Consider the following 144,179-nt stretch of genomic DNA (forward strand, 5'->3'; position numbering starts at 1 on the left):
GCTACAGCAGGAGAACTGGGAGCTGCACTCACACCTGGTGATGCAGAGCTGATGCAAGCTTAGGGGGATACAGGTCTGTGGTGCATGACAGGCGTCACCCACAGCCACATCACCAGCCATTTCTCACTGGCCCTGGCTCCCCACAGCCTCACCCCTGACCCTTAGACTTTAGACCTCCTTTTCTTTCTCCTCCTCCTTTCTCTTGCACACCCTTGAAGATCTTCTCATGTGAAACTGGACAGTCAGTGGCAGAACAGGTCATACACTAGGGCATCCTCCTTCCAAGTAACCTCTGGTGGGTTTTCCTCGTGGTTCCACAGAGAAGCTGAAAGGGAATAAGGAGGTAGTAAAATCTCCTCAGTCTTTAAATGGAAACTTGGGCTTTGTGAACATTTGTATCAGGCATGGTTAGGGCCAATTCCACGTAGCCAATAACAACAATACAGTTACAAAGTATCTTCTGCACATACCACAGGCCAGGCATGTTAGAATACTGAAATACAGGGACTGCTACTATTCTTATCTTACAGACCGGGAAACTGAGAGACAAAGAGGACAAGTACCTAGGAGGTCTTGGGACTAATAACAGGAGATGCTGAGAATCAGCTAGGTGTTCAGTCTTCAAGCCTGCACTGCAGTGCTGGACAGCTGGGTGTGGTGGTACATGCCTATAATGCCAGCACTGGGGAGGCTGAGGCACGAGAAGCATGTAAGACAGAGGTAAGCTGGGGCTATATAGGAAATTTGTGAATTTGAGGATAGCCTGGGCTAGCATGATGCCTTGTCTTGAGAGACAGGGAGAAAGACGAAGAAGAAAGATCAGCACTGAAAAGCACAGAACTTAGTGTCAGATTAACCAAAGCTTTGCCACCTGTGTGAATCAGGCTTGTTCTTTTACTTCACTAAACTTTATTTTTCTTGTCTCCAAAATAACAATGTGTAGCAAGTAAGGTTGCTGGGAAGGCCTGGTACTTAGTAAGTTCAAAACGTGGGAAGGTTGATGAAGATGGTGATGACGAAGATGGAGATGCCAGTGTTGGTGGTAGGAGGGTTCTGATGATGATGTTAATGATGGTGGCGGCAGTCGTGTGGTTGATCACAGTGGTGGTTTAGCCCCAGACTTTCCTCCAAGGGATAACTGTCTTGTTCAATGTCTCTGTGATTAATGAAATATGGTGTTACCATGGTTAAGTTTACACAGTTTAAACAAAGCAAATAAGTGCCCACCATTTATCATTACCTCATTATGTTCAGGTTAACTAAATATCCTTGGAGAAAATACTTGTTCACTGAACTAATGCCAGCTCTCCTTCTTAGATATGCTGTTTTGTACCTACAATGTAACAGTCTTTTGGCTTTGTTGTTGTTTGCTGGGCTAACTTAAAAAATTACTCTGTGTGTGTGTGTGTGTGTGTGTGTGTGTGTGTGTGTGTGTGTGTGAGAGAGAGAGAGAGAGAGAGAGAGAGAGAGAGAGAGAGAGAGAGAGAGAGAGAGAGAGGTGTGGGCATGCATGCCACAGGTCACATATGGAGGTCGGAAGACAACTCTGTAGCATCAGTTCTCTCCTTCTACCTTTAAGTGGGATCTGGGGATCAAACTCAGGTTGCCAGGCTTGTTCAGCAAGTGCCTTTACTCCCTGAGTCATCTTTCTGACTCTCCTGGGATAACTGGGGATTTTTTTCTTTGTGATAAGAATAGCTATAAGAACAGTTAAATGATCTAACTTGCTACATTGAGGAAAATAAGTATTAAAGCTGGGAAAGAACTTTTTTTGATGTGATACCAAAACAATCAGTTCTGGAGGGGCAGTCAGCTGTCATCAGTTATTTTAGCACCCCCAGGGAGTGTTAAATGAGTAGGAAGGCCATCGCAAGTCATTGGAAAGACATTGCAAGACATTCAAAGAAGGTTCCTTAGTACACATTACAGAAACGTGACTCTAGATTTTACTTGTTTTTGACAGTTGTTTTTGTTTCACAATCCTCTTTACTTTGAGGTTCTGAGATGAAGCACACCTAAGGAGAGAGGTGTCCTGCACTGGCTTCCGAGCTTGTCAGGTGAAGGTGGAGGCCACATCATGATAGGGAGTAAAATTGGTGAGAAAGCAGTAGACATTGACGGTTGGCTTTGTGTGGTGCTCCGGAGCTTGCCTTTTCCAGCTGTGTGGACTTCCCTAGCTGCATTTGTTGCAGCTGAAAATAGAACAACTTATGATGAGAGGGTCGTATCTTAGTGCGACCTGCAGTCTGTGAAGGGGGCTCCTGAGATGTAGTATTCATGAGTGGTACCCACGCTTGGGTTGACTTTCAGTGATTCAGCTGCCAAGTCATCCATGCACCTCTGAGGAAGCCCTCACCCATGCACCTATGAGCAGGCCTTCACCCATACTCACCCATGCTCACCCATGCACCTGTGAGGAAGCCCAGTAAACTCATAATTCACCAAGCCAGACTTGGGTGAAATCACGTCCTTGGTCTGTCAAAAGTGCCCTCTCAGGGGTGGTTAGGGGTTCATTCATATTTCTCCAGTTCATGAATGGTCTTTGCTCTTCAGGACAGAAATGAGGGTGTGTTGAGGGCTGTGATAGGTAACGACTGTGCTAGAAGACAGGGACACAAGCCAAGGCCAAGGTCCCCTCTGCCTGCAGGCACTCTACCTACTCAAGTTTCTTTCCCAGCAGCCCATTCTGCAGAGAGACGCCCGTTTTCTTCTTTAGCCACTTGTCTTCTTGCAATAAATCCTGATAGCCCTGAGGTTAATCAGCTTGAGTGCACACTGTTCACTGTGGAAAACAGGCTGCAACCATTCAGAAAGAGGTTTGGAGACCTTTCTTAGAGAGAATTTAAATAGCTGAGCCAAAAGCCTGTAAGCGTGTCCTGGCTGCCCTCTGTGAATTGGCTGGGGAAGCCACCAGGGGACATTTATCTCGGTTCTTCTTTGTATCAGCATCGGAGAAAACAACCATTACACTGTAGCTCTGCTGCACGCTCTCCCAGAAGGAAGAGATTTTCTCTATCTAACGCATCCAGGAGCGAATCTGCGTCACGGCAATTTGCTCTACTGTGCTTTGAGGGCTGCGAAGGCATACGAGAGCAGGCGGTGGCAGCCGCTTCCACTGAACGTGCCTTCATCACGGAAACATAGATTATATGTTTTCAAGATTCCAGATAGAGGGGAAATTGCCTTTGACTGTTTAGTTACATTATAATAAACCAAAGGGTTCTAGAACAGGGCAGGCCCGTATGACTTTGATGGTCTTGGCTTTGTTGACCTTTTGAGTGGGACTGCTCTTTGAATGGGGGGGTACTACCAACAGCCCTTCCCTCAGCTTCCCAGTTGTGACATCAAAAAATGTCTCCAGACTCTGCCAGATGTTCCCTGTAGGATGATATCACTCCTAGGTACCAACCACTGTTCTTGGGATAATGAAAGTCCTTATTGATTCTCTAAACACATTCTGTAGTCCCAAGAATCTCTCTGGAAGAGACCATGAAGTGTTCTTGTGATCCGCGTGAAGAACTGAGCCTTCTGCCTTAGAATGCTGGCCTGTCTCTCTCATGTGACCTGCAGCGGTGCATAACGACAATGCCGAAATGTAATAAAAAATCTCATTTAGGGCTTCTGAGTAGAGTCCCAAATCCTCCCGATTATATTAGTTTATTTTATCAGATGGTGTTGGGTTTTTTCCAGTTGACAAATTGGATTTTTTTTTAAGGCATGACAGTTGGATTTATCATAATATTTAGGATAAAAGGAGAGGAAGAGGGAAAAGCATTTTCTCTTGTCATGAATGTACTTAATTGAATTTTAGAATGCCTGTTTGGAAGAGCAAGTTAAATGCTGGACAGAACATTGCAAAGACTTGCAGGCATGTCGGGGCTGTCAGAGGGAAACAGATCCAAAATGCTTTGAGATTCAGACAAACATGAGTTGTGGCGATTTCATGTTGGTTAATTTTCTGTGTCAACATGCCATGGTATCCAGATATTTGGTGAAACATTATGCTCGCTGTCTGTGTGGGGGCTTTTTTGAATATGGTTTAAACTGGTGGACCTGGACTAAAGCAGATTGTCCCCAATCATGTGGCTGAGTTTCAGGCAGTCCCTGCAAGGCTGATGCTTCTGAGAGTCATGGAGGTCTGTCACAGGAACCCTGGGTTCCTATGGCCACCTCAGCTCTTCCCAAGGATGCATCCTACCAGCATAGTCTGCAGCGTGCCCCCACCAGTCTCTGTAGGTTCATGAGCTTCTGTAGGTTCTTTTATAAGGTTCTTCTACTGAGAACGGTGGTCCACACTTGTATTTTTATTTATCATCTATCTATCTATCTATCTATCTATCTATCTATCTATCTATCTATCATCCATCTGCCTACCTATCTCTCTGTCTATCTATCATCTATCTATCTATCGATCTATCTATCTATCTACCTATGATCTATCTATCTACTTATTTGTGTTTGAGACTTGGTCTCTCTCTATAGCCCTGGCTGTCCTGAAACTCACTATGTAGACTAGGCTGGTCTCAAACTCATGGAGATCTGCCTGCCCCTTCCTCTTGAGTGCTGGGATTAGAGGCATGCACCACCACACCTGGTGACTTATACTTGTAATCCCAGCACTAAGAAAGACACAGGCAGGAGGATGGCCAACCTGGTCTATCTAGCATATTGCAGGCCCGTCAGGCCTACACAGACTGTTTCAAAACCACCACCACCACCACCACCACCTAAAAAAAGGCATAAAAGTAGAAGAGAGTCTAGTTGGAAAGACAGGGCTTGGTCAAGAATGACAGGGAAACAAGTATAAATCTGATCAAAATACATTGTGTATGTGAGACTTTAAAAACAAACAGTGTAGGGCTGGAAGCTGGCTTAGCATCAAGAGGGCTTGCTTCACAGAAATGAAGACCCCAGTTCAAACCCCTGCACCCACACACAGGCTTGGCTGTGTAGCCCTGTAACTCCAGTGCTATGTGGAATGAGATAGTATGAACACTGTAGCTTACTGGCTGCCAGCCTAGCTACAGGCTCAGTGAGAGACCTTGTCTCAAGAGACTAGGGCAGAGAATGAGAGAACAGGACACCTCATGTCCTCCTCTGGCTTCTGCTTGTGCTCAGGGGCATAGCCCTCCACCAGGTGCCCATATACCACACACACACACACACACACACACACACACACACACACACACACACACACACATACATACACACACACACAAATAAAAATTAGAAAAAAAACCCACACTGTGTATGGATATGAAATTGTAAATAAGGGCAAAAAAGTTTCCATGAATGTGCTTGTGCATAGTTAGATGCCACTTAAGAATAGGTGTTTGTTCTGAGAAATGAGCCATGACATGATCTAGCCATTTTCAAACCTCACGTGTACTTACACAGCAGTGATAGGTGCAATGCCCCTAGGTGATGTAATCTCATGGAAACACCTAGTTAATACAGAACGAGATGTATGAGCCCATCATGGCCACACTATGTGAGATGTGGCCGTGTATAGTAACACCCTTTGGCTCTGGTTCTCTGGGGATTCCTGGTCTAGGCCACAGTTATGATGAAATTGCAAGTGCTGAAAATCCCCTACTGCTGTCTCCTGGTTCTTCAGGTGCACATGGCCATAGACGTCCCCCTGGAGCCTTGTGAAAGGCCTAGGTTTTTGTTTGGTTTGTGTTTTGATTCTGCAGAAGCCAGCAGGATGCCCCGTCTTGGGGAAGAATTCCTTTTGAGTTTGTAAAAAGCAACATTTAATCAGCACAGCAGTTGGGAAGTTGGGGAATCTGCTGTGGTGGCAGGAGGCAGCTGTTTAGAAAATAATTAATTAATCACAAATCTGCTGGGTCTGCTAATATCTTCCCCCTACCCAGCTCTAGGGCATCTGAGTTTCAGGCTCCACTAGGCCAGGTTATACCCTGCTTGGCTGATGGCCATTCCACTGTCCAGTGGCTGGGGCTACCAGAAGCTGTGGCATGTCTCACCAGTGTCTTGGCTCCTGGATGCACTGAAGGCTTACCTGGCTTCCACACCTGGACATATGGAAGAGTGGTGGGCGGGTGTGCAAGGCAATACTGTGTACCTTCCGGGCAACAGCTGAGCTTGTGATGTTTGGCTGTGCTCCTGGTGCAGCTCAGGATTGGTGATGTCTGGCTGTGCTCCTGGTGCAGCTCAGGATTGGTGATGTCTGGCTGTGTTCCTGGTGCAGCTCAGGATTGGTGATGTCTGGCTGTGCTCCTGGTGCATCTCAGGTTTGTTTTTCCCATCTGTTACCCAACCTCCTGTTGGAATTTGATAATTGGACAGAATTCATAGCATCTCTGATCTTGCTTTATAAATAAGAACGATGGCACATCAAGGTTAATAGAGAACTGTCTCAGCATGTGCAAGGGTTACCTGGGAACTTCTGGGAGATTCTGCAAAGTTCCCTGTGTTATGATGATAAAACTAAGACTTGGGGCGGGGGGAAAGACAAGCTGCCCAAGGGCTTGTGGGTAACAGTCAGACAAAGTAGATCTTAAATCAGAGGCTTATCCTGAGCTCTACGTTCTGTTGTCCCAGGCTCTCGGAGCTGAGGAAAACCTGTAAGATGCGTGTCGCTCTATCTAGAACAAATCCAGGACCCATTTGCATTTGGCATCTGCCCTCCTTGGAGGTGAGGAGGCAACATCGGGCCTTCCTGTTCTAGCTCCCAGGGTTATTTATGGAAGCTTTCTTAGCCCAGGGTCACCCACATAGTTCCTGGTCTAGTTCAGTCTTTTATCTGCCATGTGTGCATTCTGGCATACCTCCCCTCTGCCTCACTGGCACCTCCTCGGTCACATCTGCAGTGTTCCCAGGGGAAATGTCTATACCCTCTCCCTCACCAAACCCCAGTGTTCGTTAGTGCTTCCATGCCAATGGACCCCAGGCTGCAGCCAGCCCTGGCGTCTCTCCCAGTCTTCATTTCAACCTGTCAAACTCTGATCAGTAGCTCTGCTTGAGGCCACGGAAGAGTCGGCCATGAGTGGTCTTTTTTCTCCCATTCAAGTTCTTTCTCCACCGACATTCCTGTTAGTATCACTGTCCCCAGCATCTTGGCTACAGGCCTGAAAACACAGCAATCGCTTGCCCCTCTGCCTCTCACACTCTGTGACCAGATGGGCAGCAGCTCTTCCTTCCCATGGCCATGTGGCCTGTGGCTCTGTGGACCTGATGGCTCTGGAGTCAGAACCATGTGGATGCAAGCCTCAGTGTCGCCATTAGCTGACAGCTACTTTTAAAGAAGCAATCTTTATTGAGATGTGATTCCCAGTGTACACATTTTCTTTTATTTTTTATTTTTTGGTTTTTTGAGACAGGGTTTCTCTGTGTAGCTTTGTGCCTTTCCTGGATCTTGCTCTGTAGACCAGGCTGGCCTCAAACTCACAAAGATCCACCTGCCTCTGCCTCCCAAGTGCGGGGATTAAAGACGTGCGCTGCCACCACCCGGCTACACATTTTTATCTATGTGTGTTTTTCTGTGTGTATGCAAGCATGTATGCCGGTGTGCAGAGGCAAGAAGGGGGCCTCAGATCTCCTGGAGCTGGAGTGATTGGCAGTTCTGAGCGACCCAGTGTGGGTGCTGGGAACTGAACTTGTGTCCTCATCAAGACCAGCAGACACTCTCTCCTAGCTGTGACTTTCCTATTCCATCTGCCCACATCCTAATGGCCCTTCCTCTAGACTTCCATTCTGGACATTGCACAGGGATGACCTTAGATAATGTGTGGTCTTTTGTGACGGGCTTCTTTGACTGGTGTAGTGTTTCCTGGGGTCATCCATGTTGCAGTGAACCACATCCATTCCTTTTTATTACTGATTTATATTCTATTGTATGAATATACCTAATTAAACAATTTATTCTTCAGTAGGTAAGGCATTTGAGTAATTTCTGCCTTTGGGATAATGCTGTTATAGACACTGTGTGCAAGCTTTGTGTAGGCATGTCTTTACGTCTATTGGCCACATGCCAGCGGTAAGTAGCTGGTAGGTAAATGCTAAATTGCTCAGGGAGCCACTAGATTCTTTCTCCAAGGGGCTGCACTATTTCACACCCCCAACAGTACTGTATGAGAATTTTCTACACGTTCTTGTCAGCTCTTGTAACTGCCTGACCTTGCTTGGTTTTAGCCATCTTTCTGCAGCATTTCATTGTGGGTCTAAATTTCATTTCCTTGATGACTATGTAGCACAAGATGGCCTTGAACTCATGATTCTCCTTTCTTAGCCCCTCAGCTGCTGGGATTATAGGCATGTGCCACTATGCCCAGCTAGGACATGTCCCTTTTTATGAGCTTACTGGCCATTAGTGTATCTTATCAGAGAACCGTTTGCTAATGGGACTTTGACACCGACTATGGAGATTTATTTTGTCTTCTCCCACACTAGAACACGCCCACCGATAGGTCACTCGGTGCAAAGCTGAGCCTGGACCACAGACGTGACTGAACCATGAACAGCAGGAGAGGCAGCACCCAGGGCAGTTGCTTGGCGTGGGGCCGGAGCACGTTGTCCCGTGTGTCTTTTCTCTGCCTGTCCATTCTGGGGCTGGTTCTGAAACCTACAGCGGGTGACAGGGGATGCTATGGTGTCTACTGACCACACTTAGTTACCAAGAACATCCCTCTGTCCCTGGATGCAAAATAAAGATCCACATTGCTGTTCTTTATGACTCGGGACACACGAATACCAACAGTGGCCTCCATGGGTGACCAGACTAGCCAAAGAAGGGCAGGGCCAGAGGGAGCTGCAGAAGCAGCCACATGGAAGGTGGCCTTCAACTCCTGATCCTCTCAAGTCCTTCCTGACTTACAGGCAGCTGTGGGTGGAAATTTTCAGCAGCCTGGTGCTGGGGCTCCAGCCTTAGCAACTGGGATGACTTTCTTGTCTAGGAAGATCTGAAGTAGGTAAATGTCTTGCATATCAAAAGCTGTTCAGCATTACCCCTGGGCTTAGTACTAATAATTTTCGTTTAATTTCCCCCCGGGAGGACCTCCCCAGCACAGGGCGAGCTGCTGGACCCAAGCAGGACATGTCCATCAACTGGATTAAACCTTTCCATCTTCCGACAGCTACAGAAGGGACCAGGCTTGACTTGCCAGGTGTCCCAACAGCACAACTCTATGTCTGGGACATCAGTGCTGAGGATATCCATCACGTGTGCCTGTTAACACGTCCGTCCACTGAAGAAACAGCCGGCAGCCCCGGGAAGCTGTAAGAGGGAGTCTCTGAGACATAAGAAGGAGACCAAGGCAGAATGCAGGAGCTTTATTATAATCAACATATTCTCAATGTCAATGATTAAGAAATTCATTTAGGGGAACATGTCACATCCAGTGACCTAGAGCCCACAGACGCACACCAGAGCCAGCTCAGAGTACATGGAACACGAGGCTGCCCCCCAGGGTGCTGAACTAAAAGGGATTGTGGATGCTTCAGGATCTCTGCAACAGAAGGTGAGAAGGTCTGCACAGGGGGAGCTGGTGTTGCCTGCTCTCAGGTCCCTTCCTACATTTGGTTCCACACGACAGAGCAAGGCAGTGGGTTCCATGGCAGTGCTGAGGCCAAGCCTGGGTCGCTAACGTGACCCTTGGTCCCCACCATTTCAGTAATTAAGAAGGAAGAGACCGACCAAACAGGGTCTTGAGGTTTAGGGCCTGCTTCCTGTTAAGTCCACTGCCGGGGCACCAAATGGCGTATAATATTCAAGGAGCCTGTCCCTCCTTCAGTGAAATGGCTCAGGCCTGGTGAATCGTTCCTGAACAGCTGGTGGTGCAGATGCTACACACAGAGCCGCCGCTGCCGTGACCCGCAGCTGACCCCTCTGAGGCACTCTCCATGAGCAGCACTCTAGAAGGTTCTCCATCTGGCTAAAGGAGCCCTCTGACTTTTCAGAAAAGCGGGAATTCTGTAGCCATGAACTGAGGGCAGTCCAGCGTGTCCGAGGGCAGGAAGTACGCACAATTGATGAAAGCCGTATCTATCATAGTGTTTTGTTTTGTTTTCCTAACTTTATCAAATCTCCCCATAGTGGCTTCTTCCTTTTAGGACCAAGAGTAAGGACTTCAAAGGACTGCGTGAGGGGCTTCCTCAGGACTTGTCAAGTTCTGCTAATGGCACTTCTGGTGGCTACAATGACCCTTCAGTGACACGACTAGGACTCTTAGAAACAAAGTTTGGGGTTTGAGCCTCTTCTAGTTTTAAATACGGGGATCCGAGACAATGGGGGTCCACTTTGCTTAGGGGGTTCACTTTGCTTTGTCTTAGGTTTCTGAACTTAGTAAACTGCTTGGAAAGTGCAAGTTCTTTTTTGGTCAGGGGAGAATCGTGGGAGGCGGGCCTGGGTGCTGCTGCTGCTGCTGCAGAGGGTGCTGGGGTCTGGGCGCCGGGGTCTGGGCACAGGTCACTTGCGAGGCTGTTGGATATGCTGTGTTCTTGGAGAAACGTGTTTGTCCATGGAGGCATGTGGCTTCTGGTGGGCCACCTGTGCAGCCGCTGGGGGAAAGTCTTTGTCACCCTGCGAGGAGACAATAGACAGGCTGGTTAACAGTCAATGAATAGCGTGGAGAGAGAGTCCTCCCAACCCAGCCCCGCCAGTCTCCTGCAGGGGTGGGGGATGGGTTAGCAGTGGGCTACTGCTGTGGCTGGCCAGGCCCTGCAGGCCAGCAGAACCAGGGAGCAGACGGTGGCATGAGCCCCCACGATGGGACAGCGGTGACGCTTGCGCGTCTGCCTGGAGAAGACTCAGGTGTTTTCCCATCTGGATCTGTTTTGGTCACGTGAGTCGGGAGCAAGCAGACAAGTCTAGAATCTCACACCGGGATCTGTGAGCATGGCTGGGAACACTGGGCGGAGGGACTGGTGAAGCAGCCTGCGGGGGCCTGGAGAAAGGGCCTGGCTGTGTTCGGCTTCTCACGCCAGCAGTGGGGTTTGATCTGGACAAGGGCAGTCAGGACCATGTAATCGAGGAGTGAGTCTGGCCTTATGCAGACATTTAATATTCTTGCACACAGCAGACCGCCATGGCCTGGCCCCAGGTCTTAAGACGGCTGTGACAGTTTTGTCAGCAAAGTTGTCCCCAACAATGGGAGCTTCCTTGGACAGTGGAGCTTGGATTCTGAGAGAAGAGGGCTCCTCAAAGGTACATGGTGTGGCAGAAAACGTGAGTGCAGTCTGAGGGCCAGCAAACAAAAGCAGTTGGGCAGGACACACACGGGCCTGCCTGGCTGCATACTACTAAACCTTCACTCACAAATACTGAACTGGTATTTCAACTAGGTCTCCTGTGTCGTACCCTGTACTGACGGGAAAACATTTGCAGGTCAGGCCACAGGTCAGGAACAGGTGATTCTGCAGCATGGAGGCAGGTGCTCAGCTGTGGGCAGCACGGATTCCTGATACCCACTGAAGCACGCTCCCGGAAGGAAGTATGTCACTGAAGAAAGCCACCAGCCCCAGGTCAGATGGGTAGCACTGATGCTTATTGAAGACACAGGCAAGAAGAGATCGCCTGGGAGTTCATGCGCCCACACTCCCACAGGAGCAGGTCAGGTGCAGGACCGCCCCCGCTCCACTGTCCCTGTGCAGAGGTCACACTTACCCGGGCAATGACTCCAGAGATGAACACTGTTGGTTTAGGCGGGCTGGAAAACAGAAAGGAGAAAAGGAGGATTCAGTGAATGATTTACACAAGAGAAGGTGACTGTGTCCAGAATGAGCAGTGGTGGCTTCGGCCGCGAGGAGGGGAAGGTTGTTACTTTGTCAACAGCCGGGCTGTGGGGCTCAGGGGCTGTGGGGCTCGGGGGCTGTGGGACTCGGGGGCTGTGGGACTCAGGGGCTGTGGGACTCGGGGGCTGTGGGGCTCAGGGGCTGTGGGGCTCAAAGGCTGTGGGACTTGGGGCCTGTGGGGCTCAGGGGCTGTGGGTCTCAAAGGCTGTGGGGCTCAGGGGCTGTGGGACTTGGGGCCTGTGGGGCTCAGGGGCTGTGGGGCTCAGGGGCTGCGGGGCTCAGGGGCTGTGGGACTTGGGGCCTGTGGGGCTCAGGGACTGTGGGATTCAGGGGCTGTGGGGCTTGAGGGCGGAGGCTCTGGGGCTGCGGGGCACTTCTGAGGTTAGTCCAGGAAGAGTGGGAGAGGAAATGGACTATAACAAATAGCAGGTAAGTTACATAAGAGCACCAGTTCTTTTGTTGAGATGAGTGAGACTGAATTTATGAGACTGTGGAAACAGGCTCCCCATGTGGTAGTCCTTTACAGAGTGCCCACAGCCCATGCTCCTCGCAGTTTCTAACTGGGGGGGACTCAGAGTCAATGCAAACTTCTGGCCCTGGTGCCCCTTACCCCAGCCCTCAAGTATTATAAAGCCAAAAAAAGAAGAAGAGAAAAAGAAGCCAGTGGCACTTTAAAAAATTATGTGTATGGGCATTTTCCTGCATGTATCTGTGCACCACTTGTGTGCCTAGTGCCCACAGAGACCAGAAAAGGGTGTTTGATCCGCCAGAACTGGAGGTGCATTGTGAACTGCCAATGTGGGTGGTGGGAATTGAACCCAGGTCCTCTGGAAGAGCAACCAGTGTTCTTAACTGTTGAGCCATCTCTTCTGCTTCACAACTTTAAAATTAAATGTGTGTGTGTGTGTGTGTGTGTGTGTGTGTGTGTGTGTGTGTGTGTGTAAGAGAGAGAGAGAGAGACAGAGCGAGAGAGAGAGAGAGACAGAGAGACAGACAGACAGAGAGACAGAGAGACAGAGAGAGCGCTCAACCTCAGGTGCAGTGAGTACACTTGGTAATTTTGAGACAAGTTCCTCTCTAGCCTGGAATTTGATGAGGGTAGGCTGGATGGCCAGTGTGCCCCCAGGATCCACCTGTCTGCAGTGCCCCAGCATTATGTGTTTTTAAAACTATTTTATTAGCACATATTAATTGCATAAGTTTTCTTTGTGTTATTGTCAGTTCTTAATTCATATCCAGCTCCCTGAAACTGTCTACAGTACGGGGGGCAGGATACAGCATCAAAGTGATACATGCTCACCGAGGGAAAGAGGTGAGCCCAAACACGTTCAATGGCTGCACTCCCACCCCGCCACAGCAGTGGGTCTCCTTCCCATCTTCCTATGGATCTGGTCGCACTCTTTTCTTCTTTTCTTACAAATGTAGTCACACTGTTTTAGAATCTGCTTTCTGAACTGAGAGCATATTTCTACATATGAAATCCTGCTATGTGCACTGATTTTTCTGGACAGATGCATGGTGCATAGTTTAGAAAAACTAGGATGAGTTGGAGGTAGGGTGCAAGGCACCATGAACGAATGCTCCCTGGAAGAGCCACACCTGTGTGGGAGAGTCTGCGTCAAGATGAGTTTGGGCTCTCTGGTTATCTTAAAAGCCACTCATCATCTACCTCTGCATCTGCTCTTTTGACTATTACACAAAACCTTTGAAATGTGTTAACTAAGCAGGACCGCTAGCTGCCACCAACCCTGAAGCCAAGAACGTCATTAGACAATGAAGCCTACCGCGCAAACGTCTTGTTCTGCAATGACCCCACCTGAGGTGCCCGATCGGTACACTGGTACAGCTGTGTGTGCACTTATGTATGTGTAGAGGCCAGAGGCCAGCCTTGGGTTATTCCTCAAGCAGCACCTATTTGTTTGTTTGGGACAGGTCCTCTCACTGGCCTAGAGTGCGTAGAGTAGGCCCGGCTGGCCGGCCAGTGAGTTCAGGGATCTGCCTGTGTCCACGTCCCCAGCACCGGGATTACAAGTGCACTCTACTACACCTTGCTTCTGTACTGGGTTCTGGGACTCAGGCCATCATGCTTGTACAGCAAACCGCTCTCCCACTCACATGCACTGGTTTATGGGTTTCTTTTGTTCAGGTAACTGCTTCCATGGTTGAACAAGTCATTGGGAGCAATCTGAAGTCATGTTCCTAGACCATAGTAACCTCTACGGAATTCATATTCACCGTCTTGGAATAAACTCTTACTCCCGTGTGAAGGAGGAGCTGTGTTTTGTTCTGACAGTATGAGGGAGGCATTCAGAGGCAGACAGGGGACAGGAGGTAAGGACAAGGTCACAGCCCAGAAAGACTGGGGCAGAACATGGGACTGAAGGGAGGTCCTTGGGACACAGTTGTGCTCAACCCCAGGCCTGCTAGACAGAGGTTGAGGATGTATCTCCTGAGCTTCCAGCCCACCTCCCACAGCTCTGCTACTTGGCTGTGCTGCAGGGGTCCTTCACAGGAAGCCACAGGCAGGCTCTGTGTGCACGTAGGCAAAGGCTGCAGTCTTTAGAAAGGGCACTAGTGTTGACATCCTAAAGATTTTCTCAGAACCACTTGAAATTCCTCAAGTAATTTCTGTTGCGTCATGAGCGGGAGACACTTCATCTTACTAAACAGCTCAGAAACCCCAGTGTAGTGGGTAGCCATTAATAATTTCACCAATACCCCAGTCTCTCTCGGGTTCGCTGAGTGCTTCTGGTGGGGCTAACTGGGTTGGAGTTTTCTCTACAGAGAGGAGTCAGTTTGCTAATTCCAAGCCTCCTCATGTAGTGAAGGAGCTGCGGATGTACAGTCTCAGAACGTGCTGGCTACTTCTCACAGGGATTCCCCCCGGGAAGCTGCAGCTGCAGAGACACTAGGCCCATCCATCCTACGTGCAGCCAGCTCTGAGGAGTCTTTGGGGAGGGCTGCTGTCCTGGTACCAAGGTGAGAGAATAACCAGAGACTGGAAATGATGAGTCTAACCCCTTCCTGCACCCCGTAAAACTTACCATCCTAGTCCCAAGATTCATTGTGTTAAAATGGCTTGGAACTCTGAATTACTTTGTGATAGCTGCCCAAGTCTCCTGGAAACCAGGTTACCAGGGACTCTCATTGGCACCTGCTCCTGGGCATCAAGGACATTTGATCATACCCCAAGGCTGCCTTGGGTACCATCCCTCTGCCTGCCTCCTCTTTTTCCACTCCAGCCATGGCCTGTGGGTATTTGCTGAGTCAAGCGTGACAGGTGGGTGGGGCTTTGCACTATGACTGACAGGAGGTGTGAGAAGCAGGACAGGAGGAAACAGCTGCCTACATGTGGCCCCGGCTCCAGGGCAGGTTGGAGATGAGCCCTTTCCCAGCTCCCACTTTAGCACCCTACCACTCTGTGAGCCTCTCAAGGAAACAGCCATCCTAACCTTAAATGGTTGCAAAGACGTGAGGGCTGGAAGGAGACCCGAGGAGTAAGACTGACCTCTCCTATCCCAGTTACCACAGGCAGGCTTGAGGAACAATGGTCACAGGTTCTGAGGACCCACAGGAAGCTCAAGGACAACACCATCCTTGATGACCAGGTCCTACAAATGCATCTGCCACTGGACCAGTCACTACTCCATCTCAATGTACTCAAAGGGACAGTGGCCCAGAAAGCATGTTGGGACATTTCTGCGGAACAGCTGTGCTTGTGGGGACCACTGAGTGGCAGGTGGGAGAGGCTCTGGCTGTCTGTGGGTGCAGGGATGAGCGGGTGATGGCCAGCTCTGCAATGTCCTGTACAGTGCAGCTACTTAGGTTTTTCTTTTTTTGGGGGGGGGGTAGGGCCGGTAATTTCTGGAACACTGTACCTGAAACTGACCAGGGGCAAGAAGAGGGAACATAGAACAAAATTCCCAATAGCCCTGGTCTCACTGGGGTACGGACAGCCAGAGACCCCGTGGGAAGGGATTTGAGAGGGAGTAAACATAGCACACTGGAGAGGTAAATATTAAATTTCTCTATCAGATTAACATTAAATATTAAAAATTAATAAACAAGCCGGGCGGTGGTGGCGCACGCCTTTAATCCCAGCACTCGGGAGGCAGAGCCAGGCGGATCTCTGTGAGTTCGAGGCCAGCCTGGTCTCCAAAGTGAGTTCCAGGAAAGGCGCAAAGCTACACAGAGAAACCCTGTCTCGAAAAACCAAAAAAAAAAAAAAAAAAAAAAAAAAAAAAAAAAAAAAAAAAAAAAAAAAAATTAATAAACACTAAAAACATGAAGTAAAAAGTTCAAATACTATCTTTTCAAATCTATTTTGGCTGTATGTGTTAACATGTTCGCTCTGCTCAGAGGCTGTGGACCCTGTAGTCCCAGCACTGGGAAGGCTGCGGCAGAGGTACTGGGAGTTGGAGTTTGGAGTCTGGAGGCAGTCTGGGTCACGTGGTGCATTCCAGGCCAACTTGGGCCAGGCGACCCTGTCTCAAAAACAAAACAAAACACACTCTTTCAGTTTACATCCATGTCGTACGTCTAGTGATGAGCACACACCAAGACACCTTTTATCTCCCAGTGCCACTAGGAGCCACACAGCCTCTGGGTGTACAGTGATCCTGCCACAGTGGCTGAGGAAACATGGGCGGCCACATCAACCCTGTCTCTGGCCACGCAGCCGCAGCAGGGCTCCATTTGTTCTGGTGAGGATGGTGTTTGTGACTCGGCAAGTGGTCGGTGTGACCCAAGGTCTGCAGTCCAGTCAAAGGGATTCAGAGTGGAAAGCATGGACCTTCACTGTGAGCACTTGGTTCGTCTGGTTCTGACCCTGTAGCAGGGAGTTCCAGCCACAATTTAAGCAGCGAGCATGCTGATTACCTTGGAGATAAAGGATGGTCATTCCTAAGACCTCAGATGCATCTGATGCTGTTAAATAAATTACCTAGCCAGGTATTGTGGCACACACCTGTAATCCCAGCATTCAGGAGGCAGAGGAGGGAGTTCAAGGCCAGTCTGGGTACTCGAAACTCTGCCAAAACCCAACCAAACCAAACTAAAACCAAAACCAAAAATAGAGTACCAAAGTAATCAGAGATCCTCAAGCCCAGCATGCTTGCAGTGAAGATTCCTGATTTAAGACGTATATAGTCACCTTCAGAGTCCTGTGGGGACACCCTTGAGGCTCTGGTTTGCTCTTCAGGAAAGCCTTCTAAAAAGCAGAGTCCCAGGCCTTCTAATGTGGCCTCGATACTCTAGCTAGTTAACTAAACCAAAATGTATCCTTTTGTCCATTTGTGAAGTATCCAGTTTAGTGCAGTACATTCACCATGTTCTGTTAGCATCTTCATCTCCCACGCCGCTTCATCACCCCAGAGGCTCTGCCTCCTTCAGACAACAGGCTACCTCCTCCACACTGCCTGGTGGTGCCACCTGCGGCACCCGGCTCTTCCTGGGCGGGGCCTGTTGTACTGCCAGCTTCTGTGAAGCTTGGCCAAGAGGCCTCGGAGCTCACTGCCCTTTCTGCTGACCTCCAACTGCACCTTCAGTTGTAAGAAATATTGTTTCCTACATTTACAGAGTAATTCTGAACACTCGAAGATGGAGCTCTGCAGTGCGGTACGGAGCTGTACTTGAACACTCCAGGGTTCGTACACTGCATCCCTACATGTCTGCGGTGCTACAGCCACATGCACTACTTTGGGGTCTCCTTTCCTCTGGTGGAAATCTTTCTGGCAGATGCTGTTGGAAGACTCACCATTATTTTCTCTCAGGAAACAACAGTCACTCCTGCCCTTCCTTGGCCTCAAGCCTCTCCAATCTTTGAAATCACTTACTAAGATTTCAAGGAACTGTGGGCCAGAAGAAGTTCCTATGTGAGCCAGGAGTATGTCCTAGTCATCGGGATGCAGCAGCTTCTCCGTCACATCGGGATGCAGCAGCTGCTCAGCGTCCTGCACACAACACAGGTCACTGCTGTTTCCCCATCAAGGACCACATCAAACTCTCAACAGGGTCAGCTGAGTTCCAAGTTCTTCCTCCGTTACTCCCTAAACTTCCTTGTTGAACATTTCTTATGCGTTCTGGCATTTCACGGCACCCGCCGAAGGCAGGATGAAACACCCACAATGCAGAGGGAGTCAGTGACCCCAGGGAGTGCGGACATCAGGAAGGCTTATATCACACATTCCTAACTCCCCCGGATTCTAGGATAGCAATTTCTGAAATTAATTTCAATATTTCATTTAAACTATACACAAAATGCAACTATCCCAACAGGTCATGAACGTTAAAAGTGACTGCTGACTTCATGTGGCGTTTGCATGTTTACAGGACTTCATAACCCCCCTTGTCAGTAATAGTCACTCAGAGGCTAAAGTGACAAGCTCACTCCATTGAGAGGGCTGGACAGGATTCTGCTGGTGACTGGCCTAACTCCCTGCCTTACGGAATAAGGTACGCTGTGCCTGGGGATCCTGACTGGCCAGTCCGGATGTCTCCCAGGTGACCGACATGGGCTCCTGTAGGACACCCTGTCTAAGGTCGCTCCCTCCCTGGCACTGTGGACATTTTATCCTGCCTGACCCATTCTTTGATTTAGGCTCTCTCAACCATCTGCCCTTTGGGGTGGTCTGCAGTTTTCCGCAGAGCTTCACCAGGTGCCCCTAACACCTACTGGGCCTGGGCCAGGCGCCCGTGTCTGCATACTGTGCTGCCCTAAGCTGCAGAGGGCAGGTGAGCCCGGACCCTGGATGGATGGCAGTACTGTGAAAGTACCAAGAGCTAAGCACCTTCACTCAGGACCTACTGCTGGCGGCTTGTGCCCAGGGAGCTCTGTATCCACTACCCTGCCCAGCCCCACTCCCTAGGCTGTGGTGTGGGGTCCTGCCCTAGCCTTCCTCCTTCAACTCTGGGGGACTTTTAAAAATGCAGAGCCCTTGGTCGCCCAGGATAGATTCTGTGTGGTGGGGGGCTCAGCATCCCGACAGCCAGCTTGTTCTCCCCCCTGGCAGGACCCGGTAGGAGAGTTATCATGTCAGAGCATCTGGGGATGAGCACACATGTCCACGTTTGTCTGTCCACACACGCACATGTCAGAGTGAGAAGCCAGGAGAGCTGGATCTACTGAAAGTCAAAATGGCAACACAGGCATTCTAGAGTTCTGTTAGCAGAACCATTTCCATGTCGGTAGTTTTAATCCGAGTTCGAGACTTTGAAGCTCTTTCCTGTGAAGGCTTTCCTCCAGTCAGGTAAACCCAAGCAGCAGCATTCTAACTGCCGGGAGGATGCACAGCAGCTAAGCGCTGGGAGCCAGACTCGGACCCAAGGCTGCCCGGGGCCTGTGGCCACCATCATAGGCACCCTTAGTTTGATGAGGCTCCCACTTGAGGTATTTTCGTCTGTATACACGACTTCAAGATGCAGCCTTTTAAGGTAAGCAATGCAAATGTAATCCAAGAACCCCCTATTTGACAGAAGTCATTCAGATCTACTAAACATTTGCTTTCTGACTTTGCAATGTTTTTTTTTTTTCCTTTAAAACCTGCCATTTATGTCTACAACACCTAAGCAGCATACAGAGAACTCATGGATCGAGTGTCTCTGGCAAGTGCTCCTTCAGTCTGACGGAGGAAACAGCAGGCCTGAGAGACTGCAGACTTGTTCTGAGTCCTGGTGCTGAGCTCAGGGATTCTTAGGCCGGGCTCTTGCCTGGCAATCTGCCCCAATGTCTCAAACAGCTCAGTTCACGAGCTTCAGGAACACAGTGGAGCAGGGGCTCCAAACGGCACTGAATCACAGGACAGAGGACAGGCCCGAGGGAGGACAGGAGGGAAGGTGGCTTCCTGTCACCAGAGGGTGGGGCTCGGTTCTCAGATGGTGTGTGCTGGGATCCCAGCTCTGCGGCTGATCAGCTGGCAGGCCGTGGCTTACCCTTGCCGTGGCTTAGTCGCTCGTGTGTAACAAGATTGAGCAACACACCCTACCTCCTCAGGTGCTTGTGTGAATGTGCGACACATTCACGGGGCTTAGCAGACAGCATGCACTCTGTGGGTCGGCTGCTAAGAGGACAAGAGTGATGGCGGCATGGCCCCACCTGCTCCTTACCCTCAGATCCTCTGGACACAGGGAGTCACACCCTGCTTATACAGGACAGAATGGCTGCCCACAGTAAGCAGAGAAAGGTCTCAGATCAGAACAGACACCACCACAGACCCTCACACTGCACTAGAAGGAGAGCTCTGCAGGGTTCACTCTACTCGATCTGTCTGTCTGTCTGTCTGACCTGACTCACACAGATGCTTCTTCAGTTCCGAGCTTACTCAGGCCAAGACACAACTGAAAGTGACGTGGTGCCCAAGGGCCGTGAAGAGCTAGAGCCGGGCCCTGGCTTTGGCCTCCCTGTAAAAGAAGACACCAGCGTCAGTTGGTGCCGCCACCTGGCACTTCTGGTGCATGTCTTACTGCTACCAGACCAACAGGGCTCACGCTGACAGGAGACGACATCACAGTCCCTCAGAGGGGCTGCAAAATCACGCCCCACGCCCCACGCCCCAGCTGAAATCGACTGCGCCTTCCCACCAGCCAGGCCGAGCTGAGGGGAACAGCTATTGCCAGGGTGGGGCTCAATTGCAGACAGGGCTCAGTGGCCTGGGGGGGTGGTGCGGGGTTAGAGTGGCGTTAGGGGCCTGGAGGGGACACAGTCGGTCGTGCTGCTCAGTACCCTGGGGACTTTGTGTGTGTGTGTGGGTGGGTGTGGGGGGCAGTGCTGACCCTCGGATGTTACGGTTGAGCTCTGTGAGTGTGTGCATCTCCGTGACCGATGTGAGGACTCCATGCTGAGGTCAGAGCACACTCAAGAAGCAGGCATGTGGTAGCTTTGTCAGGAGAAACTGAAGGTGGCCCGGTGGCTGGGCATCTCTCGTGGAATGCAACTCTTCCTGCTACCCTTTGCACGGAAGCAGAGCTGTGACAACTTGGAAGCAAACCCTGGAGGCTTATTTCGGCTCTGTTTTGAACCTGTGGCCTTGTGTGCTCCCAGAGTTCCCACCTGGGGTGTTTCCCGAAGCATCTCCTAGCAAACAGATGGAAGATGAGTCCTTTCCTGCCACTCTCCGTCCTTTTAATACCTTCCTGGCCTGGTTTTCTGTTATTGAGGTTATTAATTTCACAGACGCCTGAATAATCACTGGCTGGTGAGTGGAGGCTACTGTCTCACTCCGCTGCACCCAGACACCTCTGCCGGCTGAGGCTGCTTCCTGCCGGCCGCCTGCCGCCCCCGCCAGATGGCGCCCTTGGTCCTCTCAGAGCTGGTGAAGGCTGTGGCCAGGCACAGCACCAGGAAACCCAGTGTCTTCTAAGGGAGTCCCTGACAGGCGAGTGAGTCTCAGTGGAGGTGGGACTCAGCCTGAGCATTTTCAGTGAGAGGGAAGGACCCAAGCCCTCTGCTTTGGCACAGGCAATTGGTCGTGTTTTCCAAGAGGGCACGAGCAGGCGATGGCCAGCAGGGGCGAGGCTCGTGTTCAGTCTGGTCTTAGAGCAGCTGTTTGGCGATGAGAAGTTTCCTCACTGTAACTGGTCCTAAGTGCCTGCTCCTTCCTGTAGACCTCACAAGTCCAGCATCTGCCTCTGCAGGACAAAACCTCACCCAGCCCGTCCTCCCAATGGTCCAGAGGTGGCCAGGGCCCGGGCCCGTGGGATGCAGCAGCTCCTGCTTGGGGGGGGGGGGGCAGCTTTAAGGCGCTTCTCTCTAAGGCTTGGCTGACTGGATCTTGAGGGTTGAACCTAGTCTATTCCTTCCACATAACAGAAGCTAAACCTCTCAGGGCAGAGTGAGGGTTAGCCTGGCTTCTACTTAATACCTCATTGTGCACTCCCTCAGGACGCAGTGTGAGAGCTGCCAGCTGCTTCAGGAGGGGCTGTGACCTTCACTTTATCTCTAGACTGTTCCGGAGAGCTGCTCTTGGAGAGGACTCTTTACAAAACAGAATCCTTTCTTTCCTCCTTTTCTTACCTACTTCTCCTCCTTCCCTAACACAGAGGACAATCATCATCGCTGCTCCATGACTGATCTCTCCTCACAGACTTTGTACGTAGTGGTGACCTTGGCGCCCAAGAGTCACTGCTTTCATCCCACCACAGGGTGGGAGACCCCTGGCCACGAAAGTCCAGCACTGCAGAGGAAAGTGTGTGAGGGGGCATTGGAGGGTGTGGGTTATGGACAGCGGCTCTGGGTGTAGATGGGGGGCCTCCTGGCTTCATTTTCTATCTGTAATATGGGAGCGAGATCCGCCTCATACAACAGCTGAACCTTAAATAAACCTATGGCTGTATGTAGCACATCCTTGTTCACAAGCTCACCTTTGGGGGCAATAATGGAATTAATTTTGTCCTCTGAACTGTGACTTAGGAATTCCTCCCTGGGACTGGAGAGATGGCTCAATGGTTAAGAGGATGCACTGCTCCAGCAGAGGACCCAAGTTTGGTTCCCAGCACCCACACTGGGCGGCTCACAACCACCTGTAATTCCAGCTTCAGAGGACTCAATGCCTCTGGGCTCGGGGGCACCTGCACTGATGTGTATATAACCACACATGCTCATACATATAATAAAAAATAAACCTTTACAAAGGGTAATTTCCCTCTCTTTCCTTCGTTTCCTGTCTTCCTTCCTTGTTCTTTCCTCGACTAAAGAATTTCAGGGCTTCTTAGGGCTCATCGGAGGGGTGTCAGGATGTCCCCCTTAAGTTCTCTCTCCTAAGCATCATTGGTACCAAAGGACTGGCAGAAGGCACAAGAAGAAAGGTGCCCCCAGTGCTCAAGAATTTGAAGCCCTGTCTGTCCTACTCCAGCACGCTCTGTATTTCCAACAGGACAAGTTGGCAAGTTGCTTTACTTTGCCGGGGTTCCAGGGAAGACAACTTCTAGGAAGAATTCGGTCAACATCAAAGGAAGAAACACATTTAAAAATCAAACCACATTTGTAAGCGTTCTGTGTTCTATCACACATCAGCGTGGTAGCAAGAAGTGCAGGACAGCCTTCCCCTGCCCCTCCCCGCAAGGGTTTTGGTTGGTGGAAGGCAGCCCCTGCAGATGCTGAGTCAGGAGTTGGACCTGTCTGTAGTGATGTCTGGAAAGCATCCTGGGACGACGGGGTAGGAGCTGCCTGTGTGCTGCTACCCAGAGCAGCCTGAGAATAGTCTGTGTGATCATCAGACTGTGTATAAAACCACACATGCATTAAAAGCTTTACAAGTTCCTTGATTTCAGTAAGCAGCACACTTAAAGCTCTCCCATCTTTGATTCTGAAAGCAGCGATGTTTTTAGGTGCATTCTTTTGAATTTCAATTACCAGGAAGTACCAGGGAATCGCCGAAGCTGATGAGGCAGGTACTGAAAACTCAAGGATTAATTGTTACATCTGGACATAAAATTCAGGTTCCAGGGTTATGCTTTACAACGACAGGGTTTCTGGGGAGCGGGGTTGGTATTCACAGCTCAAGGGACAAAGCATGTAGCTTTAGACTCAAGCTCTACCATGGCTCCTAAAAGAGAAAAACCTGACAAGGCAATGGCTAATGGAGTTCCCACCAGAAAGGGCATAAGGATCAAACCCAGACATCATAAACCACCCGCATCGCTTCCATCTCCAGGTCAGCGGTCACCAGGAGGCGGAACCCAGCAATGAGAGCAATGATGATTTCACCTCCTGGGGTAGCCTCCCCCAACCACTAGGCCAGGAAGCTATGCATCTAGCAAGAATCCACCATGGCCAAGAGGACAAAACACAGCTGGGGTCCAAGCCTGGCAGCCAGTCGAGTATCTACCCAGTAGGAGGGGGGCTCTGACTCCTTTACTGCTGGCTGCACAGGATGATGGTCTTTAACCCTCTTCTTCACCTGTGGTGGAGAGGGACTGGGTGAGCTGAGGTCATCAATTTCTCCCCGCTTCTGAGATGACAGATGAGTCGTGGTCTGACGATACTCAAACTCAACTGCTGCTGTTGCTGCTGCCTCTCTCTCTCTCTCTCTCTCTCTCTCTCTCTCTCTCTCTCTCTCTCGTCTCTCTCTCTCTCTCTCTCTGTGTGTGTGTGTGTGTGTGTGTGCGTGTGCGTGTGTGAGTGTGTGTGTGTGTGTGTGTGTGTGTGTGTGTGTGTGTGTGTGTGTGTGTCGATGATGCTAGCTCAGGAACCCTCCTTAGATCGTAACAGGTGCGTGTGCTTCTTACAGAATCAGCAAAAGAAGAGAGCAAAGTCTGAAGAAGACCCAACCCACCACCAGTTTTGCTCCCTTTTTAAAAGCAGCTAGTGAAGAGGACAACTTCAATCCCACCCAGGCACCTTGCCACCCTCATGTTTAGAGCCAGGCATGGGGTGCAGCAGGGCAGGCTGTGGCTCAGATCAGAACCAAAACCCCCCAGAGTCTGGTTCTGAGTGCACTCAGAGCCTAGGGAAAGGTGCACTCTCTCCCCAAGACCAATCGTGAGGCTCTCTGATCTTGGCTCACTTTGGGTCAATCAATATTCAGGGCCCTAAGGTGGGTTTGTATACTCATAATCCAGGAAGTGTTTGTGCTCCCTCTGGAGTGCTTCCTGTTTTCTGCTTGTTCAGGCCCACCCATTCTGAGGAAGAAAGTACAAGATCAGTGTGGCTGCATTGCAGGAGTTTATGAACTACCATTACTGTCATCAATGAGCTGATGACATTTGCCAACAAGCACAGCTGATGAGGATGTGGAGCAAGGGGAACACTCCTCCATTGCTGGTGGGAGTGAAAACTTGTACAGTCACTTTGGAAATCAATATGGTGGTTCCTCAGAAAACTGGGAATCGGTCTACCTCAAGACCCAGCTATACCACTCCTAGGCACATACCCAAAGGATGCTCCATCCTACCACAAGGACACTTGCTCAACTATATTAATAGCAGCTTTATTCATAATAGCCAGGAACTGGAAACAACCTATTATGTCCCCCAACTGAAGAATGGATACAGAAAATGTGGAACATTTACACAATGGAATATTACTCAGCTGTTAAAAAAAATGACATCATGAAATTTGCAGGCAAATGGATGAAACTAGAAAACAATCATCCTGAGTGAGGTAACGGAGACACAGAAAGACAAGCATGATATGTACTCACTTATAAATGGATACTAGCTGTAAAGTACAGGATACTCGTGCTATAATCCACAGGTCCAGAAGGCTAAGTAAGAAGGGCTCAAGGGGAGACCGCATGGATTTCCCTGGGAAGGGGAAATAGAATAGATTTTGCAGGTGGACTGGGGACCAGTGGGGATGGGAATATGAGGGATCAAGTGGGGGTGGGGGCGTGGAGGGGGAGAATACTGGGAGAGATGACAGAAATTAGAGAGCATTTTTATGATGATGTGGAAACCTAGTGCAGTGGAAACTCCCTGGACTCTACAGGAGTAACCCTAGCGAAGACTCCTAGTAATGGGGGATACAGGGCCTGAACCGGCCATCTTCTGTAACCAGGCAAGGCCTCAAGTGGAGGGACTGGGCCATCAACTCAGTCACAGAACCTTTAATCTTCATCTGTCCTGCCTGCAAGATGTGCTGCCTTAATGGTGGCACAGAACTTGTGGGAATGGCCACATTAGTTAATGGCTGGTACAACTTGAGGCACATGCCACGAGAGGGAACCCATGCCTGACACACCTATTCCTGGGTGGCTAGGAACAAAAGGCTGGATAGCCCAGAGACCTAAGATAGAACCAAACAAGACTGGCAAAACAACAACAACAACAACAACAACAACAAAAGTCAATGAAATGATTCCTAATGATATTCTGCTATATTCATAGATTGGTGCCTAGCTCATTGCCATCAGAAGCTTCATCCAGCAACAGATGGGAGCAGACGCAGAGACCCACTGCCAAACACTAGGCAGAGCTTGGGAACCCTGCAGATGATGGGGTAGAAGGGTTGTAGGGGCCAAGGTGGTCAAAGACACCATGAGAATACAGCCCACAGAATCAACTAAGCAGGGCTCACAGGCTCACAGAGACTGAAGTTGCAACCACAGAGCCTGCATGGGTCTGAGCTGGGTCCTGTGCACATATGTTATGGTTGTGTAGCTTGGTGTTCTTATGCATCTCCCAACAGAGGGACTGGGAGGTGTCTCTGACTCTTTTGCCTTCTCTTGGGACCCTTTTCCTCCTACTGGGTTGCCTCGCCCAACCCTGATATGAGGTTTGCGCCTACTCTTATTGAAACTTGTTATACCATGTTTGGTTGATATCCCTGGGAGGTCTGCTCTTTTATTTTGAAGGGAAACAGAGGAGGTGTGGATCTGGGGAAGAGCAGAGGTGGGAAGGAGGCTGGGAAGAGTGGAGGGAGGGGAAACTGGTCAGGACACACAAGAAGAAGAAGGAGGAGGAGGAGAAGAAGAAGAGAGAGAGAGATACAAACTAGATTGGAGCTAAACTTGAACAGGAAGCAGGGAGTTAGCAAGGTTGGGGAGAGGGTAGGTTCAGTGGAAGAGCAGCTTCTGGCTGGGTGCCATACCTTGCCTGTGGGGCTCTAGTGTGACCCTGGTGTGTGGAGCACAGCAGCCAGCCTGAGGGGACCGGTGCTCCCCCAATGCACCCACAGTCACTGAGCAAACCTAGTGATCACCACGGTGCTGGGTGCTATGGACCCAGAAACGCAACACAGACAGGCTTGACCTAACGGAGTACAACCTCAGGAAGGTTCTGGAATCTAAGGGTGGTGTGGACTCAGGGCAGACTTAAAACACTGTGCAAACTGACTCAGGGCTTGTCTCTCTGTGGGGGTGGGGGCCTCACTCTACTGGGAAGCTAATCCTACAGTTTTGCATTTTGTTATCCCCAGAGCAACCACCTGCCTCAGGTCTTGTGTGGACAGTCAGGGACAATGATACTGGAACTGCCCTTGAAAACATGGCTGTGTCCCCTGCTCTGTAGTAGCAGGGGTGTGAATCTCCTGTGCCCGCACTGTATGGACCTCCCAGAAGTGAACCGGACATTCAGAAAGCAGGACCGGAGGGAGACGCAACACCAGTTTGAGAACCAGAGCTTGATGAGATGCATGGGCATACAGCTGCGGCCTGAAACATTTATTTTCTTAGTTTTTCTTTTACATGTATTTTGTGTGTATATGCTGTGTGTGCGTGTGTAGACATGTACATGCCATGGCACACGTATAAGAGGAAAATTTGCAGGAGTTGGTTCTCTTAACATTAGTTTGGTCCCAGGGATCAGACTCAGGTCATCGGGCTTGGTGGCAAGTGCTCTTACCTGCTGAGCCATCTCACCAGCCTGAGTCTCTTCTCTATGATTTGTTTCTCATTTAAAATGATGCCTATGAGTGGATGTTCCCAGAGGAGAATGCCTGCCTCTCTGGTGCTTGTTCATCGAGGCCGGTGAAGATGGACCAGGAGGACTAACCCCGAACTTGTTTCTGTCACACACAGGAACGCAGGGGAAGCAGGGATGCTGTCCATGTTCAGGATGCTGTTTGGTACATTGCCTTGGCACTTGCCTCAATATATGGGACCAATTGAAACAGAAAGAAAACCCCAGCATCTTTATGGCTCGGTAGCAGGGCTGAGATAGAAGCCGGAGATGGTTATGGAGACCTGAGCATGAACGGTTTTGGCGCTGTCGTGTTCAGAAAGGACTGCAGTGGCAGACAGCATTGCATCTGTCTTCATCCTGTTATTCTAAAACAGTTAACAAGTGAAATCACTCCTAACTCCTGCCATCTCCCCGGCGACCAGCAGAGGGAGATTCAGGGACACACTGAAGAGTCTCCTGCAGGGTGGCCGTGCCTCCAGCACAGACTGTCCAGGTGTAATGATTGACGGTGCCCTCTTCATTCTCAAAGGCATACCATAATAAATACATTACAGGCCATTCCAAGTTGAAATACAAGTCTAGAACAATCCTCACCTTTACTCTTAAGACTTCCATTTTTTTTTCCTCTGTAGAACCAATGCTCATGCTCCCTCTGCACACTCTGACCTTGATCCTTGAGCCAGCTAGTAAATACCGACTTCAAAGGCTAGCACACACACGCTACCTTCTGTTACTTTCCCTGACTCTCCAAGGGTAGAACTGATGCAAGCCAGCTGTGTTTCCACAAGAATCTCCCACTTGACCAAAACTTGATGTGATGGAGGCGTCTGCACCCTGGCTCCCTCTGAAGGTCAGGGACCTACGGGGAGTTTGTGCACCTAGTGCCCAGCACACTGCTTGGTGCACACAGATGCTCCTCAGGTGCCAGGGGCATCATCAGAGAGGGGCATTAAGCTTAGCAGGGGCCTTCAGTCAGAGGGAGTTAAGAACTCAGAGGTGGCTAACCCCTGCTCACTTGTTAGAAATGTATGTGGCTAGTTGCGCCCTTGCGTCAGCCTCAAACACTGGAAAAAGAGTGACTAGAGATGTGTGGCTTCAGTTTTGTTACCCGATGATCTGGCCGAGGTGGATCCATGGGCAATGGGGCACTACCCTAGAGCCCAAGGTAACAGGCTCTCTCCTCAGCTTCTGCTCAGCCTTCTGCCTCCTACCATGAGCTCAGGCTGAGAGGCATTTCTTTGGAGGACTGGAGCCTGGGGCCAGGGCCAGGAGCTGAATCCATGATAAGGACAGTAGGTGAGGGCAAAAAGGAAGAGCAGACAAAGTGTGTGCCTACTGAAGGTCTCTTTCAGGAGACTGAGTTAAATTTATTAGGACATAATCCTGCCTCCATGCCATATGCTAACTCACGGTACCGGCCACCAATGGCTGGCTCTCTCCACAGGACTCTTGCCGTATGTCCCTAAAAATCTGGAATGGTTCTGAAAGTCCAGGTGACCAGCATCAGACTCTGGTATAGACAGAAGATGTTTGTCATGTAAAGAAACTGACGTCTCTATACTGTGTGATGCCATTCATGACAAGAAACTCAACTTGATGCGAAACAGGCCACTATGGCCAAGGCCCGTTCTCAAGACAAAGACACACGTGTGGGTGCTAGCCTTGTCTTCAGCTGGAAAATCGGGTGTGTTCTGTCTCCAGAGCCAGAATCTTTAACACCAAAGACTCCCTTCTTACCTGGGGACATCTTCCAACTACTAGGTTCAGTTACCTGCCCAGAAACAGGAGACAGCCATTTCCATGGATCTCTGTTTGTCACTGAGTGGTAAGAGCTGGGGGGAGGTGCAGGGTCTGTGAGGGATGGCTCGTTTGGGGGTCACACTGACAAGGCAGGATGCTCCCCCAACAGGAAACTTATTTGTTGGGGCACAGAAGGATCTTTTCTTCTTATCTAAGTTGCCTTTTTCTCCATGTCCCTCATCTGCCTCATCTTACATAAAATCCAAGTGTAGGGTACTGAATGTTTGTGTACTGACCTCCAGGGCTAGGAGAGGAGCCGGCTGTCTCTACAGACTCGTAGCAGAAGCGATGTGTGTGGGCAGGGAACACGCTTTGGACTCCTGTGTGGAGTCCTATTTACTGTGCAGCAGGTGCTTCCAACCAGGGACAAGTGTGTGGGATTCTATTTTAGAATTCTGGAAGTGTCACTGCGAGAGAGTAACCTGGTAGAGTCAGCTCTAAAAAGACTCCCCTAACAATTAAAAGCAATAGACCGAAGGAGCCATACGGGATGAATAAATTATTAAACTACTAGGAAGTTGCTATAAATATGCATACAATTCAATAATTCATAATGGACGGGTCCAACAAGGCCCTGCTGGCTGTAGCAGCAGCTAGCATCCCGGGACACGTGCCAATGGCTTCTTGACAGACAAGCGTGGGTGCAGGAGAGTCAAGAGCCTCAGAAGAGAGGCCCTCAGCACTCACCACATGCCGGTGAGAAGCACTGCAGACATGAGAGCCTTTTGCTGAACCGAGGGACAGAGCATGTCCCTCCAACACTCAGGGCGGGAAAAGGCACTTTTAGCTCGCAGCTCTCAGCCTCAGTTTTAATCGCAGCTCCAATCTCTTCTCCCAGGAACCACCAGGGCCTGCTTCCAGGGCTGCTTCTCAGTTAAACCAAAAAATGTGTTATCACGGTGTGGTGTCGTAGAGGCACGTGTGTGCATGTGGAGGCCAGAGGACAACTTTTGGGAGTTGGTTCTCTTTCTACTCTTTGAGGCAAGCGATCTATTGTTTTGGCTGCTCTGGGGTACTCCGGGTGGGCTGGTTCATGAGCTTCTGGTTGATTCTCCTGTCTCTACCTCCCATCTTGCTATAGGAGCACTATGATTACAGATGCCATTGCATCTAGGTTGTTTATTTTGTATGTGTGTGTGTTGGGGGGGGGTGTTTCTGGGGACTGGACTCAGCTCATGAGGTTTGCATGGCAAGTGCTTGTTATTCACACCGCCATCTCACTGGCCCCGAGCACCTCAGATTTTATAATGGCACATGTTCCGGAAGTGCAAAGAACACACTTGGGAGAAGGGCCTCCACAGCACTCCATTTAAACACTCATTCATTGTCTACAGAGAAACACAGCATTACCCTAAGCAGGAGAAATAAGGGCCCTGAAGCTCACCTCAGTGCCCCGTCATCAGCGCAAACATTTTAGCTTGGAAATGTGAGATGGCGCCGATTTCCAAGCCCTCCGCACTGCTCACCTGCTGCCTGGCCCGGTGACACTTGGCACTTTCTGCTCTCTGTATCCTATGGCTTTCTACGCCACATCCCACCCTTTAAGACAGAGGAACGGACCTGGCAGAGACAAGATGGTAAAACCATCGGGAGGCCTTTCCCTGGGACTGCCTAGAAAACTTACGTGCAGTCCCACACACGATCTGCAAAGAGCAACCCTGGGTTCTCAATTAAAACCACCTGCCGGGCAGAGGGGCCGCCACAACCTTCTGAACTGCCAGCCTGGGCTTGCTCTTTTTGCACTGACCTCACTGAATACAGACACTCTGTGGCCTTATGGCCTTTCACCGATGTCCGTGCCTGTCTGCCCATGGTCTTTCAGCCTCATATGTATGCAGGTCAAGAACACACAGCACTGACCTCATCCCATCCAGATATAGAGGAAGCTGAGAGCTGAAGGGACCTTGCCTGTGGTCACAGGGCTGTGTAGCTGTTGCATATACAGCCTCAGGACTGTGGCCCAAGACACCTAATTCTTGGTCTCTCTGATGTTCTAGTATGAGTGATGGGACCCCTGGTCTCTTGGACACACACACACACACACACACACACACACACACACACACACACCAAACAAACAAACAAACAAACAAACAAACAAACAAACAAGTAAAAAAAAAAGTAGCTGCCTATTGCTACGTAAACAGTGCCGAAAGATTCAGGGTCCAAACTCACAAGTTTGCCACCAGAGCCTGGGCTTCCAGCCATAGATGATGCTCTTCAAAATTCAGACTCTGAAATGCAGCAAAGTTCCTGCTATGCTGTATAAAACATCCCCCAGGCTCATTGCTGAAGGCTTGGTCCCAAGTTGGAAGTGCTATTTTTAGAGGTTTTGGAAACTTGTGAGAGGTGGTGGCCAGTTGGAGGTAGGTCACTGGGGGCATGCCCTGGGGGCTGGCCCCTGTTCCTAGCCTCCCTCTCTCCTTCTTATCTACCACAAGTAAGTGGCTTCTGCCCCATGCTCCTGACACCACGATGCTGTGCCTGATCTCAGGCCTCGACTCCACGGTGCCAAGGACTACGGATAGCAACGGTGACCCAAAATACACAGCTCCTCCTTTTAACTTGTTTCCTCTGGCAGCTGTCAGAGTCATGGAAAAAGTGACTAATACATCTTCGCTACAGGAATGCCATGAAGGTGGATCTGTGACAGGAGAATGTCTGTGACCACAGTAAACGGTTCCCAGAACCTTTAACCAGACCCACCGTAGCACAGAAGGGTGGTGTGTCCCTAACAGGCGGACCGGTTTCCCAACAGACTACAAGCTTAGTTCTTGAACTAATTTGAAGTTTGTGTTTGCCAGGGGAAAGGCTACAGACGACATGAGCGAGACAGCAGGGGGATATCAAAAACCCCTAAGAAAACAAGACTTGGGAAGAAAATTAGAAACATCCCATAATAAGAACCTGGACACGAGGCTGGAGAGATGGCTCAGAGGTTAAGAGCACTGACTGCTCTTCCAGAGGTCCTGAGTTCAATTCCCAGCAACCACATGGTGGCTCAAAATCACCTGTAATGAGATCTGGCCTGCAGGCAGAACACTGTATACTTAATAAATAAATAAATAAATCTTAAAAAAAAAAAAAAAAAGAACCTGTACACAAAGAATTGGTATGTTTATTACAAACACTTCTACTCCTGTGTAAATCACGTTTCCCTTAGACAGGCTTGGCCTGCAATCTGAAAGAGAGCTCCACACTGCTCCCTCACTTGGGCAGTCGATAGAGATTGGACCGCCATTCCGTAGCAGCGCGAGCTGCTGAGGTTTTGCACCATGAGGGTGTACCTTGCCAATGTTTGTTTGTGTTGAAACACACACAGTCCTACAAAGACTGAGAGGGCTGCTTTTTACAGAAGACACACAGAGGCCCAGTTCCAGCAGTGCACAGCTGTCCTGTCTGTACCATGTCACTCTTGCCTGGTGTACAAGACCCAGATGCAGCAGGCTCCCAGACAGGGGCATGACAATCACGCAGATGCCACCATTGGAGGTTTCACACCTTCCCTCGACTCTCAGGAGTGATCGGAAGTGTCCCATGATCCTGCCTGTAGAGCAGCACTGTTGGGTGAACAGGGTTGTGTGGCCTTCTCTGAGGCAAGGGCCTCCCCTTAACCAGGCTCCATGCCATAGTGCACTGTGAACTGCCGAGATGTGCCACAGGAGGGTGTTTGTTGGATGTCCTGGACCCCTTGACCACGAGACTCTCTATTGGAGTGCTTGTTAGGCCCAGCATGCTAAGAAGCCGGCTTCAGATGATGCTGTGCAAAGAAAGTTCTCAGCCCTGTGCCTGGCTTAGCTGGAGGCTGGGGGCAGATGGAGCCTGTGGCCTGGCCAGGGGAAAATGCCCAGGCTGTGGTAAGGGCAAGCCAGGCTGGAAATCTAGGTTGGGCTGCTTGCTAGCTGCCGTGCCTTTGTGCTTTCAACACAAGTGGTCCCAGTGCCAGCTCCTCTCAGTGGACAACATGACAGCTGTGGGTGGATGAGCTGGTTACAGCTGACATCAGTGCGCAGCTGAGAATGACCAGTGACCACCACCCATAAAATGCTCATCTTTCCGCACGAGAGATTCTTATTTTGTTTCATTTCTGACTCAGAACCTCAGGCTCCAGGAGATGGGATGCCTTTCCACGGCCCCACAGGGCTAACAGCACCCAACTCTTCCTCTCCTAGCCATGCACCCACCATCATGCACTCTGCCCCAGGGGCAGAGGGGATGCTGAACACCATGAGCAGTCGCTCCAGGCAGCAGGCATGCTCAGTGTACTCAGAGAGACACTAGTGTACTTGGACAGACACAGTCCTGGAGCCAGGGAGGCAGCGGCTGCTCCTCAATTAGAAATCACTAGGGCAGGGAGAGAGGCAAGCCTTCTGATGGATGGTAAGTAAAAAAAAAAAAAAAAAAAAAAAAGCACAGCACACTTATTGCTCAGGGGGCTCCTGAGTCTGCTCAGCGATTTCCTGCTCGAAAATGAAAAGGGGAATTGTGACTGGGCAATGTGCCTGCCCTGCAATGGGGCCTACTCCACTTGGAGGTGCAGAAGCAGGTCAGTGGTGACAGCTGACAGCTGTTGACCTTGAGAGCCACCACTGACAATGTCCCGAGGACCTGGCAGATGCCTTCTTTTTATTTGGGTGGTGCTAGGCAAACCTTCTACCACCCACAAAAATTCTTTAAAAATTCTTTTCCTTTACTTTATTTTATGCGTATGGCAGTTTTGCCTGCTTACATGTCTGTGCACCACATACATGTGCCTGATGACCTCGGAGACTAGAAGATGGTGTTGGGTCCCTTGGAACTGGAGTTTAGAGATGGTTGTGAGCCACACCAGGTAGGTGCTGGGAATCGAACCTGACTCTCTCAAAGAGTGGCAAGTGCTTGTGACCACTGAGCCCTCTTTCTAGCCCTCTGCCCCCTCCCCCCCAACACTTGTGAAAATAGCTGTTGGGTCAAAACTAGGTAAACAGCCTCTCAAGCAATATAATAACGCTTAAACACAAGCGTCAGAGTGTGTGGGGGACCGAGTCTGGTGGACCAGTTCTCGGACGCCATGGGAAGAAGGCGGCAGGCTGCATCAGGTGGGGGGGACGTCAGCCTAGCTCATCACCTGTGCCCCTAACCATGAGAACCTGCCGCAGAATTCAACAGGAGCTATTTATCACTTTTTGCACACGTCAACCTGTCACAAGTAATAGTTAATCTGATGATCCTAAATTGGGCCTGACAGCATGTCTCTTGATACATCATGCCCAGATTTAGCGGAGATAAACAACGTTGTTAATTTCTCCAACAGGGGAAACACATACCAGCCCAGGATTGCTTGGTGCCCACCTCACAGCAACGCCGCCCTGGCTAAGTGAACACTGTGGCCAGGGCTTTGCAAGCGTGATATCCAATGGCTTATGTAATTATTGCATACCAAATTTTAGGGACAAAGAGGGTATGACAGTGAGATACAGAAATTATATGCCATTCATGAAGAATCAGTGAGAAAATGAGGCTGAATAGGGCCAAAAATGGAAAAAAAAAATCCAACTCAGAAACACAGCCAGTGTGCAAGTCTAAATTGAAGTCTAGATGTCTTCGGGCATCAAGAAAGAATCTTTTAAATCTAGCTCCTCTCTATCATGGCAACTCTAAATATTAAATTCGGCAGGAGGGTGGCGGTCAGCTGCCACACTGCACCCAGGCTGGTCACCATCTATGAAGACGCTTTAACCACTAACAGGAATGGTCTTCTCACCCTAGTATCCAGTGATTGACAGCCCTTTTCTGAGATGAAGAGTCCCCACCATCCTCTAAGGTCATCAATGAGGAAAAAGCCCACAGAGCCGGTATCAGTCACCAAAGCCATAGCGTTAGGTGGCCAGAGTTCCATGTCCCAAGAAATCCTCTTTACGTGTTATGTGCCCAGCCATAAAGTCCCAACACTGTAAGGGACAGCCACCCTGCAAAGTTGTATTCCTTGACGGCACATCAGTGGTGAAGCAATCCAGACAGACATGCCCTGCACAGCCATGGCTCTGTTTCCTCCAGCCACCATGGTGACCCCTTAAGAGCAAGCACTTGAAAGCAGCTGAGTATGTAGTCCCTCTGAGGCAGTGTGCGAGAAGACTCTTACCTGACCAAGAGAGGAAAAACCGTATCAATAGTTCCTCAGATGAAAAAATTAAACAATGATAAAACCCATGGACACTTAATTACACACACACACACACACACACACACACACACACACACACACACACACGCACGCACACACACCCATAATTTGATTTTCATTGTTTGCTGGCAACCCAGGTCTTCTAACGGGGCTTGCATGTCTCCACGATGCCTTATGTAAGAGCCACTCAACTTGTAGAACAGCAGTCCTTTACTCTCCAGGCCACACTACGAGGACCACGACTTCCTAGTGTTAAGTGTGTGTCACGTGTGTCCTTGGGACACTGGGGAAAGGTAGAACCTACAAGGAGAGGAGGCATTTGCAGCTTTACCGTTAAGAAGACCCAGATAAACTCACAAGACAAGAAGAGTTCCTGGGCTGGAGAGATGGCTCAGTGGTGAAGAGCATGTCCCGCTCCTCCCACGGGTCCGAGTTTGGCTCCTAGCCCCCACATCGGGTGACTCATGACCACTGGTAACTCCCGCTCCAGAGATGCCTCTGGCCTCCACAGTTCCCTGCACTCGTATATACATACCGACACACACGCACACACAGCTGAACAAATAAAGGAACAAAGAAACAAAAATCCACAAGAGGTCCTGAGCATTTTCAGTACGGGGAGACTGCAAACTATAGTCACTAATTAACACAGCCCTTTCCGGAGAGAGACTCTGTCACGGGCTCCAGGCCAAGACACTCAGGTAAAAGAATAAACATGTGAAATCAGGCTCCTATCTCATTCTAACTCACTGGACCGCAGTGGCTGCATTTTATCACATGCCTTTATCTTGCTCTCATTAGAATGTTGAATGGTAATGCCTTCCATGTCGGACACGGGGCTGTGTGTTAAACTGTGCTTGCCAAGCGTCAGTTTGGAAGATGACCACAGCAAATGCCGAACCACAAATGCTGCGTCGTTTGGGTGCACAAAAACGTGCAGCATGAAAGCAACCCCGTGAGGTGGGACTAGCGTACTACTGGGCACAGCACGCACTCCCTGTGCTCTGTACAAATGTTGCACAATGATTTTCTGTGAAGTCTTTACAGCATGAGACTGGAGACTTGGCTCAGATGTTAACAGTACTTTCTGCTGTTGCAGAGGACTTGGGTTTGGTTCCCGGAACTTGCACGGAGGCTCAGAACCATCTGTAACTCCAGTTCCAGGAGATCCAATGCTTTCTTCTGACCTCTGCAGGCTTCAGGCACCTACGTGGTGCACACATAAACATGCAGACAAAATACTCATACACACAATAAGTAAATAAATTCCAACATTTTTAAATTAAAAAACTCTACAGCACCTGCAGTGGAGTAAATTTTAAACCTCTGGAAACTAGTCTCCCAACAGAGATGGTTCTGCAAGGACCAACCGGCAAGCTTTCTGTAAACCAACTTCTGCTTTTCTTTAGCTGGGCTCCAGGAGCCCTGCGAATACGGAAATTTACTAAAGCATGCTGAGCTTTGACCGCTTTTCAAAACTACAGATCCTCGTTTTCATCTCCCATGTTCCACCACAAATGTCTCAGCAGAGAAGGAGACACATATAAAAAAAGGCTCCAGACCAGGAAACAGGCACCAAAGCTTAGTGATCTGCCTAGGGCCACTCAGCAGTCACAGGCCAGGACCCCAGAGACAACTGGGGGGCTAGGGGCCAGATCCCAGGCAGCTCAGGGATCCTTTTCTTTGCTTAGGACGAAAATGGTCCATGCATAACTCTGACTCTTGAAGGTGACATGCCCCTAAGTTGTTTAAGTCGGTGACTGAAGAGAAATTCTAAAGCCTAACAGGAGAGAATCAAGCTCAAGCCTGTGATGCGGGAGGGGGTGGGGGGGGGGTAGGGGGGCTGCAGGGAGAGGTTGCAGCAGGGAGTCGAGGTTCCAACTACCCCAAAGACACCTGGGGATTCCAGAGTGGCCTGCCGCCCTGCCCTATCCTCCCTACTTCTTCCCTCTCTGATACTTCCATTTCGTGGGCGCTGTCCTGCCAGGGCCAGAACGTTCTGCCTTCCTTTCCATCCAAGTCCCACATGGAACAGATTCTGCCCAAGGAAAACACACTGCATCCTCAGCTGTCTTTGCTCGTGGCCCCACGGGCACCACCCTTCTCATTTAAGGCAAGTTCTGTTTTTCCACTCAGGGTCATAACAGGCTTCAACAGCAATGAGTCATCAGTTTTTACCCTGACTCACACTTCCCTCTATTGGTATTTTTCCTTCCTGATTTCTTTTCTTTGCAAAAACCGTGTGGATTTCCAGTCTCTGGAATCAGGGTGTCCACTTGTGTACCAGCGTTTGGAGTCTCAGGGTCTCAGATCCTGGACTGGTCGGTTCAGAGGTGGACTGTCATGTCACACTGGCAGCTGAGGAGAAAGCTGTCTCCTCACAAGCCGGTGCCACTTGCACAGACACTTGCACACCAACTGCCCCAGTGCCCTGTGACCCTCAGAGCCGGAGCTGACACTCAGGGTAAGTGAAAACAGCAGCAGTGCCCCTTCTGAGATGACCCGAGCTGGGATCCAGCGTCCAGTAATGCAATCCTATTCTGCAAGGATGTTCCTGAACTGCAAAGTTACAGGGAACCCCTCCCACGCCCTCCCCCCGACTCTTCTCAATAATCTGCCCCAGGTCTTTGGGGAAACACCACTAGTCACCAGAACAGTGGTGGTGTGCTGGAGAGTGGCGAACACCTCTGCAACTAGACATTTGAGTCAAATCCTAGTGCCGCCAGTCCTTTCAGTGTGATGGAGAACATGTCCTTAGCCTTTCTGGGCTGAATTCTTCAACCATAAAATGGAGCCACATCAGCTTCCCCGCAGGACGTGCCGATGGAAAAACTAACTAGACCAGTCTGAGGGTGGTTTACATTTGCCATTATTTGGTCCTGAGGCTTTCTGAACAAGGCCGGATTCCTTGTTTAACACCCAGGACACTCTTCTAAACCTCTTATCCTCCAGGGCCCAGGGAGGACGCCATGTCATTACAAATTCAATAGGCTGAATGACATACTTTGCAAAGCAGATTAGAGTCCCACGAAACACATTTTCAACGCTACTCTGTGGCCAGTTCTCGAGCACCTGCCTCCTCCCTGCCTCAGGAGAGCCTGCAAATCCAGAAGTCCACGGGGAGCTGCAGCAACTCTCTCACGAAGGAACTTCTGCCTCTTAGAGTGCACACTGCACAGGCTGGGGTGTGTGTACACCTCGGCTCCACATCTCAGTGCCCTGGGAGTGGAGGGAATTCGTCTCGGGCCCAGCAGATCCACGGACACAGATTGGCCTGTGGTCTGCAATCCCATTAGTTTAAGAGGTTCTGCCTGTTCCCTGTCATCCAGAGGAGGAAGGCCATGGCTGGTAAGGTCCTGGCCCAGGGCGAAGGAGACCAGGACTTGAGTACTGTTCAGCCTCGGCCCCAACATAGTCTACCACTGTGTGTGTGTGTGTGTCTGTGTGTGTGTGTGTGTGTGTGTCTGTGTGTGTATATATGTGTGTGTGTGTATGTGTCTGTGTGTGTGTGTGTATGTGTGTGTGTGTATGTTTCTGTGTGTGTGTGTCTATGTGTATGTGTCTGTGTGTGTGTATGAGTATGTGTGTGTGTGTCTGTGTGTGTGTGTATGTGTCTGTGTGTATGTATGTATCTGTGTGTGTGTATGTGTCTGTGTGTGTGTGTATGTGTCTGTGTGTGTGTATGTATCTGTGTGTGTGTATGTGTGTGTGTGTGTGTGTGTGTGTGTGTGTGTATGTGTATGTGTGTGTGTGTGTGTATGTGTCTGTGTGTGTGTGTGTGTGTGTGGAGAGAGAGAGAGTAGGAAAGAGAGAGAGAGACACTTAAGAAAATTAAGAAAGAAGAGAAAGAGGGAGAGAGAACAAAGGTCTAAGGCCTCTCTTTTCTCTTCAGATTAGAGAAAAACAACCATCATTTCCAGAAAAACAGGATAAAAACCAGGCCAGTGATGCTGTGTTAGCGGCCCCTCGAGCATCAATTCCCACAGTGTGACAGCGGTGTCGGAAGGACCAGGTGTCACCTGTGCCTGCAGTGAGGTCCTCCCAGGAGGGAACCCCTGAAATGAGGCAGGCTGATGCTGCACAGGGCTCTGGTGACATCCTTCTGTCTTCTCTGGGGACAGGGAGACAGCTCTCCCTGACTGCGGACACCAGCAGCCATCTCAAGGGTGAAGGGCGAAGTCTTCCCTCCCCTACTCTGGATGGATCTGGGAAGGGATGGTGCTTAAGCCTCCGGGCCTGGAATGCCTCGGGACACAGCAATGCCATCTTGGTGGTGTGTCCTGACTCTAAGGATCCAGACTGCAGAACTGGGAGGTATCCAGGGGAACTGACTCTCAACATGTCAGGACAGCAGGTGGCTGGCACAGCAGGATATGGCAGGAGCAGCTCCAGGAGCTCGTGAGCAGAGAAGTGGCCGTGATCCAGTCAGTGCTACGACAGAGGAGGGTCCAGATGCTTATGTGAAACCCCAGCTCCCAGTGTTTGCCCGTCTGCTGGGCCACAGTGCTCAGACCTAAGGCGGGACCACAATAATCAGGTGTGAGGAGTGTGAGGGGTGGGCCGTGGCCTTGTTCTCAGGGAGGAGATTTTCTCCTGACGTTCAGGAGGAAGTGCTGATTCCTTGGTTCTAGCATTGAGAGTTCAGCAAAGTACCTGGGAAGGAGAGGAAGTTCAAGGCCAGAACGGCATGCTCAGTGTGCAGGCAGGCTGATATGTTTCTGCATCCAGACTGAGACAGCTAATATGCAGTTAACAGGAAAGACACAGTATCAAAATTTTCTCCTCTGCCCTGGGTGTGCACAAGCCTGTGGAGGCCGGAGGTTGACACTGAGTATCTTCTTCAATGGTTTTCTACCTTACTGTGTTTGAGACAGGGCATCTCACTGAACCTAGATCTCTTACAGCCCAGCACGCTAGCTAGTAACCCCAGGGATCTCGACTATGTCCCCCAGAGCTGGGATTTCAGGCACAAGCCACCACGCCCAGCTTTTAGGAGGGTGCTGGGGACTGAAAACAGTTTCCATGCTTATGTGGCAAGGGCTTTACTCACTGAACCGTCTCCCCAGCCCTGGTTATCAGGTTACCATTCTCTCTCTCTTAGGCAAGAAAAGTGTGGTTTTCTTTTTATTTCTTTGCCACTGGTGTTTGTTTACAAACATGTAATCTATTACGAACTGACCTACTGGTAGTCTGGCATTCTTCTTCATTTCTAATGGGTTTCTACTTGTCTTGACAGTTTGCCCTTGGCTTTAGTGAGCTGACTACGTTCCAAAACATCAAAGCAGAGGATCCTTAAGGTGCTGGAAGGATTTAGGTTCCAGGGACAGGTGACAATGACCGCCAGCCAGGGCACCACAACCTTCTGCTCCATTTTCTCAGGGCTTTGGGGAAATGAGTTACAAACCAGTGCACGGAGTGCAGTTCCAGAGTGAGTGAGGGAAAGCAGACCCTGTGGGATGGCCTCACCGACACACACTCTTCCATCAGTGAGGTCACCTAGACAGCCTGCCAGTCAGTCCAGGTAACACACACCTGCCTCCGCTGCTTCAGTGCCCACGTACGTCCCCCCAGGACCTGGCTGTCACTCTCGATGGTTAGGAACGTTCCATCTGGCTGTCCCTACATGAGGTTTGCTTAGGGGCTGAGCAACCCTTGATGTCCTCCATGGGCTTTGTTTTCTCCACTGTGTTAAGTCTATTCAGCAAAGCATAAAATCACCAGCCTTCTAGGCTCAAATTAATGACAAACCAGAAGAGGATCCTGCTTGAAAAGTGAACGCCTGACCATGATCCACAGCATCAGCCTGGAAGCCCCGGGGAGCAGCATGCCGTGAAAAGAGGATGGTGGCCTGCTGGGAAAAGGAGCAGGAAGAGAAGAATGGGCAGGGGAGGCGATCCAGGCCTCCATCTGGTGTCAACAGCATGACTCTGCCTCTTCAGAAGGAGCATCAGTGCTGATCCCCTTCCCTGACACCTAATCCTCCCACTTTCCCATCAAAATTTTGTGTGATGGCTCAGCAGGTAAGGTGCTTGCTGCCAAGCTTGACAAACTAAGTTTGAACCTGGGGACCCACCTTGGGGGAGAGAACTGAGTCCCCCAATTTGTCCTCTGATCTCCACACATGTACTGTGGCTTTAACACACACACACATACACACTCACAAAATGTAATTAAATTTTTTCTATGTGCTTCTAAGTCCAGAGAGTACAAATGTCCTGATGTAAATTAAACAGCGTATCCATTAACAACATTCCTGTCAGCTGTCCTAGCTTTGGACTCAATACACTGTGGTTTCAGCATTGGCTGAGGGTTCGAGTACTGAGATTTAATCCCACTGGCAAGTCCCAGTGTCTATGGTATTTAGAGCTGAGGCCTAAGGGGGATGCTTGGCATTACATAAGGCTATCAAACATATGACTGAACACTGGTGGCTTTATAAGGAGAGGGGCAGAGGCCAGAAGACAGACACAGAGGGCACACACATGCACACATACACGTACAAACACACCCCCGTTATTGCCATGTGATGGACGCACCGTGCCACCTTGTGATTCTGCAAAGGCCATCGCCAGATGCAGTCCCTCAGCTATAAATCTCCGCAACCATTTGCCAAAACAAAGCCTTGCTTCATAACCCATCATTTCAGGAGTTTGGTTGCAGAAATGCACAATGCACTAAGATCGCGAGACGCCAATACGCCTTTCTGCACGAAGAGCACTGGTTTCAAACTCAAACACGGAAACAGCTTCTGAGACACACATGTCACTCGACAGCTTCTTTCCCTGTGACTCACACAAACCCAACGTCTCGCTAGCGGTGGCAGTACAACTGTTTTGACTGAAATAGCAAAGACATACTTGAAAGATCTAAGGCATATTCTATTTTTCTCTAGCACGCTGTGCTTGTCCCACACGGGGCTCTACTTTGTGAAATCCTGGGGAGGCTGAGCCAACCGCACCCGGGCCACACACCATGCAGCTCTGACAACGACCGTGTATCATTTGCAAATCCTTAGGCTTGGGTTCACCATAACTCTTGAAGTCATGTCTGCAAAGGTCCCATCCCAGCTTCTCCTTAGCAGAAAAGTTCCAGCACTCGCAGGAACCTGGCTCAGTGAGCTTCCCATACAGGCAGGGTCATGAGATACTGCCTGCTCAGCCATGACCTGAGACAGCAGCCCAGCAGTCATCTTCATGGCTTCTCTGTCCACGCCCATCCCCAACAAAGCCCTGGCTGTCATCATGAGTGGTTAAGAACACTGAGTCGGGCCGTCTTCTACATGCTGCTTCTCAGGAGCCGAAGCACCCTAGGTGCCCTCTGCTGTAACACTTCATTCTGGTGATAAACATAACTTCAATTATCTAGGCTTACAGTCACCGAAGGAATGCAAGCTTACTAGCGTGCTCTGCATAGGGAAGTCCCCGGCACCCAGCAGGGCTGTGTGTACCCTGGGGACGGCTGAAAGCTGCTGTTGAAAGGCCAGTGGGACGTCAAATCTCTGTCCCCCATGCATATCTACCAGAAAACTGGAGGCAGTGACATTCTAGCAACTTAACGAGTTAGTGCCGAGGGTGCCTAGAAGGACTCATCTTTACGACTCTAGCCCTATGCCAAACATTCATTCTGCTGAGAACGGTGGGTCTAAGAGAGTCTTAGGCATACTGGATTTAGGGACAGTCATGTGACCCAGGTCTGACAAATGGCTTTGTCATAGCACCTTCTTGCTTTTAAAACCAGACACAAGAGATGCCTGCTTCATCTTCCAGGTGCCACTTGTGTGGATGTGGCCGTCTATCGGCAGCCAGCCCTCTGAGCCTAAGGAAACAAATGTATGATGAGTTCAGGACATCTGTGTGCACCTGGCTCAGCTGCCCTGGCCCTTCTTTGTAACAAGAGCCTCAATGGTCTATATATATATATATCAATTTATTAAGGGGTTCTATGAGGAAAACAGACTCACTGATACAGGATAAGGTAAATCCAGTTGCAGAATCCTTGGAAAGCTGGGGACTGATCACAGGGCAAATTCCCACTACGCATCTTCAATGAGACTATCGTGTCCAAGCATCGTCTTTCCCTTTCTCTGAGAACAGTCCTGGTCCCCCTGGGATGGCAGCCATAGCCCTATAGGAAATGCATTCAACACCCGAGTGTGCATTTTCCTGATTCCCAGCTAAGAAAAGATGGAGGCTGGACTACAAGCCAGGGCTCTCTCGCCTTTTCTGCAGTAACATCCATAGGACATAAGAATTATCATTTCCTTAAATTATACAATGTGACAGCGTTCACTGAATTCATTTTCTTATGGGACCATTGTCACTATCTAATTCTAGAACACTCCATCATCTTCAAGGGAACCCATATCCATTAATCCACCATTCTGTATGGGCCCTCTTTTTGCTCCAGTCATCAGTGGCCAGTCTACTTTCTGTCTCTATAGATTTCCTTCCTTCAGACATTTCCCACAAATGATATCAGAACCATCCGCTGGTGTCTGCTTCCCTTACTTGGCAAACGTTTTTCAAGTTCCACAAGGAACTTGTGTTCTAACAAGGCTCAGCCCCCACTCATTCTCTCAGCTAGATAATATTGCACCATGTGGATGGAGCACACTCTTCCTGTTCATCAGATGATAGACACTTGGCACAGGGTCACCTTTTAGCTCTTGTCAACAGTGGTGCACCAACCATCCACAGACAGGCTTTTGTCTGATCCCTGATTTTGAATCCTCTTGGGTAAACACCTAGAGGGAGATCTGCTGAGTCACAGGATAGTGCTGTTCAGCTTCTGAGCTGCCAACGCATTGCCACGGCACTGAGGCCTCTTTGCTGTGCTGTGCTTATGCACTTACAATGGTAAGAAACAATAAAACTGACCACCTTTGCCATTTTCAAGGGTACAGCTCTGTGGCGCTGAGTGTGTTCCCTGTGCTGAGACAAAGCCTTTTCCCCTGAGCATCAAGACCGTACACTGAACAATCCCTCCCCACTCTCCCCACGCCCCTCGTTAACTTCCACTCTACTTCCCAATCTACCAATGGGACTGCACTGGACCTGCCAATGGAATCCTGCAGGCTGTGTCCTTTTGCCCCTGGCTTCTTTCACTTGGCACAGTGTTCAAGATCCTCTCGTGCTGGGGCAGGAGACACAATTTCTCCCTTTTAAAACTCTAAATAATATTTGAGTGTAGGTTCTAATAGAACTACACTTTTTTTTTTTTTTTTTTTTTTGGCACAAACAGCCTTTAGAGGTTGCAATAATAAATGAAGAGAGGGGATGTGTCAACTATTATCCTGGGGCAGCATCCACAGGGGCAGTCACTGTCCTGTGAAAGCTAAGGGACCTTTTTGAGTGTGACATTACTCTCAGTCTTCCAATCCACAATGATTCACCTTTAATGACTAAGCCCTGTACCATGGGATGAATATAAGCAAAATCAATGAACGCTTTGCTAAGAGAGCCGAGCAACAACAGAACATGGCCAAGAAGGTGAAGAAGGCTCTTCCCCTCCACAGGCACAGCCTGTCCCAACCCACTGGAAGAAGTCAGTGAGTTAGCAAGTTTCTTAGAAATTCCAATTTCCAGAGTCTGCCAGGCATTGTCTGAGCATTGTGCTGTTGAACAGCTGAAGCCAGCAGCGTTACTTAAAAGAGCTGAAAGGTTCAGGTAACGATGAGGCAGTAGACTCAACCAAGGCTCTTGTTTCCGTGTGGTTATTGTTACACATTTTATTTTATAAACCCAAGCTTGGCTCACATGCTCATGGTAAGCAAACACTCCTGATACCCAGGGCAACTCTTGGAGTCTCCATAAACAGAACAGAGAGGCCAGCCCTGGTGTGGACATATTTTTTCTTCCCTCCTCCACGTGCTGAGAGAGCCCTCCTAGAACAGAGGGTGCATCTGGCTTCTGAGGGCCACTGAGAAGCTGACAAACGACTTCTGGTTTCCACACCTGCTACGGAGCCAGATGTTGGATAAATGCTGCCTCAAAGCCCATTACCACAGCGTGGCCGAAGACAGCTGAGACCTCCTATTTCCTTTCTCACCCCCAGATCCAAGGAGTTCAGCCAGGATCCTGTGATGTATGCTTCACCACTGTGTGGGGACACGTTGATTGGCTGTGCGCCAAATGCAACCCTCCTCAGCTGCCCATCTCGGGAGAGAAATCAGGCTGGATGAGGGGAAACCGCCAACTCCTGATGCGGCTGTTTGCCACACATGCCCTGCTCTGCTCACGAGGAGATTCTAACTAGAACTTCTTAAATGCAGTTACCTTCTTGTTGATCATGTAAAACTCATACTTCATGTGTTTGGGAAGAAAGGTTTAACTTCTGCTGTACACAATGACAAAGTGAGCATTAGGGTGTGAGCCAATCAGTGAAGAAGGTGGGCCTTGAGCTTAGGATGCCTTATGTTTAGTTTGGAGAGAGATATGAACACGAGAACCCATTCTATTTACTTGTTTGCCCCAAAGAAACAAACCATACTAAGTTAAATCGGCCACCACTTAACACATGGATTGTCTATCATCACCAGGTCTCATAGTCCTGAGGGCTCCCATGAAAGCAGGTAGGGTGACCCCTCACAGACCCATGTCCCTTTACCTGCCCTCGGCACCTTGCAATATACGTACAGTGTGTGTGGCTGATGGTTTGCTGAGGCAAACTGTCTCACTTCATCCTTGGCATATCCCAAGTGCCTGGAACTGTGTTTAAATGCTGTCTTAGGAATGAATTTAAACCAGTTTTCAGCAAATGGACAAGTGACTTATAATGAAGCTAATCTAAATGCACAATCTAGTGAGCAAAAAGGAAAGGAAATATTCACATCTCAGTTCATCACCAACGATGTGGCAAATGCCAATGATCTAACTGGATTTGACAGGAAGCAGCCCGCCCCCACCGAACCTGAAATTACCCAGAAGGTCATTATAAATTTAAACTCCCATCCTGAATCATTAATGGGAAACTTCACTACAAGGGTAGTTGGACCTTGAGATATTAGCTAATGATAGTATCAAGTTGCTATTCCTTATTTCTCCTTGATCAGTTAGGTTGCCAACTATTATATTATATTAGCTATTATATAACTTATAGAAGGGAGATATGGCACTAAACAGTGTGTGTGTGTGTGTGTGTGTGTGTGTGTGTGTGTGTGTGTGTGTGTGTGTAATGTAAAAATGACCCAGGCATGGTGGCACAAGCCAATAACCACAGCATTTGGGAGACTTAGGAAAGAGGATCTCAGGTTTGAAGCCAGCCTCAATTATATAATGAGATTGTTCTCAAACAATCCAACAGAATGAATACAGAAAATATTCTTTAAAATTGATGGGGCATGAAATCAAAGTGTGGGGGCCACACCCTGGGGACCGAGCATCCATGTGGCCTGGAAGACAGGTAGGCTGCTAAAGTCCTCAACCAGGAAAACAAACAGTAAATGCTGACAGAGGGGCTCCTTTGCCATGGGAACTTCATGGTTAAACTATTCCACTGACACTGTCTTCAGGAGATTTTTTCCCCAAAGAACGTCTGTTGGAGTCCTCGGCCCCAGTGTCTCAGAATGTGGTCTTACTTATAAGTAGCGTCACCACAGTTTGTAATTAGTTAAACTGAGGTCATACAACGTTAGGTGAGCCCTACTCTATCATGACTAGTTGTAGAGTATTCCTTTACACTCTGTGAATATACATTGTTGTGATTAGTTTAATAAAGAAGGAGACTGGCCAAGAGCTGAGCAGGATAAGGCTAGGTGGAAGAGCCAGACAGAATGATGGGAAGGAGACGGCCGGAGTCAGGAGCTGCCGGCAGACACAGGGAGAGGCAAGGTGGACATGCCATGCTGAGAAAAGGTACCAAGCCACGTGGCAACGTGTAGATAAGAAACATGGGTAAATTTAAATGTAAGAGTTAGCTAGTAACAAGCCTGAGCTATTGGCCAAGCATTTACAATTAATATTAAGCCTCTGTGTGGTTACTTGGAGGCAGCTTGTGGGACAGAAACTTGCGACCACAAATAGCGTCCTTTTGAACGGACTGTGACAAGTTTCTAGAATGTCACACGGGGTCTGGAGTTCTGTCAGTATGTTGACCAACTATCAGATGCCGAGAGCACTGCAGCAGACGCCTCCATGGCACATCAGAAGGAGTGTGACTTGCTGACACTTGACCGCAAGTTTTCAGAAAACAAGAGATGACAGTTCTGCTGTTTAACCCACCCAGCCCGTGGCATATCACCATTACAGCCCAGGGAACTCAGAGACACGGCAGCTATGAGGAAGTCTCACCTACAATGGCTTCATCGCCATGACAGCGGGTCTGTCTGCCACTCTGGGTGAGACTGAGGACTCACCGAGGCAGGCAGACATCACGCTGCACCTCTCTTCCGGATGCTGGTGAATGTAGCTTTACAGAGTGCAGCCGATATTCACAGCTGACCCCGTGGAGGTATGGAGCCAGTGCTGCCTCCGCCAACCTCCTGAGGAGCCACAGGTAAAAGGTGACTCTTACCTTCGCTGGTGTGTGACTGAAACACATTGCCTCTGTTCTACCTACAGACTTAGAATGACGATGTACCAGTTCCACCCAGGCAGCCCTGATGAGGAGCTGACCGACAGGGCTACCCGTCTCCCACTGGCCATACCCATGCAGAACCGACTGCCCACTTCCACTGTGCACACATTTTACCACAGGTACACTTTGTGCTGACAGTCTTGTTGACAACTCTGTCATCTCAGCCTACAAACAGGGGTCAGTCCTCTGTACAGACCTTTCCTGTCACACAAGGCCCTGAATACACGGACACTGTGCCTTTGGTGCAGGACACGGTTCCGGGGCCCACTGGGTCAGCTCTTGCTGCCATGTCACCGGGGCCCCAATACAACACTGAGTGTGGTCTGCGGCACCAAGCAGGCCTGGTCTGCCTGTAGGTGCACGTATGTCAGGGAAGCAGACACACTTTCCAAAGGCAGCTGGGGACTGACCTGGACACAAAAGACAACACTGGACGTATGGATGATTTTCACATTTGTCCACCACACAGAGCCATCGAGGTTCAAACATAAACAGTCTCACACAGGGGCCTTCTGATCTAAGTGGCACATAGCCATGCTATTTTTGACTTTAGAGTTCTGAGTTCCCTATTTCTTATCCCCATAGACAGCTTCCTGAGAGAACCCTTAAGACTGCAATGAGCCATCATTTGGCATTTGTTTTGGGCTCATTCAAAAGGGGGTGCAGTGATAAACCTTCAAGTTTTCAAAATATGACATTATTTGGAAATAGGGTCTTCACAGAGATAGGTAAAGGGAGGTCACCAAGGTGAGCCCCTAAGGCTGTAAGAAGGGGAAATGTGGACATGGGGACACATAATGGGAGAAGGCTAAGTGTGAGGAAGGCAAAGGCAGAGCTTCAAGGCACACATCTACGAGCCACGGGACATCAGACACTGCAGGCTTCCTCCAGGCTGGACATGGCCAGTGCCACCTTGAAGTGGAGCAACTGTGATCACTTCCACAGACCTCAGGAGATCAGAGTTCTCTTGTAGGGGAGGAGGGGATGCTCAGGAGACCCCCCTGTTCCTACGTAAAGCCCCAGGGCCACGTTTCTTCCACAGTTATGTCTCTGCCGTGCACCTCCACACTCTTGTTGGTCTACACAGCCAGGCCGTCACAGCGATGACCCCATTGCTAGTTCCAGTTCTTCGCCTTGGTTTTACCATGTGACCAAACGCTTGCCAGAAACAACTGAAAGAAAGATTGATTTGGGCGTACTTTTGAAAGTCCAGTCCATCATGGAGGGGAGGGCATGGTAGAACAGAGGGCTCTGGATCACCACAGCCATGAGACAGAGAGGGGAAAGACTGAAAAACCAGCACACTGCTGCCGTGGTCCACAGCCCCTCCACTTCCTGCCCACCCAGAGGAGAAGACCTCCACCAGCGGACCCCTCCAGCACAACGCGCTGCCTGAGAACACAGAGCTGAATGAGCGCACACAGACCCTCGCCAGCAGACCCCTCCAGCACAGCACACATCTCTCCTCTTTCTAAGTTGTTTATGTCATGGGCTCTGTCACAGTGACAAGGAGGCTAACGAAGACGCCATCTTTGCAAAGTTAAAGCAGAGCTATACATTTTCAGACAGATAAGATGAAAGCATTCGTCCCCAAGAGACGTTCTGTCATAGTCCATTTTCTGTTGCTACAATGGAGTAATCTAATTCTAAAGAAAAGAGCTTTTACCTCATGGTCTAGGCCAATGTCAGGGGCCGTCTCTGGTGACAGTCCCAAGGGGTGCGGGGCAGCTTGGGGGTACCACACGTGTGTCACTCTCCCGTGCCCCCATCTTGTCTAATATAAAGCCACTAGAATTCAGTCACGGGGTCCAGGCTGTGACTCACTTAATCACCTCTTAAAGCCCGCTGGACTGACCTTTCCACTTCTCAGTGCCTCACAGTGGGGGCTGAATTTCAACACTTGAGTGTCTGAGGGGCATACTTAACCTGTTCCCAAGCTGCACACCTTCACTATAGAGGACACCAGACAGATAAACACGTGGACATCTACCGTGGATCACAGAGTATTTCCTATCTTTAACCTCTTTCAAGACTATGGCCTATAAACAACAACAAACTATGTTACAAGGGCATGCATTCCCTGGCACGCTTGAGCTAACTCTGGTGTGAGCACCGGCTAGGTCCCTCTTCACATGTCTATGCCAGTGACATCATGTTTCTACTTCCAACAGGCTGTGGTGGGAGTATTTAGATGTCAGAAACAGCAAGTGCTACAAACCCAGGCTTGGTTCTCAGGAGAGGTGTCGTTAGGCACAAGATATCAGGAGTACAGGAGCACAGAGAGAGTGTGTGGGGGCGAGCGGTGAGGACGGAGAAAATACCAGGAGCACCAAGAGTGCGGTCTCAGAATAGTCTCAAGGTTCTCTCTTCCCACCTTTTATTATTTTAGGTGTATGAGCATATTCTGTCTGCATGCGTGTATATGCACCAAATGTGCCTAGTGCAGAACATTTTCTCTGCATGTATGGGTATGTACCACATGTGCCTGGTGCCTGTAGAGGCCAGAAGAGCCATTGGATGCCTTGCTGGAGTCATAGATGGTTGTCAGCCTCCACATGGGTGCTGGGAATCGAACCTGGTTCCTCTGCAAGAGCAGCCATTGCTCTTGGCCACTGAGCCATCTCTCCAGCTCCAATTTTCATGGTTTTGAATATAGTCTTTCTTTCCCCTCAAATGTAACATCTCAAAACAGCCTGGCCGCATAAGGCATATTTAAATCTCCAGGAAATTAAAGATTATGGAAGTAAGGGCTGCATAAGATTATATGAGAAAATAATTGCCAGGGAAGGTTGTGGGATTCTTTGGGCCACAAAATGACCTCCTCAGGGCCCTGAATACTCATTTTTCTCTGTAATCACTGCTCTGTCTTCAAGAGGAAGGAGGAAGACACCAGAAATGAGTCGGTAAACAGTCTTAAATATCCAGGCAATGTTTAAAAAGGAGTTTGCAAACGTGGATCTGGGGGGAAACTGGCCTGTGACGTAGACAGCATGCTTATTTTCATAGCCGGTATAAAAGCTTGGGCGTATGAGAATGTGTATGCTCAGAGTGCACACCAAATGCCCTTCCCAGGAGGATGACTACATATTTTATATATTCTGAAAACAAACAGGCTTTTCTATATATAAAGTGAAGCCGGCCCTGAAACTGGAGCCTTGCTGAAAACTGATACCGTGAAGGTGCAGAAATAAGGGAGGATTATGGATTTGAGAAGTAGGGACTTCCAGAACTAATTCAGCTTAAAAAGAGAAGGATCCAGATTGCAGTCTGTGTTGATGAGGGGCCCTTGGGCTTCTCAGGCTGAAGTCTGGCTAAGCATCAGTGGGCTGAATGATCTCTCTAAGCCTTGCTTTCTTCATCCATATAATGGGCACAGTGAGACTGAGTTTTAGGTGGTGTCAAACCCGATGGGAATCAGTCAGCAAGCGCCCATCTCCAAACAGGAGCTGAACTGGTCAGCACAGCCTGGAGGCTGACCCTGAGGAACAAGGAGCCAGCTGCCTGCACTCTGCCACTTATGTGCTAAGAGCCTACAGAAGCTAAGTGTACTCTCTGGAGGGCTAAGGGGGGCATTCTGGAATGGAGACAATAGCCAACTCTGAAACAGGGGAATAACCAAGAGTGGCGAGAGTCCCACGTATTTAGGTGGATGGAATGTCCAGAACAAGCAGGCTCCTTACACATCACAAATCAGCCATGATTAGTTGGTGTGGTGGCACACACCTGCACATCCAACACTCAAGAGACAGGAACAGGATTGTGAGCCTGAGGCCAGCCTGAGCTGTCTCAAAAACAACACAAAACAAACCCCAAAAAGAACCAAAAGTCGGGCCAGCAAGATGGCTCACTGGATAAAGGACCTTGCTGCCAAACCCGATGACCCGAGTTCAATTCCTGGGATCTACCTGGTGCAAGGAGAGAAACAACTCCTGAAGGTTGTCTTCGGGCCTCCACAGGTGGACTGTGGCATACATGTGCACACACAGAAAAGTAATAAAAAGTATTTTCAAAGTCCCCAAAGAAGCAACAGCAATAATCATTACTAACGATGCTATGATTGTTCAGTCACCCAATAAAAAAGCAAGGAGGATGGTAATAGTAAAACTTACATCAGGGTACCAGGAATGATACCTGCACAGGGAACACAAGTCAACAGCCTAGTGTTTAGGTTTCTCCCACTCGTGATATGCTCCCATTAGGTCACATGGTTTAAACCACACTGGTGAAGAGCCAAGCCAAAGCCAATAGACCCACAGGGAACACAGCAATCTGACTTCAGAAAAGCACAACAGAGACTCTTTGCTTACATCCATGCAGACCCCACGCTGCAATCAGCTTGCTTCAGCGTTTCCGACTTTACAGATGTGGAGGAGACTGATTCATCTTTCAGGCGACGAGGGTGCTGTAATCTAAGGCGCGCACACCCAATCTTTCTCTCAACACCGCTCATCCTCCGTTATTTAAGATGCTCATCTCCTGCAGCTGTTCTCTTTCCTCTCATAGGAAAGTCACAAAGAAATGCAAGGGATCATCCCGCCTTTGCTCCTACACACGCAGGTAACTTTCCATCCCTCAGAATCTAGAGGCTGGACCACCTTTTCTTTCCACCCCCTTTCCTTCTTGCTATAGTGGAGACACTGTCTGCACAGAACCTTACTGCCGATGCTCTTCCACGTGGATGTATTCACGGTTGTGTCTGTGGTGACAATGTTATGACTGGGTTACCCACGATGAAGGATGCATCCCTCAAAGCAAACTTTGAGATCAGGACCTTCAGGGAAAACAGGGGCAAACAGAATGCAGGACCCAGGAGGGCTGGGGCAAAGATGTCACGGAAGGACACACATGGTCACTTGAAGGGGGAGCCTTGCTTATTACAGATCTGCCTGCAAAGCACCTCTCAAGTCTTAAGTTCTCTACCCTGCCCCTGTAGACGCTAAAATTCCACTAGTGTGGGTGATCACAGGAGTTTGCAGGGCGTTTCAGGCTGCGGCCCTAGTGGAGAGCTCTTGTCCACAGATGGGCAGTTACACTCGTCTCTGAACTAGGCAAAGAACCTTCAAGCAAGCACAAGAATCTATTTCTTCCATTCCAGCATTGTGACCTGCCAGGAGAGGTGGAAGCTGTGTGTCCTTCAGTCCCAGACTAATGTGCTACAGGGTGAGGCTATGCTCCTGCTCAGCTCCTGGGCTCAGCAGCCAGCCCTGACTAAATCAGAGGACAGGGTGCTTGGAGAGGTGAGCCAGACGGTACACTTCAGCTGCACGGTCTCCCTCCTGTTAGCACAGAACCCTGCCTCAGGATGGGAAAGAAAAACACACAGCCTACGGGCCAGGAGTCCAGGAGGTACCAGAAGCACAGAACAGACATTACTATTTAACCAAATGGTCATTTGCAGTCTGCTCGATTCACCAGACGTCTCTCACCTGGTGCTTTCCCATTCTTGCTCATCTTTGTCTTTCTCTTCCTTCCCATCTCCCGTGTGTGGGTGTTTCTGCACGATCCGCATTCCACCAGCTTTCACTGAAATAAAAACAAAGGTGGGGTGACCACGGTGGAGGTGCATCTGCCTGTGGATGGAAGGCCACAGTTATTGAACGGACTCCAAGAGCAGTAGCAATCATTAACAAGGGGAGGGTAGTGTGATGTAGAGGAGACTGGACATGATATAGGCCTCCGTGCCCTCCTGTATCGTAGAAACTTCCCAAGGCTTCTGTGTTCCTTCTAATCACCTCTCAAGTACTTTCTAAGAATAGCAGTGTGAGCAGAACATAAGTCACATGCAAAGTGGCTACCTTAGGCTCTCTCTGTCATAATGGACATAACATGGGCCATTTAAACCCTGCCTAGTGATCTTATTTCTTCAAACACCGGTGGTTTGGCCAGGGTGACATTGCCATGGCTGCCCAGTAAGTTCTGGGAATTTACCTAGTACTGGGGTTACAGACATGAATCCTGCCCAGCTTTTAGGTGGGTGCCAGGATCTGAACTCGAGTCCCCAGGCTTTCAGAGGAAGCACTGGGCTGTTTTCCCAGCTCTTGACGGGTTCTTTTCAAGAGCGACGGCTACTGGGTGAATCTCGGAGCCCAGTGATGGCTCACAAAGCCATGCAGAACAATCCTTCCCAAACCGTGCTACGAAGGCCGCTGGTGGCAGATGCTACTTTCTTTTTAAAAGCAGCTTTATGGAAACATACATCACGTACAACAGCGCTCACCTGGGTAGATTGTCTGACACAGCCTGAGTATATTCAGGGCAGTGCGACCATTGCTATGGCTGCTTTATGTCATCCCACCCCATGAACGGTCTTCCCCGTCCATCCCTCCCTGCCTCCTGGTAACCATCAGTCATTGCTACTCTGGACATCTAGGTGGAGAAGAAATCATAAAACACACAGAATTTGGTCACTGGCTCCTTTGCGTTATTTTCAAGGTTCACCTGTGTCAACCCATGGATTAGGGCTTCATTCCTTCCTTCTTAATGCCAAATACGACTGTCCTCTGCATGGATATACCACGCTTTGATTTACCCACTCACCAGGTGATGGGCATGTAGGTTGTGGGCAGTTTGGGCTGTCATGAGCACTGCAGCTCTGGATAACATGTATATAATATGTATGTCATTTTCTGTGTCTCTGTTCATTTCCTTGGCTCCGTATATAGGAATATGGGATAGCTGGGTCCCACAGGAACACTGTGTGCCCTACTGAGAAATGACCAGGCGCACACCAGGACGAGGCCTCTAATGTCCACACATGTGCACCCACACTTGTTATTTCTAACAGGAGTCAAGCTAGCCAGTGTGACGTGGGAAATTCTTGCAACATGATGGGAGATGGGTGGAGCTGGAGAGTCTAGGATGGAAGAAATGAGTGAGGGAAATGCCAGGCAGACAGAACCCAGTGGATTATTCTGTGTGTGTGTGTGTGTGTGTGTGTGTGTGTGTGTGTGTGTGTGTGTGTGTGTGTAGGCTGGAGGCGGACACTGGGCCTTTCTGTCTTTCCTCTGCCTGCTTTTTTTTTTTTTTTTGAGACAGATGAATTCTGAGGAGCTGTCGATCTCCACCTCCCTAACACTGGGATTACAGACACAAACTAGCTTTTATGTGGGTGCCAGGAACCTGAACTCAGATCCTCGGATTTTCAGAGCAAGTATGGTACCAACTCGGCCATCTCCCCACCCCCAAATGGGTCCAGGAGAGATTTTTATGAGCTTTCACTGCGCTAATGTACATCAAGATGCTTGGTGATGGGGTGGAACATGAAGTCTCCCCCAATGTATCTGACAGCAGATCCCCCACCAACAATCCTGGGTATCATCGTCTAGTAGCATTGTTCCAGACATGGCCTGCAAGTAGCGGCCCTATGCTCACCAAGCCTTACACCATGGCGTGGAGCTGAAGTTCTCTGGAGAAGCCCATCTGTCTTAAGACTCTGGAGAATGCCGGATCTAGCCCGAGTTCAGTGCTGTAACAGTGCACAGATGGAATCTTGTAGGCTGAGAGTTAAAATTACCTCGGTTACATTCAGCCACTAACAGCCATTGACTTTCAACCTCTGTCTCTAACCTAGTGTTCTCAAGACTTGGATAACTCTCTAAGATTGTGTTTATGCTAAGCTCAGCAGACCTGTAGCCTCTAGCAGACCTAAAACTAAGACTGAAGTAATATCTGAAGCCTATAGGAAAGATTTCCTACTTGGAGACAGCCCACCCATCTGACACTCACAACAAGGCATCTGTTGACTGTACTGACTTATGACTTCCTTCGGCGGCTACAAAAGTTCAGTATGTCTTTCACAGGGGTTACGTCAGTCACCTAAATCTGGGCTCCTGAGACACAGTTATGCCAATCTGGCTCAGGATAAACTCTTTTCTTTAAAATAGAATTATTTTCCATCACACTCACTTGCCAGCACAGAGCTTCAGACACGGGGACTTCCTAAGACAGAGGCCTCTACAATGAGGACAGAGTAGAGCCCTGGCATGGGCTGTTTCTGTGGCACTCACAGAGCCCTGCCCTTCCTCCTGAGGATAGCTACCTACTCTTCTATCACAACACAGCCAGTATCCCATGGAGTGGAGTAGTCAGCTTGTCTCTGGTGGTCCTGGTTTGGATGGTTCCTGCTGGGTCACAAGGAATGGACACGGAGGAGCAGGGGAAGGTCTTTTCAGGCTCATACTCTGATTTCCCTGGGAAACATGGCCAGTCTTAGGTTTGGAAAGACAAGGATGCTGTTTTCTCGTGGCCAGCAGGACCCTCGAGCTGACGACAGAGGGCAAGAGAACGGGCCAGTAGATCAGAGGGCTGCACTTAAATGGTGTATCTGCCAGTTTGGGCTTGAAACTAAAACCTTGGTGTCTCACCCTTTAATGCAGGGACACTAAGCTACTTTGGGGGGGAAATGGATCCTATTTAACAATGCTCCCAGAAATTTGCCTTTTATCTTGACAACTGATTTTTAATAACTTTATTGCTCTTTAAGAGCTCAGCTTTGTCTCCGTCATCAGGTCTTTGTTGCGGACTTCCTCCTCAGTTTCTAATCATGGTTAGACCTCTGAGCAACCAACTTTATGTTGGGATCTGGGGTAGCTACACCCCACCCACTGAGGCCCAAGTCTCATGTCTCAGTTTCAGATCCTTCTTTGTTCTTGGTCCTTAGGGATTGTCCTCACTTTAAGTTCAGATTGAACAAAACTAAAGAACACAGAGAGCCACCATTCGTAGGCAAAATTTTAGCCTAAGACTTCCAGCCCCACTTGAAATGGGGACTTAGATTAAAATTCTGTGGTCTGTTATGGGTTTCTATCTGAGAATTATGAACATTTCTGACAGAATGAAGAGTCTAGAACTGCCCCACAAGTGCTTTTAGGAATGGGCTTCCTTCCTCCTGCCTATATCTACCAGAAACTGACGAAAGATGCTGTTATGCCACCAAATACATGTGGTGAAGTATTAATAGCCATAACCTTAAGATTGTGATGGTATTTGCCATCAAGTACATATGGTCACCAAATGCATATGGTGAAGTATTAATAGCCATAACCTTAAGATTGTGATGGTATTTGCCATCAAGTACATATGGTCACCAAATGCATATGGTGAAGTATTAATAGCCATAACCTTAAGATTGTGATGGTATTTGCCATCAAGTACATATGGTCACCAAATGCATATGGTGAAGTATTAATAGCCGTAGCCTTAAGACTGTGATGGTATTTGGCATCAGGGCCTTTAAAGAGATAAGTTAAAATTGAAGGTGAATTCCAATGCAACTGAACTTGTGCATTGGAGTGCACATGCATGGAGAAAAGGTCATGTGAGTTCATTTGCCAGATGGGGGGTAGGGGAGGGAGGGGGGAAAAAGCAGGTTCAGGAGAAACCAGGCATGTCTGACACCTTCATCTTGGACTTCCAGCCTCCAGAACCATGAGAAAGCAATGTCTGTCGCAGGAGCTGCCCAGCCGTGGTATTCTGCTACAGAGCGGTGGCAAAGGGATGATCTCTGCTAAATGATGTCTCTGGAATATTTCCATGTGACAGTTCGCAGACATGTCCCATAAACTGACTACGAGTGAAAAGGGCTATGCCATGAAGACAAAGAGAACTGGCAATGAATGTCAAGGTGACATCTGAAACGATCACATCTCTGGAGGCGCCACTGGAACAGCTTGCCCACTCCTCTGCAAAGCCCATGGTGCCAGAGCTAGTCACCTAGCATTAGCACTTGCATTTAATTCAGTTTCCAAAAACAATTAACTTCATTAATCCATCTCAGTATGCTTGTGATTGATGCAGCAATAAAAAGTGGCAATGTTAATAATAACTCAAGGCTGAGGCAGATTGATTTTCGCTTGCAAGAATGCCAAAAGTTATGACAGCATGTTGCATGGTTCTCTCAGCTTATCTAGAATTCTGTTTGAAAAACTAGAAATCTGTAGAATCATTTGCAAAACTAGGTTGTTTCTTTCTTTCTTTCTTTCTTTTTTTTTTTTTTTTGAGACACTTGAAAAGGAAAATTCCAGATTTTTGTTTTGTGGTTGTTACTGAAATCAGGGATTCACATTTGGAGCATGACAGCTTCCTTAGGCTGAGTGTAATGCTGAGGTTAAGGACTGGATTCTGGGCCTCCAGGTTCCAACCCCAGCTCTGCCTGCACTTGTGTGAATGTGTGTACTCGTGTGTCTGACACTCTCTGTGTCTCAGGGCCTTCTCTCTGTGAAGAAAAGAATGGCAATGTTCCTCCCTTCCGGAGACATCCGAAGATAACTCAATTAGCTCCGGAAGCATCTCTTGAGAGTGCCTGGCATATACGATATGCTCCACTCTACCAAGCGTGGACTGAGGTGAGAATTCAGAGCTCAGAAAGATCTTCTGGGCTCAAATTCTGTCCTCACTGTGGAGGTAACAGAACCCACAGGGAAGGCGACCACTGTGGTGCTGACATGTGATGGCTGACAATCAGCGGGCCTTCATCACAAAACCACTGCTAGGTAAGGATGCTTCCAGACTCTCAGATCCTGGGTGATTCTGCCACGTCGGCCTATTTATTGCCACGATGTTCTAGGCACCGAACTAACCACACCACCATCACACTTTAGTCACCCTGTGCTAGGGCCCAGTTTCCCCCAGGGCCATAGCCTGTGAGAGGCACAGCTAAACCAGACAGATCTAGATGATCTAGGTCCTTAATCACTGGGAACCTTTCCAAGCACAGTGTGCAGAGAGACTGTGGTCAGTCCTGATCATTGGATCACCTGTAGGAGGGAAGAAAGTTTGAAATAATAATAATAATAAAAGCAATCTGTGGAACAACTTCCTGCCCAAAGGGAGAGTAGAGGAACCTTCCTTTGTCGGACTGGCCCCGGAAGCAAATGGAGGGGCCTGTGACTACCTGCCATCCCTGGCCGAAGTTCCCCTCAGCTGTTACAGTACCAAGCGTCAGAAGGAGTCACTGGCAGTTATTGCTAAGGCTCAGCAAGAGGCTGGAGAGATCTGTAGCAGGACGGTAGACGGAGGAGAGAAAGGTCTAGGATCCTGCAGGCCACTGGGCGCAGCGTCTGACGGTGAGTGGATTTAGCTCCTAATAACAAACACACTGATGCCTCTAAAGCTTGAGTGCAGATCTGAAAACACGTTGCGTAAGGGCAGCTGTCTTTGTTCTTCCTTGAGAAGAGCTGCTGAGATGTTATCTAGAAGGAGGCTAATCCACCCTTAAGAGATGAAGGGTTCTGAGGACTGCTTTGGTGAGGCGAACACAAGAAAACAACCAGTGTGTTGTAGGTTAGAATTCGTATGGGCTGTGCACTGGAGAGGCACACAGGCAAGGGGAAGTGGAGTTGGACCTCCCCTAGGGTATGTGGGGCAGGAGCTTGAAATGGAAGGGATCAGGGCAAAAGAATGCAGCCTGTCTTCGTTAGGAGGCATGTCTCTACATTGCCGGGCAAGGAAGGGGCCTCCCTTCAGTGGATGCTCATGCAGCTCAGAGTGTGAGCTCTGGAAGGAGAAGGTGGAAAATGAAAGAAGAAGGGGCAGAACCATGTGTGGACACTGGGTGTTGGTGTCTGGTCTATCAACTGTCAGTTGTGGGAGATCCCAGCGAGAACCCTGTGCCCCCAGACCATGTAGGGTCCCAACAGAGGCTCTCTGTGACATGTGCTAAAATGATAAGCCCCTCCCTGATGCCCTGATCCTGTACCTCATACGGCTCCTCACTAAGGACGCTGAGAAGAGAATGAAAGAAAGCAACACTCTGCATGGAGGACTCAGGCTGCTGGGGCGCTAAGTGATTTAAGCCACACAGGCAACTCCTTTCACTTTCCAGGGCGGAACTGAAGTTCAGAGACAGGGCGTGATCTAGGGAGGTCATGTTCATCTTCCTCACCAGTGTCTGAGTGCAGAGGCAGCCACACAGCAGCCTCATGAGCCAGAAGGGAAAGCAGGACCCTGCTGGAGGTCCAGGGGAGAACTGTCATCAGAAATCCTGGAGGCAGGGACTGGTAGGTATTGGTTGACACCACTTCTGGATGCTGTTGCAATGGGCTCAAGGCCATTTAGCTGGGTCATGGGCAACAGAACATGGAAAACTGTGGTGTTACTTTTAATGTTACTTTTAACGTTACACTATAATGTCCCCTCTCTCCAGAACTTAAAATGTGTTCTATGGCAAGGCGAAATTAAGGTTGCAGATGGAATTAGAAAGCTAATCTAAAGATCTGAATTTAAGATTACTCTTAATTAGCCAGGTGGACCATGTCATCAGAAAGGTCTTTAGATGTGAAAACAGGAAAGAGAAGAGTCAGGGTCACAGGAAAGGGCCACAAACCAAGGCATGTGGGTGAACTCAACATGGAGAAGGTCCAGAAGGAAGGCTCTCCCCAGAGCCTCCAGAGGACACCAGCCCCGCTCACACCTTGACCTCACCATTGTGATACCTACTTTGGACTCTTCACAGGCTGTGCAAGAAGAAAGAACTGAATTCTTTTGCATTTACTGAGATTAAAAAAAAAAAAAAAGCAAAGTGGTATGACTGAAAGAGCAAAGTGCACTCTTGCCCACTTGACTTTAAATAAACACAGTCGTTTGTCTGGTGTCTTTAAGTTCATAGTGGTTCAAAACCACTAAGCTTACTATAATTACCTGCAGTAGTTACAGAAACTAACACAGCAAAGCAGAGGCAGCCTGTGCAGACACCGCAGCACCATGGGGCAGAAAGTGTCCGGGACTGCACACTGCTCCTTGCTGGAGGTTCAACAGGAGAAAAAGACACTTGGATTTCTTCGGCTCACTCATTGTACCTAAAGGGACTGTTTTCAAAAAGTGAATATTCTCTATGTAAACAAAAAGATGTCTGAGATAAGGATGGGAGATGGCCACCAACCCATGTCAGGACACAGGGCATTGGCTGAGACAAACAGGACACCCATGTAAGGTTCCAGAAGGGGAAGATCGCCAGCGTTGTCTTAGGCACAGAGGAAGCAGCTGTAACTGCATTAGAAATGCTAGGTCAACCCGGATAGAAGCTACTAAGAGAAACCAGTCACGAAAGCATCGTCTGCCCCATGGTATGCTGGGAGTGGAAGCAGAGAGTGCCTGCTCCCTTCAACCTGTGCTCAGCGACTGGGCTCACCGGCTGAGCACGGGAACTTGCTTACCACGGATAGGACAGGATGCTCGCTACAATACAAGGCAGATTCACTTTCCATCTCTAGCAACAGAACAGTCTGGATAATCCAAAAACTTCCTGCAAGAAGGTACTTCGGGGTCAATTATCATCCCACAGGCCTTAATGCATCCTGAAGCCGTGTCCGAATGATTAATGTAATGGAGCCGAATTATCTGTGATGCTGAAAATAGCAAGTGGTTTGTTTCCCGCTGCACCCGACATAAACAGTCACATTTATGTTTTCATTTGACTTGATTCTGTGGGGGGATGTGAGAACAACTTTCAGGAAAAAAAAAAAAAAAAAAAAAAAAAAACCTTACAGAAAATCAGCAGCACTCGATGGGATCCCATTATCAGATTTATGAAACTTGACTTGGAGTTCTGGCTCCCCCTGGGCAACGGGTGCATGTGGTTGGGGCTAGAGGCCTGAAACGTGTATGTGCCAAGCAAATCTTTATCCAGTTCACATGGGGACGGGCAGGGACGAGTAATCGGGTGTCGTCTGCGCAGCTGGGAAGGCCTTGGGTGGACACTGTTAGTACTGAAGGGGGCTTCTTCATACTTGGCTGCCTTAGTGACAGCACTGACAATGAACGGGCTCACCCCCATTTCTCTGCACGCATTCTCTGGCGAGCTACAGTCAGGGCTGACTGGCTTGCTCTCAGGGAGATGTGTGCGGAACCCAGTGAAGTGCCACCCATCACAGGAAGGGCTCTGTGAAACACCTTCCTTCCATCCTCCTCTTCACAAACCACCTCAGGAATCTCACAGCGCGGGGGTGGCAGCTGGTGAGTGCCGGAAGACTGTCCGGCTGCTAAGGTCCTTCAGACGGGTCCCCCCTCCCACATCCCCCCCATAACTAGCTCTTAGAGGTTAGCCAGTCACCCCAAATAGCTCTGCCTATTGTTTTAAATGGCACTGCCCACAGTATCCTGGTGGTAGGCCACTGTAAGGAACGTGCCTAGCACTTCTATACTGGCTGGTCTGTTGTTACATTGACCAGACTCTGGTTACTGTTTCCACCGTTCTGAATATTCACCATCCAGCCACCTGTGCAAATGAGGAGGCCAGGGAGACTGCAGACATGCTATCAGGAGGTGAGGTAGGCGGGTGGGGACAGGCCCTGAGGAAACTTTCCTGGAGCTGTATACTAAGTGTCTCACTCCAGGTACTCTGCCATCCCCCCGAAGGTAAAGATGTCAGTGAGCTTGGAAGCCAGGAGAGTAGGAGAGAGTAGGGGGTGGGTGTAAGGGGGAAAGTGGGGCACTGAGGGACTGGAGAGGCCAATACAGAGAAGACACAGAGAGGACAGCGGAAGAGTCGTGGTGAGAGAACTTTATTATTTCCAATTAAAGAGGTAAGCGCAAGTCTGTTACACATCGTAAGCACTTAATGGAAGTGTTCCCGAAGTTCTTAAGGCAGTCATTTTGACTTACGGAACTGCGTTCTTGGCAATCCTTTATTATTCTTTACTAGTGGGTGGCCCTTTCTTCTTTTTAAAAAATATTTATTCTGCAACACTGCTGCTCTCTGGTACTGCCAGATTTTTTTTTTTTTTTAAAAGCACACTCTGGCTTGATCTGTTTGAGAGGCATCCAGGCAGTGGGACCAGATCTTGTGCTCATTGCATGAGTTGGCTGTTTGAAACCTGGGGCCTATGCAGGATTGTTTGGCTCGGCCTGGGAGGAGGGGACTAGACCTACCTGGACTGAGTCTACCAGGTTGACCTCAGTCTGTGGGGAAGGCTTTGCCCTGGAGGAGATGGGAATGGGGGGGGGGGGGTTGGGGGGAAGGTGAGGGGGACGGGAGGGGGGAGAACAAGGGAATCCGTGGCTGATATGTAGAACTGAATTGTATTGCAAAATAAATTAATAAAAAAAAAAAAAAAAAAAAAAAAAAAAAAAAAAAAAAAAAAAAAGCATACTCTGGCCTCCCTGCCACAGAAAGGCTGCCTCCAGGAACTTCTGCAGACCTGCAGACAGGGAGGAACACGCACAGGAGGGGTCCTGCTGGGAAGCCCAGCCTGCTAACAGCACCTGCCCACCCACATCTCTGGGCTCACAGGTCTAGCTGGCCTTGGGATATGGGGCATGTGACACTGACTGCTTCATTACAGCTGGACTTTTGGGTCAGGTGAGTTAAAGGGCTTGCCCTAAGATCACCTGAGTCTATCTGTTTGATTAACCAGAGGAACAAACAGGCAAAGGAAGAGAGTTACCGCCCCAAGGCCGAGACCAACCAATGGCTAGCCCAGAGGAAGACCATTTGGTCCAGCCTCTAATGTCGGGTAAGGAAGCCCGGAGTCCCGGGAAAGCACAGTGGTCTGCCTCAAAAGTCTAAACTCGGAGGGAGCGTAAGGGCACTGCTCCACAGACACAGACAAGGTGGTTCTCTCTGTAGGCACAACAAGGTATCTCATTTCTAACTTAAAAGCCTGTTTGTAAACCCAAGAAAACCAGCGCTCACCAGTTTCTCCTGCATGTACCTTTTCTTCCCCTGACCTAAGACGTGCATATGGATGTCTCTACCTGCAATTTAACTAATGCTATTGTGACTCAATGTCTTTCTAACAGGCACACACTAATGAAATCCTTATCCTGGGAGAATCAATAGCGTCAGGCCCATGGCCTCTGCCTGGGATCCTGCAGTGTGGGTCATGCCAAGCAGCTCAGATCCTCAGGCAGGTGGACTCAGACTGCTCGTTTAAGCATTAAAGGTCAGGGTTTTCCTTAACGGAAATCTTTTTGTTTTGTTTTGTTCTGCCCCCCCTTTTTTTTAACAGAAAAATTTTTTTCATACATTTTTCCCCTATCCCAAATCCTCCCCAACTTCCCTTCCCACCCAACTTCACACTTTTTCTTTCTTTTAAAAAAAACAGGAAATTTAGAAACTCTCTCTCTCTCTCTCTCTCTCTCTCTCTCTCTCTCTCTCTCTCTCTCTCACACACACACACACACACACACACACACACACACACACACACACAACCAGAAACCAAAATACACAACCAAAAGACTAATAAGACTAATAAGACAAACAAACAAACAAACAAATAAATAAGCCCAAACAAAGCAACATGAGACAGGACATCTACAAAAAAGTTCATTTTTGCCTTGGCCATCTACCTCCTGGGCACAGGCCCTGCCCTGAAGTGTGGTTTATACACTCAGTGAGACTCCACTGAGGAGGACTAAGTTTTCCTTTGCAAGCCTGTATCTGTCTCCGGCTGCTTTGGTTAGGGGTTGGAGCCAGGGTCTTAAAGGAAATCTTTCCACGGGTGGTTTTGTTTTGTTGGAAGTGAGTGTTGAACCCAGAGCCTTACATACTCTATGGTGGTACCTCACAGCAAACACAAAGGCTCCCATAGCTGTTTCTGCCACAGCGGGATCCTTTGCTAACTCCTAAACCCAGCCAGGTAGGTCAGTTGAGAGGCGCTGTCATAGTGAAAAAGGCCTTCCCTCTCTCCCGTAACTCCTGCCCTTCAGTGGGGGCCAGCAGCTGGAGAGTGTGACTTTTCACAACAGAAACATGACACGTTCCTCTAAGGTTTGCTTTGAGAAGCCCTGGTTTATAGCACCCGCAAGTGCAATCAAGACCTGGAGGAGCCCAGTAGACTTGGCTTCTGGGACCCGCGGCCTTCGAGCCCGCTCTCCGTGGGGCTTCCACAGGCATCCCTGCCACCTAACCCCACCAGCGTGGCAGCCAGGGAGGAATAAACAGGAACTGAGTGGAGGCGGCGCCCAAGGCGCACAAAGGTTGCTTGCCGTTTCCTAAGAAAGGTTGCTCTTTCCTGGACTTAACTGCCTTGGCTTTAGAAGTGGAGGGTTTGCTTTAAAAACGTTATTTCAACCACTTTCGAGAGCAAGCTGGCTGAGAAAAGAAAATGTGAGTAAAGGAAGTCATGCCGGGTGATTAATGATCAGAATTATTTCCGCTCCTTTGGTCTGTCAGTGTGAAGTGCTGTCAGCCCACGATTAATCATCATGACATAGCACTGCCTTGTAATTGTTGGGGGACTCCCCCCCACTCCCGCTCCCCGAAACATCTGTGCAAGCTCGGTAGAAACTGCCTACGTCTGAGTTTTGAGTTGTACAACTGGGCTTAGCGCGGGCACTCGGCGGCGGCGGCGGCGGCGACTCCGGAGGTGGCTACGTGTCCCGGCCGGGGAGGGCTGGATCCCGCGCGCCCCGGGGTCCGCTCACCTGCGCCCCGGGGTGCACGCTCACCTGCGCGCCTGCGCATCGCCCTGGGACGGGACCCGGGGGACCCCGATCCTGCTCCGCCCCCGCCCGGCGCCCCGAGACAAAGTGCAAACCAGTCAGTACCGGCGGGCGGGTGTCCAGCTTTGGTCTCCAGCTTCCCTTCTGGAGGCGAAGACATGGCGCCGCTGGCTTTCTGCGGGGCGGCGGCGGCGGCGGGGTGAGCGGCTGTGCGCGCGCGGGGCCCCGGGAAGGAAGGCGGGAGGCGTGCGCGCGCGTGCGGCTCGGGGACGCGCACTGCCGCCCGGGAGGGGGCCGAGGGCGTGGCTCCGGGCGGTGGCGTGGCACGGCCCCGCCCACCGGTGCTGGGCGAGCCGCCCCGCCCCGCCCCGCCCCGCCCCGCCCATCCCTGTGGAGCATGCGCAGCGCGGCCAGCGCCACGTCTCCCTCTTGCCCACCCCGGCCGCTGGCGGGGAACGGTGACGAGGGGCGTGTCCGTGGAGGGCGCGCGGCTCCGCGGCCGGTGGGGAGCTGGGCGAGCCGCGCGGGTCCCCGGGCTAGCTGTCGCTGAGGGAGACGTCGCCGGCCGGTGGTTCGAGACCTCAGCGCCGCCGGGTTTCGTGCGGAGATTGACAGCGGCCGGCTTCATCTCTCCACTATCAGTTCATGGCTCAGGGGTCCACTCGGCTGCGCGACTCATCCGGGACCTCTCCTGAACTCGCAACTCTGCAAGATCAGCAATGGCACATCTCCTGTCTTTAGAAAAAAAAAAAAAAGCCTGCCACCATCGCCTTTGGGCTGCATAAGTGCCTTTGACGACACAGCTATTCAAAGGGGCTGGGTGCCACACCCCACCCACAACGCCTTGACTAGTCCCCTCCCTGACCTGCCGTATCCAAAGATCACTTGTCCAGTGCCCTTTGATCTCTGAGTAGCTGCGGATTCTCTTTAGCTTTAGGGATGCTGTGCCACACCGCCTTGTCCAGGCCGGAGGCCACCCTGGCTGCCATTCAGCTTAGCTGGCTTCCCTGTAGTCTTGTAAATGTTTGCATCTCCCAAGCGTCAATCTCAGCCCCTCTTCCCTAGGCTTTCCTTGGGTGCTTTCTCCTGTAATAGTGTTTGAATCTGGGCAATTCATAAAAGACGTATGTATTTAACGCACAGTCCTCAAGAGGCAGGTGGATTGCAGGCTTGTATAGAAGACAAATTCCTAGTAGAGGAGGTTCCCAGGTTTGAAGCCCTGGGGACACCAAATGCAACCTGTAGCACATACAGCCCACCCACCAGGCTCTTTCGTGATAGTTTGCCAACGGGCAAACTATCAGCTCATTGCTCATGGCTCCTTGGCCCACTCTCGTGGTTCTGGTGCTTCCTTAGAGGGACAGGCCAGTCCTTCCAGTCTCAGCATCTACCATTTCCATCGCCGAGCACGGTCTCCTCCAGACGCTTGCATGATCGACTCCTTCCTGTGACACAGCCAGCTTGTAATGTCGGATCGCCCGAGAGAACCCCGCCCTTTCCATGGCTCAGATTGCATGCATGTTGGAAAGCCATAATACCCTAGAGAATATATGTTTGTTCCTGCAGTAGAATTTTGTATCACTGTGTATAAAATACACGAATTGCCCCATCGTGTATTAAAATAACCCTGGGTATCAGTCAGTTCAGCTTTCTTATTCTAGGCTGGCCTCTACTTTCTGTTCTCCTGTGAGGCTGCCTTATGGATAAGAATTTTTATAGTCTTACTCACCACACAGAATTCGTTCACATTGTTGATTTGGCTCTTAAACAGGGGTAGCTTTCATTCTTGACCCAGCTTCATGGCATTAAAGGTATTTCTTTATTATGCTATAGAAATTATAAATAAAATTAAGTATAATTGATTTGACATCCACGCATAGAATACATGGGGGGAAAATCCCACACAGGTTCCAAAAGCCAAAGAAAAGTGAGATTGTGGCATATATTACACACACACACACACACACACGCGCGCGCGCACGCACACACACACACACACACACACGCACAGAGGCAAGCAGTCCTTGAGTTTCACTTGGGTTTCAACTTGTCCTCAGTTACAAGGTGATCGAGAAACTATCCAGGGGATTTTCAGAAGCTCTTCAATAGCTAATAAAGAATGTGGAGTCAATTTCAGCCCCATATGAACTTATAGTTTAGTAAAAGACATTTGAAGAAAGAAATGACCAACCTGAACCTTGGCAAATATTCCTCTTATCTTTATTTGGAAGTTAGAAAATAGAAACTATAAAGAAAATGAGACTCGTGGCACTATGAATACTGATTCCCTGCAGAACTTCCAAGCATGCTGTCGATTATTTATGAAAAGATTTGTTTAATGGAGAAACGAGGGGAAGGCTGTGGACAAATGACATTTCCAGCTTGTCCTCTGAGCCCTGATTTGACCTTGTGGAAGCTCCGTATACAGTCTGTGATTATGATTCTGTATTGGAGGCAATAATACTTATCTTAGGGATTCAAATAGTTATTCAATATTATGGCTTAGCATTTATCTCCTTATATAAAATTCCTTACAAGGGTATATAAATTGCTATAAGTATAAAAATAAACATGACAAAGATGTTGAGGATAAAGAGGCTTTCAGGAAGACAAAATAATCTCAGGGGAGCCCAGAATCTAAAATTGAATAATAAAATATTTTTGTTACTTTCTTTTTAAAGAATCCATCTAGGAGAGAGAGCTACTAAGACATAACTTTGCCCTTAAAAACACATAAAACCCTTCCGGAAGATTCTTTGGCTGTGAGCCCATCCATCTCGGAGAGTATAGATATGAGACAAGTACTAGGAGGGTGTTGAGGCCACCATGACCTTTTCAAGTCCGTGGGGCTCCGCTTGGACTTTTCCTATGTGGGCAGACTAGAAAGAAGAGTCAATGAAGGAGGTCTGTAGACACATTAGGACTCATCCTGACCACACATCAATTTATGAATTCCAGAAAATGCCACCCTTCCTGAGGCTCAGTGTCCCAGTCTTGACACAGAGATAGTAATGTACCCTCCAGAATGTCTCTGAGACGTGTGTGGGTTGATAATATACCATACTGGGAATGCTGTGTAAGCCTTAAGGACTGGGTATAAGTCTACCCATAGCATGTTGCTTGTTAGAGATTTTAGAGGAAAAAAAAAATTAAGCGAAACCTTGACAGCACAAGGCAGAATGTGATGAGCGTGCTAGAATAGTAACAGGTTCCCATTGTTTCGTGCTGGTTCAGGGAAAGGTGAGGAGAAAGATGTTCAAGAGCATGAGCCTTTCCATTTGGCTGGAGGTGGGAGGGTGTTCATGCAGGGGAAGCACAGAGAGAGAGGCAGAGCGGGTGATTGACAGAGGACCACGTTCTCACCATACCTGATGTGAGAACGTGGTAATCAGACATAGGAGGTCCTGCCTTAGTCAAGACAGCCACATCATCTCTGTACCTGCATTTTATACCTCAACCTATCCCATCGCGTGGAGCTCCACTGTACCCTTGAGACAGAGTGGGAAAGCAATAAGATTTTAGTATATTATAAACGAGATCTCCTGGTCATTCTGGATAAGTCTAGCCGCTTATCACTGCCACAGATTTCCCCAGGACAGTTTGTGAATCGTCGCTGTAGATCAATCCTTTGACGCTGACTGAAGATGCAGAATAAAGATGAATCTAGAGACTGAGGCAATGATGTGGCAGGTAAAGCAGTTGCTCCCCAAGTGTGAGGACTGGAGTTTGTGTAAATACCTGGTGGGTATATCTGCCCCCTACAATTCCAGTCTCAAAAGGCAGAGACGGGATCCCTAGAGCAAGCCAGCTAGCAACACTAGCTACTTGGGTGCACTCTGGGTTTTTGATCAAGAGACCCTGCCTCAGTGACTAATGTAGAAAAGCAATGAAGGATGATGATGACATCAACCTCAGACACCCACAGGCATGCACACATGAGCATGCACACGTACACACATGCAAAATCATGCAAGCACATACATGTACATCACAGGTACACACACAAAAAAATTGAAAAAGCTGAAGAACAATGGAGGCCGTGGGGATATCAGCACCCTAGCCAGTGAACAAGAGTGGCAGTCAACGGGTGATCTCGAAGATCTTCCCCTCTTCTTCAGCCTCACAGTTGCCCGACAACCCCTTCGAGAGAAGGCTGCATGGGTCCTGCTGCAGCTCCAGATGTTTGACCATGTGCCTCAGATGTTTCTGGGCCCTTCTCTGCACCTCTGTGTGGTGGGTCATCAGCCTCAGAGCTCTGAGTGTGTTAGTGTGCCCCCTTCCCTGTCTCAGGGTTCCCCTGAGAGGAAGAGAGAGAGGACTCCACCATGAGGTTGCTGCTGCCTCAAAGCTCTGTGTTGTGCCCTGTCTCAACTTGCCGCACGGGTGTTTGGACCGCTTTTAGAAGATAGGGACATGCTATGAGTGGACTTTGGAAGAACACATCAAAACAAGGCACTTTGCCAAATCTAAACAGCAGAGTAAGCCAGCACTTGGTCAGCGGCCCTTCAACCCATGGAGCTGACCACTGTGTCCTTTCGTGTGCCCATCCAGGCCACCAGACGAGGGTGAGCAAAGACCCTTTTCCCATTATCTCGTTATGTAGAGTGTCCCTCGATTGCTGTTGGATGCTTTCCCTTTAACAGTGGCTGCAGGGTTGCGGGGGAGATGCTTTCCTTTTAACAGTGGCTGCAGGGTTGCGGGGGGGATGCTTTCCTTTTAACGGTGGCTGCAGGGTTGCGGGGGGGATGCTTTCCTTTTAACAGTGGCTGCAGGGTTGCGGGGGGGATGCTTTCCTTTTAACAGTGGCTGCAGGGTTGCGGGGGAAGCCCTGGGGACGTTGTCCTCACACTAGGAAAAGAAGTGCATCCTGTCAGTGTGTCTTGTCACAGGAGAAGCTGACCTTTATCGCCCCACTGATGGGGAGGGTTTTAAAATATGGCAGTTTTATAGGGTGAAGGTTAATGTACTGGTGTGGTCAGCTCTGTTTTAGTAATCACTGTGAGGTGGGCAGACTTTTTGTGTTTGGATATGGTGTGAATGTCCTCAAGTCTTCATGTGTGGAAATTCCAATCCTCGTAGAAAGATTGGAGACTTAACAGGAGGTTGCTCTTTAGAGGTGGAACATTCAGGAAGGGATTGGGTTTGCTACAGTGGAGGCCCCACCATTGTATCTGTGCAGATTTATAAAGAGAGTTGAGAACACACACACACACACAAAGGTGCTCATCTCTCATCCACAATGCATGTGTTGGCCAGAGATTGCCAGCAAAGAAGGTCATCGTTAGAGGAGGCCTCTGGATCTTATACAGTGACTTAAAAAGGTCCATCTCAGATATTTCTTGTTAGTAATGAAAAAACAGACTAACATGATATTAGTTTAAGTCCCATAATAGTTGCTAAGAGCCTCTATTAACAAGCTTATCTCTGGATGCAGTTCTGGAGGAAACTTCCTGTGGCTTTCTTCATCTCTTCCTTTCCCTCTATCTCCTGAGGTTAGAGGTGGCAAAGCAATATCCCTAACACATTTAAAGCCCGTTTTTCCTGCTGAAATTACTTGGGTTTCTTTCAAAACCATTTTTCTTCTCTGTTGGTGATTTCCCATCCTTGATTAATTATTCTGCTCCCACCAGAGTGTCTGTGTGACTTTGCAGGCTAAGGAAGGCTGTAAATAATGACTTCTGTCACATCGAGGTCCTTGGTGTCTGCAACAAAGCCCGTTTTGTGCTTGTTCAATACTAGAAAAAGTTCAAGCTTGGGAAATACAATTGCTGTTAATCCAGATAAGGACAAATCTCCACCGGTCCTTTTGGGGTGGAAGGACCCTCTGGGTGCCATTCTGGAGCATTTCCCTGGCACAAATTAATAGACTACCTTTGACCACAGAAAAGAAAAGGTACAGTTTCAGTCGCTCATTGGGTACCTTCTCATCTTCTTTATCTTAATAAAGAGCCAGGGGACATCTGGGGAAGAAATGCTACACTTGAGCGTCCCATGCAAAGCCACGGAAAAGATACGGCTTAACAAGACACCACTCAACAAAGATAGCACAGAGTGATGTCCTGGGCCAGTCTTAGATTGCTTGTCTACCGATTTCTTGTCACTTAGGGGTGCCGTCATTCTCATTTTCTCTCCACTTACCCATTTTGAAAGAGAACATTCTGAACCTTATGGGAAGTTTTGTAGAACACAGTCGAGGCTCCTGAGGTTAAGGAAAGATGCCTGCAGCCTCAGCAATGACCAGGAAGCTCTGGACATGGCACGAGTCTCCTCTCTCAGGACACTGCCAGTGGACGACACAATGTGGCCCTCTATCATAAGTGTTAGCTTAACTGAGCCACTGTACCCAGATATTTGGTCAAACGTGATTCCTGAGGTTTTGTAGAGATAGTTTTTAGATGGGGTGGGTATTTCAATTGGTGAATCTGGAGTAAAGGTGATGACCCTCCATGGTGCCGTGGTGAAGGTGTGCCCAAGTGACATGTGAACCCACAGAAGTCTGTTTAATAATTGATTAAAGGGATACAATGGAAATATAGACTCACTAACCAGAACAAGGATGCTGCTGCTGCTGCTGATCCTGCTGATCCAGCTGCCGCTGTCCTGTCATTCTGCCCAAGGCCATGGGGACCAACTGGAAGGCTTGCTTCTCCTCCGACCACCTGAGAGAGTGCAGACCCCTATTCCTCTGCTCTTAAGCAGTCACATATGCAGGCAAGACCATGCCCTAGGGCTTTCTACCCCAAAGCCGTTGACTGAACAGAATGGATTCCCACAACACCCAACTGTGGAACACCTGAACAGAGGAAAGACCAACTGCAATGCTACAAACCAGCTTTTTATAACTCTCTCTGCTGGTGTCTCTTGAAGTTTGAATGTGAAGTGTCCCCCACTGGGCTCCTGTGTTCGAACTCTTGGTCCACAGCTGCTGGGGCTCTTTTGAAAAGTTATAGGATCTTCAGGAAGTAGAGACTTGCTAGAGAAGGTGGGTCTCTGGGCTCCAGTCTTGAGGTTATAGTCTAGGTCCACCTCATGAAATACCTATTCAAGCTGGGCGGTGGTAGCACACGCCTTTAATCCAAGCACTCGGGAGGCAGAGGCAGGCAGATCTCTGTGAGTTCCAGGCCAGCCTGGTCTACAGAGTGAATTCCAGGAAAGGCTCCAAAGCTACACAGAGAAACCCTGTCTCGAAAAGTAAAAGGAAAAAGAAATACCTGTCCAATATCTAATATCTTAGAGAGTAGACATGCTTGTTGGCATGCTCAGGGATTCCTGGTCTTTCCTCAGGCTGAAGGATGCAGGGCTTTCCTCCACTTCAAAAGACCCTCTTGTGTTTACAGACACCCCCATAATCCTGCTTCCTCGCTGTGGACACAGTATGACTGATGACTTTACACTCCTGTCCCTGTGCCTTCTCTACCACAATGGACTGTAGTCTCACATCATGGGTCAAAATAAATATTTCTTTAAGTTGCCTCTTATTGGGTATTTGGTCACAGCAGCTAATGAAGTGTCTTTCTGGATCTGACTCTGACTCTCTTTACCCATACCGTTGGTGTGTGTGTGTGTGTGTGTGTGTGTGTGTGTGTGTGTGTGTGTGTGTGTGTGTGTGTAGGAGATGTGCCTAATACACATACTCACACCCTTCCTGATCCTGCTTCTCTGGAGAACCCTTACTCACATATTCCATTCCTCTCTTTGAAATGCCCATTCTACTCTGGAGAGCATGCAGCAAGCATCCTGGGGCCTTGGCTCACTGGGGATCTACGCTGTGTCATCTTTCTGGGTGTTAATCAGTAGTAAGCAGAAGCAGGTGGAACACTTACAACCCAGTGACAGAAGCAAGGGCAGGAGCCTCGTTAGTCGATTAATCAGGTCTCGGGTCACGCGGGATTTGCTTATTCTCTGGGGATCTCTTCTAAGGTTCTGATGCACCCTATCTGACTGTTCTGTAGTTTGATATTGGGAGATAAGAACACCTCTGTCCTCTGGGGCTGCCTTTACCCTCTAGGAACATAACTCCTGGACCTCATCGTACCTTGTGCAGCTCCAAGTTGGAAAGTAAACTTAAGAGCATTTTATCAGGTCCTTGTGGGGGAACTGTTCTAATTCACAGGTGTGCCTACTGTTAATGAAGAGCTAGCTCACTAGCTTTAGTTATTTGGCTAATCACTAGATTATACATCTGTGTACATCCTCTTGATAATTAAAAGATTCTCAGACCTCAGAGTCTAGCTTTTCCCCTGCCTTTCCTAACTTTGGAATCTCACAGAATTAAAACGGCTTGTTAAAATATAGTAGGGACATTAAACATCATAGTGACATTTTAAACAAAGCAAGTGTATAGCACAAGATTGTCCCTGACAGGCCCAGTGTTGCACTTGGGAATGTACTCATTCCAACATGCCTTTGGAATGTACTCATCTTGGACAGATATAGCCCCATATCAGTCAAGCTGATTGGCATCTCCATGAACCTCCCTCCATCAGCCCATACCAACTTACTTTACATTTCTGTTTTAAGTATTTGCCCTTCTATGACTGTTTATTTCACTTGAAACAGTTCCCTCAAGGTTCGTCTAAGTGGTTGCATATGTAACTACATTCCTCGCTGGTTCCAAAATGCCCGATCTAGCTGCCTTCAAAGAAAGCCAACAAAAGTAGTGGTGAAAAACGAAGACAGGGTTTCAGTAAAAATGACCATTTGGGGGAAGGTAGAAGCATGCACTTCAGCCCACCTTTGGAGTATTGATTTAGGTTCAAATACAGGGAGAACTGAGGTAAGAGGTGAATGGTGTACACGATTAAGTAGTCTTGGTCACAGTGTGGGCCGAATAGTCTTTATCTCAGTTCTGGTTATGTGAGATGATCTGAAGCTGTTCTCATCTCTCAAGGGGATGACCCATTTTCCACAAGATGACTGCTGCTGCTCTGCGTCATCTTGTCTGTGAGGCTCTGCTGTTCCTAGAACACCAGGGGGACGCGTGAGCAGGAGGATGACTGCAGACTCCCAGGATGGAACACACACTGTCAAAGCCGATGGGAAGACATCTCGGTTACTCTTACCTTTGTGCTTTCGTCCTTGAAGGGGCCGAAATAGGTCAGATATCTCTAGGTTTCCAGCCTCACGCTTCACTGGCTGAGTTAGCCAGGCAGCCCATTATCTAGAGAAGTCACCTTTTGAGTGGGTAGCATGCCAGCAGGCCGAGTTGAGCAGAATAAGACAAAGGAGACAGATGTAAAACAAAGGAGGGATTCCAGGCTTTCATCCTCCATAAGCAGTTTCTTGGTGCCTGTTACATATAGGGCATGGTTCCTTTTTTTCAACGGCTCTGTGTACTCAATTATTTTTTCTTGCTTCTGGGCAACTGACTCTTCCCTTGCTCCCACCGGCCAGCATTACGCAGCTGAGTAATTACTCTGTTCCTGAGTCTGACCTGCCCCATTGGATTCCACACCTCTCCAGGCCCTGCCCACCAATGGCCCTAGGGTCTCAGCCTTTGCCCCAGACTCCTGCCCTCAGCCCAGCTGCTAGCAGAGCTCCCACCACCGGCTTTGTTAAGCCTGCCTGCTTAACAGAGTTACTCAGAAAAACACACCTTTTCCTTTTTCCTTCCTTGTATCTCTTTTTCTTTTTTCTTTTTTTTTTTCCCCCAAACGCTATTATGTATACAGTGTTCTGCCTGCATGTATCCCTGCAGGCCAGAAGAGAGCACTAGATCTCATTATAGATGTTTGCGAGCCATCTTATGGTTGCTGGGAATTGAACTTGGGACCTCTGGAAGAGCAGCCAGCGCTCTTAACCTCTGAGCCATCTCTCCAGCCCGTATCTCTTTTTATTTCTTTCAAATATTTGCCAGAGCCTAGCTGTTCTGTCTCTGACTCTCTGGGTGTGCTCACATTTCCTCTGAAGCTCGCTCCATCCTTACCATGTGCCTACTTGTCTCCCACATGGCTGACCTCTTAACTCAAACGGCATGGCTTTATCTCTTCTCTGTCTCCCCTGTCTTGACAGCCGCTGAGATTTCCAGCTTGCCTGACCTTCTGCTTCTCTTTTAAACAATAAGAAAACTGTCCGTGACTGCCTTCTGAACTTGTTCTTGAATTCTTTCATTAGTGAGGCCAAGGACCTACAGAGGGAACTCCAAATCCCATGGTGACATGTATCATCTAATGTGGGGCTCCCCAAACTTTCCAGAACAAAAGGAACCCTGTCCTTGTCATCTCTGAGTGTGGTGGTCTTGGCTATATAAACACACCCGATCCTACGGGCCCTTTTTCTCCTAGAATCCTGGGACTGTCATGGTGAGGAGGCAGGGAACACAGTTGGCTACAAGGCTCAAAGGCCACATTTGTTATCATAAGACTAGAATATTGATCTTGCAGATTTTCTTTCATTCAACAAATACTTTTAATGTATACTGAATGCCAAGAGCCTTTTTAGAAAGCAGAAGTAAGGCGTCCACTTTCACTGCCTTTATAGTCTTGTTCGTTGGAGGCTCAAACACGGCATGTTGACAAGTGACAGAAATAGGCTATGATATTCTCTGAAACAAGTTTCAAAGCTGAATAACACCTCACATTCTGAAGCTTTGTGACATTAATATGGTGAGTTGTTTGTGATCAAACGCTATGGTTCCTTGGGACAGAGTTTCAAATGTAAAAGGCAGGTGTTCCTGCATTTGTGGTTCTAATTGTATGTAGTTAGGAAGAAGGATGGGGTAGGGAGGTACTGCTTGCGTAGACTTTATCCCTTTCAGTTGTCCCTCCATGTGAGTCTTTTGAAGTATCCTTCATTCTCCCTGGAGGGATCAGTAAACTGTGGCATGAGGCCAGATTCAACCTGTTGCCTCTGCTTGTACTCAAAGCTTGCTGGAGCAGAGCCATGCCACACACATGTGCTGCCAACGGTGGTTTTTCCCTTCTAACAGTGCATGGAGTGGTTGCAAGAGAGGTGGTCTGGGCTGCAACACTGAAGTGTTTGTTTGGCTTTTTACTGCAACTGCAGTTGTCTTCTTCAGAGCAGTCGTCCTGAGAGTGTGGTTCCCAGGCCAGCAGCATGCATGTCATTGAAAGCTTGCAAAGCTCTCCAAGTTCTCATCCAGCCTCAGGCTTATTGAATCAGAAACTCTGATGCTCACTATATGATACTCACTGGTGATTCTGGTCTGTGGTCAGGATTCAGGACTACAGAACATCACACAATCCATAGCTTTCAGGGGACTTGAACTTTCACAAAGTGAGAAGCCTGCAGGAGTTTGGGATTCGCAGTGTTGCCTTACTTTTAGAGATGACAGATATAATGGTGTGAGTGATTGAGAATGTGTTTACCACAAATAATTAGTTGATTCTATAGCATACAGGCTGATATCTGTTTGTTTGGTATATGAATATCATCATACTCATGCCCCCTTTAAGGCTTGTTCAATTCATTTTTTGTTACAGTTCAGAAGATGATAACAGGCTGGGTGTTAGTGTGCCGTGATTGTAACAGCTCCCTACACTGTCTTGGGAGGTGGGGAACGAGTCTGGTTCACAGACTCCCGTGAAAGGTACTGGAAAGGCGCAGACATCAGTTCTGGCTGAGATGATTCATGATACTGCATCCAAGGATGTTTCCTGAGTGTGCTTGGTCGTAGCTCACCTTTTCCTGTGTAACAGAGTACTACAGCCCGGATATTTCACAGAGAAAGGGATTTATTTCTTACAGTTACAGAGGCACAAAAGACCACAGTCAAGGTGAGGCCTTGTGTGCATTAGGACATGGTGGAAGACAGTACACGGGGAGCCCTGAACTTGCTCTTACACAAACAGTGGTGATAATGAATGTACTCCATTGATCATATTAACCCTCTCAGGAGGGCTCCATCTAGAGTCTTAGTTGTCTCTTAAAGAGCCTGCCCCTCAATACGACAGTTGCATTGGAGGTTAATTTTCTAAACTGTATACTTTGAGGGACACATTCAAACCGCAGCGTGCTCCTCTAAAGAGGAGAAATCACACCATGGTGATATACTAAACTGAGTTTAGAAGTCTGGGATATTGAAGACACACTCAGAATGAGGAAATAGAAGTATAGGTGATTGGGTCATTATTTGAAATAACTAGCTTCTCTGGTTACACAGATAGACAATGAGTGAGAAGATTCCAGACTTGGTTGAGTATTTGACTTGCCAACTGGCTCTTCCTTTGTCTTCATGGCCTTTGCAATTATCACTATGAGACTTCACTTACGTTAACTGTGCCCCCCGAACAGATGGATCTCCCAATGAATCTCTGTCATGTGATCCACTGAAGCAATGCAGTGGCACCACTTCTGGTAGTTTCTGTCACCATGACATCATCTTGAGAAAATAACAAGAGAGAAAGAATTTGATTTTGGCTTATGGCTTTAGAGATGTTAACCTTATTACTAGACTATCGCTTTTGGGGCCTTGGTGTAGCGAGGCAAATGTTATGGCAGGGAGTATGTGGGAGAGGAGGCTGTTCATCCCCTGGTGCTCAGGAGGCAGAGGAGCAGAGATGGGGGTCTGCACTGATGGGCTTCCTTCTGCCTTTGTTTCATCTCACCACCCCCAGACTGCAGGCTGATGGCACCCACATTCAGGGCAATGCCCCACTCAGTAATTACCCCACATGTTAATCGTCTCTGGAAATATCCTCTCAGACATCCCCAGAGGTGCGCTTTACTGCCCCCATCCACTCTCTCCATGCAATCAAATCAAGATTAACCATCACTCCATTGGTCTAGTTGATTAGGAAGAAATTCATCATTAGACTGAATTCCAGATCTTTCCACCTGTACCTCTTGGGTTCAACAGTTTCATACCACTTTTTAAATGATTATAGATGATGGAGTTCATGGGTCACACCTCCAGCATTTGGACAGTGATTGCTAATACGGTGTCTTGATATAAAATTTGTAGACGCTATGGTAAACTTTCTTTCTTCTTCCTTATGGTAAATCATTTTTAAAAATGTGTGTTCGCTTAATGCTTTGTCAGAAGCTGTGGTGCATTAGTTCTATTGGACATTTAATTTAAATTTTGCCTTATTTTCATACAGAATACATGCTATTGTCTGTGCAGGGACCGCGAGATAAGTCTGACCCGGTGTCGGAATATATGTGTTCCACACAAAAGGACTAGTTCATGTCCTTAGTCTTGCTCTCTACCCACTCCTTTACCTTTTACTATGGGGTGATGTAGAAGGAAGGCTGTCATCAGATGCTGGCATCTCAATCCTGGAATTTCTGGCCTCCAGAACTATGAACTAATAGTCGTCTGTCTTAGTTACTTTTCTATTGCTGTGATAAAACACTAAGATCAAGGCAACTTTTAAAAGAAAGCTTTTAATCGGGCTTATGATTTGTGGTGGTTTGAAAGAAAATGGCCCCCATAGGGAGTGGCACTATTAGGAGGTGTGGCTTTATTGGAGTAGGTATGGCCTTGTTGGAGGAAGTATGTCACTGTGGGGGTGGGCTTTGAGGTTTCCTATGCTCAAGCCATGCCCAGTGAGACAGATCACTTCCTGTTGCTTGCAGATCAAGATGTAGAACTCTCAGCTCCTTCTCCAGCACCACATCTGTCTGCATGCCACCCACCATGATGATAGTGGACTGAACCTCTGAAACTGTAGGCCACCACCCCAATTAAATGTTTCCCTTTATAAGAGTTGCTGTGATGCTAGGCGGTGGTGGCGCACGCCTTTAATCCCAGCACTCGGGAGGTAGAGGCAGGCGGATCTCTGTGAGTTCGAGGCCAGCCTGGTCTACAGAGCGAGATCCAGGAAAGGCGCAAAGCTACACAGAGAAACCCTGTCTCGTAAAACCAAAAAAAAAAAAAAAAAAAAAAAAAAAAAAAAAAGAGTTGCTGTGGACATGGTGTCTCTTCAGAGCAATAGAAACCTTAAGTAAGATACACTTTCAGAGGGTTAGAGTCCATGATGGCAGAACATAGGCATTGTGGCAAGAACGGTTGAGAGCTCATATCTTGATATGCAGCCAGGAGGCAGAGAAGGCACTGAGAGTGGATCCAGTCTTTTGAAACCTCAAATCCCACCCTCAGTGACATACCTTCTCCAACAGGTGACCAAGTATTCAAACATATAAACCTCTGGGAGCTGTTCTTATAATTTACATTATTATAAATCAGACAGGTTGTAGTATTCTACATGTATTCATGACTTACCCTAGGGCACCATGAGGGCCAGGTAGTCTTGAGTGGCCTTGGAAGCAGCTCCATACTCACAACCCCAGCTGAGCCTTTGAATAAAACCTTAGACCTAGTGATAGCTCAGTTTGAAATAATGAAAGAATGAGCAGGACACCTGACATCCTCCTCTGGGCCCTGCATGTGCATACACAGGTGTGTACTTGCACACACTTGCACATATGCGACACACACACACACAACATACAAATTGAAAAATATCACATAGGCAACATAATGTTTTATAAGTAAATTATCTGTAAGGTTAAAAAACAGACAAAGCATTATGAGACAAAAAACAAAAACAAAGAACAAACAAAAAAAATCGCTTCAAAAAATTGGCGTGGACTGCATGGTGACCATTGCTTCTTGACAAAATTCCATCAATTCAACATTGCAGACCACACTTCTCCAGCACCTTTTAACTATCATTTTTAATGATTCTCAAATATTAATGCCTTTTCTTCTGGGAAATTTTGTGGGGGCTTTGGTAAAAGGATAAAAATGTGTACACTGGTAGCTTCTCTAAACAAAATAATTCTTTGGAAAAAAAAAATCCCCGCCAAGGTGGAACCAGGAATTCCAGTGTGCCCTCCTAATTACACCAAGAACAGTTAGAGATTTCCTAGACACACCTGATCCCAAGGATGAAATGCCTACAATTCAGATCCAGAGCCTGAGGCCATTAGGGGCAAGAGTTCAGTTAATAAATACAGAGAAATCAGAATGGTATGGTATAATGCGAAAAGAGTAAGACATCAGGACCTTCCTTGAGTGAGTGTTATGAGGGGAACAGGCCCATATAGTAAGACTAAGAAACTATAGTATAGTGTCTGCTCCCCAGAAGTCCTTTTCCCAAGGTCAGACATTTGGACAAGGGTCTCCATTCTCTTGGGGGTTTGAGGAAAGTTCCTGCTTGATAAAACAGTCATTCTTCTTATCTCTGGCTAGAGGAACTTGTGGCCCTTCCATTAATATATGACTGGTGTTTATTGTCAAAGTCAGACTAGCGTTTTTTCACCCCGATCTTAAGCCACACCCCAGCTCACATGCCTCTTGTCTCTGTCTAGTCCTATGTGCAACTACAGAGTAGAAAAAGTGTAGTCTCTTTTCACTTAATGCACTGGCAGCCCCCCTCCCTCGCCAAAGCAGGTCTCTAGCAAAAAATACTTCCCTCTCAGCACTGGGAACCCCCATCTGGCTTAGACTTGTGTAGGCTCTGTGCAGGCTGCCACAGTCTCTGTTATTTATTTGCAGTGCTATTTACCATGCAAGAGAAAACACAAGGTACAACGAAATCCACTATAAGAGTTATTATTAGGGGAGGGTAAATAGGGATTGCTCAGTAAGTCTACTAGAAACAAACGGTGTGGAAAAAGGGGGCAGGGGAACGGGTGGAATCTGCTTTTGTAGGTGTGTCTCTCTACCTCCCCCCCCCCCCCCCCGGCCCCACATCTACCCCCACCCCCACCTGCCTCCATCCCAGCCCCACCCCCAGCTTGCACATATGGGCTTACATAGGTATGCCACACACATGGATTATGGATTACATGATCACATAACACACAGATTATTTAGGACACAAGGTCCTGGGATGACTAAGCATTCTACCTGACTGATTGACAGTGCATGTGCAGTCATGTAGCTGGGGGGGTGGCTGGGAATTATAACAGTTTCTGTGTGTTGGTCTGTCGGTGTTTAGAAGGTCTTGTTTCCTCGGTGTCCTCCATCCCAGCTGGCTCTTACAATCTTTCTGCTTCCTCTTCTGCAGAGTCCCCTAACCCCTGAGGGGAAGGATTTGATGGAGATATCCCATGTAGAACTGGTTTTCCAAAGTCTCCTATTCACTGTACATGGTATAGTTGTGGGTCTTTGTATTGGGAACATCACTCTTCTGAATTATATTCATATATATGCATATATACTATATACTATTATATACTATATAAATATAATATTATACTATAACATACAATATTATATAGTATAATAAAGCAATATATTGTATATATGTAGACACACATATATGTATATACTATATAATATAGTATATTTTAGTATATAGTATATATACATATATATAGTCTGATATCCAGAGAGAATCAGTTCTATGACCACTGAGAGACATGAATATCCTCACCATGCAAGTCCCTTACATGAAACAGCATGACATTGGCATCCAACCTATGCATATCATCTGTTATGCTTTTAAACAATTAATAATTATTTGTAATACCTAATACAATATCAGTTCTATGTAGTCAGTTGTTATGTTTTTAAAATCCAGATCAGTTTTCACTTTAAAACTGTTTTGAATATGTTCAAACCATAGTTGATTGAACCCATGGATGTGGGTCCGTGGATACTGTCACAACATGAGTTCACATGTCTCTACATTTTGTCAAACATGCCCAGGGCCCAACTCTCCTCTCCTTCAGAACATTTACACACTGTTCTGAAAATGGGCAAATGTCTCAGGCAGGTTTTCAAGTCTTTATGTACAAATGTAATTTTATAACACATGTAGGATCATAGCCTCATGCACAAAAATGGGCTAATTTTATGTGGAACAAATTGTCAGAAAATGCCCACTTTGGACTAAGAGGATGTATCTATTTTTTACAATGAAGCTACGCACATCACAGATTCCAGAAACTGGACTGTGTACAAACTCAAGCTGGAACCTGTATTCAGTCTGTTGAACAGCTCTCATCCCTCCGCTCCCAGAACCTCTGGTGGCCTGGCAGAGAAGCCACAGCAACCAGGCCTATGCAGCTGTCACTGCCCAGTGTCCTTGCCAGCCCCACATGCTGTTAGCTCCTGCTGCTTATTAGGCCCCGATAGTTGTCCAGTGGCCAGCAGAGTCGATGGAATCTCTGTGGCCAACAGCTAGAGCTGTGAGAGTGGAAGAGCAGGACTAAGGGCTGCCACTGTGGCCTGGGTCTACATGGAGACCAGGATGGCAAGGAGAAATCAACCCAATCTGTGCTCTTTGTTTTTCTCTAGTTATCCACATGTATGGAAATGAAGACACTTTCTGTACTTGGGCATGAACTTAGAGCAATCTAGACATGGAGTAGCACACAGACACACCTTCCTTCTTGGTGCTGTGTCCACAGATAGCAAAGCCAAAGCCAACTGTTGACTTTCTGTAAGCTTAAGATGGTAAAAAATATAGAGTCAGGGCCCAGGCTGGACATGGTTGGGTGAGAGGGTCTAGTGGCCATCTCCTGGGGTATTCAGTCTCTCAACACTGCGGTATGGAATTGTAATCTGCAAAAGCACTGGGCCACATCCATGCTGCTGTGCTAGGACGCATGCTGCTGGGGGCTGTGTGTTAGACATACCCAGTCTATACTATCTATAGCTCTCGGATTGGTGGCTGAAGCAGCAGAAGTTGATCGTATCTCAGACTTGGAGGCTGGAAGTCTGAGAACAATGTGTGAGCAGATGTGTGAGCTTTCCACATGGTGACAAAATGCCCAAGACAACAGACTTTGTAAAGAAGGTTCCTGTCATAATTTCTTGGCCCTCTTGTGCCTTCGGCAGCAAACTAAATCATGACAGAAGAGACACGTGGTAGGGGAGATTGTTTACCTCATGGTGGCTGCAAGCCACAATGATCACCAGGGAGAGGAGAGTTTAAATATCCCTTTCAAGAGCGCATCCCTCCAGTGACCTTACTTCCTTCTCCTAGGCTACACTTAGATGTTCTACTACATCCCCAAGTGTCACAGGCTATGGACCAAGCTTTTGACACAGGGACATTTTGAGGATAGTCAAGTGCCAAACTGCAGCAACAGTGCTGGTTCACTCTGAGGGAGAGTCTGTGCTAACGTTTCCATGGAGGTGTAGGAAGCCATTTTCTCCTTTGTACATTCTCACGGTCTTCCTCTAATGCACACCTCTGTCTGATTTCTCTGTGTTATGAGGGCGTCAGCCATATTGAGTGAGGCCTCCTCTTTAGTGACCTAATTTCGGGCTTTGTCACCTCTGTAAAGACCTTAATGCCAATGAACTCACATTTGGAGGGCCTGGGAATCAGGAATCCAACACGCATCCTTTTGCAGGGGAGTCACAATCAAATGTCTGTAACAAAGCCTTTTCCTCAAAGGTATTTTAGCGCTCTGTGATCAGGCAGCAGCCACAGCTGATGTTTGCTGGGTGCTTTCTGTCCGTGCTAAGTGTTTTATGTGTGTCATTCAGTTTTATTCCGACCTTTGAGGAAGGTGTTATAACATCTGGTTTAGAGATGATAAAACAGAGACTTGAAGAAACTAGGCAACCTAGCCACACTCTACAACTGGTAAATGCTAGGGTGTGACTCCAGTCTAAGTTGGAATGACCTCGGAAGCAATATTACTTGTACTGGATAGTCAGTTGTTGGGGAACAGTGAACCAACATTGAAGCCAATATTTGTTTAGTGGCCTTATCATTCTTCCTTTGTGGCCATTGTTCATGTGCCTCCTTCTCAGTGGTAGAAGATCATGAAAACCCAGTTTCTAGCCCCACCCCCAACCAGGGAGACTCCCTCCTTTCCCTGAATAGAATAATCCAGATCTTTTGACCACAAGGACCATCTCCTTAGAGCCTTTCAGTTTTCTAATGAGCATCTTAATCTTTCCATTGCAAACTGGAAGTGAATTTGGATACCATCCTCTCCAAATGTACGGCCTGAATGTGCTCCCAATAAATAAAGCCCCACGACTCCTTGGAATGGTGTCCCATTAAGCCGAGTTTTGTCCTTTCACGGAATCATATTAGAACACAAGCTGAACTCTTAGTACAAGTAAATAACACATTTAGGTTATGACAACTACCATGACAAAAATAACACAGGAAAATGAGGGTGTGTGCATATGAATTTGTACATGAGTATGTGTGTGTGTGAATCTTTCTAGGGTCTTCTAGTGATAACCCTTCACCCCGATTCCTGTTTTACTAATAGTGACTCTCACTACTTTGATATTAAAGCAGGCTCCTTGTATCATCCTCTCTCATTCACTAGGTAGAGTTCTACAAAGTAGCTGTTGCATTTCCTCAGTTGTGAAACTGAGGTCTTACCAAGGCAACCAGGTGACTTACAATGAGAGGTATTTCTTGCAAGTCTTCCCCCAGGCTGCTGCACCCGGAACAGCCTGCCCAGGAACAAGGGAAGAGCACTTCTTACGTGTCTTATCTGTTTGCACCCCTAAGATCTTGAGTATGGCATGTGGTGTTGTAGGCCCCAAATCCCAATGGTCCAACATGCTAGGAAAGAGGAATGTCAGAAAGAGTGGCCCTGCCTGCCTTGGATAGTCAACAGCCCAAGCTGGGGGACCGAGTAGAACAAATGTCATCACACTGGGAAGGCCATTCTGTGCGGGATGGGAGCCCTTGAATGCTGGGAAGGAGAGGAGGCTCTATGAAGGCCCTTGTTTTTCTAAGGCTCAGCTACCATCACAGAAAACCATCCAGAGTCTTTCGGACTCTTTCTACTGAGCCAACATGGAGGTGGAAATTCTCACAAGCTACTTTTTTGTTATTGTTTTTGTTTAAACATTGTTGACCATTGTGTTTTATGACAACTTGACACAAACTAAGGTTATTTGGGAAGAAGAAATCTCAAGTGAGGGAAAAACCCCGACTAGATTTGTCTGTGGACAAGACTGTAATATGTTTTCTTGATTCATGATTAATGAGGAAGGGCTCAGGTCTGTAGCACGAATCTTAAAAGGTCTTATTAATAAAATCAAACCTGGTGCCAGTTATTGGGGTGAATGCTGGAAGATCAGAGAAGCAGAACAAGCCACAGCTTCCTCACCTCGCCAATTCCTCAGCTGATCCTGTTTCCTCAGACTGCAAGCCTCTGAGTCCTCATCCAAATGGATCTCAGCTGAACTGCTTCTCGGAAGCCTGAAAGCTTAACCAGCTCTAGTTCCTGATTTTCATGCCTTATATACCTTTCTGCTTTCTGCCATCACTTCCTGGGATTAAAGGCACGTGTCACCATGCCTGACTGTTTCCAGTGTGGCCTTGAACTCAGAGATCCAGATGGATCTCTGCCTTCAGAATGCCAAGATTAAAGGTGTGTGTGCCACCATTTTCTAGCCTCTGTATCTAGTGGCTGTTCTGTTCTCTGACCCCAGATAAGTTTATTAGGGTGCACAATATTTTGGGGAACACAATATCACCACACAGGTCACTGTGGGCAGTGCCACCCCTGAAGTGGTAGTCTTGGGTGCTGTTAATGAAACATGAGTAATCCATGAGGCACAAACCAGTCCTCAGCATTGCTTTATAGCCTGAGCTTCAGTTTGTGCCTCCAGGTTCCTGCCTTGAGTTCCTGCCCTGACTTCCCTCGGTGACAGATGAAATAAACCCTTGTTTCCCAAAGTTCCTTTTGTTCACGGTGTTTATCACAGCAATAGAAAAGTAACTAAAGCACCACTTTATCTAATATTGCAGGTCCTCTACATGATCTTATATTGTCCTTTCAAGTGTCTCCCCTCGAGCCACATACGATCCTATACACCGCTATGCAACGACCTCCTTAGTGCCTCCATCTTAGCTCCTTCAGTTCTAGACGCGTATTAACTGTACAAATGAATGGGATTTAGTGTGATGTTTCTGCTCTTGCCCATAGTCTACCTCGATTAAACCTAATCTCCTTTTATCCACCCTTCTTCCTCCTCTGTTTGCTTCATAGCTCCCATCATGGTAGCACTTTTGAGTTAATGAGTTTAGGAGAGACATTATGTAACTTGAATTGAAGCCAAGGGAAGGTCTACAAGTCCCTGCTTGGGAACGGGAATCCCCTCAAGGTCCCAGGATGCCCCTATCTCAGCATTCTGGTAAACTCAAGGTTATAAATCTCTAACTCCTTGCCCTGCCCCCCCCCCCCCCCCGCCCCCACTGTACTAACCCATTACCTGGAAAGACAGGTTCGTCTCAGTTTGTGTAAAGCACAGGTTCTGGAATGTCCATACAATAAAATGCTTGTGCGTAAATTGATGACATGACCGCTCCCTGGTCAGGTGAAGGGGGCGATTTTTATTGTAGATATAAGAGTTAGAGAACAGCCAGAGGCATCTGGAAGAGTCCAGACCAGAGAGAGAAAGAGGTAGGCTGAACATGGCCAGCAGACTGGACATGACCAGACCAGTGCTATCTACAAGACAGAGGAGAATAACAGGGAATGGAGGATAGAGAAAACTTAGTCAGAGAAGCAGGGGTAGAGCAGAGAAAGTGGGTGAGGAGGAAAGTATGAAAATAGCGGGGTTATAAGGAGACTGAGTATCTGTGGAGGTTGGAAGCCCTGGGCTGCAGGGAGTTTAGTGTAGGTAAGGAGGTGAGAAGGGCTAGGATGTTAGCAGGGACTTTGAAATGTGTAACAGGTACTTGTGACACTGAGGGAAACTGGAGGCCAGAATGAACTTTGATTTGCTAATAGGCACCACAGGTAGCCATTTGTCCCTTCTGCCAGTGATAAGGGAAATGACTTCTTTTGGTTGAGGGTAATCGGCTTCACAAGTTCCTGATGAACCTGGCTTTTTTTTTTTTTTAAATTTATTTTAATTTATTTTGCAATACAATTGAGTTCTACATATCAGCCACGGATTCCCTTGTTCTCCCCCCTCCCGTCCCCCTCACCTTCCCCCCAACCCCCCCCCCCCATTCCCACCTCCTCCAGGGCAAAGCCTTCCCCACAGACTGAGGTCAACCTGGTAGAAACACATGAACTATGAACCAATGGCTGAGGGGTCCCCACTGGATCAGGCCCTCTGAATGGGTGAGACAGTTGATTGGCTTGATCTGTTTGGGAAGCATCCAGGCAGTGGGACCAGATCTTGTGCTCATTGCATGAGTTGGCTGTTTGAAACCTGGGGCCTATGCAGGATTGTTTGGCTCGGCCTGGGAGGAGGGGACTGAACCTGGCTTTTATCTAACCACCAGAAATCCTCGTACAGCCCAGGTTAAGCCCATTTCTGGATATTTGGGCTGCCTTTTGGAGTTTAGGAACTGGGGTCTCCTTTGGACCTAATGGCTTGCTCCTTTGAAAGCCAGGAAGGGGACATTATTGTTAAAGAGACAATTAGAGAATATTTTAATAACATGGCATCAGCAGATGGAAAGAGTTCATCTAATAGCCAGGCCAACCCAGCTATGGGCGTTTTAGTGGAAGCTCACTTTCCTAAGACTTGGTTTCCTCATTACGGTGCCCCCTGGGTGGAGTATGAAGCCTGACCTGACCAAGGCCAAAGGAACTGGCTCCTTACTCTCCCTTCCTTGTTTGTGGTTATGGTCATGAGGCTTGGGTGTCGCTTCAAGTGGTCACACCCAATGTCCTTGAATTCTTTTTTTCTGACAGAATGAGGTTTAAATATTTATCTGAGGCTCACAGATTCTTTAACCAATGGCTAGGGTACAGTAGGCTACATTCACACTTGTAAAGTAGAATTCCAGAGAGGGAGCCATGTCTACAAAGGCCAATTAAAGCTTCAATGACTGTGGAGAGTTTGGTGTATTGTAAGGTTGAAAGCCTAATTACAATTTGCCTTTGCCTCCTTACCCTCCACCCTAAGAGCCAATCCTTGCCCACCTCTTTGTCAGACCTAACATCCTAATAAACAGATAAGCATTTTTGGAGTCTATTAACTTAACAAAGCCCTATCCTCCACTGATGGAAGGGCTAAGAACGCTATCCAGTAACAACGGAAGTCTACGGTGAAGATTCTCCTATCTTATGGTCATCTACCTCTGATGTTCCCATCTATTTAAAAACAGCCTTGATTTATAACTTTCTTTGTTTTGTTACCATAAAAACTCCATGAAACTCCTTCCATGTGGGAACATTGTATTTGGGATTACCTAAATTGATATTCCTGGGGCATGGTCACTCATATTTGAGCTTACAGAATAAAGCATCTCTTATTTCCTTTGAGTCAAGAGCTTTGCTTTGTATCAACACACTTTTATCCAGGCCCGAGCCTTCTGCTTGGAGGTCAGTGCAGGCTGAGGCTCTCTGTTTTTAATCTCTCCTTTGTCTATGACCTGACTGATTTTCTGTGAAGGATCTCCTCTATCCAGAGTATATTTAGTTCATTTGGCTGGGGAACTTCGTTAATGATATAGAGCGATAACCAGCCATGTAGTTTATATTAGAATTGAGGATTTTGTCTCCCTCAAGAATACAATCTTAACTTATTGTTTGAGGCTCCATTGCTTTTGGATAAACACAGAGTGTGTTTTCTATTCCCCTATTCCAGTGTGCATCTTTTTCAAATGGACTGTAACGGAGCTCTCTCTCTCTGTTTGTGTTGGGAACCATCTCAGGTTTGCATCCAGAAAGCCTAATAGTGCGAGCTGCAAACAATCCTGGGGACGCAGAGGCATGAAGAGAAGTTGTTTCGTGAGCAGTTTGCAAAATAACAGTGCAAGGCTGCTGCTTGAGTCAATTTCTTAGGCAGGGGCTATTGCTTTTGTCCACCTAGTCGGCCATTCCCGGGGGCTCAGGTGATCATCAATCTGCAAAACTATCTCACACATGCTGTGGAGACTTTCCACATTGGTGTCTTCTGGATTGAGCTGCATTTCTAATATGATTTCCTTTGCCCTCCCTCTAAACTTGATACGACATCAAGGTGTTCAACGTTACTATAAACAAAACCAGAGCAGAGCAAGCCAACCTCCCGAGAGTGACTGTCTCTCAGACCTTACTCGGTACTATTTGTCACTTTGCCAATTTCTGCGTGGAAAATTTGCTGCATTTGTTAGCTGTACACTGTGCCAGGAGTCAGAGGGAAGCTTTCCTCCAAAAGATTCCCCTACCGTTTTGGTTTACTGGATAAACAGTGTCAACAGAGTAAGTAAGCAACAGCGGGCAAATGAGAGGGTGTAGCATCTCCGTTTCCTGTTGGTTTTAGACATCTGTCTTTTAACTCCTGCCACATGGCTTCTGGGTACCTACGTGAGCTGGTGCTGCTCACAAGAGCTGATTGCTAGCGTCTTTAGCTCTGTTTTCAGTGACCTCACACTGATAGCTTGAACCTGTCCTTGGGGGACTTATCTACAGCATGGAAATAAGCCAACTCTACAGTACCAAAGCCAAGGCTGCTTCACGCCTAACCCGGAGAGCTGGATTCTAGATGGTAAACCCCTTCAGTGCCTATGGCTATCAGTTCTCTATGTTTCAAACCCTGAATGTCACATGTTGTATAAAAAGTTGGCATCCAGAAAATGGAGTTGGGTTTTTATCACTAGATGAAGACAACTATCACAAGCCAGACATTCCTACTGCCACGGTCTGGTCCACCACTCAGCTGGAAGCTGTTCTAGTATACCTGTGTGAGCATACCCTCAGCTGGAAGCTGTTCCAGTATACCTGTGTGAGCATACCCTCAGCTGGAAGCTGTTCCAGTATACCTGTGTAAGCATACCCGTGTGCATCTTTATGAATGTAGGAGTCTATGTGTATGTTCATCATTGCTCCTGTGTAGTATGCCTGTGTGTGTCACTGTGCATTTGGGAGTTGCCCGTACCTGTGTCTGCACTGTGTCTGTGTGTCTGTATGCCTGTGTACCTGTATATGAGAGTTTATATTTATCTTTGTGTACCTATGTGAGCATATATGTGAGTGTGAGTTGTACATATGTGTACACAGATGTCTGTGTTCAACTGCATGGGCTTGAATGTATGTGTTCATTCGTTAAAATACTTCTGTACATCACTGTGCCCATGTGTATCTATGTCTAGACACATAGATGTGTGGTTATGCTCATGTGCATGAGTGCTTCTTTATATCTATATGTGAACACACATAGACACAGGTGTGCACATGAGTATGTGTGCATGTGTATGCATGAAAATGTTATGGAGCTATGTGTAGGCGAATCCATGCATGATTGTTCTCATGTGGACATAGAAGCATATGAACATGCATGCCCTATTGCATCTGCAAGTACCAGCAGCCTCTGTCCTCCCCGACATGTTCTCTCTTTCTCTCCCATCGGAGTGTCAGGCCAGCTGGAGTCCACTAGCTTGGGGAAACAGCTGCTCAGAGTCTTTGGTGCCGGGGACATTGAGGGCTGGAGATCCTCGGGAGAATGGGAAGATGGGAAGCACTCTCCCACATCCTCTCCCTCTTCTTGTCTCCACTCCTCTCTTACCATTCAAAAGCACATCTAGGAACTGCAAAGAGGAAATGGTATCTGGTCAAGAGCGATAACACCATCTGTTTAGCTTTCGGTGCTGGGCAGGCTGTGGGTAGACCGCAGTGTCAGAGCCCTGCAGGTTCCCTGCTCTCTTCCATTAGCCTTTTGACTTCTGGCCAGTGGAACTTAGATTGGCCTCGAAGACCCGAGCTTTGGCCCAGTCCTTGGTTTCTGTGGTCTCCGCCCTCAGGGCTGGGAGGAGTGGAGGTCTCTGTTAGAGACGTGGGCCGGAGCACTAGACCCCTCTCTGTGCTCCAAGACCAGGCTGCTCTGCCCTGGAGTGTGCTTACGGTTTCTTGCCTGCTCTTCTCTCCATAGTCTTTATGGGTGATAATCACTTGAAACCTTACAGAGACCCACTGGGGAAGGCTACTAAAATTCCCACGGACTCTTGAGAAGTCTGTGGAAATTTTAAAAAGAGGGGAAGTAACTTGCCCATAGCCAGCAGGCAACAGAAACAACTGGAAACCAAAGTTCTAAGTTCTCAGTTAAATTTATTTAAGGACCAGAAGAAACAGTTCCATTTATTTGCTACTTTCTATCACCTCTAATGTGAGTATCTCTTAACCAATATTGTAACTCAAGTGTACTCTGTGGGTCCTGTCTTCCCAGGCAAGGATGAGGATTTGGGCATGGACTCCATCGTTGTGGAGCCTGCTGTGCTGATTGGACACTAGCACCATTTGATATCTGAGTTTTCGGAGCAAAGAGGGCAATCCTTTCATGCTCAGTCAACAGATTAATACCCTAGGAAGTGTCCGTCGGCTAACTCAACCTCTTGCTCTACCTTGGGGAGAGAGGTGGGGATGGGGGGGGAGAGAGAGAGAGACAGAGAGAGAGACAGAGACAGAGACACAGAGAGAGACAGAGAGAGACCAGGCCCCAGGCTCAGCGAGGGCAGCTCCAGTCTATTCCATATTCTTCTCTCATTTCGGTTCTTCTGGTGGGTGGATACTGTGTGCAAGGGTTCTCCTTGGCAGGGGACAAAATGTGACTGTTGGCTGATGGGAGGAGCTACAGGAAGAGGCACGGAACATATCTGAACAGAGGAAAAAATGTCCCAAATGCATGCTGGGGCTGTAGACACGATGACATTCGACATTCGTCTAGGCACAGTTGAAGTGAGGCAAATGCTAATGACTGCTGAGGTCAACCACTGCGCTCCCACACACCTTGACCTCACAGAAAGCTTCAGACATGGGGACAAATCTCCGAGGAGATGCCCTGTACAAATCAGGTGCTCAAACAGCGTTTTAAAGAACAAATAACTCAATAAAAACATAACAACAGTATCCAGTGCCATCTGTCTGTCTCCATCAAGCAAGAAGCACTTCTTTTTTCCCCCTAAGCAGGAATCTTCTTAGAGGTCAAATCAGGACTTGACTACATTCCTTCTCTTAGCTGCAATGCCTTGTTTGTCCGGGCATGCAGTGGCATTTTATTGTTGGCTACCAGAAGCAAACATGCTTGAATGTTACATGTTTGTGACTTTCATAATTAAAAACATTCCCCAAGAATCCCCTGCTAAATCTATACCTTCCATCTATTGACAGTTGCTGCAAAGGTATGTCTTGTTTGGTCAATCAGAAAACTACTCACAGGAAACAAAGACACAGGTGGGACTGGATTCACTGAGAGATGACCAATTTTCTGCTGTTTCTGGGTTGTCTGAGATTTAGCACTCCGTGAAAGCATTGACTAGTTGTAATTACACGATGAAAAATATATTCAGAGCAACCTGTTTCAGATACTCTTATTTTTTTTTCTGACCATATATTTTGGTCTTGAATAAAAGGATGTGAAACTTCAAAATATTTGATAGCTCTGAGAGGCCTGGCTAGAAATAGCAACACTCCCTTTTGTGTAACACAAAGCATAGAAAGTCTCTCTTTAACTTCTGTAGAGGAGATGTTCCTCTACACATCTCAGATAAACCCAAGTATACTCTCTGCATAAGGGTTCTCAGAAAGGTGGTAAGTGAAACCCAGCAACAGATTTTAGAATATTTCTTACTTTTATGTGCTTTGATAACAAACAACACACACAACAATGTGTTTAAAGCCCTTTTCTGCTGGGGGATGTTCTGTATGTTAAATGTGTTGTTCTGATTGGTTAATAAATAAAACACTGATTGGCCAGTAGCCAGGCAGGAAGTATAGGCAGGACAAGGAGAGAGGAGAATTCTGGGAAGTGGAAGGCTGAGGCAGAGAGACGCTGCCAGCTGCTGCCATGAAAAGCGAGATGTAAGGTACTGGTAAGCTACGAGCCATGTGGCAACTTATAGACTAATAAAAATGGGTTAATTTAAAACATAAGAACAGTTAGCAAGAAGCCTGCCACGGCCATACAGTTTGTAGGCAATCTAAGTCTCTATGTGTTTGCTTGGTTGGTTCTGAGTGGCTGCGGGACTGGCGGGTGAGAGAAATTTGTCCTGATCGTGGGCCAGCCAGAAAAACTCCAGCTACACTTTTCACACAGCACAGACCATGTCGGGATATGGGCTGCTGGCTGAAGTCCTCAAATGCCAATATACCAGGAGCTGCTGATAGCCTGATCTTGACTTACAATGGCTTTCTTGGTCTGTTCTTTTATTTCGGGGTATAATTTACACTGCATTCTCTTATATAAAACTGATTAACTTTTAATTTACTTTTTATATGTATTGCTGTTTCTGCCTGTGTGCCTGTATGTGTACTGAGAGTATGCCTGGGTACTCATATGGCCACTAGAGGTTATCTGAGCCCCTGAAACTGGAGTGACAGGCAATTGTGAGCCACTTGAAGGGGGTGCTGTGAACATAACTGAGTCCTCCACAAGATACCAAGTCCTCCTAGATGCTGAGCCATTCATTTCTCCAGCTGTCTCCTATCCCTGGCCTACTAACCATCAAGAACGTGTTCATTGGTGCCCTTTTAGGAAGTCTTCCTCAGTGGGCATTAACACGTCACAAAAGTGACTTGTAATTATTCTCTTTCTTCCCTTCCTTCCTTCCTTCCTTCCTTCCTTCCTTCCTTCCTTCCTTTCATTTTCTTCCTTCCTTCCTTTCTTTTCTTTCTTTCTTTTTTCTTTTTTTGGTTTTCAAGACAAGGTTTCTCTGTTCCAACTCTATCTTGAAACTCACTTTGTAGACCAAGCTGGTCTTGAACTCACAGAGATCTGCCTGCCTCTGCCTCCTGAGTGCTGGGATTAAAAGCGTGCACCACTACCTCCTGGCTCTGGGATTTTTCTTTTTCTGGCTTTTGTTTTGTTTTGTTATTTCTTTTTGTTTTGGAAACAGGGTTTCTCTGTGTAGCCCTGGCTGTTCTGGAACTCATTCTGTGGACCAGGCTGGCCTCAAACTCAGAGATCCACCTGTCTGTCTCCTGAGTGCTGAGATTAAAGGCATGTGCTACCACCACTTGACTATGATTATTTTCTATAGAGTAAAAAAGATCATGTCAATCAATCTTACACAGTGCTCCACTGGCCCTCAAATTCAGTTCATGCCCATCAATACCCCATTCCTACCTCTCCTTCTTCCCCAGCCCCTTGTTATGAGGTTTTAAAGCTCTTTATATCAGGAGGTGGCTTAGTTTCTTGACCCCTGGGTACATCCCAGCTTATGACTTGCATTTGATCCAATAAGGCAAAAAATATGGCAGTGTAGTAGACCTAAGCAGGGGCTTACAGATGTCTGACAAATATCCACTCACTCTCATGGCCCGTGGATTGCCATGACAACAAGACCAAGCCAGCCTCTTAGAGGATGGAAGACCATGTGTGGTAGCACCAAGCTGTCTCAGGCAAAGTCAGCTTCAACCAGCCTGTTACTAGCCACTTGCCTGCTGTAGGCGCATGAACCAATCAAACTAAAACTCCCCAGATGAGCAGAACCAACTATCCAACTCAGAACGGTTGAGTCTGATTTGCAGGCACAAAATTTGGAGGCATGTGGTTAATTATGAATAACTCATTGATGTTCTGGAAGAACGGTAAGCATTTTGTAAATATAGTTAATGTTTTCTGCTGTTTAGTCAGCTTACTAAATAAATCTTAGTTTCATCACTGTGTGACTCCCCTTCTCCCCTAATAAATCTTAGTTTACCCCTCACTGTGCCCCCACCCCATCCCCGTGACTCTCCTCTTGAGTTTCTGCAGAGTTTATCCTCTGCTGAGCACAGGCATTCATCAGTTTCATAAACACTACCTAGCCTTATTTTCTGCTCCCCATTCCTATATAGAGCTCGAGAAGAAACAAGCCCAAAGGAATTCTTAACAGAATATACCAGTTCTTGGAACTGTATTAAATGAAGCACACCAAATCAACGTGCAAGGCTACCACTGTTTGGCACCAACCTGACCCCCTTCTTTCTCTTTGAAGCAGGACACGAGCATCACTTTCTTCCTCACAGACATCCCAGGCAATTCCAAAAGTGCTGAGTAGGAAAGGAAGATCGGCTGAGTGTGCGTGGAGTAGAATTGAGCTGGAGGGCAGAAATGGGATGATTCTGGATTTGCTCTTTACTTGTTCCAAATATTTACCCTTCAACCTCTGCCCAACCAGTCCTCCTCTACCAATGTATTTCTTCTGTAAAATAAGAACAATCATGTGTGCTTTACTTAGTCATCACGTTGAGGATGAAGTTCAGCAGCATGTGTGAAAAAGCTTTGTAAACTACGGAGGGATGGTGTGATGCGACGTGAAGTATTACTATGATTGTTCCCGCTTCATGTCCACACCAGGAGAATGGACCTAGAAGAATAGCATGTGGCCCAGTGGTGGCAGAGTGGCAAGCCTACCTACTTGCTTCTCAATGGAAAAAACGTCCTGGCTCATAGCACAAAAACAGCCTGGCAGACACAGAGAGCTGCAGGAAGCTGACCAATCCCAGCTGGAGCTCTGTCTCAGCTTTAGAACCTGGGCTCCTGGGTAATGCAGATGTGGGGAGGAGTCCCAGTGTCAGTCACAGCAGTGAGATGCAGCTGAGCAGTGCCACCAGCATCCCAAGGAGTTCTTCCCAGCATCCCTTAGGACCTCTGCTTAGGCAAAGTGGGATCTTTCTCTGTTGAAAACAACTTAGGAAAAAGTCAGATTGACACCATGTTAGTGAGTTTGTTGAGTAGAGATGAGGGATAGAACATGTTTTGGATTTAAGCAGTGCCACTTAGAACACACACACACACACACACACGCACACGCACACGCACACGCGCGCGCACGCACGCACGCACGCACGCGCGCGACAGTGCACACCAACAAATGGATCTGAAGAGCAAGACAGTGAGAGAGAGAGAAAACACAAAAGTGTTATGTTTCACAGTCTTTATGATAGAAACATATATGACTGGTTTTTTATTTACATTTTTTTTCAAGGATTCAATCCACAACAAGGTTAAAGAATAAACAAAGCTTAAAAATGAGCTAAAAGAAAACTATGAGCTTTTTGTTTATCTTCTCTTCATTGTGGGTATATATTCATATGTGTACAGGTGATTGTGTGTGTCCATGCATGTGGAGGTCAGAGGTCAGTGCTGGGTGTTGTTCCTCAGGTGTCTTACCCTTGTTTGTTTGTTTTTTTTTTAAAAAGACAGATCTTTCACTGCCAAGAGCCCAGCAGATAGGCTACTCTGACTGCCTGAGAGCCCAGCAATTGTGTATCTCTGCCTCTCCCAGTGCTGGGATTACAAGCATACTCATTGACACCCGCTGTCTTTACATTGGCTCTGCCGACCACAGACAGGTTCCCATTCTGTCCAGGCAAGCACTCTAGTGACGGAGTTGTCTCCCCAGCCCTAGGTTATTTCTCTTCTCTTAAAGAATTTCCCTTTGAAAATGAAATTGTAAGGTGGATTACTAACACAATTAAACACAAGGCCACAAATATTCTGGCCATAAGTAGACATAGTTTATTGATTTTTAACACACCCTTGTTTGAGATGTCTTTAGGAAGATAAGCACTGTGTAGGGAGTTTGGATTTTGTCTGTTGTGTGGAGCTTCTTGACTTGGCCAGCAGGAAACAAACTAGATCCCAGGATGAGGGAGTTCTTCCTTCTCTTGATCCTTTGACTTTCCCTTTTTACACTGTCCCTTGGAGAGACTCTACACAGCTACTGCAGAGCAGATGTGTTTTGACTACCAGGAAAGTGTGCTGGCTTGTTCAAGTTCTTCTCTATCTGAGGGCATAGCAGACAAGCAGAGCCAGGAGAGCTGGAGTGGGCCAGAGTTTATTACTTGCAGTAAGGAAGGACCGTTCTCAATGCCGTACCCCTCAAACTAGGAAAGCCAGGGGCTGTTATTGAGGGGGAAACCACACATGCTCTCTTAGGAAAGACTGATTGGCAAATGTAGAAGCAGGCATGTAAGTCAGCATGCACAGGTAAAGGTCATACATCCACGCTGAAAAGATGATGAATTGTGACTGGCCTCTGGGTAGACCATTCAGCATTAGTAATAAGCAGAGTTGACCTAGGTCATGCAAAGAGTGAGTCGGAGTGACTCAGGGATTTGGGCTTGTTTCTTGTTTCTCTGGAAGGCCATAACTGAAGCCAAAACAAATCCAAAGGCACTTTGTAGGAGAGTCAACAGTCCTTAGTTAAGAGGCCCTCCCTTCCTGCCCTGTTGCTACAAACATAGGTCATTGTATGCAGTGGCTAACACTTCCAAGAGGATGCTTCATGGGCGCACAACATGTTCTCCTGGGAAGACCACCAGGAACCCTCCAGATCTACCCCTAATCTGGGCAAAGAAAACAAAGGGAGAAATTAACCAAGGAGGACCCAGAGATTTTCCCATGAAGCAAAGAGTTTTCTACCAATGAGGGTGTTGTGGGCTATAATAGACTAATTAACAGGGAATCGCTCAGGATAGAGGCCACTAGTTAGCCCTCACAGAGATGTCCTGAGCTTGGTGAAGACCAGAGTTAGTTAATTCATCATTTTTTCTTCTTTTTTATTATTAAGAAATTTTCTATTCATTTATATACCAACCGCAGATCCCCCTTTCCTCCCCCCCCAGCCTTCCCCCAAAACCCACCACCCATTCCCACCTCCTCCAAGGCAAGGTCTCCCATGGGGAGTCAGCAGAACCTGATACCTTCAATTGAGGCGGGTCCAAGCCCCTCCCCCTGCACCAAGGCTGTGCAAGGTGTCCAACCATAGGCACTGGGCTCCAAAAAGCCTGCTTGTGCACCAGGGATGAATTCCAATCCCATTGCCTGGGGCCCTTAAAAAGTTCAAGCTAAACAACTGTCTTGCCTATGCATAGGGCCTAGTCCAGTCCCATGGGGGCTCCACAGCTATTGATCTACAAAAACAGTTCATGAGTTCCCACTAGTTTGGCCTGGTTGTCTCTGTATGTTTCCCCATCATGATTTCCATGTCCCTTGCTCACAGAATCCCTCCTCTCTCTCATCAACTGGACCCCTGGAGCTCGGCCTGGCGCCTGGCTGTGAATCTCTGCATCTGCTTCCATCAGTAACTGGATGAAGGTTCTATGATGACAGTTAGGGTATTCACCAATCTGATTACCAGAGTAGGTCAGTTCAGACACCTTCTTGACTATTGCTAGTAATCTAAGATGGGGTCATCCTTGTGGATTCCTGGGAACTTCCCTAGTACCCTGTTTCTCCCTATTCCTATGATGTCTCCATCTATCATGGTATCTTTTTCCTTGCTCTCCCACTCTGTCCCTGTTCCAGCTCGAATATCCCGTTCCTTTATGTTCTCATCCCCCATCCCCTACCCTCCATTGCCCCCCCCCCCCCAGTTTGCTCATGGAGATCTCATCTATTTCTCCTTCACAGGGTGATTCATGCATCTCTCTTAAGGTCCTCCTTGTTATCTTCTCTGGAGCTGTGGGTTGTAATTTGGTTATCCTTTGCTTTACATCTAGTATCCACTTATGAGTACATACCATGTTTGTCCTTCTGAGTCTGGATTATCTTACTCAGGATGATATTTTCTAGTTCCATTTGCCTGCAAATTCCATGATGTCGTTGTTTTTTACTGCTGAGTAGTACTCCATTGTGTATATGTACCACATTTTCTTTTTTTTCCTGTTTTTTTGTTTTTCAAGACAGGATTTCTCTGTGTAGCTTTGTGCCTTTCCTGGAACTCACTTGGTAGTTCAGGCTGGCCTCGAACTCACAGAGATCCGCCTGGCTCTGCCTCCCCAGTGCTAGGATTAAAGGCATGCGCCACCATGCCCAGTGCCAGATTTTCTTTATCCATTCTTCAGTTGAGGGGTATCTAGGTTGTTTCCAGGTTCTGGCTATTATGAATAATGCTGCTATGAACATAATCGAGCAAGTGTCCTTGTGGCATGATTGAGCATTCCTTGGGTATATGCCCAAGAGTGGTATAGTTGGTCTTGAGGTAGATTGATTCCCAATTTTCTGAGAAACCACCATACTGATTTCCACAGTGGTTGTACAAGTTTGCATTCCTACCAACAGTGGAGGAGTGTTCCCCTTTCTCCACATCCTCTCCAACATAAGCTGTCTTCAGTGCTTTTAATCTTAGTCATTCTGACAGGTGTAAGATGGTATCTCAGAGTTGTTTTGATTTATATTTCCCAGTAAACAAATTTCTAAAGGTCTTATTAAATAAAAAACATGGAGCCAAATATAGGGGTGAAAGCCTTAGAGATCAGGGAAATAAGGAAAGCCACCAGCCAACCTCACCTCACCAACTCTGCAGCTTCCAAATGTGAGCTACTTCCTGTCTTACCCATGTCTTTATTGCCTTGCTATTCTGCCCTCTCATTGGCTATCTTAACCCAGCTACCTCACTTCCTTGTCACTGTTTGTCTGTTCAGACCTGCAGATCTCTATGGTTGGTACTGGAATTAAAGGTGTGTGTCACCACACTTGGCTCTGTTCCCTAGTATGGCCTTGAACACACAGAGACCCTGCCTGATAAGTGATCAGATTTAGGGTGTGTGCTGCCTGACTTCTTGTTTACTTAGAATGGCTGGCCTTTTCCCCTGATCTCCAGGAAAGCTTTATTAAAGCACAAATAAAATATCACCACATTTCAGCACAAATAAAATATCACCACATTTCCCTGATGACTAAGGATGTTGAGCAATTCCTTAAATGTCTTTCAGCCATTTGAGATTCTTCTGTTGAGAATTCTCTGTTTAGCTCTGTAGCCCATTTTTTAATTGGATTGTTCGGTATTACGATGTCTAGTTTCTTGTAATTTATCAGTTTAATAAAGTCATCACAGGATAGGAGAAATGTAGACGTTCTAACCCAGAGCCTCAAATCAAGACTATATTTGAAAATGGGGTGAAGGCTGTTGAAGTCTTTAGGTGTTGTTGAGTCAAGTGTGAGCAGCATCCTTATAGAAGAGATTAGGGTACAGGCATGCTTAGGGTGACCATGTGTAAACACAGGGAGAAGACTGTCACCCACGCGGCCAGGCAAGAGGCTTAGAGGAAACCAGACCCACATACACCTTGGTATGCAACCTCCCTGCTTCCAGGACTGTGAGAAACAAGTGTCTGTGGTCCAGTTCTCTCAGCCTGTGCCATTTCGTTACGGCAGCCGAGACTCACACTTTCCTCTCCTCTCCAAGGTGTTTTAACAGCTCCCAAGTTCTTTACAGTGAGGCTGAATGCCCGCTGAAGTCTGGGGGCCCTGCTGCTCTGGCGCTACCCCGCCCATTCTGTCCTCGGGATCCTGTCTACACTCCTGCAGGCTGGACTTGACCCTGCACCTTTTCGTAGCTTGTCCTCTCCACGGGAAACGGTCCTCATTTCCTTGCTTTTTCCCATCTTTATCTGTTGGAACACATCAGTCTTTCAGAATGACCCAGCGCCATTTTCCTAAAGCCACAGTGAGTGAGATCATTCTTCTGCCTCCCCTGCATCCCTCGGTAAAATTCCATGAGGGCCATCCATCTGATGCTCAAGATCCCATTCATCTTTCAGATGGACGGATTGCCTCCCTCTTTCCTGCCATTCTCAAGGTCAGGTTCTCACTCCAACCATCTTTCAGTCTGTGTAGAAGGGTGGGACGAGTAGCATAATTTTCACACATGTGGGTGATAAAATGGCAAGCCGGACCGGAATAGTGGCTCAAAAATCAGGCCAGAAACGAAAACGGAAGTAGTAACCATGAATTAAAGTAAGGTCAACCTTAGGATGACCCGGGAGAAAGTGAAAAACTGCGCCCTCCCCCATAGTAAGCTTCTCCGCCCATGCAGTAAGCCAGATCAAGCTGAACTGAAAAAGGGTAACAGGTATAGGGAGCAAAGCAACTCCCGGGCAGGTTCTCTGGTCCCAGAGATCCAGTCCAGAGAAGTTGAGGGTCCAGGCCAGGGCAGGGAAGTTTTATAGATTGTAGGCAAGGGGTGATGATGTGTCCACCATAAGTGGACACATGAGACCGCCGAGTACAGTCAAAAGCTGAGTGCTCAGGTGGGGACTTGGGTGACTGGTAACTTTAGGGGAGGAGGCTGCAATAGCTGCTGAGAATGTGGGGCTGGGCTTTCGGCTGCCACCCTTCCTTTGTTTGAAGACTGTCTGAGTGTGCTGGGTTTTGAGAGAGAGAGAGAGAGGGAGACAGACAGACAGACAGACAGAGAGAGACAGACAGAGAGATAGACAGAGAGAGAGAGAGAGAGGAATAGAGAGACAGAGACAGAGAGAGACAGATACAGACAGACAGAGAGAGACAGACAGAGAGAGGGAGACAGGGAGAGACAGAGAAAGAGAAAGAGAGACAGAGAGAGAGACAGAGAGACAGAGAGAGACAGAGAGACAGAGAGACAGACAGAGAGACAGAGAGAGACAGAGACATAGACAGAGAGAGGGAGATAGATAGAGAGAGACAGAGACAGAGACACAGACAGACAGAGAGACAGACACAGAGAGGAGAGACAGAGAGAAAGAGAAAGAGAGAGAGACAGAGAGAGACAGACACAGACAGAGAGAGGGAGATAGAGAGAGACAGAGACAGAGACAGAGACAGAGACACAGACAGAGAGACAGAGAGACAGACAGAGAGGGAAATAGAGAGACAGAGACAGGGACAGAGAGAGAGAGAGAGAGAGAGAGAGAGAGAGAGAGAGAGAGAGAGAGAGAGAGAGAGAGAGAGCAGGCTTCCAGGACCATGCAGGGGCAAGCTGGAGGCTCCAGCTGAACAGGGGCAACTCTGTCTGGATAGAAGAATAGAGTCACATCTTCCCTGACTGCGGCTTATCAAAATGTATCTAAGGCTGCTGAAGATGGAAGTGTGTACTATTGTTCTGGAAGGAAAACACTTGATGCCCAGAGACAGCTCAACAGAAGCCTCCCTTAGAAAGCTGGTTGGCCGGCTGGAGGAGTTCTGAAGTGGTTTTACTCTTAGACTTGCTTCTGAGGTGTCCTAGTGGCGGCCGAGCGAGCACTGGGACTGGGCAAGGAGCAGTGCTCTGAAGGCTAACACAGACTCCGGAAAACAGCGGTTAATTGTGCCGATGCAGACTGCCCAGACCTGATCCAAGGCAGAGCAGTTTGCAGAATCCCCTTCCTGTTCGTTCCCGGGCTGTTTCCCTAGGGTGGAAACGGTACTCAGAGGCCAGGCATGAGAGTAACAAGCACACTTTCCCACTTTCCTCACTTCTTTAAGAAGTAAATTGTGATCTGGACTCTTAGCCACGTGGGTTTGTGAGCTCTGGTAGGGAGATGGGTGGATTTTCTGTCCTAGGAAGACTTTTGTTTTGTACACACCTCTGTGTGCACACGTGTGCTCGCCTATGTGGAAGCCAAGGGAAAATCTTGGTCGTCATTCCTTAGGCATCATCCACCTTTGTTTTCCTTTTTTGTTCCAGGGCGTTTCTCTCAGCAGCCTGGAGTTTGCCTTCGTGTTCTAGGCTGGCTGAGCAGCAAGCCCTAGGGATCCAGCGGAGACACACCTCCCCAGCACTGCGATCACAAGCGTGTGCTGCCACACCCAGCTTTCGAGTTCCAGGATTGAACTGTGAGTCTTTGTACATGCATCATTTGCTCTCTCTCTCTGGCTCCCCACCACCACCTCCTGCCCCAGTCAGTGTGAAGCTAGCATGACTTTAAGGACCCCTCCCCGCAATTTTTTTTCCTCTCTGTCTCCCCTGGCCTGTCACATGAGTAAGGACTGCTGGGAAGAAGGACAACTGGCAGTGAGGATGTCAAGCTGGGGACTTGGAGATAGGCTTGGTATAACAGCAGGACTAGGCAGATGCCTCCGGGCTGGGAAGCGTCTGTGGGTACCAAAAGGCCTGACTTACAGGCCAGCTGCTCAGAACTTGGTTCCCTGACTGTAAGCAGTCAGGGGGCCTGTGCAAAGGACCTATAAAGGAAAAAACAGGAGGACAGATCAGGAAGGAAGCTAAGTACCCAAAGGGTGTCCAACCAGCTTCTGCTGGGTCCTAGAGTGGCTCTGCATCATGAATCAGGCTACACAACCTGTCCCTTCTGGTCACATCACTGGCAGTGACGCCAGGGGTGGGGTGGAGCCTGAGTCAGGGAAGAGAGCAATAGGGAGTTCTTGGCCGTGTTTTTCTGCCATGGCTGTTAGCACCAAGTACATCTGAAGTGCCCGGGACCAAGAGTGTTTACGTGTTGGGTGTTATTTTAGATTTTGAAATATTTACACACACACACACACACACACACACACACACACACACACACACAGGCATACACATACAGAGAGACACACACACACATATTAGGAAATTTTGGAGATGAGATCCAAGTTCAAACGAGAAATACACTTATGTCCGTACATACCTTTTAAACAAAGCTTGAAGATAATTTTCTACAATATTTCTAAATAAAGTCACAGTTTGAAATCTTGGGGGTTGGGACTCCAACACACTTTGACTTGTTGGAGTACAGGGAGAATCACCATTTATCCTTGACTAAAGCAAACACATTTTAACATTGTGTGAGTGTGTGTGTGTGTGTGTGTGTGTGTGTGTGTGTATGTGTGTGAGAGTGTGTGTTTGTGTATGTGTGTGTGAGTGTGTGTTTGTGTATGTGTGTGTATGTGAGTGTGTGTATGTGTGTGTATGTGTGCATGTGTGTATATATGTGTGTGTGTGTGTGTGTGTGTGTGTGTGTGTGTGTGTGTGTGTGTGTGTGTTTCTATGTTGTGGAATGAGGCTGCCCAGGATGTGGGCTCATGTACTGTAAAATTCAGCTAGAGATGAGTGGGAAAGACACAGTGTATGTCATAGAGGGTGCATGCACATACCACAGTCCTCACAACATCAACACTCGAGGAGCAATTGGTGACTGAAAACAGCTTCAGATCTGTTAGTTATTTTCACACTGTGAAGTTGTTGCTAGAGATGTGCAGATGGAAAGTCCAGCAGCACTTGGATAGTCCCCCTGTGTGTCCCTGCTGTTGACTGGATGCTATTGAATTCTTTTTGGTTCACTTACCTTTCCATTTCTAAGGATTATTTTTTAAAATTAGTGTTTTAGATTATGTCTAAAAGTTAAGTCTACCAAATATGTTTTGTTTAAATAAGTCTAGCTTCTATTTCTTTGTGTATATATGGATGGGTAGAAGGTCATGTTTGTGTGCATGTGTGTGGAGGATTCTAACACGAATCTTAAAAGGTCTTATTAATAAAATCAAACCTGAAGCCAGGTATTGGGGTGAATGCTGGAAGATCAGAGAAGCAGAAAAAGCCACAGCCACATCACCTTGCCAATTCCTCAGCTGATCCTGTTTCCTCAGAAGAGAAGTCTCTGAGTCCTCATCCAAATGGTTCTCAGCTGAACTGCTGCTCAAAAGTCTAAAAGCTTAACAAGGCTCTAGTTCCTGGTCCTCATGCCTTATATACCTTTCTGCTTTCTGCCATCACTTCCTGGGATTAAAGGCACGTGTCACCATGCCTGGCTGTTTCCAGTGTGGCTTCAAACTCACAGAGATCCAGATGGATCTCTGCCTTTGGAATGCTAGGATTAAAGGTGTGTGTGCCACCATTTTCTGGCCTCTATATCTAGTAGCAGTTCTGTTCTCTGACCCCAGATAAGTTTATTAGGGTGCATAATACTTTGGGGAACACAATATCACCACAGAGGACAGAAGTCAACATTGGGTGCTTTTGTCCATCACTCTCCACTTGATTTTTTGAGACAGGGTCTCTCTCCAAACCTGAAGCTTGGTGATAATGCAAGACCAGCTGGCCATCCAGCCCCAAGGACCCTCCTGTCTTTGCCTCCCAAGTGTTAAGGTTACAAGTGAGCACTGCTGTGGCCAGCTTTCTTTCTTTCCTTCTCTCCTCCATCCCCCTTCTCTGTCCTTCTTTCTAATATCAGTGTTGGGCATTGAACTCGGGTCCCAATGACTGTGCAGCAAGCACTTTACTGACTGAACCACCTCCACAGATTCTAGCTTCTCTTTCTATCCCTTTATTTTATTACCTCTTTTTTCCCCTATAGGTGACTTTATAAGTGTTTATATTCTTGTGTTTAAAAGAATTTAAGTGAATTGTCCATATATTCCTATCTTCTTCCTTCCTTAGCCTACTACATTCACTATTCTTTCCATCTTTACTTTTCCTACTTGACTGTAGAAATCATCTCATAATGCAAATATGCTCATCATTTTGTATAGCTGCATAATACCTGAGTACTATGCAGTACTGTGGTCCCCGAATAATTTTCTGAGAAATTGATAGATAGGCAATTGGGTTATTCTCAGCTTTGTGCATCTAACAAAAGATGCTGCAACGAATAGCCTTTGGAATTTTTATTTCAAATTCTTGCCAGGAGCCCATTGGGTTAGATCCCAAAAGTGGGCTAAAGGTACTTACCTTGTCAATTTGGGCTTCTGCCAATGCATGAATTCATTAGAGGTTGCCAAACGGTGATGTTGAAACTCCATCTTTCTTTATTCATAATCTGGAGAAGGTTCCCTTTATCACATCTCTGAGTGCACCCAACGACAGGCATTTAATCAAGTCAGGGCTGGTGGTTGAGTCTTTGTCTTTGCTGGCTGACTTTTACTGTAATGAATCGGCTCTCAGGCGTCCTCCACAGGCGATAGAGGACGCTCTTCTTCTCTCGTCTGTCTGTATTGTCATAAGCATATGCTTTTAGCATCGATGCATCTCAATCCCATGTTATCTTGGGACAATTTTAATTGGCATTTGTCTTATTGTAAGTGAAATGGAACATCGCATCTGTCAGTGGGTCAGCTGCATTCATTTCCCCACAAATGTTCTGCTTAATATTTCTAGGTTACTCTGAAGTACCAGTGTTGGTCTTTTCTTGCTTTACTAGAATTTCTTTACACATCAAGTTAATGGATCTTTGTAATCCTCTGAGTGTATTATTAGCTGTTGTCATTTTTTTACTTTATTTATGTGGTTTTTTTCTATAAAGAAAGCAATGGGGGGAATATCATCATAATATAACTGTAAACTATGTGTGAAGTTTTCAAAAGTGAGTAGGGAAACAAAAAGGTTTTAAAGATAACTAAATGAACTAAATTTCTCTTATTTTTAATTAGCTTTCTGAGGATTTTGTACAATGCGTTTGATCATTTTCACCTTCCCCCAGCCCTTCCCAGATCCACTCTCATTTCTAACCCACCCAACGCCACACCCTCTTCTCTCTTCAACCATCAGCTCCAGTTGGTGCTGCACATACACTAACTGTGTGTGTGTGTGTGACCTCGTGGGAGCATGATGGGCTTACAGAATCAACAGTCAGACTCAAGAGAAAGCTGGTTAGGTCTTGGAATTTTTGGTTCTTCTTCCATCTGCGGATATTTCCTTCATTTCTTCTGGATTCCAGATCATAATTACAGAAATTTTCCTTATTCTCAGTTTAAAAAGGAATTTATCCACATTTTTGTCATATATATATATATATATATATATATATATATATGTTCATTTAAATACCTATCATTGGACATTTGTCCTAATTTACAACATAAATAAAGGTTCAGCATTTTCTTTTGCTTTTTTTCTTTTTTTTGATTTTCCACCTGCGAGTAAGATGGTTTCTACAGATTTAGTGAGATGTCAGGTTTTATTGTGTGCTAAGTTTTCAGTCATGTAAGTCTGCATTGTCTCTTCTATGTTGAATCTGTCTGTCTGAGCACCTACATAAAGCTTTCTGAATGACAGAAGTTTCACACTGTTTTCGTACCTGCGAAGTCTAGCTGCCCTAGGCTCTCCCCCATTGCTCCTCTTTCTGGATGCTAGGCATGCTCGTTTGTTGTTTAAATGAACTGTATAATCAGGCTCCCTGGCCTGTGGTGATGCATTATTACGAAAACATCTCCTACATTCTAAGAGACTGGAACTCTGGCTGGACCTCACAGCCAGAGTTAATAACACACCTTAAGGTCACTTAAGACTGCTACCCTACTGCTACTCAGCCTATTGGCTTAACCTGCCTTTAAGGGAACAATGTTGTAATCAACCTTACTTGCCTTGGATTTCCAAAGTAACTAACATTTACAACCTAAGTGCGTGAAAAGCTGTAATCTCAAATTATGTACTCTTCCATGCCTGGACCCAAGAGTAATGCACGTGTGTGCATGTGTGTTATGATAATCATTTGCTGGTGTGTGTGTGTGTGTGTGTGTGTGTGTGTGTGTTATCTGGGTCAGAGACTTCAGCTCTTGTAAAACTCTTATGAGATTTTTGTAAAGCATCCCTTCTTACTTCCTCATGCGATGTTTTCTGTGCTGCTCAATAAATGAGAGAGAAAGAACTTTTGTTAGGGACAGACACACAGGGACACATGCAGACAGAGACAAGAGCAGACAGACTCACAAGACAGTATCCAAGCAGGCACAGATTCACACAGCAGACAGACAGACAGGGTGATGGAGACAGAAAAGAGTGAACTAGAGAATCAAATCTGGGTCACTCGTCTGTAATGTGGTGCCAACTCATTATTGGTGACTTCCAGTTTATTACTAATAAATTTAAACTGACTGCACTGGCTCACCTAAGATTCCTGGTAACTTCAAATATGAATCACATTAGACTTACATATTAACTGAGAGTGTTTTTTTTTATTTATGCAGTGTTCCCATGGACAAACACAGGTATCTTTCCATTGGATCAAGTGCATTTTTGTGTATTTCAGGATGTTTACAGGTTTTCTTCACGTAGACCTGAACTCTGCCGTAGTAAGAGTTAGATACTGTGTGTCTTTCCCTGTCATTAATGTGGTCTTCAAAGCCAGGAGTGCAGGCAAGGTACATATCTGTAATCCCAACACTTGGCCGACTGAGGCAGGAGGACCAAACAGTTGAGGGCCTGGGTTACACAGTAAGTTCTTGTTTAAAAAACAACAACAACAGGAAAAGAAATGTAAATATAGAATTAAACAGACAAAATAATAGAAATATGGTCTTTGTTACATATTCTTACTATTTTTCATTTTTAATATACAATGACTATTTTTACTTGTTAATTTTAAGTATTGCAATCTCACTAAATTCTTTTGATGTCATGGTATTTTTTCTGTTGATGTGTTTGAATTTTCTGCATGTGCAATCATAAAGTAAAAAACCTTATTTATATCAAGAACCTATTTGCATTGTTTAGTTGTTATATTTACATTAATAAACAATATATTAATAAGTTTATATATTATTATTTATTGTATATCATAAACCTATTTGTATTATGAACTCAAATGTTTGGAATCTGAATCTCTGAGAAAGTGTGCCTCTTGGAGAGTGGGGCCAGTGCAGCTGCTGAACTCTCCTGGAAACACAAGGAGAACACTAAGAAAAATAAAGCAAGTTTCAAGTGCTCAAATTGCAACCTTAAGTTTGTGGAGTTGAAATAACACTGTACAAATCTCTCTTTCTCTGTCTCCCCTCCTCTCTCTTTCTTTCCCCTCTGTCTGTCTCTCTCTCCCTCCCTCCTCCCCTCGCCTTCTCTCTTTCCTCATATCGATTACCAGCATTCAGGAATGTTCTTTTCTCATGGACCCTAGTAACTCTCCTGCACGAAGCTTACTCAAGGTCTTCTCTACTCCTTGGTTTTGTTCCATGTTTCCTTTTCTCTCCACAGTGACTTGATGCGTCGCCACGGCTGTCTCCAAATTCCCCGTCCTTAGCTTCTTAGCCTCCCAAGGACTGGTCTACAGGACCATGGATGCTCTATCCCCTTTGACTGGTCACATGTGTGTTTTACAGTTGTAAGAATACTGGGGATAGTATACAACTAAGAATAAGATAAAAAGACAAAAGCATGTCTTAAAAAAAAAACATGAAAACATTCCTTAACACATTCTTTATTTTACTCCTAGGAAAAAATGTGTGTGTGTGTGTGTGTGTGTGTGTGTGTGTGTGTGTGTGTGTGTGTGTAGCACATAATACATGGTATAACTTATCCTGAATATCACAGAAATTCGGGAAATGTTAACAGTCTCAGTTTTTGGGAAGAGATCTTCAGTGGCAAATGTAATGCCATGAACTCACCCACTCAGTGGCAAATGCTGAGTTCCAGGTGCTGTTCTACCTGCTGTGGATAGATGAAGCCTCTGCCCTTTTGGGGTTTGCTTTCTAGAAGGAAGATAGAAGATAATAGCAAACCAGCAGAATATAGAGGATCAATTATATGCTTTATATGCTGAAGAAGACCACAGAGTCAGGCTTTTGCAGGTGCAAGGCCAGAGCTGGAAGATATATATAGATCTATATATATCTATATATCTATATATCTATATCTATCTATCTATCTATCTATATATATATATATATATATATATATATATATATATATAGAGAGAGAGAGAGAGAGAGAGAGAGAGAGAGATGTGTGGGGGACCAGGTGAACAATGCCAAGTGCCCTCAGCTGGCCCCAGGATCACGAGTCTCCAACAGCACAGCAGGTTGCATTCTCCTCAGCAGGTCAGAGCTCTGTGAAGTGCACAGGAAGACAGCTTCTTGGTGTGTTCATTGAAGAGCAGAATCCCTCAGTTTGGCTTCTTCCCACTCTTTCTGTTGATAGGTTGCCGCAGGGTGTTAAGTCCATTTCACTTCTGGATTGTGCTTCTTGGCTTCTCAGTCTGTTGAATGGTGATGAGGCAGATGTAGAGGTCGACTAAGAAAGAAAAGAAGGCAGTCTGTGACTGTGAAAGGCAGTCTGTGAAAGGGATGTCAGAGTGCACAAGGGGATGAGATACATCAGATGGACTCAGGGAGGTAAGGGGTGGATCAAATGAAAACTTTTAAGTTCTCATTTTGTTAGCCAATAACTTACTCATTATGTGACGTGGGTGGGCTTTGAACTTACATCCTCAGTGTTCCAAGTACAGAGTACAAACATGAGCTCCTATTCCTGACTTTTATTATTGATGCAGCATTGGCTTTTGCTTGCCGGGAGATATGAAGCCATTGGAGGAGGTCTTAGAGCAGGGTCCTGACAGGTCTTACTTATGTTCCCATAGAACATGGAAACCCTGCAGAGCCATTAGCCTGGGTTCATGCGTGGAAACGGAATACCTTCTTTATGGAGCTGGGATTTGAACTGAGGTCTTCTTATCTGAAGCCCTTGTCCTGTCTGCCACAGTGTTTCTTCCCTAATATATTAGGTACAAACACTTTATTATGTATACTTCCAATGTCTCTGTTTTACGATTTTCCCTTTCTTGGTGGAGAGGGAGGCTGTGTCTCAGCTGTGGTTTTTTTCACTCTTTCCAAAAATAAATATTCATTCCTGCCTGTGTGTGTGTGTCATGATAAATTGTAGCACGGACAATAAAAGAGGTGGACAAACATCCCCTTTCTCAGGAAATTTATAGACTGTCTGTAAAGAGAAGACAGGAGTTATATTGAAATTATTTATATTCAACGATTTTCACTTTGGGGGGATTCTTGCTTGTCTCATTTAATTACCTCAAACAAAATTGCCACTTCTGTTCCAAGAATCTCCCCAACTGAGAAGGGGAAGCATGCAGAAACGTGGGATTTCCTTTTCGATTTTATGGATTTTGACTCCCAGGCTGACTGTTCAGTCAGCACAGTAAAAGACACCTCCCCTCCACGCCCCTAAGCCTCGCCAACCCCACCTGTGATCGGAAAATCCAGCTGTGCACTTTCTATTTCTCGCCTCATTGCCGGGAATAAAGATTCAGCAATCCCTGCTTAAGTGACAGTGCCGTCTGTAACACCTGCGGCAAAGCCTGGACCAGCTCAGCAGTTCCCAGGGGGCGAAGTGTTAGTCAGGAAAAGGAGATGGGCTGGGGCCTCCGACTCCCTCCTTCACCAGCAGCTTCACGCAGTGGGCTCCACTCTTTAAGGCCAGAATCTACAGCCCACACCTTGATTCAGAGATGAGACATGACCAACAGAGAACACTAAGTCTAGAGACTCTGCTGATCACCCGTGGCCACTATCTCAGCTATTCTCAGGACTCAGACCTGACAGTGAGGCCAATGGCAGGAGACCAAGAAAGCACCTTCTACAGGACAGCATAGTCTCAGTAAAGATTCATGGATTTGATGTTGATCTTGACCATCGTCTTCCCTCAGGCTGTGCACTCTCCAAGAAATGAATGGTGACGTCCTCTGGCTTTGTAATGCATTGTGGGCTTCTTTTGGGTCTTGCAAAATCTATACCAGAAGACTATATATAGCACCTGACTTTTAGAACTCTTAAAATCCTTGTTAGGAAGTTCATTCCAATTCTGCTTGGTGTGCTTCCATAGTCTATGTGAACACTCACATTCTCTCACTCTACAGATCATAGTACCCCACCCATGACCCTCCCAGAAACAGCCATCTTAGCCAGTTAAGTCTTTCCCTACAGTGAAAATCCACATGGGTTTTATTCTTCCCCCTTCTTCCTCCTTTTTTTTTTGATAGGGTCTTTCTATGCAGATCAGGTTGGTTTTGAACTCATGATCCTCCTACCTCTGCCTCCTGAGTGCTTGGATTTGTGTGCAGCTATGCCTGGCTCACTTAAATTATTTTTTTAATTAACTTTTATTGATTCTTTGTGGTTTTCACATCATGCATCCTGATGAACAGTTATTCTTAAAACTGTATGGTTTGGGAACTGTTATCCTTTGCTTAACAAAGCTGTTTCTTACACTACTGAATGTTCAAGTCATTCATTCATGCATGCATGCATGCATTCATTCATTCTTCCACCCATTCATTCGTTACATAGATATCAAGCACTTACACAAGGCACCCATACTGATGCTGGGGGAGGCTGGGGGTTCAGGAGTGTCATCCTTTTGCCTATTGCTTCTCTCTCTCGGTGTCTCTGCTGCGATACTGCTACAGGAGCCTTTCAAGAACTACGCTTTACTTTTCTCATTAAGTTTTTATACCTTAAAAATCTATAAGATTCAGTCTTAGATGTTACAATCCTATCTTTGGCATCTGTATACAAAATCCTTTCAGGAAAGGCTAACTTCCCCAACCAAGGGGGGGGGGGAAGAAATAAGACCAAAATCACCTTCAATTTCCTTCCTTCCTTCCTTCCTTTCTCTCTCTCTCTCCCTCTCTCTCTCTCTCTCTCTCTCTCTCTCTCTCTCTCTCTCTCTCTCCAGCTCCCCTGTGTCTAGATTTTTTTTCCACTTTTCTTGATAATTTCTAATTATGCTCATTCTTCTTGCCATTGACACGATTTCTTTCTCTGAGGTTGAATAACACTCTACTGTGTATACACACCACACTTCCTTTACTCACTCATCCCATGAAGGCCACTGGGACTTGGCTGTTGGGAACAGCTCTGTGGTAAACATTCTGAGGACTTGCCCACACCTGCTGTAGATACAATGGTGATAAGGTCAGATACGGTCTCTGACCCTGTAGACTTGAGGTTCTGGAGTGCTCGTCTGTTCTTTGGCAGCACATAGTGCCCAGCATTAGCAGTGTTAATTTCCTCTCTTTCCAGGTCAAGACACAACCTAGGAATGGCAGGGAGGCCCATCGCCTTTTAATCTCAACTGGCTCTCCAGTCCCATAGGATTGTTTCCTTGCAACAACACTTTTGTGCTGGTCCAGTGGCAAAGACATGCGGTTACACCATCAGGAGCCTGGGTGGAAGAAGCCACCGCAGACGTTTGTACACAGGAGACTCTAAGAAAATGTTCCCAGTCCTTGAAGAAAACCATTACTTGGCTCACTGCAAGCTAATTGCATTTGTTCAGTCAGTGTGAAAACGGATGCAGATTGGATGAGCTATGAAACACCCTACTGTCCTACGGTTAAATCACAAAATAAAGCCGCTTTTTCAGGAGACATGGCCTAGGATGAGGTTTTCACCGAGAAGTGGGAAATTGCTTGGTAAATTTCACTTTTATGCTTAAGTAACTCTTTTAATTAATTTCCACTGACCTACTCCTCCTCCAACATAACAGGTGTGAAGAGATGAGGAAGGCATCTCTCGGAGCTTCTGAAGCCGGGTGTGAAGATGGAAAGAAGCTGCTTCCCTTCACTCTGAACAGAGCTGTAGGGCGTGGGGACCTGCAGCTTTGAAGGCCAGCCACAGGGGACGCAGGTTCATCTCAGTTCTGTATCACTTCGACCTCGGGTGAGAAAAGCTTAATTTCAGATGAGAGGCCATGTTGAGACTTGGGACGAAAGCAAGGAGAATCGGGTTTTAATGGGAAAAAGTACACAACATTAAGCTAAAAATACACGAGAGCCCTGGATGTAAAGGTCACGAGTTGAAACTCCAGTGTTAGCTCTTCCGTCACAGAGGCCATCTTATCGTTGCTTTGCTTGGCTGGCTCCTCACTGTCATCTCTTTATTAGTGACAAACAGAGAGTCACTGTGTCAGTCGGTGACTTGTCGCCATGTGGAAGAAGTTGACATCCTAGAGTTTTCAGAGAGATGATGAGGCCAATTGGTGTTCTAGAATGCTGCTGGTCAGTAACCTCATCACCCCCCTGGAGCCTCATCAGCAGTTTAAAGAAAAATGTCTTAGTGAAGGTCTGTATTGTTGTTTCATGTTCAACAGCGCAGAGAAACGCATCAGGTTATGAAACAGTGATTAGATACTTAATAGAAGGAGCAATTTATTTTGTGAGTAGTAGCGCATCCTAGCACTTTAAATGCTCTGGATTTAGATATGGCTCTGGAATACAGTTTTCATAAAATCAATGATATTTAGTATAATCTCCCCAATGAATCAGGCAGGACACAGATAACAAGGTCATCTAAATAATGTTTGAATATCTTTGAACAACTGCCCAAGGATAATCCACTGTTAGGCACCCGAGAAGAGAACCCTGAGCCCAGTCAACCATTGATGAAACAATTTTTATCAAAGTCACACAACTACTTAGAGCGGAACCAAGAGAAGAACCAGGTCATCAGAACCCGTCATGGCCACTCCCTGAATTTTGTGAAGGGTTAGATGGGGTTTTGCCTTAAGCATCCTACACAGCTTGTGAAGAGTGGACAATCTGAAGCCTTGTGAACCCGGGAGATTATGTGTGGGGCAGGTATATGAACTGTCTGTACGTCTTCTAGTAGCTCGCCTCCAGTTCCCTGAAAGTAAAGTAGGTGTAGGCTTGTCCTGTCAGGACAGGGGATGAATTCATCTTCATGGCTTCCTTAAGGCAGCTGGGCTTATATATGCTACATGAAATATATGCTACAGTGTGGGTAACACATAGGAAGATAGAGGCTTAGGGTGAGCAACCTGTCTAAGCTACCCAGTACCCAAACTGAGGTTTCCAGACCTACTGGAATGAGTTTCCCACACTGTGTGTGGAAGAAAGGAGTCATGCATTGCTTCTCTCTCTCTCTCTCTCTCTCTCTCTCTCTCTCTCTCTCTCACACACACACACACACACACACACACACACACACGTATGTAAATGTATCGACACATATATGAGAAAGAAAGAGAGGGGTGAGAAAGATAGAAATTCTGACCCTGAAATGCTAGCTATCTTGTTAGCCTCCTGGATATTCAATTATATAAAGAGAAATGTGCTGTAAAAATATTGTAACTAAGATTCTACTCAAAATGTGCACACATGCAGAATCTATTCTCTGTATCATAATTGGAGCCGCTGATGGCTGTGACAGACAGCACTGATGTTTCCGAAGTAAACTGGAGACAGTTGTCATTTTTGTCTGTTCTTCTCAGAGCTGGAATGACTCAGCAAAGGGTGAAGACAGACTCTTCAGACTGCGGTGTGTCTACAGCTCCTGCTTCCTCCAGGGTCCTAGAGCCCACGTGCACTCCCACAGCGGGAGCCTGCCGACACTTTATTAAACACTGTTTTATTTAGCTCGCTGAGTCTGAGGCGACACCTCCCCTCTGCTTCTGCTCTCTAAGTGCAGAAATTATGAACTGCTTATTCAGGAAGCTGCGTGCTCTGTACCCCCAGTTCATTAGTACACAGTCACCGTTTTCGCTTTATTTTAAAACGTTCTGATTCGTGGCTATTTTTCATTTTTTTAATGCCTCTCTTTTAATTTTTCTTTCTTGTATGAGTGTAAATGTTAAATATTCTATTTCTAGCAAAAGGGAGGACTCACACTTATTCTTTGGGAGGTGTGTTTATTTATTTGTGTTACTAACAGTCCATAGCATCTTCTCTCATCCCCGCTGCTTCTCTTCTAAAAATGACGATAAAGTTGCTTCCAGACTGTGAGTGACCTCTTTAGTTCAAAAACCAAAAAACAAAACCCCCCAAAAAACCACCAAACAAATACCCCCCTCAAAAAACAAAAACCTTTCTATGTTCATTTCCAACTTTCCATGTTTTTCCCTGTAGACCACTCCATTTTGGGCTATGAACTTGTACCTCCTACAAAGATGCCCTTCTGATCATTGTGGATAAATTGTTTACGGCTGATCACTGGGTCTAAAATGAATATCTATCTGTAAGGAACAGTTTCCCAAGAAGCCACCAGATTCTAGAGTTGGGGTTGAATTCTATGCTCTTCTTAATTACCCAGGTGTTTTGATTTACACACTTCCTCAGTTAATTGCAGCTACTGCATTAAAAAGAAATCGAGAGACGTAAATGAAATGAGGTTAAGGGAAAGGCCCGGCAAAAATCAGAGGACAGCGCCTTGCCCTCAAAGCCTTGGAGTCTCATCATCTTCCTGTGAGCCACATACTTCCTTCTTGACCATCTCCTAGTTAAATTCACATGCAGTGAGCTGGGAACAGAGCTCCTAGCAGGGCTGGTGTAAGAAAATCTCTAGGCAAGAACACAAATCTCTTCTATTTGAGTACATGGGTAGAGCTTGGAAGACTCAGGCGTGTGAGAGACAGTGCTTGGCAGCCTAAAGCAGAACATGGAAAATCCTAGGAAGCAGAAATTCTGTGAAAGGGAACTTTCGTGCACACACATAGTTCAATCCTTATGTTTGGGGGTATAGACATTCGTATAAATGAGATCCTGGAATTAAATAGTGAAAAATGGCAAGAAAAAATATCCACCGGCTGCTGCGACCTGCATGGCTTTAGAGATTGACCTGGCCAAAATGATGAGGGTAGGAAGAAAGATCAGACAGACAGACAGACACACATGTGGAAAAGCTGGGATTGGATAGGCCGTGTACTCTGATGGAGACACAGCAGCATCCTGGAATCTCAGTGCATTTGTTATATGCCCCTAAGCAAGGAGGTGGGTTTATTATTTCCAGCTGACAGGGCAAAGGTGTATTATAAACCAGCCTAGCTCCTGAATAGCGTAGACACACAGTTTTTCAGATGCAGGGGACCTGGGATGATGGACATGAGAAACTGAAGCTCCAAGGGCAAGAGGGTTCTTCATATGTCCGGTACCCGGAATTCTCTGCATGCATGCTATTCTCTGCAGTGTCTTTCTGGGGACAGATGGGGTTTGGAGAAGGGAAAAGCAGGGGAGGCAAGAAAAAGCAAGCCTCTTCCACTCTTCTCTTTGGCTCAGCCTCAGATTTTCTTAAATGATCCCAGCCAGGTTGCCCTTAGGATAAAACTTAGAAAGAGCTAAAACATCATTCTTGTGCCTTTCATAGTGTACATCAAGTTCCTACTCTTGGTCTTGGCTTCGTCTAATTGAAGGTAGACCCAAGAGTTTATAACGTAAATATAAACATAGTGGGAGACGAAAGGCTGTCTGTCCATGTTCAGATGCTGGAGTTGGACCCTAGCCTGCTTTAAGAGGGGAAAGTAAAGACACTGCCTGGACAAAGGTGGAAAAAGGAAAGCTAGAGCTCCTAGGGACCTGGGTAAATCTCAGGGATTTATCTCCTTTCTCTTCATCTTCCCTGGTTTACTGAAGTTCAAAGCAAAGGTTACCTTAAAGTTCAGCTGCTTCAATCCACCGTTTATAGTGAAGTCTGAGCATCTCTAGAGGATGATGCTTGGCCAAGAGCAAAAGTGGGGCCAGTGGGGCTCCTGATCTGCACAGTTCTTTCCGTTGCAGCCCATGTTTCCCACAGGCCATACCTCAAAATGAAAGCCGTGGACTATCTTCCCACCCGGGCTCTGCACATGTCAGCGCATGTGAGGGACTAGAGGGCAAGGAATTGGGAAGCCTTGAGGACTCTTGAGTTTCTCCAGACCCTTCAGCCATGCTCTAACTTCCCTCCTTTTTCAAAGCGTCTACCCAGGATCTGTTGTATAACTCCTGGGGCTTTCTGTGGCCCCACCCATCTGTAAATGGCTAAGTTCCCAATAAGTCTAAAATTTGATGGACATGTGGATATTTGTCTAGCTGGAATTTTGAAGAATTATGTGATTTTGCTCGAGCAATTGTATTCTGCCTTGTCTTTCTTGTCCCCACCCCCCTTCTCCTGTTCTACCTTTTCAAGTTCAGACAGAATCTATTGCTTTTGATATGCTTGCTCCCTCTCTCCCATCTCTGCGGAACACCAGGTTCTCAGGAGGAGCGGAGACCTGATCACGGCGGCATGATGGAGACCTGTGCTTCAGTCAGTGCAGTCTTTGTGGCATGATGGACAAGACTGCAATGACAATCTCAAGGTGGCTGTTCATGTCACCGATGCTTTGTCACCTGATCTGAGGCCATGGGCTTAAGCTCTCCATGTCCAAGTCCCTTCATCTGAGAACGAAAATAGCTCAGCTAGGTCTACTTAACTCACAGTACTGTGAGAATGAAATGTAGGCATCAAAACACATTTGCAGGTTTGAAAGTGCTGGGCAAACGTTAGATACAATACATTGAAAGTGCTGGGCAAACAATAGATACAATACATTTGGACCTTACATGTCTGCAAAAAAAAAATCCTGTTAAACTCAGCAGGCTTTATTTTTTTTTAAGTTAAAAGTACTTTATAAAGAACTAATGATGTTAAAAAAAAAAAGAGCCATACAATTTCAAACAAAGGAAAATGGTTCTGTTTCAGAATTCTCTCGTCTGTCCCCTTGGGCCACACTGCTCGTTGCTCTGTGCTCCTCTGAGTGCTGTTGGCTGCCGAGTGAGCTCGCAGTGGCTTGGGGCACAGGGCCAGTTCTCTGGACCGTGAGTGAGGAGTGGGAGAGCTACTGTCCTGCCTGTTGGCTGTTCCAGGAGCCCCCATTATGAGGAACTGTCCTGGCTGCCTCTGGTACATATGTTTCTAGACCACGGGCTCCACACACCCGAACACTTCCATGCCATGTGGGACTCTCAGGATTACAGAGCTGACTGAGTCCTCAGATCTGGAATGTCCCCATGGGTTAAAGGTTTGGTGTTCAGCTTGGTGCCATTCAAAGGCAGGAGACACCGTCAGCTTGAAGCAACAGTTGAAGCCAGGTCTGTGGAGGTTTAGTGCTCAGAGCTTAGGGTGTTTGGGGAGAAGGAGTGAGAAGCACTCATCATGCAGAGGTCAGTGCAGGCTAAGGAGCCCAGGAAGCAGACTGAGGAGAGAGAGGGTGGACATGGGAAGAGAGTATTGGACATGAGGCCAGGAAGAAGCAATGCTTAGTTCTGCTGCAGGAATGAGGATAAAGGGAACAAGGGAGATTTTACTGAGAAGCACCACGGCCACCGCTGCAGTTCATGGGGTTCTGCATGTGTCACAGGTGGAGGAGGGACAGCAGACCTGGCTAGGACCAGGGGGCTTAGTGGTTAGCTGTCTCTATGTCACCAGGATGTAGGAGACCCCTGCCGGATTATAGAGGACACTTCCCTTTGGGCTTGTAGGGTTTTGAGTTGTCTAACTTGAGTCTGTTTTTTGAAAATGCCATCATTGCCTCTCCAATTTCCCTTTCCTGTTTTGAGCCCCGAGATGTCTTTCCACCGATGCACTTGTTTTGTGGGCATGTACAGCACCTCTCTGTTTTTATTCTGCATGCCTCATAGGAACACTTTTAGTATATATTCAGATACTCACCACAAGTTGCAGATGCGTTCAGTCTATCTGGCCACAGAACACCTGCCCTCGTCACACAGGACACTGTAGCTAGCTGGCTGACCCCCTTCATGAGTTCAGGGCTGATGGGAAGGGACAGCTTGCTGATGGCGTCCAGCACTACATTAAAGGGCACCTCACCACACATATTTAGCCATGGGAAAGATCGAAATTGGACACATATTTTCTACTGGATAAATACTGTTTTAGAGGCATTCATTATAAGGTTGAAAACTCCTAAGTTGAAACTTCATAAGCTAGAGACTCTGTGTGTGTGTATGTGTGTGTGTGTGTGTGTGTGTATGTGTGTGTGTGTGTGTGTGATAGTATCTATGTACATATATACATATATATACACACACACGCACACACACATATATGCACATATACACATTTTACTTTTCCAGGTAGGATTTCAGTATGTATCCTAGCATGGCTAAAATTTCCAGTCCTGCCCTTGTGTCCTCAGTGCTGCGGGTATGTGCCAACATACCCTACAGAAACTCCTCCCTCTCCCTCTCCTTCTCCCTCTCCCTGTCTCTTTCTCTGTCTCTGTGTCTCTCTGCATGGTCTCTCTTTTGGTCGTCCTCTGCCGCAGACTGGATATTTGTTCAGATCCCGAACTTCCCATTGATCCCGTTTCCAGTTTTGTTTAATCTGTCACTTAACCTGCCACTGGCCTGTCACCTTTCCCAGGTGTATTCTCTCTTCTGGAAGCCCTGTTTGTCCTGTGGGGAGAGCCCACCCCCTCTCCCTCTTTTCTTGCCCTTCCATGGTGATCCCACTGGTTTATGTCGTTGATCATTTTTAGCTGATGTGCCATTTCTACCATGCTTTTCTAGTCCTTCAAGGTCTTGACTATGCTTCTTGTCCCATTTTCTCCTTTCCCTCTTTTAGTGATCGCTGAACCACTGCTATCACATCGACTGTCCCGTTTCTCCTTTCTGACATGAAGGCCCACTCACCTTGGCAACAGGAGAAGCTCACAGCTGTCCCTACTGGGAACCTCAGGGCTTCACTGCTCTGGGAAGTTTGTTGTTCTTTTCTTATATTTTGAGGTCCTCGAACAGTTTTGCTAGTATCAATTCAGACTCTACACCTAAGCTATATACACAGTTGCTGCTTTGACTTCCTGCTGAAGACCTCTATCTTTTGCCTTCATCCCCAGACAGAGATCAGTATCACTGGGCCAATGGGAAGAACCCTCCCATTACCTTACATGCTAGTCATTAAGTGGCTAGCTCCTAGCTTCAGCCTCATGGCCTGCCCTCTGCGTTATGACCCCAGGGTTGCAGTCCTACAAGTAGCATGTACCCTTCGCCCAACTCTCATTTAGCTTTGCCAGATAGGTCCTCAGAGTGAGAATGGAGGAAGGAAGGAGAGAAAGGACTTGCCACCTGCTGGCTGTCCTTATACCCAACCCATTGACTCAGTCACAGTGCTCATTCAGGGATGGCAGACGTTCTGGTTTCCAGTTTCTTTTCAAAGTATCCAGTCCAGCATCAGAGACATTGGTGCCAGTTGGTAGCACCTTTCTTTGAGGTCTGGATCCCAGGTGTGTGTGGACTTTAATCCAGGATGTTAGTGTCTAAAAATCTCATCCTTGGGTGAGAACACGTGTGTGATGAGTGGTAGCTGCCCGTGCTGGGTAGACCCAAATCATCTCTGTCTGCTACTTGCAACTGTTGGATGTGAGCAGAATGAAAGGGAGAGGATGCCGCTTCTGAGATGAGGCTTCAGCAAGCTCTGGCTTCTGTCTTGATGGGTCTTGATTGACTCTTCTTGCATGTTCACTGTCAAGGAAGCTGGATACTCTGCTACAAGAGTCTCTGTGTTGAAGCCCGGTGGTGAGGAGCAGAGGAAAGCTTTAGTCAATGGCTGCCAATGCCTTACAGCTGATGAAGAACCAACCCTACCGATAGGAGTGATCTTGGGAAGAGATCCATGTCCATTCATACCTTGAGTGGAGCCTTGGAAGAGAAACTGTGTGGAAGGCCCCACTTAGTCACCCCAGGATGCAAACAGAGCTGACAGAAATGGTGAGATCATTCATGATCCTGGCTTTAAGCAACTTTACTTCTGATGACAGAACCACTTTTTTTTTTGAGGCAAAAGATCTTTGAGCACACTGACGAAGAGTAAAGCTGCAAACTCCAGTTATCTCCATCTTCCAAAGGTGCCAGAATTCATTCTCTCTAAACACAAGCATTTAGGACTGGTCCTCAGCCATTGGGCACCAGGATACGGATTGCCTCTTGGGCATCACATAACCTCTTTCTAGTGTCCAGAAACATCTGGACATTACATACTGTCTGTCTGTCTCCCTCCCTCTTTTTCTCCCTTTGTGTGTGTGTGTGTGTGTGTGTGTACACTTATGTGGTACATATGTGTACAAAATGCCTATGAACATGTGTGCACATGCATGTGAAGGCCAGAGGTCAATTCCTCAGGGGCTGTCTACCTTGTTTTTTGAGACAGGATTTTTCATGGCCTGGACCTTCTTGTTTGAGTAGGCTGACTGGCCAGTGAGTTCCCGAGATTCATCCTTCCCAGGAAGTTCATGGCTCCGTGTTTGTCTCTTACATGGATTCTGGGGCTGTTCTCAGGTCCCTAAGCTTCCACAGCAGGCGCTTCACCAACTGAGCCGTCCCCCCAGCCCTTCTCTTACTTGTGAACTCATCTAAATATTTCCCACACTCCCCAGGCTTTCTCTGTAGTTTAGGAGGAAGTGGATGTCCCCGGCAGCTTGTTCTCCTCCCACTGACAGAAATCAAAGTCAAGCCCAAGGCCCTGGCCGTTCCTACTCGGGATAATTAAGCATCAAGAAGTCTCTGTATTTCAATTCTCAATATTGAAACAGATTGATCTTTACCAGTTGTTAAAAGGTAATCTCTAGTTCATAATATAAATGGTCTCCCAGGACGAATGCCATTCGGGCAATCTGGTGGATTAATTGCTTCCTCCCCGATGACTTATGACTTGGAACAGATAGGAAAGTAGGATATCAAAACAAACACTTGAAGCACAAAGATAAAAAATGTTAATAATTAGTAACAGCTAGAAGCAAAATTAATTCACAGTGGGCCCATAATGCCAGCTATTTAATGCAAATTAACAAATGACATTTTAATGTAAAGGACACGAACGCTAATATTCTAATTTTCCAAGTAAGATCAATAACTCAACAAACAATATTGTGCTCTAAAAAGGAACTTAGAACCAGAGCAATAACTTTCCTTTGGAGGTAAGTGAAATGCCACACAAGTTTATATTTGTGGTTCCAAAATTAGACTAAATTAGAATTAGGTGCCACAGTCTTGGAAGGAGGGCCTCGTAAAAAAGGAAAATGCAAGCAACGCTGATCACCAAGTGATGAAACTGGTCGCACAGCGCTGGGTAATGAGGCAATCTCTCACTTCTCTGAAGGATTAGCAAGGGCAATTCTGAATTAAAATGGTGTTGTCTCGAAGTCTTGGCATCTTGTGTCTTAAATAAAAGTTTAGAGAATGAGGGATGGAACGGCATTCCAATGCCTTGTGCCGGATTGCTTGGGATGAATAATTTTAACTTCAAGTACAAAAGCTCACTCTAGCATTCAGACCAGAAGCTCATCGTGACCAAGAGTGGCCTTATTGGTTTTCATCTGGTTTGCAAAAAGCACAAAATAAAACCTCTTAAAGTGGATACCTTCTATTGCATGGTCCCTTGTAGTTGAAAGATACCCTCTAACAGCTGATGCCATTTGTTCCTTAAAATGACCCTGCACGGGAGGAGTTCTTAGCCTTATTTTATAGTGAGGGAGTTGAAAATTTAGGGTTTGAACAGAGTCGTGCATTTTGCAGACTGAAGATCCTCCTGGACTTTAGCAGTGTCCTACCATGCAGAGGAGTGATGTTGCCTGTACTCCTTTCCTTTAACTATGCCCTTCCACTCATGTGTGTGTGTGTGTGTGTGTGTGTGTGTGTGTGTGTGTGTGTGTGTGTGTGTTCTCCACAAAGGCCAGCGAGCCAAATGAGTGTCTTTTATCAAGTCTGTAATTTATAAAGGGTGTTGTTTCTCTTCCTGTTCTAAGGTGTGTTTACAGTCATTTGTTGTGGTGATATTTTATTTGTGCTTTAATAAATAAAGCTTGCCTGGAGATCAGAAGAAAAAGCCAGCCACAACACAGAAGTCATGCAATGTTAGCACACACCTTTAATCCTGTCACTTGGCAGGCAGGATCTCTGTATGTTCAAGGCCACACTGGAAACAGCCAGATGTGGTGGCACATGCCTTAAATTTCAACACTAGTTAACCGTGGAGGTCTGGAGGTCTGTACAGAAAGACAGGAAGTGACAGAGCTGGGCAGGAGGAAGAAGTGATGTAGCTGAACAGAGAGAGCAAATCAGATGGCAGAACAGCAAGGCATATAGGTGTGGGTAGACAGGAAGTAACTCACATTTTGAAGCTACGGAGTTGGTGAGGTGAGGTTAGCTGTGGCTTTCCCTATTTCCCTGATCTCTCCCAGACTTTCACCCATATATCTGGTTCCGTGTTTTTATTTAATAAGACTATTTAGAAATTCATCTACAATTTATTTGTTTTGGAGACAGAGTCTCCTGGGCACAAGCCATCCTTCTACCTCAGCTTTCTGAGTAGTTGGAATGACTAGAGCCTCACTGTCTTAGGCTTTCAATTCTTTCTTCTTCAAACAGAACTGTAATGCAAGGTCAAAATGTGAGCCATAAATGCCTTCTGTATCAAATTCTCTAACCTCTCCAATATGGTCATTCCATCTCACTTCAACTCAAATGAGAAAAAATATGCTAACATATACCAATTATAGAGAAAAATTTATGCAATTGATGTTCAATGATGGAACATACTCATGTGTCTTCAGTCTTGAACAGAAATAGAAAGTTTGCAGCCCGAAGGGAGTGGTTAACTTTTCTCTGAGTGCCAACAGTGTACCTTTGCTTTGCTTGTTTTTACAGTTTTATATATGAAATCTATGGTATAGCAATATGTCAATAGGAGTCATTTTGTTGCTATGTTCATTAAGCAGAATAATAATGGTAGGTTTTGAAGCATTATTCTAGTTATTCTTTATCAATAAACATTCAGGAGTCAGATACTAGAGTAAGAACCTGAAGGATCAGAGAAGCAGAGAAGCCACCAGTCCCCTCCTACCTGCTCCTTTCCTAAAAGGGGGAAATGCTGTGCCATATTTTGATCATGTTCTGACAAATAAAGCTTGCTTGGCATCAGAGGGTGGAGGTAGCCACTAGCCGACCAAAATCAACCATCGAGATTTTGGCTGAGCTGAGCTGAAGAATGGAACTGACAAATGATAACTGATAAATGAAGAGCAACAACAAACAGAGAGGAGCAAACGTCTCTCTAGTGGGGTGCACACTCCTCTGGGTATATGCCCAGGAGCTGGGACAGTTGGATCTTGGGATAGATTGATTTTCAGCACTTTGATTAACCTCCACCATGATTTCCATAGTGGCTGTACAAGTTTGCTCTGCACCAGCGATGAAAAAATGTTCTCCTTTCCCCACATTTTTGCCAGCATCTACTGTCATTTGTTTTATTAATCTCGGCCATTCCGATTAGGGTAAGATAAAACCTTAAAGTAGTTTTAATTTGCATTTCCCTGATGGCTAAGGATGTTCAACACTTCTTTAAATGTTTCTCAGCCATTTGCATTTCATTGTTTGAGAACTCTCTATTTGGTTCTATAACCCATTTTAAAATTGGGTTATTTGTTTTCTTGATGTTCAGCTTTTTTTTTACTTCTTTGTGTATCCTAGATATTAACTCTCTGTCTGATGTATAGTTGGTAAAGATGTTTTCCCATTCTGTACGCTGCGTCTTTACTAACATGATGGTGTCCTTTGCTGTGGAGCTTTTTGGCTTCACAAGGTCCCATTTATTAATTGCTGGTCTAAATGCCTGCAGTATTGATGTATATTTAGAAAGATCTTTCCTGTGCCAATGAGCTCATTGCTCAACCCCCATTAGAGATACTTCTTCTTGCAGTAGATAGTAATTAACACAGGGACCCACAACTGTTCAGTGTGCAGAGAGTAAAAGACCTTGGATCAGGCAGTCGCAAATGGGATGTCTTTTTCGTATCTTTCTTTTCAAGACTCAGGAATCTAGGCAGGAGAGGAAGCGGAAGCATTGTAAGAGCCAGAGGTAGAGACTGACTCCAGAGAAACAGTATCTTCCAGATACAGTGGGGCTTCTACAAACTACAGCGACTGTGACAGCACACACAATACCCACATAAGTTTCAGCCGGACAAAATCCCAGCACAGAAAAGGCAAAATGGACACAAAGTCCCACTCCTAACTAAGATACCATTTGTAACTAATACCTGCTGGGAAAGGAAAAACCAGTTTGCACCAATGGAGTGACACTGGGTCCGTCACCCACACTCCTGGGCAGTCCTCATTCCCAGGAGTAGTTGGCCAACACAAAGGAAACTCCATGTGTTTTTCTGTCCTTTTTGAATACATACATAGTGGTACTTCTCTCCTTTTGCTTCCCATGATGGGACTGTCATCTCATGTCACAGTAATGCTGTTTAGCAAATAATCACAGTGGTGTGTGACAATGAGAATCTATCACTGACTGCTGGGAACAGTGACTCCATGACCAATAGATTTAGCAGAATTAACATAATCTTGGGGATCCATGTTCCCCACCAAAGAATGAAAATCAATGGTCACAACCATAGAGGAAACAACATGATTCCTTTCCAGGTTACATATCATGATGTATTTTTTATTTATCTTGTAGCCTACAAAAATACCTGTTGCTTTAATACATTAATAACATACTTTATAGGAGATTCTTCAGTACAGGTAAGTGATAGTTTAGTGACAACCAAGATTGCAGTGATTTTGAGGTTATTATAAGACAGAGTCACTTGTCCATGGAAGCAATCTCATATAATATAGTATCTGGTGGTTATGTGGTAGAGTATTGTCTTCATACAAAGTTGGGTAGATAGGGAAGGGGATGGTGGTAGATCTGGGAGGTGTTGGTGAAGTGTGTATGTGTGTGTGTGTGTGTGTGTGTGTGTATGTGTGAGTGTGTGTGAATATGTTCAATATACATTGAAAAAATTCTCAAAGAACTAATAAAAATTGCAAATAAATAAAGATCACAGTGACTTATTCAACATGTGTTAGCTAAGTGATAACATAGACTTCAAATGCAGTATGGAGACATTTTATTATTATTATTATTATTATTATTATTATTATTATTATTATTTTGACACAGGTACTGTTGGCTCCTTCACTTCTAGGTGGGTCTATGCTTGCTCATTCTTAGTACTATAGAAATGGGAACCTCTTATACAATGTCTAAATGAAAGCTGTACAACTAAGAGACACGGAATGGTCATATTGTGTTAACAGTTGAGAATTACTGAATTTTTCTTTCAGTGAGAGGTTAAAATGTTAATGGCATCCAAAAGTGTTCCAGAAGAAAATAAATGTCTTCATTGAGAATTTTCTAGACTTTGTTGATTTTAGGCCATACTGACTGTATCTTAAGTGGGCTTACACATCAGACACAAACCCTCTCTAATCTGAAATGAGAACATGGGTTGAATTGTGTCCCCTTCCACAAATGGTTGGGGCCTTAACTGCCATAACCTCAGAGTGCGACCTTATAAAGCAAGAGGATCCCCATAAAGATAATAAAGGTAAATAGGCATTACAGTTGGCTCCAAGCCAACACGAATGACTTCTTTTTTTTTTTTTTTTTTTTTTTTTAGAACAACTCAGCAAAATAAAATTCCGGTTTATTGTTGGACATTGTTTCACACATACATCAAACAGGCCAAAAAAAAAAAAAAAAAAAAAAATAAACAGCAACTTCATAGACAAAAAAAAGGAAGGAAAAAAAAAGAAACCTTTTATCTTTGGCCTTTTTAACCATCTCATACAAACCAACTACTTATAGTACAGCTAGGTACATACACAAAAAAAGTTACTGGAATGCTTGGAATAAAATTGTTTTTTTGTTGTTGTTTTTGTTTTTTTTACAAGGTTTTTTTTTCTCCTTTGAGATTATAATGAACATGGTCACACCACAAGTAAGGTCTGAAGTAGGACAGAGAACGCTCTGAAGGCTGGTTTGGTCACCCGTTATCATTAAAAATGGCTGACCCTTAACAATATGTACAAAAATATAAAATGTAAATAAAAAATACAAACAAATTTTCCTTTTAAAGTATTTTTAAGAAAAAAAGCAGGGCCTTGGAAGTTTTGGTTCTTTTTTCCTCCCCTGTTGCAAATTCATGTGGTTTTGGTGGGGTGGTGGAGAGCGCCATGTCGGGTGTGGGTGGCATTGCCCGCTGTGGGCAGGCGGGGCCTGCTCCTCTACTCGAAGGTGACCACGTTGAAATTCTGAGACGGGAAGTGGAGGGTGAATAGGTCACGGCGGCCTTAGGTTTACTTTTCCTTTTGCTGTCTAGTCATCCTCGTCGGTCTTCTGCTTCTTGGTGTCAACATCGTCATCCTCATCATCTTCAGCTACCCGCTTGCCCGTAGGGGCCTCAGCTTCCTCATCTTCATCTCCATCCTCTTCCTCACCATCGCCTTCTTCCTCCTCCTCATCTTCCTCCCCACCTTCCTCCTCTTCTTCATCTACCTCATTGTCAGCCTCCTGCTCCCCATTCTCCTCATTAGCATTCCCATTGGCAGGTGCGTCTCTTCCATTCTCTGCCTCCTCCACAACTTCCTTCTTCTCCTTCAAGTCCTTGGTGGTGATCTCGGAGCTGGTGTCCACGGCCGCGTCTGACATGGTGGGGCACGCCGGTGATGCGCTGCAGCGAGGGGGCGAGGAACCGAGTTCGAGGACTCTGGCGAGGAGGCTGCCGGAGTCCGCCGCGGAGGAGGAGGAGGAGGAGGAGGCGGGCGGGCGGGCGGCGAAGGCGGCTGCAGCGAGCGCGGAGCAGGACCCGGGAACAATGCAAAGATGGCTTTTCGGAGCAGCCAGTGGGGGACGAATGACTTCTTTATAAAGAGAAATTGAGATACAGTACACACACACCACACCACATATATGCACACACACATACACATATGTACACACATGTACACACACACACACACGTACATGTGGACATGAAAGCAGCAAGTGAGATGTTCTTTGTCTAAGTCAAGAAAGATTGCCAGCCAACTTTCAAAGCCAAGAGCAAGGTTGCATCAGATTCACATCCCAGCAGCTGAAGGAATCAGCTGCATGGACACCTTTATCCTAGACTTCTGGACTCTTGATGCTTCATTCTTATGGGCTAACTTTCACAGTGCTGAAAGGTGCTATACAAGCTCCTATTGGAGAAAGGTAATCATCAATAATACCCACCTATGGGCTGTGCAAACTACAGTAATGACTGGCCTGGGAAGATATGCCCACTCATGCAGTAGTGGCACAAACACTGTGGAAGTAACCAACCACTTTCTTATCGGAATTACATTCTACTCCACAAGATGAAATTCATATCTGGAACCACTATTGCTAGGAGTCTATGACTAGATAGGTCATAGACCCTAGGAGAGAACCTACTACTGTTTCTCCGCTAAATGGACATAGTATTGAACCAACTCCTAATGATTTATTGTTATACCCATAGGTCAATGCACTCCTCAACCCTTATCTGCCAAGTTTCTATTTGCAGTAGATGGTGATTAACACTGACATCTACTAGGCAGAGAATAATAGACAAGAATGCTCAGTTCTAAAGGGGATATATATATATATATATATATATATATATATATATATATATATATATATATATATACCTTATCCCCCCTCCCAAGGCTCAGGGATCATTTCCAAGAAGGGGTGGGAAGAACGTAAGAGCCTGAGGTGAATGCTGTGATGGTTATTATGGTTGTCAGCATCTGGGATTAACTAAAACCCAAGTGGCTGAGTACTCCTGTGAGGGATGCTTTTTTTTTTTCTTAATTAAATCATTTGAAGTGGGAAGACTCACTTTAAATCTGGATCTTAAAACAATTTTTTAAAAAACTTCCTTTTTATTTTTTCTACATGTCTTTTACATCATGTATCTTGAACCCAGTCATTTCCCCACCCCTTTACATCCAACCTCTCCCCTGTACCCCCCTCCCCATAAAACAAAGTTTAAGTGAAAAAAGAAGAAGAAAAGAGAAAAAATTTAAAAATCTCGTCATGGAAGCTGTAGTGTGACACTGTGAGTCACACCCTGAACCTCTTTGTCCATATATCTTTTGTACGTGTTCATTGCAAAGAGTCATTGGTCTGGCTAAACGTCTCTGGTTTCTACTACCCTATGGGTGCTGGGCCCTCACTGCAACTCTTCTTGGATATCCTGTTGTTTCCCTGTGTTGTGGAGATCCTGCAGCTTTGGGTCTTTGGATCAGGTCCCTTCACATACTTCAGCAGATCATAGATGGGGTGGATCAAATCATAACCCTGGTTGTGGCCTGGGCAGCTGCAGGATTGGTCCACTCTCAAGTTCTCCCCTCTGCACACCACCAGGCTAAGCTCTTCAGCATTGTCCCAGCTAATTCACCTCTTGCCACAATGAGCAAGGAATGAGACCAGTTCTCCTGCTTCCATACCATCAGAGTTCGCTCTCCCACACCTGCACCATCGGGGTTAGCTCTATTGTATTGCCCAGGGGAGGTTACAGGGGCCACTCTCCCAAGTGCTGCAGCTGGTGAGGAGCTGGGACAGCTCTACTGCTCTTATGACCACAGGGCCAGCTCCTCCACCTGTCTCAGGTGTTGATGGGCAGGGAGTTGGGGAGAGCACATCTCTCCTCCGCCCATGCTGCCCCATGTCAGATGAGTAATGGAGACCGTTCTCCTTTGCTCACAAATTGGGGCTGGGTCACCCTCACCTCTAACTACTGGGTAGCTCTGCTGTGCTGCCTAGGCGAGGAGCAGGGCCTGCTCTCCTGAGTGTTGCAGCTGGTGAGGGGGAGGGTCAGCACCTTTCATCTGTTAACTTGGGTCTTTTGAGGTGAGAAGATACACTTTTAATCTGGATCTTTTGAGGTAGGAAGATCTACTGTAAAAAGGTTGCCTCACCTTTTGCTGGCAATCTGTGTAAATGATGTGGAAGAAGGAGGCTTTCACTCTTTGCCTGGCCAGTCCATTTCTTCACTGGCATCAGATACCACTTCTCCAAGATTCAGGCATAAACTGAAAACAAGCTGAGACATCCAGCCCTAGTGGGCTGAACAACAACTGGATTCTTGGATCTTCTGCTGGCACACAGCCATTTATTGGACTAGCTGGCCCACAGCCTGTTAGTCATTCTAATAAATCACCCCTCCCTACATTATATATACAATATATCTACATATATGTGTAGATTCTTCCTGTCAGTAGTTCTGCCCCTTTAGAGAACCATGACTAACAGAGATTTCCACAAGAAAACAGTATCTTCTAGACACATCCAAGCAACTGCTCAGATGAACTCATGGCACTTGTAACAGCACATTCAAAACCTAGTCAAGCCCAAGCCAGATAAAATTCCAGCATGAAGAGGGGAGCTGGGCACACAGTCCCACCCCAGGCCATGACGCTATTGACAATTGGTAGCTGCTGGGAGAAGAAGAGATAATCTTTTCTCTCTGGAGAAAGTTGATCTGAACTATGTGGTGATATTGTGTTCCCCAAAATATTGTGCACCCTAATAAACTTATCTGGGGTCAGAGAACAGAACAGCCACTAGATAGACATAGAGGCCAGAAAATGGTGGCACACCTGCCTTTAATTCTAGCATTCCAGAGGCAGAGATCCTGGATCTCTGTGAGTTCAAGGCCACACTGGAAACAGCTAGGGACAAGAGCCTTTAATCCCAGGAAGTGATGGCAGAAAAGAGAAAGATATTTAAGTCGTGAAAACCAGGAACTAGAGCCTGGTTAAGCTTTTAGGCTTTGAGCAGCACAGTTCAGCTGAGATCCATTTGGATGAGGACTCAGAGGCTTCCAGTCTGAGGAAACAGGATCAGCTGAGGAACTGGCAAGGTGAGGTGGCTGTGGCTTTTTCTGTTTCTCTGATCTTCCAGCATTCACCCCAATACCTGGCTCCAGGTTTGTTTTTATTAATAAGGCCATTTAAGATTCATGCTACAGAACTCTCTCTGGTAAGTTGATCACTCTCCAGTGAAAGACCACACATCCAAGAATATTTGGGCAGTACAAATTGGTCTTAAATGTGAAAAAAAAATAACACCAAGTTGGGTGGGCACGAATTGTGGTAGAGTTGGGGAGTGAAAGAATGTGATCAAAACACAGCCTATGAAATGCTCAAAGAACTGATAAAAATTAAAAAAAAGAAAAACATAGAACATATGCTGTCTAACATATAAATGCAGCTCATGGCATGTAATATGCAGTGTAAATACTCACACACACATGTAGGCACTTTTATACATTTCCAGGGCTCTGCTTCTTTGAGTGACACCTGACTGACATGCATAGCAACTGCCTCCACACGTATCTCAATAGTGAGGCTTTCTTCTGCTTCACTTTACCCCTCCCATCTGCCACTCAGCATCGCACAACCATTTGCCTCTAGTCACTGCTCACAGCATCCTGCACCTGTTCCCTGTTTACATCAGAACTGCTGCAATCCTCACTGATTTGCAAAGCTGAATACATTTTGATGATTTAAATAACGTTTGAATGCAAGCTGTGTCTGAGAAAAACTCGCTTTGGTATATCAGAATGTATTTATATCTAAATTTGACCCTGAAAATACTGACATTAAGAAAAAAAGACTCCTTCTTTCCTTTTACCTGGATGACTCTTAACTTTTCGGACCCAGAGATGTTGGTTTTCTCTGGGAAATTTATAGAGACCAGGTGGCTTAAACAACTTGTATTTCTTACAATTCCGAAGGCTAGGCATTCATAATTAGGGGGCTAACATGGCCAGTTCCTGAAGAAGGCCTGTGGCCCAGCTTGTAGATGGCTCATTTCTCACTGTGTCCTCACATGGGGGAGCAAAGAGGTAGGGGCAGAGGGACTGGAAAGGAGAGAAAATTAAGAAGGGAGAGGAGAAGGGGAAGGGAAGGGGGAGGAAGGGGAGGAAGAGGAGGGGGGCTGTTTTTGTTCTCTTCTGATGATATCAATTCCATCACTAAGGCCACAACCTCGTGCCTTCACCGAAGTCTAACTGCTCCCCAAAGTTCCCCTTTAAACACTGTTGTGTCAGAGATCGGAGCTTCCGTATATAAACTTTTTTGGGTAGTGGTTGAATACAGACACTCAATCCATCACAAGAGATAAGAGACAGATCCAGGGTTGGTGATATGGCTCAGCCCGTAAAGCCATTTGCTATGCAAGCCTGCCAAGTTGAGTTTGGTTCCTAGAACCATACAAGGGTGAATGGAGAAAACCAGAAAACAAAAAGTTGTCCCCTGCCCTCCACATGCACACTGTCATCCATGTGCCCTCACACACGCTCTAGCACACTGATTCTAAATGAAATTTAAAAAGAGAAGCAGATTCAATTAACCTATGGAGACTTCTGATGAAGGATTTAAATGTTTCCTCATGGCTGAGTGCATTTGGGATTTGTCTGTTGATAGGCATCTCTGCTATATTTACTGGGCAGGGGGGTTAGAGTTGAAGGAGAACATCTCCAGCTTCCTGAGGCCGAGGAAAGTTGTGCACAGTGAGAAACATACTATGTAATAACTGCAAAGTGTTTTCATGGAGGAGGAACCACTGCAGCCAGGGACACCAGTGGGGAATATGCTGATGATGGAGAGTAAAATACAGCAACCAAGTTCTCTGCTAGTGGAGATGCCCACGAAGGGAAATGTCTCTGTACAGTTCTATCTATCTGTCTGTCTATTATCTATCATCTATCTATCTATCTATCTATCTATCTATCTATCTATCTATCTATCTATCTCTCTATCTATCTATCTATCATCAATCTATTTATTATCTACCTATCATCTACCTATCATCTATCTATCTATCTATCTATCTATCTATCTATCTATCATCAATCTATTTATTATCTATCTATCTATCTATCTATCTATCTATCTATCACATTATGCCTCTTTCACTTACAGTTTTGCTTTTCATGATTTCCTGCAGTGGGATTCACTAATAGACAGAATATAAATGTAGTAGGAAGAATTACCCTTTCCACTCACATACAAAAAGGACAGCTAAGCATTAAACACACAGGATGAGTTGCATACAACAGGCTGTCTTCCTTGCCGCCAATGTGTTTCATTCTGTAGGAATTCTCCGTACCTACCACAGTGCATTACAAAATCCTCTGGCCAAATTGGATGGACAGGGTATGGGCATCTTCTTCTACTGGGACAATTAGGTGTTTTCACCAAGAACTTGTATTTTCAGCAGGGGGTGACATGTGGCACTGGAGTGGGAACGCATCTATAAAGCGCTATTTCAGGTGGAGGAGACTGGTGTCCAGTCTGAGTGGCTTACACCGAAAGAGATCTCTAGACTGACTAAAACACCCAAATGTGGACTCCCCAGGGCCTTAGCTCGATCCAAGGGCCTAATTAATCATGCCAGGATGAAAGACTCGCTCCATTTCTTGCCTCTGTCTTCAGGGTGGTGAAAACGTCAGGTTTTGGTACCAAGGAGGCTGCAGAAGTTCCGGTTGATGACTCCCATGTTAAAGAGCATATTGTGTACTGCATTGTCATTTCCCCCAAGTCCCACCGAGAAGGTCCTCCCACCTCACTGGCTTTGCTCGAACCGCCTGCCCACACCTACACCAACCCCTGCAGCTAGGAAGACGTGAGGCTCTGACCGTGGCCCACCTGGAGCTAGGGCTGGAGTCAAAGAGCTTGGAGAGCAGGAAAAGCAACAGCAAGAGACTGCTTTAGCTGCTAAATGTCCAGAACCCTCAGGAGCCATGGATACCATGCAGAGACACAGAGGGAGACTGACGTGAGCACACAGAAAGAATGAGAGAAAGGTTCTTGTGGCCTGGCACCTGGGGCTCGATAAAGACCCAGTCCGAGTCCCTGTGATTCCTTTGTACTTGACAATCTGTCTGTTTCCTCTTTCTCCTGTGTGCCCCTCCCGGTTCTCTTCCCTCTGCTCTCTGTCTGTCCTTCTCCCTGTCCTCTGCCCTCCTCTCTCCTCTCCTATTCCCTGTTCTCCGCCCTCCATTCTCCTTCCCCTCTCCCTGCATCTCTCCTCCTCCCTGCTTTCATTAAGGTAGCCTGCACTGGTGGGTGTTTTTGTTCAGCCAGTGACATTAACAAATCCAAGGAACTCTCCAGTATTTTATCCCAGCTCCATCTGGATCAAACAACTGGGACGTAGCCTGGGCTCAGGCGTAGTCTGTCTTGAAGCAGTAAGTAACCAAACTCTGAATTGTAATTTGAGATAGAATATTAGACACTTTCTTTGTACCTACACACCCCCTATGCCCCCTGGAGAGTCAATGCTCCATCATTCTCCAATGAGGCCCATGGGCAAAGCGGACCCTCTGTCTCAGCCCATCAGCAGGTTCCATCCCTTGGCACCAGAGAGGCTGGCTTTCTGGTGGTCACCTGATGCCCACATTTGACAAGAGTTATTTTCTGGGCTTTCATTGGACCTATCAGGAAAACACAGTTGCTTTTCCTGTTGGCATGTATCTGAAAGGGTCACTGGCTAGAATTGTGGCCGATTTCTTGTGAGCACACGGGTCCTGAGCATAGACTCGTCAGGAATGAGAAGCTCAGAGGTAGATGCTCCAACCCTGAGAGGCCTTGTGCAGCCTGGATCAAGCCGTGCCTGAAGCAACAGTACCCTTGGGATTCTTCAGTTTTGTGAACGGAGAAATCCCTCTTTTCTTTTCTTAAGCTTATTTGAGTTAGGGATTTTGTCACTTGCAGCCAAAAGAGTCATAACTAATACGGTTATGGGAAGTTGGGTTTGAGCCAATGTGTCAGGTAATCTGGAAGATGGAGAGGCTGAACTATAAGCAGAGACAGGTCCTAAAGCTCTGCTAGGCACATGCTCCCCCTTTCCTGAATTCGTAAACCACTTTGCTTCTCTGGTAGAGGTGGTATGTATACGTCACACTGTCTTGACTTATAATTCCAGTCCTTTTGCATGGTAGGTGCAAATTTCACGACCATAAAACTCTGGCTCGGAGAAATGCAACTTTCTTTATTGTTTTATAATTGAGCTTAATTTAGCTCACAGACCCTCATGTCTACAAATGGCAGAGAACTTCATCTTGCTGATTCCTGCCTGTTCTGGCAACCCTGGATTAAAGCTTGGTATCTGTTAGGGGGGGTAATAAATTAGTTCATGATTCTGAATCATTTTCTCCTGGGGCGGGAGTGATGTGCTTTCTAGCAAGCATGGCAGGGAGGCAGACTCCCTGTGCGGGGGGGTGGGGTGGGGGGGGTGGGTGGCTGACCTCTGACTGCAGTGGACAGCAGGCTGTGGTCCATGCAGCGGAGTTGCGCAGCTATCCCTACAGGCTTCCTCCTGCCTATGTCCAAGCTTAGCCTCTGCAGACTGCCGGGCCCTCTTCTTGTGCCCAGCTTGGGTTCCCATCATCCCTGGGCTCCCAGCAAAGTCCTTTCCCCATCCTAGCCCTCTCATTCCACCTTAACCCCAGGGACTTCTGTCTTTGTCCATCTCACGTGGGCGAGAGGCATTGGGTCTGCTAGGTATGCTGTCAACCCACGGCAGCTGTATGTCCCCCAGGAATCACCCCTGTTTTTCTCTCTCCTCTTTCTTTCTCTTCTCTCTCCTCTCTTTTCTTTCTCTGTCCCTTGCCCTCCCTCTCATTTCCATGTACACTTGGATCTCCTATTGGTTCTGCTCCCGACCCAGTGAAACCGGGGCACAGCCATCGGAACCTTGGGAGACAGCTTCCTTCCTCCTGATATCCAGACCAATCGGCTATGCTCTGGCCCCCTTGAACTCTCTAAGCCCAGGAAGAGTGTTTGTCCTCACATGTGTCTTGGGCTGGATTCTTTGCTCTAGGTTTCCTTACTGTGGATCTTGATTTGACGTGAATACAAGCCCCCTTTTCTGTCTTCCCTGCCTGCACTTTGTAGCCACATCCCTGGTTTCCATGACCCTGCCTCTATTCTCCATCTCCAGATGTTGGTTATCCAGATTCTATGTGGAAAGGTCAATCGCTCCTGTTGCTGCCTCTTCAAGACCTGCTCTTCCCTGCAGCTGGGAACCTTGGCCCTCACTGTCATGTTTTAGTGGACAGGAAATCTCAGGGCAGAGATGATAACGCAGAAGAATTACTGAGGAGGAATGGCACTCTAGAGCTATTAGAGCATGATTTGGCTCTGAAAGTCATTAGTGTTCTCCCAGCCTTGGGAGCACTAGCCCATCTCACTCCTCATAGGGCCTGGTTGTTAGTAACTGCCTCTACTGTCTGTCTGTCTGTCTGAAACTCTGTGGGGCCAACCTCTGCCTGCTCTACTAAGGAGCATCACCATGGAAGGAGTGCTCCCACCCCACAAGCATCTTTTCCAGAAGGTCAGCCAATTAAAACCAGCCCTCATATTTTCCATTAGCAGCTTTCTTGTTGTAGAACCAACTTTGAATGTCTTGTAGTGTCCCCTGAGGTATGGCAATCTCTGCATCTATTAAGCATTTCAAGCCATCCTTATCATTCTGGGCTGAATTGTGTCTGCCCCACAGACAGGCTGAAGTTCTACTCCATAGAACATGTTTGGAATAGAGTCTCTGCAGGTGTAAAGGATCAACTTTAGAGAGTTCCTACCTTTCCTTTTAGAGGAAAAGGAGAGGCCACATATGGACAGAGATGCTTGGGCAGAGGCATGCAGTGTTAGAGGCAGAGATTGAAGAGACACATCTACAAGCTGAGGGGCAGGGAGCCCCAGAATTTTGAAGAGACTCGGAAGAGAGCAGAGTCCTGTCAATGCCATGGTTTCAGCCTTCAGACTCCCAGAACCATGAGAGAACATGTTTATGGTTTTTGTTTGTTTGTTTGTTTTTTGGCGGTGGTAGTTGAAAAAGTCAGTGGACTCATTATTGCTTCTGGGGTATGGGGCTCAGCAGCTCTTGATGGAGCGAACCTGTTTCCTCTTCACCACCACAGGCTTCTGGCTTCACAGGATGTCACTGGTCCTGTGGATGGCTGCCATACACAGATCTGAGGGACTACTTGTTCTTTTGAATCATGTGCCTATTGCTGCTGCTGCTGCTGGGCCAAACATTCTTGTAGCTGGTGGTCCTTATGCCGAGGAATGGAAGCTGCCCTACCCAGGTCTTACAGAACCTGGAGGGCAGCCTCTAGCCCACGACCCACTGGCTGACATGGCAACAGAGGCTGTCTCCTCTCTTGTGGGACAAGATTTTGGATAAGGTCATACTTAGCCACTCCCCGAGGAATCAGGCCTAAATGCTCTCTTGCAGAGCCTATACTCCAATATTCCCTCACCTCCTATTTCCTCCTCTTCCTTTTTTTTGGAGGGTCAACAATGCCATGGTCCTTTCTGAGCACCCAAATCCTCATCTCTGTCTAGGTTTCCAGGGAAGCTGTCCTCTGAGGACAGTCCATTCTCTCCCTCTGAGGCTCACACTTTCCCCACCCTACTTAAGAGTCTAAGTCCGGGGTGGAGTATGAGAGCTGGCACTTCCAACAAGCTTCTACTGTTGTGGCTGTTAATCTGGGGACCACGCTTGGAGCCTCACTGGCTTGAGCTACCTGGGTTGATAGTCGAGTCTGGGCAGGACTGACGGCCTGGGAGGGCAAGTCTGTGAGAAGGGGTTTCCAGAAACTAATTTGCATGCGGGAGTTCTGATGCTGGGAAATCATACTGAAGTCTGTGTGTGCCTTGAGACTGGCATGATGTCCAAGGTTGATTTCTGAGCCCAGCTCCCAGACCTGTGTCTCAGTCTTTAAAAAAACTGGGTAGAAGTTCGAAGTGATGGTTTCTATGAACCAGGAGTCCCCAATACAACCCCTTTGGGCAGACGAGACAAGGTTTGATTCATAAAAAAGGAAGGTGAATTTCCATGTGTGCACACATGTATCACTGTGTGTATCAGGTGCACATGCATGCACGTGTATGTGGATAAGCATGCAACTGTGTGCAGGAATACACAGACACCTGTGTGCAGGCATGTTTTGGGGATGACACAGGCATAATGCAGTCTCAACAAGTGTTTTTGTTTGGGCAAGACAAAGCCACCAGCCCCTGCAGCCCCTCCACCAAGGCTGCAAGAGCCCCACCCCGAGGCAAGCAGATCCATCTATTTGAATCCTGTCCTCCACTTGTGGCATCTATTTTTGTGTGAAAGATCTCTTCATCTTCGGCTCCTGAAGACCTTGCATTTGCTGCTTCCCACTGACCCAGCGAAGCTCCCCAGTCAGCCTTTCATTCCTGCTCTGCCTTTCTGTGTGGGTCACACAGAGGGAAGTTCAGAACCCTTTTGCCTTTGCTGCTGTTCCCCTCTGTGGCCCCTTGTTTTGAGGCTGTACATATTTTGCCTCATACAGAGGGGATTTGATTTCTCCGATTTCTTTGTTCACAAATAAACCTGGGCCCGGAGCCCTGCTTCTTCCAAAAGCACAGAATCGGTACTGTGCCGTCTGCCAGCAGGTGGCAGGGTGTCCATTCTGCTTGTTTTGATGGCTGCTTCCGAGGTTTGCACTGAGCACTGTCTGTCCTGACTGCCTCCCTCTCTATTATAAGTTACAAGGCAGGGGCTTGAGTCCCGAGGTTAACTGTGCTCTTATTTCTGGCATGTTCTCACCACCCTGCTGCTTGAGAGCTGCTCTGTTATGGTTTCTGCAGTTCTGTCCTTTCCCAGTGCCCTCCCCATTTGTCCCAGGAGCTGGCTCCAGGGGCCCTCACAGCTGCTGACTCCAGGCGGCAGTGGCAAGAGTGACCCTTGCTGGAGTCCTTCCCCTGATGCAACCGAGCCTCCTGTGATAAAGGGTGAGAAAGGCCAGTCCCCTCGAGACAAGGACAAGTCTGGGATATGGTTAATGCCTCACAGTTCCTCCAAGAGGCCTTTCTAGCCCCTCCCCCATACCCTTGCTGCTCTGCTCATCTGCTTTCTGCTGCTTCCTTCCTTCCTTTCTCCCTGCAGGCCTTCCTCAGGGAGGTGCCAACATCCAGCCCTCTCTCAGGATCTGCTTCTAGGGACCTCAAGTAGAGGGTATCTGCATAGAATGTGTACTCATGTGTGAGTGTAAGTGTGTGTGTGTGTGTGTGTGTGTGTGTGTGTGAGTGTGTATGTGTGTTTGTGTATGTGTGTGTCTGTGAGTGTGTATGTGTGTGTGAGTATATATATATGAGTGTATATGTGTGTGAGTGTGTATGTGTGTGTAAGTGTGTGTGTGTGTAAAACCTACTTGAATATTATTCTTCATGCTCACACTCTCTGTGTGTCCCACTGAGCTTTATCTGTCCAGGACCTCTCCTGGTGCTTTTCACTCATCCAGCCCTCTCATTCCTGTTCGAAGTGGAACTACCATTGAATACAGCCACTTACCAAACGACAACATATCGCCTCTTCCTTGATGTGACCACAGACGCGGCCTCTATGCATTTTCTTGCATGTGGAGCCTTGGACTGGAGTGACAGATGCCTGGGTGAGCAGTCATCAGGTGTGCATGCCAAGACTGGGCACAGTGTGCCTGACCTCACAGAACCCCACAGATGGCTCCCCATGGCTGCACTGGCTCACGCGAGTGCCACGCCTCACGTGCTCTCCACAGCTGGAAGAGGCCCCTCCCGGTGGCCTATATTCTGGGTTTTCACCATAGTTTTCATTTTCTCCGTATTGCAGGGAACTTCCAGTGTCTCTATGTGCACTTACATATCAGATAGCTCCCTACTTATAGAAACACTTACAGGTTTAAAAAATAATTTAAAGACAGTCTTTGTTTATTCTAGACATTAATCCCTTGTTGTTTTATACAGTGAAAGTACCTCTGTTGAGTGGACCATCTGTCTCCCTTGCTTTGGCATCCTTCACTGAGCAGAAATCCTTAGGAGTTACTGCCTTGTGCTCTCACTGTCACACAGAGATTTGGAGGAAATAGCTTTTTTTTATATTTCGCTTGGTGTTCATTACACTCCTTCAAATAGGAGCAGGTTCAAATCCACAGGGGGCTGTGTTAAAGGGCAACAATTCATTCACCTTTTCTAGTGACTTCTGCACTCTGGATTTCTCATCTGTGAAGTCTCGTTTTTTTTTGGAGCCTTCATGTGCAAGAGCACTGGTGGGCCATCTCCCTGAACTCTGGAGGTGCCTTAACTTACTAGAACTACGTGGAAAATACATGTTAGCCAGCCAAGCTAGACCTAACACCACTGTGCAAACAACAGACGGTAACTCCTTGGCAGCCCTTACTAAGAGGAACTATTTGTCTCCATGCATCTCATTAGGGGCCCTGCCTTCAGCATTGGTCATCAATATCAGCAATGAATGCAGAGCGGAGCAGCCTTCGGTGCATGCCAAGGCTGAGAGAGGAAGTTTTCTCTTCAGTCCCGGGAGACTCCTGGTGGTTATTTAGTGAGCATTGAACACACTGACATGTTGATCCTATAAGGAAGGAGAGTTGAAGGGAAGCCCCTGATTCCCACAGGCATGCCTGCAGGAGAGGGCTCTCAGAGCAGCAGGCACAGGTAACAGGGCTGGCATTGCCTCCGGAGTAGATCTCAGCTACCTGGACAGTTACCTGGGCCAGGACTTACCAAGAGTTTTTTGTGAAGAGGCAGATAATAAACACTTCAGGTGTTGATGGCCAGTCTCTGTCACAATGATGCTCCTCTTCCAATACAGCACAAAAACAGACATAGACATTATGTGAATGCATGGGTTGACTGTGGGCCAATAAAACTTTATTGGCAAATCTAGTAGTTGGCCAAGCTCTGGACTGTGTGCTTAATACTCACAGGGGATGCCCACACATGGTCTAGTCATCTTCCAAGTCTCTGCCTTTTAGTACGATTATATTGGCAACACTTAAATTTGGGAAATGTGCGTGCGTGCATGCGTGCGTGTGTGTGTGTGTGTGTGTGTGTGTGTGTGTGTGTGTGTGTGTGTGTGTGACATCCACAAGCATGACAACTGTGGCTGTGCGCTGGCCACTTTAGTAGAATGATGGCAAAGTTGAGTAGAAACAATGGGGCAGTATGGCCCTTGTGTGGTTTGATGCTGGAATGTCCCCCACAGGCTTGTGTTCTGAATGTGTGGTCCCCAGTTTGTGTAATATTTAGAGGCTGTGAATGACTTAGAGATGAGGCCCACCTGGTGGAAGCAAGTCATTAGGAACAAGCCCATAAAGGTTAGACATCTGGTTCCAGTCTGTCCTTGCTGCTTCCTGTCAGCCAAGACACGAAAAGCCATCACGCTCCTGACGCCACAGTCTGGACTACTGGCTTTGACTTCTCTGCCATGTTGTTCTGTAACCTTCTGAAGCCTCTAGCCTAAATAAAGTTATTCCCCCAAGTTGTTTCTGTCAGATCTTATGATGATAGAGAACAGAAAAGTAACTAATATATTAACTAATATGTCTCTCACTCAAACTCAAGAATTTGCTATTGACTCTTTATTTATTTATTTGTTTGTTTGTTTTGGTTTTTCGAGACAAGGTTTTGCTGTGTAGCCCTGGCTGTCCTGGAACTCACTCTGTAGACCAGGCTGGCCTCAGAACTCACAGAGATCTGCCTGCCTCTGCCTCCCGAGTGCTGGGATTAAAGGTGTGCACCATCACCACCCGGCGTTATTTACAGGAATGTTTCAGAGACTACCCTGCCTGAGGATCCAGGAAGGGAAGGGATTGCAAAGAAGACCGTCTGTCTCCTTTCTGGCAACACACCATGGTTAGACTTAGCTGTGACTGAACCCCAAAGAGCACTGACATGTCTGGAAGCTCTGGCTCCTGTTGCAGTCAGTGGCAAGCCGGGTAGTCATGGACGCCATCACACATCCCTCCGGCTTTGCTCTTGGACTGCCACCAGACCATGGAAACCTGATCGCTTCGAGCTGCGGTTGTGACAGATTCAAACTTGGCAAGGTAGGGAAGGACAGCCCCTCTGGCTGTCATCCACACCTACCCATTCTCCCATCTTCTTTTATCCCGTTGTGTCCTGGTTAGTTTCATATCATTTTGACACAAGCTGGAGTCAGTTTGGAAGAGGGACTCTTAGCTGAGAAAATACCTCCAAGACTGGCCTGTAGGCAAGTCTGTTGGTCGTGGTTAATGATTAACGTGGGAGAGCTCAGCTTACCAGGGGTGGTGCCAGCCCTGGGTAGGTGGGCCTGAGTCACGTATGAAAGCAGGCTGAGCAAGCCATGAAGAACTCCTCTGTGGCCTCTGTGTCAGTTCCTGCCTCCATGTTCCTGTCCTGTTTGAGTTCCTGCCCTGACTTCCCTGGATGCTGAAAAACAAGCTGTAAGATGAAATAAATACACCCTTTCCTCCACAAGTTGCCTTTGCTCACGGTGTTTTATCATGACAGCAGAAAACTAACAAGACGCTGTGACTGTTGCCTTGGTGAAGCCAGTGCACCTGAATTACTTGGGATTCAACTCAGCTGCAGATAACAGAAAACTCAGATAACAATGATGTAAGCAAGATGGAAGATTAAAAAGAAATCTTAGTACTGTGCAAATTCTATCATCATAGAATTTCCTCAGAAGCCCGGCCAGCAACTCCTGCTCAGGCCTTGTCATATGCTGTGGGAAGCCACACAGCCAAAGTGGCAGAGAACAGACAAATGCCACTGCAAGCCAAGCAATACTGAAGAACCAACAGAAGCCCAAAGACACAAGCGAAGATTTCCCTTCAGGCTTCACGGAGAACAGAGCTCTGCCAATACCTCGATCTTGGATTTTTTTTTACTCCAGACTCTGAGGCAATAAAATGTTGCTGTTTCAAGCCTCTGTGCCATCATGGGGCTCTGTAAATACACAGTTATCTCATGGCCATGTGTATATGAAGCAGGGACAACAATGCCATGCTTCCCACCGATCTTTAAGGAAGAACAGGTCACACATGAATGGAACACTGCAGCCTCTACCACACATGCCCTCAGATGAAATTCTTCTCACTACCTGATGACCTCTCAATCACCTGTCCCAGGAGAAGTGGGGGTGTTGGGTCTTTCCCTTAAGACAGAAGCTGTTCTTGTTCTTGCCTGGTTTGTGAACTCTGTGGTGATTTCCAGGCCTTCCCAACATCCAGCTTGTTCTGGAAAGAGACATGGGTGACATACAATCCTTAGGGTTTATATTCATGGTCTTCAAGTGACTCATTGTCACTGAGATAAGAGATGCTTTCTCTGCCTGACTCTGGCTGCCAGCCTTGGGTACCAACTCAACTCCCTGGGAACATTTACAGATGATATGATGTGTTACCCTCCCACCTCTGATTTCCGCTGAACATGAATTTCCCTAAGACTCAAACCCAAGAAGACCTCCCAAACATCCTGAGCTATAATTCTGAGTTAGGATCTCAGGGCAGCTGCTATCAGTTGGCATCAGAAGTCACAGATGGTGTGCTAATCTTGGCTGAAATAGAAAATGACATGTGATGATGTCTAGCAACCTTTTGACACGATATTAAATATTTTTAGGGAAAACCACCATAGATGTAATTTTGTCCTCTAGCAACTCAAGGTGTGGTTGTTTGAATGATGGGAGGAGTTTGGTTTCCCACATTGGAAGAAGAGTTTGGTGCATTTGCCAAGTGTATCTAGGGGTCCTGGCACCCTTTGTTGCCTGGATTCATTGAAACACCCCTTCCTCTGGACTCAACATGGAAAGTGGCAATTGTGTACTAACGCCCCAAATAGTTAGGATACAGCTTAATAGTTGGTGGGTCGATACACATGGGATACTGTATTATCCAACTAAATCATTAACTTTGCCATGTCTGAATTGGTTCTGGCTTTTATAACATAATATCATAGAATAGTTGGCTTATAAACATCAGAAGTTTATTTCTTTTAGTTTTAGGGTCTAGAGATCTGGGATATGGACCCTGGAGGATTTGGTGTGCGGTGTGGGCAGCTTCCTGGTTCACACAATGCCTTTTCACTTTGTCTCACATGTTCTACATGGTGGGAGACCTGAGAATTTCTCAAGCCTCTTTTATAAGGGGACAGATCCACTTAATGAGAGTTCCTGATCATCTCTCTTGGCTCCACCTTCTAACACAATCATCTTAAGGGCCAGGGTTCTAGCATATGAATTTTGGGGACACAATCACTTGAGGTGTAGTATTACATCTACTTATCATGACTAAAAGAGGACATGTTCTTAAAAGTGACACTGATTTTCTTTCCATTCTGCTGTTTTGAGTTTTACAAACTGATTTGATAGGGATAACCTTCCCTCCCCCTGCCCCCCCCCCCCCCCCCCCCCCCCGTCATCTTAGCCAAGAAAATAAATTTATAGATGGAACAACCTAGATTACTGTTCATGGGAGGTAGTAATGGCCTGGGAAGGGAGTAGGGAAAGGAAGAACTGGAGGATATAAAGGGG

At 47.1% G+C, this 144,179-nt stretch overlaps 2 protein-coding genes across 2 annotated transcripts; both read right to left on the reverse strand.

Moving 5' to 3' along the window:
- Positions 1 to 9,279: 9,279 nt before the first annotated feature.
- Dap (death associated protein) lies at positions 9,280 to 65,284 on the reverse strand. Its single transcript, XM_052743018.1, has 4 exons — positions 65,114 to 65,284; positions 53,053 to 53,149; positions 11,627 to 11,669; positions 9,280 to 10,543 (listed from the first exon to the last, which is right to left on the reverse strand). The coding sequence occupies exons 1-4, from the start codon at positions 65,166 to 65,168 to the stop codon at positions 10,430 to 10,432; spliced, it is 309 nt and encodes a 102-aa protein (XP_052598978.1). The 5' UTR covers positions 65,169 to 65,284; the 3' UTR covers positions 9,280 to 10,429.
- A 61,229-nt stretch (positions 65,285 to 126,513) lies between these two features.
- Positions 126,514 to 127,678, reverse strand: LOC128113378 (prothymosin alpha). The gene has a single exon (XM_052743019.1). The coding sequence runs from the start codon at positions 127,479 to 127,481 to the stop codon at positions 127,149 to 127,151; it is 333 nt and encodes a 110-aa protein (XP_052598979.1). The 5' UTR covers positions 127,482 to 127,678; the 3' UTR covers positions 126,514 to 127,148.
- Between the last annotated feature and the right edge of the window lie 16,501 nt (positions 127,679 to 144,179).

Source organism: Peromyscus californicus, unplaced genomic scaffold (assembly GCF_007827085.1).
Source record: "Peromyscus californicus insignis strain IS unplaced genomic scaffold, ASM782708v3 Scaffold_18__1_contigs__length_77618521, whole genome shotgun sequence".
Taxonomy (NCBI): Eukaryota; Metazoa; Chordata; class Mammalia; order Rodentia; family Cricetidae; genus Peromyscus; species Peromyscus californicus.

Coding starts and splice junctions, on each gene's coding strand:
- Dap (XM_052743018.1), bottom strand. CDS start 65,168: ATGTCTTCGCCTCCAGAAGGGAAGCTGGAGACCAAAGCTGGACACCCG. Junction 53,150..65,113: donor AGCTGGACACCCGCCCGCCG/GTACTGACTGGT, acceptor TTTTTATTTCAG/TGAAAGCTGGTGGAATGCGG. Junction 10,544..11,626: donor TCTCTGGAGTCATTGCCCGG/GTAAGTGTGACC, acceptor GTCTCCTCGCAG/GGTGACAAAGACTTTCCCCC.
- LOC128113378 (XM_052743019.1), bottom strand. CDS start 127,481: ATGTCAGACGCGGCCGTGGACACCAGCTCCGAGATCACCACCAAGGAC.